At 40.4% G+C, this 144,179-nt stretch overlaps 20 non-coding genes across 20 annotated transcripts; all 20 read left to right on the top strand.

Moving 5' to 3' along the window:
• Positions 1–77,633: 77,633 nt before the first annotated feature.
• trnav-uac (transfer RNA valine (anticodon UAC)) lies at positions 77,634–77,706 on the top strand. Its single transcript has one exon. It is a non-coding gene; the product is annotated as a tRNA-Val (tRNA).
• A 141-nt stretch (positions 77,707–77,847) lies between these two features.
• Positions 77,848–77,920, top strand: trnav-cac (transfer RNA valine (anticodon CAC)). Its single transcript has one exon. It is a non-coding gene; the product is annotated as a tRNA-Val (tRNA).
• Positions 77,921–78,458: 538 nt separating this feature from the next.
• On the top strand, positions 78,459–78,531 carry trnav-uac (transfer RNA valine (anticodon UAC)). The gene has a single exon. It is a non-coding gene; the product is annotated as a tRNA-Val (tRNA).
• A 141-nt stretch (positions 78,532–78,672) lies between these two features.
• Positions 78,673–78,745, top strand: trnav-cac (transfer RNA valine (anticodon CAC)). The gene has a single exon. It is a non-coding gene; the product is annotated as a tRNA-Val (tRNA).
• A 538-nt stretch (positions 78,746–79,283) lies between these two features.
• Positions 79,284–79,356, top strand: trnav-uac (transfer RNA valine (anticodon UAC)). Its single transcript has one exon. It is a non-coding gene; the product is annotated as a tRNA-Val (tRNA).
• Positions 79,357–79,497: 141 nt separating this feature from the next.
• trnav-cac (transfer RNA valine (anticodon CAC)) lies at positions 79,498–79,570 on the top strand. Its single transcript has one exon. It is a non-coding gene; the product is annotated as a tRNA-Val (tRNA).
• Positions 79,571–82,404: 2,834 nt separating this feature from the next.
• On the top strand, positions 82,405–82,477 carry trnav-uac (transfer RNA valine (anticodon UAC)). The gene has a single exon. It is a non-coding gene; the product is annotated as a tRNA-Val (tRNA).
• Positions 82,478–82,825: 348 nt separating this feature from the next.
• On the top strand, positions 82,826–82,898 carry trnav-aac (transfer RNA valine (anticodon AAC)). Its single transcript has one exon. It is a non-coding gene; the product is annotated as a tRNA-Val (tRNA).
• Positions 82,899–83,040: 142 nt separating this feature from the next.
• trnav-cac (transfer RNA valine (anticodon CAC)) lies at positions 83,041–83,113 on the top strand. The gene has a single exon. It is a non-coding gene; the product is annotated as a tRNA-Val (tRNA).
• A 134-nt stretch (positions 83,114–83,247) lies between these two features.
• On the top strand, positions 83,248–83,320 carry trnai-uau (transfer RNA isoleucine (anticodon UAU)). The gene has a single exon. It is a non-coding gene; the product is annotated as a tRNA-Ile (tRNA).
• A 5,453-nt stretch (positions 83,321–88,773) lies between these two features.
• Positions 88,774–88,846, top strand: trnav-uac (transfer RNA valine (anticodon UAC)). Its single transcript has one exon. It is a non-coding gene; the product is annotated as a tRNA-Val (tRNA).
• Positions 88,847–90,673: 1,827 nt separating this feature from the next.
• Positions 90,674–90,746, top strand: trnav-uac (transfer RNA valine (anticodon UAC)). The gene has a single exon. It is a non-coding gene; the product is annotated as a tRNA-Val (tRNA).
• Positions 90,747–91,513: 767 nt separating this feature from the next.
• On the top strand, positions 91,514–91,586 carry trnav-aac (transfer RNA valine (anticodon AAC)). Its single transcript has one exon. It is a non-coding gene; the product is annotated as a tRNA-Val (tRNA).
• A 1,625-nt stretch (positions 91,587–93,211) lies between these two features.
• trnav-uac (transfer RNA valine (anticodon UAC)) lies at positions 93,212–93,284 on the top strand. Its single transcript has one exon. It is a non-coding gene; the product is annotated as a tRNA-Val (tRNA).
• A 1,191-nt stretch (positions 93,285–94,475) lies between these two features.
• On the top strand, positions 94,476–94,548 carry trnai-uau (transfer RNA isoleucine (anticodon UAU)). The gene has a single exon. It is a non-coding gene; the product is annotated as a tRNA-Ile (tRNA).
• Positions 94,549–95,109: 561 nt separating this feature from the next.
• Positions 95,110–95,182, top strand: trnav-uac (transfer RNA valine (anticodon UAC)). The gene has a single exon. It is a non-coding gene; the product is annotated as a tRNA-Val (tRNA).
• A 562-nt stretch (positions 95,183–95,744) lies between these two features.
• trnav-aac (transfer RNA valine (anticodon AAC)) lies at positions 95,745–95,817 on the top strand. Its single transcript has one exon. It is a non-coding gene; the product is annotated as a tRNA-Val (tRNA).
• Positions 95,818–96,373: 556 nt separating this feature from the next.
• On the top strand, positions 96,374–96,446 carry trnai-aau (transfer RNA isoleucine (anticodon AAU)). The gene has a single exon. It is a non-coding gene; the product is annotated as a tRNA-Ile (tRNA).
• Positions 96,447–96,588: 142 nt separating this feature from the next.
• On the top strand, positions 96,589–96,661 carry trnav-aac (transfer RNA valine (anticodon AAC)). The gene has a single exon. It is a non-coding gene; the product is annotated as a tRNA-Val (tRNA).
• Positions 96,662–97,216: 555 nt separating this feature from the next.
• Positions 97,217–97,289, top strand: trnav-uac (transfer RNA valine (anticodon UAC)). The gene has a single exon. It is a non-coding gene; the product is annotated as a tRNA-Val (tRNA).
• Positions 97,290–144,179: the final 46,890 nt, after the last annotated feature.

The following is a 144,179-nucleotide window of genomic DNA, read 5'->3' as shown; positions in this document are numbered from 1 at the left end:
TGCGTCTTTCAGGTCATTCTGCCACTGTGACGTATATTCTAGTGGACGAGACGCTTCTTCAACATCAACAGCTAGTCAGCCACCTTGGTTCACTCTAACTTTATGGAAAAAGGTTTATTCAATAAATCTAGCAACTCCTCTCATACTGGGAACAACCCCCCCAGACCTTAAGGGCAGTTTATTTCAAATGTAGTACCTGGATGGAGAAAATCCAATTAGCGTTTTATAGTTACATCGTTAGGGTAACTTAACCTAAAGTGGACACACTCCCATCAGTTTCTGAGACAACTGCCCAGACTTTGTAGATTGTTTAATAATGCTGAAACCCTCATCTTTATCAAATTATCCATTAAAGATACCAACTCAAAACCTACGTTCGTCTACATATGGGTTGTTTAAATTGCATCTAATTATATTCCCAGTATTACGTTATCAAATATCTACTAATCGATTATACAGACGTACAATTCGTCACATTTTCATATATTCACAGAATCCATATAATTCTAGGAAATTCACAGGTAGTCACAAGAACCATTTCATTAGCTTTTTCAAGGACTCTCCCTCGTGCACCATTTACCCAGGTCACCAGGAGCGGTCACCAAGTCAAGATTCACATCCCCATCGCCAAATGTGGTGGTTAATTTCTTTAATATCAATTGAGGAGACAAACTTATCACACAAGTCAGAGTTATTCTTAAACTAAATCTTTATTCACTTATAAGGGAGCAGGTCAATACAACGTACACATATAAAGTGAATCAATTGAGTGTTCTACGATAATGATGGCTGGTCGACGAATCATCCCCAGATGATTCATTGAGAGATGATTCACCCCCAGATGATTTGTTGAGATGAATCATCCCCAGATGATTCGTTGAGAGATGAATCACCCCCAGATGATTCGTTGAGAGATGAATCACCCCCAGATGATTCGTTGAGAGATGAATCACCCCCAGATGATTCGTTTAGAGCCCCGAGACAAAAGTACAAAGGTATTTTAAAGCCAAGATACACCCCTTTCAACCTACATGACCAACAACAGATGTATATGTAGCGTGGTTCGTTCTGCGTTGTGTACTTTTAATCAGGACACTGCCACAACTGGAATTATGATGGTTGAATCATGTTTATTGGTCCTGCACACGAAGAGACAACACACAATATGTTAGCCCTCGGTGCAGTCACAGCTCTCGGGCACCTGCGTGAGCACATAGCAACTCACTCAAACACGGTCCCAAATACTCCCGAGTTACAATAGGTACCCTAATTAGCGAGCTTGGTGAAAGTTGTTAACATAAATCTTTATAATTGTTCACATTGTAACAAAACCTATAATTGCGTAACAGCACTTTATGTAACTTTACCACAGTTTTATATTGCCAAATTACGGCGCCAAGGACAACATACCTTGCTAGCTGAAGGTCCGGCAAAAGAGAACGATAAAAGGGTCCGTAAGTACGGATAACCCGCGATGGACCAAACCAAAATATACAAACTTTTACATTTAGGTGTATTTACAATATAGATATCAAAAAATGTTTGTACACCGAAAAATAACATTAACTATGCTGCTGTAATTAAATAAAGAAAACACATTGAATTATTATTATTAACTTATTAACATCCCCTCTTGACCTGGCCTACTTGAACTGTCCTTGCGTGCAACTTGGTGCATAATCTAGGGGAACAACATCACTCTACTACACCTGCACTGTAGCTAGTTAGCTAATAATACATCGTTTTTTTTTTACATTTTCAAAATCTATTTACTTACTTGAATAGGTTCTCCCAGCCATGTGGACAACTGGAAACAGGGCAGTAAAGTTTGTCACCAGAGCGTTTTAGTGGACATTACTATTGAACTATGTACCCATTTATTAACCAGACCTTCATACAAACTTGCTCTGCTGAATTCTTGATGGAGTCACAATGGGTGGCCTAAGAGGCATCTAGTCCATCTGCTGACTGGACGCAGTTCAGTAAAATGACATTTTATCTTCAGACAAAAAGTTAAAGGTGTCAAATACTTATTTCACTCATTAAAATGCAAATCAATTTATAACATTTTTGACATGCGTTTTTCAGGATTTTTTGTTGTTATTCTGTCTCTCACTGTTCAAATAAACCTACAGTTAAAATTATAGACTGATCATTTCTTTGTCAGTGAAAGTGTAAGTGGGCAAACATACAAAATCAGCAGGGGATCGAATACTTTTTACCCCCACTGTATCTCAGTCTATGCTGCTCTGACATTGTTTATCCATATATTTATATATTCCTAATTCCATTCCTTTACTTAGATTTGTGTGTATTAGGTATTTGTTGTGAAATTGTTAGATATTAATTGTTAGATATTACTGCACTGTGGGAACTAGAAGGACAAGCATTTCGCTACACCTGCAATAACATCTGAACACCTGTATGTGACCAACAACATTTGATTTGTTATGAAGGTAATTTGTGTAAAATGTACTTTTCCCCACTCATTCACCCCATCTCTTTACATTGCTTATGCATAATCAGTGGCCTGACTGTGTCCAGACTATGTCAAAGGCCCATCCTGGTAGATCTGAACCTAATGCAGCTTGGAGTGATCAGATGACAGAAGTCACATTTAGATGCCAAGTGTATTTGAGGCCATAGATGCTACATATCTATTACATTGAGTGTTTTATTTAATATGACTAAATGTATTTCTTTCTTTCTGTGTTGCAGGGGCAGTCAAGAAATGGAACAGCAATGCCACAGAACATGACATAACCAGAGCTGTGGGAGACCACCTCAAGCCCCTGGTAGAGCCGGGGGTGGTGTTTACCACTCCACCACGCCTTCAGCAGGCTGGAAAAGTGGGATTGATCTGTTTTTCATACTAAGATGGACCAAGAGTTTGTTGATTGGTCAGTCATTGGGTAAATTTGTTTTACAATGTGTTCAAATAAAATCAAGCTTTATTTATACAGACTTGTCAGACATGGATGCAACACAATGGCTTCACACGAAAAAACAATGAAAATAAACAAATATTTAGTACACAAATACAAGGATAAAAAACAGAAGAATGACAACTAATGAGCATTCTAAGGAAATGCCATTGATTAAAATATCAACAATATGATGCTATATTCAACCCAAAATATAACTTGTTTTTAGGAGGGGCTCTGAAAGACACTATGGGGGTGTCCACTGGAAGTTGACTAGTAACAACAACTGGGACCTAAAAGACACCCACCATGAGACCCACTAAATCTGCCCAAGAAGAGGCAAACAAAAGAAAAACCCACACCTAACTTAAAGACAGGAAGCAAACCAAAAAGGTGGAGCAACTAAAGGTGTTGACTCTCCACATGTATCAAGACAACTGGAGCACTGGGCCAGACACTCTTAAATAGAACCTGGACCAGCTCAGGTGAAACACCTTCCCACTAACGAGAAGGACAAGCCAGCACAGGTGTAACACATACTGACTAACGAGGTGACACCAATCAGTGCGTCCTACGTGCTAACGAGCTAGACGGGCTAACGAGCTAGACGTGCTAACGAGCTAGACGTGCTAACGAGCTAGTAACCTGTAACACCTTCCCCCTTAAGACAAGAAATATATCCTATATTTTTGTTGGACAAGTTTGCTCACCACCAACAGAAAACAACTTCCATTTCACATTATAATCAACTACAATGATTCACCTTCACCAATATAAACATGGTGTCTACTGGCGGTCAACAATTAAAAACACGTATTTAAATAATAATATACAATCATATTATTTTTCTTCTTCTTTCTTCCTAAAACTCACTACCTTCTAGAACCCTCGTCCCCTTGGAACGAGCCCAAAAATAAACTCAAATCAAATTGTCACATGCGCCGAATACCTAACAGTGAAATGCTGATATACAAACCCCTATCCAACAGTGCAGTTTCAAAAACATACAGAAAAAAATAAGAGATAAAACTCATCTCCAACACGGAAAAACACATAAACTACTGCAGCATAAATACTGGAGGCTGAGACAGGAGGGATCAGAAGACACTGTGGCCCCATCCGATGATACCCCCGGACAGGGCCAAACAGGTAGGATATAACCCCACCCACTTTGCCAAAGCACAGCCCCCACACCACTAGAGGGATGTCTACAACCACCAACTTACCGTCCGAAGACAAGGCCGAGTATAGCCCACAAAGATCTCCGCCATGGCACAACCCAAGGGGGGGGGAGCATTTGTTGCATTTTGATTCAAGTGGGTTACCAACGTGGTAAGTGTAACACAACTCTTTTTTTGTTAGTCACTTTTTGTTATATCACATAAATAGTAACTCTTCCATTTCAGAGCCTGGATTTTCCCCCTGAGGCTAATATCCATATCATGTTGAAATCAATAGAACAGGGGACAAACGTTTAGGGTTCTACATTGTGACATCATTAAAATACTCCTACTACAATGTTAAAACATTCTACATTGTGACATTATTTCATTGATATCATGAAACAACTCCTTCATGTATGTATTTTCTGATATTTGATCAGAGATTTTTTATCAGATTATCTCTTGTCACAGGTATGAGATTTCTCTCCTGTGTGTGTTCTCTGGTGTTTAGTCAGACCACCAGACTCAGTAAAACTCTTCCCACACTGATCACAGCAATACGGTTTCTCTCCTGTGTGTGTTCTCTGGTGTACTGTCAGCTGGCTAGATTGAACAAAACTCTTCCCACATTGACAACAGCTATAAGGTTTCTCTCCTGTGTGCATTCTCTGGTGTAAAGTCAGATGGTCAGATCTAGTAAAACTCTTCCCACATTGATCACAGCTATAAGGTTTCTCTCCTGTGTGTGTTCTCTGGTGTTTAGTCAGACCACCAGACTCAGTAAAACTCTTCCCACATTGACCACAGCTATAAGATTTCTCTCCTGTGTGCATTCTCTGGTGTAAAGTCAGATGGTCAGATCTAGTGAAACTCTTCCCACATTGATCACAGCTATAAGATTTCTCTCCTGTGTGTATTCTCTGGTGCACTGTCAGATTGCCAGATTTATGAAAACTTTTCCCACACTGACCACAGCTATAAGATTTCTCTCCTGTGTGTATTCTCTGGTGCACTGTCAGATGGCCAGATTGACTAAAACTCTTCCCACATTGACCACAGCTATAAGGTTTCTCTCCTGTGTGTATTCTCTGGTGCACTGTCAGATTGCCAGATTTATGAAAACTTTTCCCACATTGACCACAGCTATAAGATTTCTCTCCTGTGTGTATTCTCTGGTGCACTGTCAGAGATGTAGATTGAACAAAACTCTTCCCACATTGAGTACAGCTATAAGGTCTCTCCCCTGTGTGGATTCTCTGATGAATTTTAATGCCTGAGGAGGTGAATCTCTTCCCACAGTCAGAGCAGCAGTGAGATTTCTTCCCTGTGGATCTCTGCAGGTGTTTATTGAGGTGTTCTGATCTGGAGAGACTCTTCTCTGCCTCTTCAGCATCAAGAGGTTGTTGAGACTCCCCAGAGGATCCACAACTGTCCCGCCTCTCTCCTGTGTGAACAACAAAGACAGAAAGATGGTTAAAGGCCCACAACAGCAGTAATCCACTGTAAAAGTGTTGCCAACTGCGCAGCCACGATGTTGTACAACAATTGACGTCTGTAATGAATGTTAAAATTATTTGACAATTGTCTTAAAATGAGCTAGAATAGTCATATTTTGTCTTGTTTTCACATTAGTAGTAAAATCGATGATGGTAGGCTAGAAATAAGTTAAAGTTATTGAAACTCGAAGCAGTGTGCCAGACAACTCTTTGTATCCAATGTAGGCCCCTTTTTGTGTTTGCTAAAATTGCGGCACGAGGGCGATGCACATGCAATTTGATTGCAGAAACTCCTCCCTGCTAATGAGGAAACCGCTAGTTATGGATGTAGTATATCTGCCTGGAGCAAAAATGGTGAGCAAAGATTTTAGTTTTTCACAATGTATTCTGAATGTGAACGGGGAAAACTCAGGGGAGAAACCTCCATTTCCAGGTTGCTTATGAGTGCATTTCACACTACTTTGGATTATAATTGTAAGGCTCGTTTGAATGTCCTGCTTAATATAATGTTTGTGTCATCATCGCAAATAAACTACTTTGTACTTAAAAACACTTCAACCATTAAAATGCTCTTTGGCTTTTCCATCAGCTTGACAATGAGGGTTTGTACAGTTTGCCAAATTGGCCCATAACTTCACCTAACAATAACATAGACCTACTTTAGGACCCATAACTTCACCAAACAATAACATAGACCAAACAATAACATTCACCAAACAATAACATAGGGCCCATAACTTCACCTAACAATAACATAGACCTACTGTAGGACCCATAACTTCACCTAACAATAACATAGACCTACTGTCGGACCCATAACTTCACCTAACAACAAATATAGGAAAATATCTCTGTGTGTTGTACAATAGCCTATCCATCAAGGAACAGTTCTCTACACATTATGAGCAAAGTATCTCTGTGTCCAAACAGACTAACGAGACCCTACAGTAAATCAAGCAGACAATAACACTTTATAAACATCAATTTGTTAGGGATGTTGGATTCAAAGTGGAGCACGGCATAACTTTCTTTACCAGAGTAATGAATGAAGAAGCACTTTTGTTATTGTTGCATGTCGTGATGTTTGTCATGTGACTGTCATTCAGAAAATGATTTCCTGGATCAGCTGATGATAGTTGAACATGTGACTGTAACTAAACAGCTACAGTATTAAGTATTATGTGTAATTATTTAAGAACCGCATTAATGACAGTATCCATTTGGGTGTCAATAAAGTTAAGGTGACTCTCGGTTAGAACCATTGGATTTAGCAAACTCTGAAATGATTTATGAGTATAACTACTGTTCCCTGAAGGAGGGAAACTAGGTACAACATACTATTAAATCCGTGCCTCTCTGGAAGCCCCGCCTTCCACAGGTGATGACCGTGAGGCTCGGATTTATTCCTTTAATTTAATACCGCTCTTCACCGACCCAGGAAGGGGTGGGGCCAAACAGGTGTTGTAAACAGTGTTTTTGCATGCAGCAATTCAACCTCCTCCTTCACATCTGACTCCAGTGATCAATCCAGAGCGTCTTCTTTTTTGGGGAATCCCGATGGACGACATCATCGAATAGGCCGTCATCACCACCACCGCCCACTAGTTAATTGTCATTCAGGTTATCAATGGGAAGAGCATTAGCAATATGTCCTGTCTGGTAACTTGTCTCGTTCAATGGATTTACATTGGCAGGTGCACAGGGAGAAACCCCATTAAAACACTTTTGGAAGTCTTTAACTGTATCAAAGTTTGTGGCCTGTGATGTTGGAACAAATGATAGTCCCTTATTATACAAGAGACAAAATCCCCTAATTCTACAGCACAATGGCAGAGTCATGTCTTCAGTGTAAAACTAACAATGACTCAATAATCCTTCTGGGAATGTTATGACGTCAGAGTTATGGGCGGAGTTAGAAAGTTGGCTGTCAGAAGTACAGTTATACAATGTAAAATTACTTTTAATCTGTCTGTCTGCATATTTCAAGACATGGCATATGAGGGTGCAATGAGATACTCGATGGTTGGACGAGACTTTTCTCGTCAATTATCTTAAATTGTCATGTCCTGACCAGCAGAGGGAGTAGTGGTGTAGTATTTTGGTCAGGACGTGGCAGAAGAAGTCTGTATGTGTTGTCTAGTATGTCTGTTTCTGTGTTAGTCTTGTGACTCCTGATCAGGAACAGCTGGGGATCGTTGTTCCTGATTGGGAGTCATATATTTAGGAGTATGTTTGTCACTTGGGTTTGTGGGTGGTTGTGCTAACACTGCTAGTCTTTTGTTTGTACTTAGCATGTCGTTAGTAATTATTGTTTTTCCTGTGGATGCTTTGCTCTTATATATTAAAAAAAAAAAAAAAAAAAAGATGAGTATCCACATTCCGTCTGCAGTTTGGTCCATACAACACGGTTTCAACTATTGTGACAGAACCACCCACTACAACAAGACCAAGCAGCGGAAAAAGGAGCAGGACGCTGAATATATGGACTATTCTGAGGAAATAGACTTCGACATGGACACTCGTGAGAAATGGACTTGGGACCAGATTCTGGCCGGAGAGGGCCCGTGGAGAAAGGCTGGTGAGGACCGGGAACGCTACCGGGGTACACGACTGGTGAGGAAGCCGGAGAGGCACCCCCAATACATTTTTTGGGGGGGCACATGGGTAGTTTGGCTAGGCCAAGGAAGAGCCATAAGCCAGCTACCCGTGATTATGTGGAGGAGCGTATGGAGTGGAGGGCGCCGTGTTTTGCTGAGGTGCGCACTATCTCACCCATACGCACGCACAGTCCGGTGCGCGCCATTCCAGCCCCTCGCAGATGCCGTGCTAGAGTGGGCTTTCAGCCTGGTAGGAGGATGCCTGCGCAGCGCATCTGGTCGCCGGTACGCCTCCTAGGATAGGCTACCCTACTCCCGCTCTATGCACAGCAACCATCAGGCCCCTGCACAGCCCAGTTCGCCCTGTACCAGCACCCCGCTCATGCAGGGCTGCTAGTTCCATCCAGCCAGGACGGGTTGTGCAGGCGGTGCGGTCAAGGCCACCTGTGCGCCTCCATGGCCCCGTCTTTCCGGTTCCCGCCTCTCGTGCTATCCCGGAAGTGAGTACATCCAATATGGCACGACCAGTACCAGCAACCCGGACCAAGCTTCCCATGAGTCGGCCTAGTCCTATTCAGCCTGTTCCCGCTCCTCGCACTAGCCCTAGGGTGCGTGTCTTCACCCTGGTACCACCTCTACCAGCCCCACGCACCAGGCTTCCAGTGCGTCGGCCCAGCCTCAAGAGCCCGGCACCAGTGTGCAGTCCAGAGTATCCGGCACCAGTGTGCAGTCCAGAGTATCCGGCAACAGTGTGCAGTCTAGAGTATCCGGCAACAGAGTCTAGGCTGATGGGCACTTCAGTGAGTTGGAGCCTTTGATTGCCCTGCCTCTGGGAGCCTGTCGACTTGTTACATGATTACTGAGTGAAAGAGAGCCTATGAAAGTTTTCATGGAGGGTGGGTGACCCCCTTGGTGGCTGAACCTGAGATCAATGAGAGAACTTGTCAGAAAAAACGACAGAGTCCCACTTTCTCTGTCATTGTACAAAGTAGAGAGTGGGGAAAAAATGTGTAAAAATGTATACAGAGGCTCTGGAATTTGTCATAAAAAAATAAAAATAAAAATAGTGAAAAAGGATTAAAATAAAGTTCCAACAGTACATGAGATGATCAGACTGAACCATCTGCTATCTTAAAATGTTTATTCAGTTAGGAAACAGAGGATGTATTACATAAAGTTATCACAGAATTAAAGTTATCACACAATTAAATAATAAATCCTCACTCACACAGACAAACATGGCTTCATTATTGTTCACAGTTTATTATCATAGTTTCTCACAGATCCTGGCTTCCACTGTTAGAATGGCTGAGCGAGAGGAGGTGGGGCTTTTTTCATAGCCTGAGAGAGAGAGGGAGACATTCAGTTTTACTAGAGGGGTTGGGTGCGCCCCCTGTTGGCTGAACCCGGGTGGGAGGTTCCCCCTTAGCAAGCAATGGACCCCAGCACACCACTGAAGCCATTAATAACTATATTCAAAAACACACCTGGTAACCTGTTCAATCACCAGGCACACGGCTCAACATAGTTCAATGACAGAGACTGTGGACTTCGAATAATTTTGGGTAAAAAAAAAACATTGTGAAAATTAATAAAATAAAGTTGCAGCTGTCTTTGATATGCTCAAAATTAACTAACTGCTATCTTGAAATGTAGAGAAAGTGTTTTAAAATAGGCATCCTATCATTTGAAAATTAGTTGAAAGGCTAAGTGATTCTCCTCCTGAGAAGAAGCTGACAGCCTTCAAACAGAGCAAAAAAAGTGGTCCCAAACAATATGTCAAAATGAATTTAAAAAATGATACAGCTGTCTTTAATAAGATCAAACTGAACTAACTGCTATCTTGAAATGTTGAAAAAGTGTTTTTAAATAGGAATCCTATCATTTGAAAATTAGTTGAAAGGCTAAGTGATTCTCCTCCTGACAAGAAGTTGACAGCCTTCAAACATAGTGCAAAAAAAGTGGGCGTGAACATAGAATATTTTTGGGTCAAAAAAAAGAATATACAGCTGTCTTTAATAAGATCAAACTGAACTAACTGCTATCTTGAAATGTTGAAAAAGTGTTTTTAAATAGCTCAATCTTATCACTCAATATGAGTCAAAATCTGTCACTTCCAGGACTGCTCATTTTGTCAAAAATGAAAAAATGAAAAAAATAACAACACACAGCTGTGTTAATAGACCCAACTCAAACATCTGCTATCTTGAAATGTCCAAAAAAGGTATTTAAAGGGGCCTACCAGACATCTTCTTGAGAGAAGATAAGGTCAGGGACTCCTGACTGACTCTCTGTCATGTTGAAATAGGTTCTCCTGTCTTACTTTCTGTCATGTTGAGATTGGTTTCCCTGTCTTACTTTCTGTCATGTTGAGATTGGTTAGTTCTTCTTGAGAGAACTAACCCAAAATTAGTCCAACTAACCCAAAATTAGTCGAAAGGCTAAGGGATTTTCTAAATAGCTCAGTCTTATCACTCAATATGAGTCAAAATCTGTCACTTCCAGGACTGCTCATTTTGTCAAAAATGAAAAAATGAAAAAAAGAACAACTCACAGCTGTGTTAATAGACCCAACTCAAACATCTGCTATCTTGAAATGTCCAAAAAATGTATTTAAATGGGCCTACCAGACATCTTCTTGAGAGAAGATAAGGTCAGGGACTCCTGACTGACTTTACTCTCCGTCATGTTGAAATATGACAAAAGCTCTAGGCTGTTTTTAACCACTTCCGGTTGTCACAGGAAGTTCTTACTCAACACACGTTGTCTTTGGGGTAGACATAAACAGAATCCTGAATAAGAAGTCTCTACCTTAATAATTGACTGAATGACACATGGTTGAGTTGCGTAATTTTCACTATCTGCAGGTGGCCATATGACAATAGCTCTAGGCTGTTTTTAACAACTTCCGGTTGTCACAGGAAGCTCTTGCTTCACACACGTTGTCTTTGGGGTAGTCTCAGTCCTGTCTGATGCTGTCTGGTCAGTGAAATAGTCTGTCTCAGTCCTGTCTAATAAGTGAAACAGTTTGTCTCAGTCCTGTCTGGTCAGTGAAACAGTCTGTCTCAGTCCTGTCTGATGCTGTCCGGTCAGTGAAACAGTCTGTCTCAGTCAAGTCTGATGCTGTCCGGTCAGTGAAACAGTCTGTCTCAGTCCTGTCTGATGCTGTCTGGACAGTGAAACAGTCTGTCTCAGTCCTGTCTGATGCTGTCTGGTCATAAAGAGTATAACATTGTTGCTGCCCGTAGCGTTGAAGGCAAGGGAAGCCAGTGACAATTTGGCTTCCTTTGATTGTGTTGGCTGTGCTAGCTGTGTTAGCTGTGTTAGCTGTGCTAGCTGTGTTAGCTGTGTTAGCTGTGCTAGCTGCGTTAGCTGTGCTAGCTGTGCTAGCTGTGTTAGCTGTGCTAGCTGTGCTAGCTGTGCTAATCCAAATTTATGGTTTTAAAAAAGGGCAAAATTAAAGACAGATCGTAACTGTAGGTGCTGAACTCTCTGGTTAGAGGACAACCTGCAGAAGACAGTCAGCTACATTTTGGAGAGATGCATTTAAATGTAGGGGTCGCTAAACAAAGGAACACAACACTTATTCATCGATATCATGCTAAAATCATTTGTGTGACAGGAGGGAGATGAAGTTGCACGTTCTGTTAAAACTAACAGCTCCAAAAACACACAGAATCTGGGAATAATGTGTACATCCCTGGTTAGAGGACAACTTGTAGAAAACAGCTAGCTACATTTTGAAGTTTTGCATTTTGATTCCAGTGGGTCACCAACGTGGTAAGTGTAACACAACTCTTTTTTTGTTAGTCACTTTTTGTTAAATCACATAAATAGTAACTCTTCCAATTCAGAGCCTGGATTTTCCCCCTGAGGCTAATATCCATATCATGTTGAAATCAATAGAACAGGGGACAAACGTTTAGGGTTCTACATTGTGACATCATTAAAATACTCCGACTACAATGTTTAAACATTCTACATTTTATTTCACTGATATCATGAAACAACTCCTTCATGAATTTTCTGATGTTTATTCAGAGATCTTTTATCAGAGTATCTCTTCCCACATTGATTAAAGCTATAAGGTTTCTCTCCTGTGTGTGTTCTCTGGTGTTGAGTCAGATGGCAAGATTGACCAAAACTCTTCCCACATTCACCACAGCTATAAGGTTTCTCTCCTGTGTGTGTTCTCTGATGTGATACCAGGTTGGTTGACTGAGTAAAAGTCTTCCCACATTGATTACAGCTATAAGGTTTCTCTCCTGTGTGTATTCTCTGGTGTAAAGTCAGATAGAAAGATGAAGTAAAACTCTTCCCACATTGATCACAGCTATAAGATTTCTCTCCTGTGTGTCTTCTCTGGTGCACTGTCAGCACTCCAGATCGACAAAAACTCTTCCCACATTGATCACAGCTATAAGATTTCTCTCCTGTGTGTGTTCTCTGGTGTAGTGTCAGAGTTCGAGATGCAGCAAAATTCTTCCCACATTGACCACAGCTATAAGGTTTTTCTCCTGTGTGTATTCTCTGGTGAGCTGTCAGCTCTCCAGATCGAGCAAAACTCTTCCCACATTGATCACAGCTATAAGATTTCTCTCCTGTGTGTATTCTCTGGTGAGCTGTCAGCTCTCCAGATCGAGCAAAACTCTTCCCACATTGATCACAGCTATAAGGTTTCTCTCCTGTGTGTGTTCTCTGGTGTTGAGTCAGATGGCAAGATTGGCCAAAACTCTTCCCACATTGACCACAGCGATAAGGTTTCTCTCCTGTGTGTGTTCTCTGGTGTAGAGTCAGACTGCTAGATGCCGCAAACCTCTTCCCACATTGACCACAGCTATAAGGTTTCTCTCCTGTGTGTATTCTCTGGTGTTTCGTCAGACCACTAGAGTCTGTATAACTCTTCCCACATTCACCACAGCAATAAGATTTCTCTCCTGTGTGTGTTCTCTGATGAATTTTAATGCCTGATGAGGTGCATCTCTTCCCACAGTCAGAGCAGCAGGGAGTTCTCTTCCCTGTGGATGTCTGCAGGTGTTTATTGAGGTGTTCTGATCTGGAGAGACTCTTCTCTGCCTCTTCAGCATCATGAGGTTTTTGAGGCTCCCCAGAGGATCCACGATAGTCCCGTCTCTCTCCTGTGTGAACAACAAAGTCAGAGAGATGATATAAAGGCCCACAACAGCAGTAATCCACTGTAAAAGGTGATGCCAACAGCGTAGCCATGATGTTGTACAACAATTGACGTCTGTAATGAATGTTAAAATTATTTGATATTTGCCTTAAAATGAGCAAGAATAGTCTTATTTAGTCTTGTTTTCACATTAGTAGTAACATCGATGATTGTAGGCTAGAAATAAGTTATTAATGTTGTTGAAACTCTAAGCAGTGTGCCAGACGACTTTTGGTCTCCAATATAGGCCCCTTTCTGTGTTTGCTAAAATTGTGGCACGAGGGCAATTTGATTGCAGAAACTCCTCCCTGCTAATGAGGAAACCGATAGTTATGGATGTACTATATCTCCCTGGAGCAAAAATCGTGAGCAAAGATTTGAGTTTTTCACAATGTATTCTGAATGTGAATGGGGGAAATTCAGGGGAGTAACCTCCATTTCCAGGTTGCTTATGAGTGCATTTCACACTACCTTGGATTATAATTGTAAGGATATTTGAATGTCCTGTTTAATATAATGTTTGCTAAAGCATTAAGAATTATGTGTAATTATTGAAGAACTGCGTTAATGACAGTATCCATTTGGGTGTTGTCAATAAAGTTAAGATTTTATTTATTTACTTAACCAGGTGGCCAGTTGAGAACAAGTTCTCATTTACAACTGTGACCTGGTCAAGATAAAGCAAAGCAGTGCGACACAAACAACAAAGAGTTACACGTGGGATAAACAAATGTATAGTCAATAACACAACAGAAAAATCTATATACAGTGTGTGCAAATGGAGTAAGGAGGTAAGGCAATAAATAGGCCATAGTAGCAAAGTAATTACAATGTAGCAAATTAACACTGGAGTGATAGATGTGCAGATGATGATGTGTAAGTAGAAATACTGGGGGGCAAAAGAGCAAAAAAGTAAATAAAAACATGGGGATGAGGTAGGCAGTTGGATGGGCTATTTACAGATGGGCTGTGTGCAGCTGCAGTGATCGGTAAGTTGCTCAGATAGCTGATGCTTGAAGTTAGTGAGGGAGATATAAGTCTCCAAAGTCAGCAATTTTTGCAATTCGTTCCAGTGATTGGCAGCAGAGAACTGGAAGGAAATGCGGCCAAAGTAGGTGTTGGCTTTGGGGATGACCAGTGAGATATACCTCCTGGAGCGCGTGCTATGGATGGGTGTTGCTATGGTGACCAGTGAGCTGAGTTAAGGCGGCCCTGCAAAGACTTGTAGATGACCTGGAGCCAGTGGGTTTGGCGACGAATATCTAGCGAGGGCCAGCCGACGAGAGCATACAGGTCGCAGTGGTGGGTGGTATAAGGGGCTTTGGTGACAAAATGGTTGGCACTGTGATAGACTGCATCCAGTTTGCTGAGTAGAGTGTTGGAGGCTATTTTGAAAATGACATCGCCGAAGTCAAGGATCTATAAGATAGTCAGTTTTCCGAGGGTATGTTTGGCAGCGTGAGTGAAGGCGGCTTTGTTTGCAAAATAGGAAGCCGATTCTCGATTTAATTTTGGATTGGAGATGCTTAATATGAGTCTGGAAGGAGAGTTTACCAGACACTTAGAATATGTGGACAACAACAAATACCTAAGTCAGAATCGTCCAGAGTAGTGATGCTAGTCAGACGGCGGGTGCAGAGAAGATTGGTTGAAGAGCATGCATTTCATTTTACTAGCGTTTAAGAGCAGTTGGTGGCCACAGAAGGGGTTTGGTATTGCATTGAATGGCATTGAAGCTCATTTGTAGGTTTGTTAACACAGTGTCCAAAGAAGGGCCAGATGTATACAGAATGTGTCATCTGAGTAAAGGTGGATCAAGGAATCACCCGCAGCAAGAGCAACATCGTTGGTATATACAGAGAAAAGAGCCGGTACGAGAATTGAACCCTGCGGTACCCCCACAGAGACTGCCAGAGGTCCGGAGAACAGGCCCTCTGATTTGACACACTGAACTCTATCTAAGAAGTAGTTGGTGAACCAGGCGAGTCAGTCATTTGAGAAACCAAGGCTGTTGAGTCTGCCGATAAGAATACAGTGATTGACAGAGTCGAAAGCCTTGGCCAGGTCGAAGAAGAGGGCTGTACAGTACTGTCTTTTATCAATGGCGGTTATGATATCGTTTAGTACCTTGAGTGTGGCTGAGGTGCACCTGTGTCCAGCTCGGAAACCGGATTGCACAGCGGAGAAGGTACGGTGAGATTCAAAAGGGTCAGTGATCTGTTTGTTAACTTGGATGTTGAAGACTTTAGAAAGGCAGGGCAGGATGGATATAGGTCTGTAACAGTTTGGGTCTAGAGTGTCTCCCCTTTGAAGAGGGGGATGACCGTGGAAGCGTTCCAATCTTTAGGAATCTTGGACGATACGAAATAGAGGTTGAACAGACTTGTAATAGGGGTTGCCACAATGGCGGCGGATAATTTGAGAAAGAGAGGGTCCAGATTGTCTAGCCCAGCTGATTTGTACGGGTCCAGGTTTTGCAACACTTTCAGAACATCAGCTATCTGGATTTGGATAAAGGAGAAGCTGGGGAGGCTTGGGCAAGTAGCTGTGGGGGGTGGGGAGCTGTTGGCCGGGGTTGGAGTAGCCAGGAGGAAAGCATGGCCAGCCGTAGAGAAATGCTAATAGAAATTCTCGATTATCCTGGAGTAATCAGTGGTGAGTGTTTCCTAGCCTCAGTGCAGTGGGCAGCTGGGAGGAGGTGCTCTTATTCTCCATGGACCTTACAGTGTCCCAAAAAATGTTGGAGTTAGAGCGACAGGATGCCAATTTCTGTTTGAAAAAGCCTTTGCTTTCCTAACTGACTGTGTGTATTGGTTCCTGACTTCTCTGAAAAGTTGCATATCGCGGGGACTATTCAATGCTAGTGCAGTACGCCACAGGATGTTTTTGAGCTGGTCGAGGGCAGTCAGGTCTGGAGTGAACCAAGGGCTATATCTGTTCTTAGTTCTAAATTTTTTGAAAGGGGCATGCTTATTGAAGGTGGTGAGGAAATTACTTTTTAAAAAACAACCAGGCATCCTCTACTGACAGGATGAGGTCAATATCCTTCCAGGATATGCGGGCCAGGTCGATTAGAAAGGCCTGCTTGCAGAAGTGTTTTAGGGAGCGTTTGACAGTGATGAGGGTTGGTCGTTTGACCGCGGACCCATAACGGATGCAGGCAATGATCGCTGAGATCCTGATTGAAAACAGCAGAGGTGTATTTGGAGGGCAAGTTGGTCAGGATAATATCTATGAGGGTGCCCATGTTTACGGATTTAGGGTTGTACCTGGTGGGTTCCTTGATAATTTGTGTGAGATTGAGGGCATCTAGCTTGGATTGTAGGACGGCCGGGGTGTTAAGCATATCCCAGTTTAGGTCACCTAACAGAACGAACTCTGAAGATAGATAGGGGGCAATCAATTCACATATGGTGTCCAAGGCACAGCTGGGAGCTGAGGGGGGTCTATAACAGGCGGCAACAGTGAGAGACTTATTTCTGGAGAGATACATTTTAAAAATTAGAAGCTTGAACTGTTTGAGCTTACACCTGGAAAGTATGATAGAACTTTGCAGGCCATCTCTGCAGTAGATTGCAACTCCTCTCATTTTGATGGAAAATGTTGTAGTTGGGGATGTAAATTTCAGAATTTTTGGTGGCCTTCCAAAGCCAGGATTCAGACACGGCAAGGACATCAAGGTTGGCGGAGTGTGCTAAAGCAGTGAGTAAAACAAACTTAGGGAGGAGGCTTCTGATGTTAACATGCATGAAACCAAGGCTTTTACGGTTACAGAAGTCAGCAAATGAGAGCGCCTGGGGACACGCAGGGCCTGGGTTAACCTCTACATCACCCGAGGAACAGAGGAGTAGGATGACGGTACAGCTAAAAGCTATCAGAACTGGTCATCTAGTGAGTTGGGAACAGAGAACAAAAGGAGCAGATTTCTGGGCGTGGTAGGATAGATTCAAGGCATAATGTACAGACAGGGGTATGGTAGGGTGCGAGTACAGTGGAGGTAAACCTAGGCATTGAGTGACGATAAGAGAGGTTCCATCTCTGGAGGCACTAGTTATGCTAGGTGAGGTCACCGCATGTGTGGGAGGTCAGACAAAATAGTTCTCTGAGGCATGCTGAGTGGGACTAAGGGCTCCGCAGTAAAATAAAACAATGATAACTACCCTAAACAACAGTATACAAGGCATATTGACATTAGAGAGACATAAAGCGAGGCATAAAGCAATCACAGGTGTTGATTGGGAGAGCTCGCTAAGACAACAACGGGTAAGACAACAGTTAATCAGCTAAGACAACAACAACAGGTAAAATGGTGATGAATGGGCAGAGAGGGTCAGTTAACTACACACAGGGCCTGAGTTCGAGGCTGGGGCCGACAGATAAACAAAATAGAGTACCGTGATTAACCTCTATGGGCTAGGTGGGACGCTTGTGTCCCACCTACTCAACAGCCAGTGGAATCCTGTGGCGCGATATTCAAATACCTTAGAAATGCTATTACTTCAATTTCTCAAACATATTACTATTTTACACAATTTTAAAGACAAGACTCTCGTTAATCTAACCACACTGTCCGATTTCAAAAAGGCTTTACAACGAAAGCAAAACATTAGATTATGTCAGCAGAGTACCCAGCCAGAAATAATCAGACACCCATTTTTCAAGCTAGCATATAATGTCACAAAAACCAAAACCACAGCTAAATGCAGCACTAACCTTTGATGATCTTCATCAGATGACAATCCTAGGACATTATGTTATACAATACATGCATGTTTTGTTCAATCAAGTTCATATTTATATCAAAAACCATCTTTTTACATTAGCATGTGACTAGCATGTGACTAGCATTCCCACCGAACACTTCCGGTGAATTTACTAAATTACTCACGATAAACATTCACAAAAAACATAACAATTAGTTTAAGAATTATAGATACAGAACTCCTTTATGCAATCGCTATGTCCGATTTTAAAATGGCTTTTCGGTGAAAGCACATTTTGCAATATTCTGAGTAGATAGCACATCACAGGCTAGCTATTTTGACACCCACCAAGTGTGGTACTCACCAAACTCAGATTTACTATAAGAAAAATTGGATTACCTTTGCTGTTCTTCGTCAGAATGCACTCCCAGGACTTCTACTTCAATAACAAATGTTGATTTGGTTCCAAATAATCCATAGTTATATCCAAATAGCGGCGTTTTGTTCGTGCGTTCAAGACACTATCTGAAGGGTAAAGAAGGGTGACGCGCCCGGCATGTTTTGTGACAAAAAAATTCAAAATATTCCATTACTGTACTTCGAAGCATGTCAAACGCTGTTTAAAATCAATTTTTATGCCGATTTTTCTCGTAAAAAAGCGATAATATTCCGACCGGGAGTCGTTGTTTTCGTTCAAAGAGAGAGAAAGTAAACATGGTGTCGGCTCGTGCACGAGCACCCCAGTCTCATTGTTCTCAGATCGACCACTATCCAAATGCGCTACTGTTTTTCAGCCATGGCCTGCAAAGTCATCATTCAATGTTCTGGCGCCTTCTGAGAGCCTATGAGAGCGTTAGAAAATGTCACGTTATGCCAGAGATCCCCTGTTTTGGATAGAGATGATCAAGAAGACCAAGAAATAGTCAGAGAGACCGCTTCCTGTTTGGAATCTTCTCAGGTTTTGGCCTGCCAAATGAGTTCTGTTATACTCACAGACACCATTCAAACAGTTTTAGAAACTTTAGGGTGTTTTCTATCCAAAGCAAACTATTATATGCATATGCATATTCTAGTAACTGGGCAGGAGTAGTAACCAGATTAAATCGGGTACGTTTTTTATCCGGCCGTGCAAATACTGCCCCCTATCCCCAACAGGTTAATGAACAGTCCAGCAGGCATCATCTATGTAGCCAAGTGATCAAAGGGTCCAGTGAACAGCAATATATGAACCAGGGAAGCCGGTAGGTAGTCGTTACTACGCTAGCCGGGAGATGCGCCTGGCTCGAGGCTAACTGGTGCTAGCTTCGGGACAAGGGAATCACCGACGTCCTGCAAAGGTCGGTTGAGGGCACATCGGACGGAATTATGTTGGCAGACCAGTCGTGATGGATCGGTGGTACTCCGTGTTGACAAAGGGTCCAGGCCAAGTGGTAAAATAGCTATTGTAGCAGGAGTAATTTTGTTTGCTAGCCGGGAGAAGCACCTGGCTCGAGGCTAACTGGTGCTAGCTTCGGGACATGGGCATTAGCCACTATAGCCAATCTGGTGCAAAGGTCCAGAGTTTACGGCAGGAATCCGGTGATGTAGTGGCTTCTAGTCGTCTTAGTGAAGAGTCTGGGAGGAATCAGCTGTGTAGCTGAGTGATCATAGGGTCCACTGAGCAGGCCGGGAGATGGGCCTGGCTCAAGGCTAGCTTCGAGGCTGGGCCACTCGGTAGCAGCTAGCTAGCTGCGATTATCCAGTGTAATGGTCGACTTGTCACCAAAATCACTCACAAACTTTTACAGATGCACAATCGAGAGCATCCTGTCGGGCTGTATCACCGCCTGGTATGGCAGCTGCTCCGCCCATAACCGAAAAAGGCTCTCCAGAGGGTAGTGAGGTCTGCACCACGCATCACCAGAAACGTTAGGAGAATAACATCAGAATTTACGAAGGCAAGCAGCAGCGGGAGGAGTAGGCTAAGGAAGAGTTTTTTTCTGATGGTTAGGCTATCTTGTTTCAGAGGGGTGTCATCAATAGCCCATAATGACAAAGTGAAAACAGGTAAAAAACAAAAAGACCTTATTTACTTAAGTATTCAGACCCTTTGCTATGAGACTCAAAATTGCTTTCAGGTGCATCTTGTTTCCATTAATCATCCTTGAGATGTATCTACAACTTGTTCGGAGTCCACCTGTGGTAAATTCAATTGATTGGATATGATTTGGAAAGGCACACACCTGTCTGTATAAGGTCCCAAAAAAACCAAGCCATGAGGTCGAAGGAATTGTCCGTAGAGCTCCGAGACAGTATTGTGTCGAGGCACAGATCTGGGGATGGGTACCAAAAATAATTCTGCAGCATTGAAGGTCCCCAAGAACACAGTGGCCTCCATAATTCATAAATGGAATACTCTTCCTAGAGCTGGTCACCCGGCCAAACTGAGCAATTGGGGGAGAAGGGCCTCGGTCAGGGAGGTGACCAAAAACCTGATGGTCACTCTGACAGAGCTCCAGAGTTCCTCTGTGGAGATGGGAGAACCTTCCAGAAGGACAACCATCTCTGCAGCACTCCACCAATCAGACCTTTATGGTACAGTGGCCAGACAGAAGCCACTCCTCAGTATAAAGCATATGACAGCCTGCTTGGAGTTTGACAAAAGGCACCTTAAGACTAAGATAGGGGTGTCAAACTCATTTTAGCTCAGGGGCCACATGGAGGAAAATCTATTCCCAAGTGGGCCGGACCGGTAAAATCATGGTATATATAACTTAAAAACAACAACTTCAGATTGTTTTCTTTATTTTAATACGATCAACATAAAACATAAAGCTGGAGCCTGAGGACAGTGTGTCCACAGTAGTACAAGCACAACATCACTATTAATCATAAAACACCTCAAGTTTATTTGAAAATTCTACAGAAAAAGAACACACAAACACACAATGCCTCAGTGATTCACAGAAGTATATCACAGATCACAGAACTATATCAGGATGTCTCATGCAGCACTTTAAGTTGGGTTGCATAGTTTATTTGACTCCTGATACCTGGCATCTTTTAGCTTTCACCAGCGCATCAATATCAGGCGTCACATCCTGAGTGGCAGCCAACTTCAGGATGTGATTCAAGTGCTTGTGCGTGAGCCTTGAGCGCAGCTTTGTTTTATTTATCCTCATTACAGAGAAAACTTGCTCACAAAGATATGTGGTTCCAAACATGCACAACAGTTTTGCAGCGAGGGCTGTCAAGTGGCGGTAACCTGGCAAGAGATTCTGATAAAATGTGTCCAAGCCAGCTGCGGCAAATTTGCCCTTCATATCCGAGTCACACTGCAAGTCTATTATTTCAAGTTGGATGCTGACGGGCAGATCAGAGGGATTCACGGTGAATGGCGAGCAAAAAACGTTTAAGTCTTTCTCCAGTTCACCAAAAATCTGAAAGCGTTGCTCAAACTCCCGTAACAGTCCCGTTATTTTATCTTTGAACCGCTTCATGTCTGCCACATGTTGGGTCGCGCACACATTTTTCAGACAGGGGAAGTGAGCTGCATCACCACCGGCGAGTTGCGTCTCCCACAATGACAGCTTCAACTTGAAAGAACGTATGCTGTCATAATACTGCGTGACGACTTTGTTGCGCCCTTGCAGCTGTTTGTTCAAGTTATTCAGGTGCTCTGTAACATCCACCATAAATGCAAGGTCCTGCATCCATTCTGCGGAATGAAATTCTAACACTGGTTTGCCCTTTTCTTCCTTGAACTGTTCGATTTCTTCTCGTAAATCAAAGAAACGCCTAAGCACAGCACCTCGGCTTAACCATCTTACCTCAGTGTGGTATGGCAGGCCATAGATGTGGTCTTTCTCTCTGAGAAGGCTGTCAAACTGACGGTGATTCAGGCTTCTGGATCGGATGAAATTAACAGTTTGGATGACCACCTTCATGACGTTATCCATCTTTAATGACTTGCAACACAAAGCCTCCTGGTGCAAAATACAGTGAAAAGTCCAAAAATCACGTCCTGCATTTGCAGATTGCACTTTCTCTCTGAACTTTGTCACAACGCCTGCTTTTTCCCCGATCATTGAGGGCGCACCATCTGTAGCCAGGCTGACAGCGCGGGACCAGTCCACTCCGACCCTGTCCAGCGCGCGGACGAGTGTGGTAAAAATATCAGCTGCTGTTGTTGTATCTGGCATCGGCACCAACTCCACGAACTCCTCGTGACGGTCAATGTGTCATCAACTCCGCGGATGAAAATGGCCAGTTGTGCAACATCTGTACTGTCCGTGCTTTCATCAATTGCAACTGAAAGCCCAATAAATGACTTTACTTTTTGCTTCAACTGGCTGTCCAAATCCACTGAAAGATCGGAAATCCTGTCTGCAACTGTGTTTCTTGTCAGGCTGATATTTGCAAAAGCCTGGTGCTTTTCAGGGCACACAATCTCCGCTGCCTTCATCATGCATGTTTTTACAAATTCACCCTCACTAAACGGTTTTGAAGCCACTGCGATTTCATTAGCAATGAGGTAGCTAGCTTTCACTGCAGCGTCACTGATGTCTCGGCTGTGAGTAAACACAGACTGCTGTTTCTTCAGACCCGCCAACAGTTCATTCACCTTCTCTCTTCTCCGCTGTCCTTGAAAGTTGTCATATTTGTCGGCATGAAGACTCACATAGTGGCGACGAAGGTTATACTCTTTCAGCACTGCAACATGCTGTGAACACACCAAACATACAGCTTTCCCATTCAATTCCGTGAATAAATAGGAGGATGACCATTTTTCTTGGAACACTCTGCACTCTGCGTCCACTTTTCTCTTTTTTGACAGAGACATATTGGGGCAATGAGGGTGCCAAAGCACAAAATGTTAAAAGTAGAAGCCGTAATAAATATCGTGGGCAAAACAAAGTAGCTCATCCGGACTGGCTGCACTTGCTTGACCTACTTGCTCTGCTCCGTTATAAACGGTTTGCTTGCTTAACACAATTGCTATTGCGCCATCCAGTGGACGCAATTGGAACAGCAGTTTATTTTATTGAAAAATGGCAGCTCATTTTTATACTTTACAAAATCATCTCGCGGGCCGGATTAAACCCCTTTGCGGGCCTGATCCGGCCCGCGGGCAGGACATTTGACACCTTTGAGTCTAAGATCATGAGAAACAAGAGTCTCTGGCTTGATGAAACCAAGATTGAACTCACTGACTGCCAAGAGTCAGTTCTAGAGGAAACCTGGCACCATCCCTACGGTGAAGCATGGTGGTGGCAGCATCATGCTGTGGGGATGTTTTTCAGCAGCAGGGACTGAGACTAGTCCAGAAAGTATTATGTGAAATTATTTTGATGTGATATTTAAATATTGTGTGAAATTATTCTGAATTGATATGAAAGTACAGCAATTTATGCTTCTAGAAACGTATCGCAATTGAGAATCGATTCACATTTAGATGGAATAGTTGACTATTTTAGCTGCCAGAGCCAGTCTACCTCTGAAAATAACATACAGTCCTTGGACCTTGAGGAGTAACGGGGGCAGCAATCAGCAGTAGAAACAATAACAAAGCATACTCCCTGCCTGTTTCGGTAAAAAGCTGAGGGATGGGGCTGGAGAAATGTAACCATCCATGATATCAACATTATAGTTTTAACCATGTTTTGAGGATATACAGTGTTTGTTTGTATTTACTGACAAACACTGGAGTAAATAAAAGCTTATATTTGGGTTCTGATGGGGTACGACAATTGAACTAAGCTCATGAGGCATTTATAAGTGATTTATTCAGGAAACAGTGGGTACATATCATTAATGTATAAGTCCCAAAATGGATGTAACAACTGCTGATTGTCCCTTTAAGAGAACATATTGGGCTAATCTAATAGGAGATATTGAGGACTACAGTATTTCAGGCATTGTCATTGGATGCATTTGATCAATTGTTAACGTTTTGTTGATGGTCCACTCTTGATGTTCTACACGTTACAGTGTAGCTTCAGCCATTCCTACAGAACAACATTAAAGTGTAGAACCCCTTTACTGCATATTGGTTCAACGACTGCAGAGACGGTACTTACTGGTGTTAAACAGATCTCCAACCTCCTCTTCTTCCTCCAATGTGACAGTCTTCTCCCCCTCCTCCTCTTTCACTCCAAAAACTGCATCCTCCTCTTTCTCTTTCTCCTCTTCTTTTACTGTAACATCCTCTTCCTCTTTCACTCTGAACTCGTCTTCCTCTTCTTTCACTGAAACGTCTTTCTCTTCTTCTTTCACGGTAACAGCCTCACCATCTACTTGTTTTTGTATTGTAACATCCTTCTCTTCCTCCTCCTCTTTCACTAGAGCTTCATTCTCCGTCCAGCAGACCTCCTCTTCTTTAACAGGAGGAGAATAGCTTAGTGAACTCATGGTCGGTATGTTAGCTAGTTAGCATTAGCGACTAGCCTAGTTCTAAGCTAACTTAGCAAACCAGCTAGCTGACAAACAACGTAAATATAGAATTAAATGGGCCAACAAGTACATACAACAGAAGTGTGTTTAATACACAGCGACTAATATACACCAAAACAGTGTAAAGAGCGTGAATGTTGTAGCTATGTTTGCTAGAAAGCTACCGAGGTGTCTGACTAGCTGTTGTTGTTGAAGGAGCGTCCCGTCCACTAGATTATACGTCACACTGGCAGCATCGCCTGAACCTAAAAGACGCACATCGCCATCTGCTGACTGGAGGGCAACGCAGTTGAGGAACCAAACGTTTATTTTTCATTTATTTCATAACAGTTGAATATTATATTAAGTCGTTCAAATAGAAGCATGTGTTGATTGATTCGTGTTTAATGAGTGAGAATTTAAAACAAACTTTACACCCACTACATATTTGCATTGAACCATACTTCTGACATCGATCATTTTGACCCCAGAGGCATATCTTTTATCACAGCCAAAATGTATTTTATTCAATTCTTCCAAATTTTCATGACTTTGTCAATCAACTTGTTCTTAATAAATCTATATCATGGTGTAGTGTTTCTGTATCAATATGGACTTTTAACAAATTAAAATCCTTTAGAGTCATTTGACCCCAGCCAAAAGCACCTTTGATAAATAGGACATTTATTTCAAATCAAAATCACATTTTATTGGTCGCATACACATGTTTAGCAGATGTTATTGTGGGTGTAGCGAAATGCTTGTCTTTCTAGCTGCGACAGTGCAGTAATATCTAACAAGTAATATTTAACAATTTCACAACATATACCCAATACACACAAATCTAAGTATTTGAATCTAGGTTTCTCTGTAGACATGATCCATTCCACCAGAGGGTGGAGGGGCACCTGTATCAGTGATTTTGACCAGATAGACACCTGCAGACACACAGTATAGTGCCTCCCATGTACTCTCCTAAGATTGGACTTTTCTGTATCACGTGACTGTGTACAAAACTGCCAATGGTAGAAAACTCTGCCAGTGGTATACAGTGCATTCGTTAAGTATTCAGACCCCTTCACCTTTTCCAGATTGTGTTACGTTACAGCCTTATTCTAAAATTGAATCATTTCCCCCTCATCAATCTACACACAATACCCCATAATGACATCACAATAACCCATAATGACATCACAATACCCCATAATGACAAACCAAAAACATTTTTTTAAACATTTTTTTAAATGTATTTACTTAAGTATTCAGACCCTTTGCTATGAGACTCGAAATTGAGCTCAGATGCATCCTGATTCCATTGATGATCCTTGAGATGTTTCTACAACTTGATTGGAGTCTACTTGTGGTACATTCAATTGATTGGACATGATTTGGAAAGGCACACACCTGTCTATATAAAGTCCAACAGTTCACAGTGCATGTCAGAACAAAAAAACAAGCATTGAGGTCAAAGGAATTGTCAGTAGAGCTTTGAGACAGGATTGTGTCGAGGCACAGATCTGGGGAAAGGTACCAAAAAATGTCTGCAGCATTGAAGGTCCCCAAGAACACAGTGGCCTCCATCATTCTTTAATGGAAGAAGTTTGGAACCACCAAGACTCTTCCTAGAGCTGGCCACCCGGCCAAACTGAGAAATCGGGGGAGAAGGGCCTTGGACAGGGAGGTGAACAAGAACCCGATGTTCACTCTGACAGAGCTCCAGAGTTCCTCTGTGGAGATGGGAGAACCTTCCAGAAGGACGATCATCTCTGCAGCACTCCACCAATCAGGCCTTACTGTAGCAATGATTAAATTGTCAAAATGTATTTCAATGGACAATTCAGTGAACTGTTCTGTGAAAGGTGTCAGCTAGAGATGACATGCAGGAGCTTGCAGGGATTTGTAGTCTTGCATGTCGTCTACTTTGATGCTAATTAGCATTTTAGAATCCGAGAGTAAAGAGACACAAATATATTGATAAAGTATTTGTATTTATTATGGATCCCCATTAGTTCCTGCCAAGGCAGCAGCTACTCTTCCTGGGGTTTATTATGAATCCCCATTAGTTCCTGCCAAGTTAGCAGCTGCTCTTCCTGGGGTTTATTATGGATCCCCATTAGTTCCTGCCAAGTTAGGTCAGGGAGCTCCGTCCCTTTCAAGCAAAAGGTATAAATGATGGGTTATGAACAAACAGGTATAAATGATGGGTTATGAATTAACAGGTATAAATGATGGGTTATGAACTAACAGGTATAAATGATGGGTTATGAATTAACAGGTATAAATGATGGGTTATGAATTAACAGGTATAAATGATGGGTTATGAACTAACAGGTATAAATGATGGGTTATGAATTAACAGGTATAAATGATGGGTTATGAACTAACAGGTATAAATGATGGGTTATGAATTAACAGGTATAAATGATGGGTTATGAATTAACAGGTATAAATGATGGGTTATGAACTAACAGGTATAAATGATGGGTTATGAATTAACAGGTATAAATGATGGGTTATGAATTAACAGGTATAAATGATGGGTTATAAATTAACAGGTATAAATGATGGGTTATGAATTAACAGGTATAAATGATGGGTTATGAATTAACAGGTATAAATGATGGGATATGAATTAACAGGTATACATGATGGGTTAGGAATTAACACATCCCCTCCAGGCATTAAAATACATTCAGGACTTCTTATAGTGAGCATAACATGACAATACATAACATCTAAGTAGCTGAATATGATTATGGACTAACAGTTTGAAGGACACAACTCATTTTATTCTAGTTAAACAGTGGGAGACTAGTTGATTAAGGAGTGGGGATATTTTTACAATTAAGAAATAATATGTCATGTCTTACTCGTACCTCAGCCAGCATTGTGAATGGTTAGGAAATAATATGTCATGTTTTACTCGTACCTCAGCCAGCATTGTGAACGGTTAGGAAATAATATGTCATGTTTCACTCGTACCTCAGCCAGCATTGTGAATGGTTAGGAAATAATATGTCATGTTTTACTCGTACCTCAGCCAGCATTGGGAATGGTTAGGAAATAATATGTCATGTTTTACTCGTACCTCAGCCAGCATTGTGAACGGTTAGGAAATAATAGGTCATGTTTTACTCGTACCTCAGCCAGCATTGTGAATGGTTAGGAAATAATAGGTCATGTTTTACTCGTACCTCAGCCAGCATTGTGAATGGTTAGGAAATAATATGTTCCTGTGGCTCAGTTGGTAGAGCATGGTGTGTGCAACGCCAGGGTTGTGGGTTCGATTCCCAAGGGGGGCCAGTACAAAAAAAATGCATGAAATGAAATATATGTATTCACTACTGTAAGTCGCTCTGGATAAGAGTGTCTGCTAAATTACTAAAATGTAAAATGTCTTACTCGTACCTCAGCCAGCATTGTGAATGGTTAGGAAATAATTTCATGTTTTACTCGTACCTCAGCCAGCATTGTGAATGGTTAGGAAATAATATGTCATGTTTTACTCGTACCTCAGCCAGCATTGTGAATGGTTAGGAAATAATATATCATGTTTTACTTGTACCTCAGCCAGCATTGTGAATGGTTAGGAAATAATATGTCATGTTTTACTCGTACCTCAGCCAGCATTGTGAATGGTCTCTGATGCAGTGACATACTAGACCATGGCAGTAAATCTAATACTTAGGTGTTTTTAGTCAGGCATGAAAGGTCTGGGGTGGTTCTGTGGTTATAAGTTACTGACCTTGGAATACATTTCTGGCCATGCTGGCAGGGTCTGAATTAAACCCAATGTCCACCTGGTACACTGGCAGGGTCTGAATCAAACCCAATGTCCACCTGGTACACACTGGGCTAAACTTTGCTATCTCTTTCCATGAAACATGGACACCAAATTAAAGTGCTTGGGAACCAAACAAGTCTTCAGGCAGGTTACTCATGTGGTCAACCAAACCACCTCTATTAGACGTCACCTCTTTGGACCTCGTCTCAGTGAGTTTAGGTTGGGGAAACCATGGAGGAGAGAGCAGCTGTAACACAGTACCTGGTCTAGTTCATGACATTGAGAGAGCAGCTGTAACACAGTACCTGGTCTAGTTCATGGCATTGAGGAGGAGAGAGCAGCTGTAACACAGTACCTGGTCTAGTTCATGGCATTGAGGAGGAGAGAGCAGCTGTAACACAGTACCTGGTCTAGTTCATGGCATTGAGGAGGAGAGAGCAGCTGTAACACAGTACCTGGTCTAGTTCATGACATTGAGAGAGCAGCTGTAACACAGTACCTGGTCTAGTGCATGGCATTGAGGAGGAGAGAGCAGCTGTAACACAGTACCTGGTCTAGTTCATGGCATTGAGGAGGAGAGAGCAGCTGTAACACAGTACCTGGTCTAGTTCATGACATTGAGAGAGCAGCTGTAACACAGTACCTGGTCTAGTGCATGGCATTGAGGAGGAGAGAGCAGCTGTAACACAGTACCTGGTCTAGTTCATGGCATTGAGGAGGAGAGAGCAGCTGTAACACAGTACCTGGTCTAGTTCATGGCATTGAGGAGGAGAGAGCAGCTGTAACACAGTACCTGGTCTAGTTCATGGCATTGAGGAGGAGAGAGCAGCTGTAACACAGTACCTGGTCTAGTTCATGGCATTGAGGAGGAGAGAGCAGCTGTAACACAGTACCTGGTCTAGTTCATGACGTTGAGAGAGCAGCTGTAACACAGTACCTGGTCTAGTTCATGGCATTGAGGAGGAGAGAGCAGCTGTAACACAGTACCTGGTCTAGTTCATGGCATTGAGGAGGAGAGAGCAGCTGTAACACAGTACCTGGTCTAGTTCATGGCATTGAGGAGGAGAGAGCAGCTGTAACACAGTACCTGGTCTAGTTTATGGCATTGAGGAGGAGAGAGCAGCTGTAACACAGTACCTGGTCTAGTTCATGGCATTGAGGAGAGAGCAGCTGTAACACAGTACCTGGTCTAGTTCATGGCATGGAGGAGGAGAGAGCAGCTGTAACACAGTACCTGGTCTAGTTCATGACATACAGGAGGAAAGAGCAGCTGTAACACAGTACCTGGTCTAGTTCATGACATGGAGGAGGAGAGCAGCTGTAACACAGTACCTGGTCTAGTTCATGGCATTGAGGAGGAGAGAGCAGCTGTAACACAGTACCTGGTCTAGTTCATGACATTGAGGAGGAGAGAGCAGCTGTAACACAGTACCTGGTCTAGTTCATGACATGGAGGAGGAGAGAGCAGCTGTAACACAGTACCTGGTCTAGTTCATGACATTGGGAAAGGGACAAGGGGGATACTAAGAGGGACCAAGAGTCTGTTGATTGGTCAGTCATTGGGTTCATTTGTTTCGCAATATGTTCAAATCAAATCAAGCTTTATTTATACAGCACATTTCAGACATGGATGCAACACAATGGATTCACAGGAAACAACTAATAAAAAACAAAGAAAATAAACAAATATTTAGTATACAACAAACATAAGACTAACAACTGAAAGACTAATGAACATTCTAAGGAAATGCCATTGATTAAAATATTCCTTGGATGTATCATCCAACCCAAAATAGAACTTGTTTTTTAGGATGGGCTCTGAAAGACACTATGGGGGTGTCCACTGGAAGTTGACTAGTAACAACAACTGGGACCTAAAAGACACCCACCATGAGACCCCACTAAATCTGCCCAAGAAGAGGAAAACAAAAGAAAAACCCACATCAAACTTAAACACAGGAAGCAAACCAAAAAGGTGGAGCAACTAAAGGTGTTGACTCTCCACATGTATCAAGACAACTGGAGCACTGGGCCAGACACTCTTAAATAGAACCTGGACCAGCTCAGGTGAAACACCTTCCCACTAACGAGATGGACAAGCCAGCACAGGTGTAACACATACTGACTAACGAGGTGACACCAATCAGTGCGTCCTACGTGCTAACGAGCTAGACGTGCTAACGGGCTAGACGTGCTGACGGGCTAGACGTGCTAACGAGCTAGACGCGCTAACGAGCTAGACGCGCTAACGAGCTATACGTGCTAACGAGCTATACGTGCTAACGAGCTATACGTGCTAAATGTGCTAACGAGCTATACGTGCTAACGAGCTATACGTGCTAACAAGCTATACGTGCTAACGAGCTATACGTGCTAAAGTCCAACCTCAAAACATAAATGGAAAAACCAAAGCCTGTAACACCTTAAGACAACAAATATATCCTATATTTTTGTTGGAAAAGTTTGCTCACCACCAACAGAAAACAACTTCCATTTCACATTATAATCAACTACAATGCTTCACCTTTACCAATATAAACATGGGGTCTACTGGCTGTCAACAATTAAAAACAAGGAAAAAACACGTATTTCTAAATAATAATATACAATTTTCTCATTTTTCTTTCTATAGAATCCTAAAACTCACTAGCTTCTAGAACACTCGTCTACCTAAAACTCACTAGCTTCTAGAACTCAAGTCTTCCTAAAACTCACTAGCTTCTAGAACTCTCCTCTTTCTAAATCCCACTAGCTTCTAGAATTCTCGTCCCCTTGGAACGAGCCCAAACAAAATTCATCTCCAATAGGAAAAACGTGCAGTAAAAATAAATAAAGATCCATGGCAAAGCAGGTTGTACGTGCTGTTGAAACTAACACAACCAAAAAAACACATGGAAATGGGAGATATATTTCACCTCACTGGTTAGAGGACAACCTGCAGAAGACAGTCAGCTACATTTTGGAGTGATGCAGTTAAATTTAGGGGTCCCTAAACAAAGGAACACAACACTTATTTGTCATAACTCATCGATATCATATTGAAATCAATTGTGCCGAGAGGAGGGAGATGAGGTTGCACGTCCTGTTAAAACGAACAGCTCAAAAACCACATGGAATCTGGGAATAATGTGTACATCACTGGTTAGAGGACAATTTGTAGAAAACAGCTAGCTACATTTTGAAGTGTTGCGTTGTGATTCAAGTGACCAACGTGGTAAGTGTAACACAACTCTTTTTTTGTTAATCACTTTTTGTTAAATCTCATAAATAGTAACTCTTCCATTTCAGAGCCTGGATTTTCCCCCTGAGGCTAATATCCATATCATGTTGAAATCAATAGAACAGGGGACAAACGTTTAGGGTTCTACATTGTGACATCATTAACATACTCCTACTACAATGTTAAAACATTCTACATTGTGACATTATTTCATTGATATCATGAAACAACTCCTTCATGTATTTCTGATGTTTAATCAGAGGTCTTTTACTAGAGTATCTCTTCCCACATTGATCACAGCTATAAGGTTTCTCTCCTGTGTGTGTTCTCTGGTGTCGAGTCAGACAGCCAGATGTAGTAAAACTCTTCCCACATTGACCACAGCTATAAGGTTTCTCTCCTGTGTGTCTTCTCTGGTGTCGAGTCAGAGAGCCAGATGCAGCAAAATTCTTCCCACATTGATCACAGCTATAAGGTTTCTCTCCTGTGTGTATTCTCTGGTGTAGAGTCAGATGGCTAGATGAAGTAAAACTCTTCCCACATTGAGTACAGCTATAAGGTTTCTCTCCTGTGTGGATTCTCTGATTAATTTTACTGCCTGATGAAGAGGTGAATCTCTTCCCACAGTCAGAGGAGCAGTGAGTTCTCTTCCCTGTGGATCTCTGCAGGTGTTTCTTGAGGTGTTTTGATCTGGAGAGACAGCCAGATGTAGTAAAACTCTTCCCACATTGACCACAGCTATAAGGTTTCTCTCCTGTGTGTCTTCTCTGGTGTCGAGTCAGAGAGCCAGATGTAGTAAAACTCTTCCCACATTGACCACAACTATAAGGTTTCTCTCCTGTGTGTGTTCTTTGGTGTAGAGTAAGATAGCCAGATGTAGTAAAACTCTTCTCACATTGACCACAGCTATAAGGTTTCTCTCCTGTGTGTCTTCTCTGGTGTAGAGTCAGAGAGCCAGATGTAGTAAAACTCTTCCCACATTGATCACAGCTAAAAGGTTTCTCTCCTGTGTGTCTTCTCTGGTGTAGAGTCAGAGAGCCAGATGTAGTAAAACTCTTCTCACATTGACCACAGCTATAAGGTTTCTCTCCTGTGTGTCTTCTCTGGTGTAGAGTCAGAGAGCCAGATGTAGTAAAACTCTTCCCACATTGATCACAGCTAAAAGGTTTCTCTCCTGTGTGTCTTCTCTGGTGTAGAGTCAGAGAGCCAGATGTAGCAAAACTCTTCCCACATTGATCACAGCTATAAAGTTTCTCTCCTGTGTGTGTTCTTTGGTGTAGAGTAAGATAGCCAGATGTAGTAAAACTCTTCCCACATTGATTACAGCTATAAGGTTTCTCTCCTGTGTGTACTCGCTGGTGTCTAGTCAGATGGCAAGATGAAATAAAAGTCTTCCCACATTGATCACAGCTATAAGGTTTCTCTCCTGTGTGTGTTCTCTGTTGTACAGTCAGGTAACTAGATGAAATAAAACTTTTCACACATTGATTACAACTAAAAGATTTCTCTCCTGTGTGTATCCTCTGGTGTGATAACAGGTTGCTTGACTGAGTAAAACTCTTCCCACATTGAGTACAGCTGTACGGTTTCTCTCCTGTGTGTATTCTCTGGTGTAGAGTCAGAGAGAAATATGTAGTAAAACTCCTCCCACATTGATCACAGCTGTAAGGTTTCTCTCCAGTGTGAATTCTCAGGTGTACTTTTAGTGCTTTTAATCTTAAGTAACTCTTCCCACAATCAAAACAGTGGTGAGATTTCTCTCCTGTGTGTGTTCGCTGGTGTATTTTAAGTTCTGATGAAGATTTGCAATGTTTTCCACAGTCAGAGCAGCAGATAGATTTCTTCCCTGTGGGTCTCTGCTGGTGTTTCTTGAGGTGATAGAATCTGGACAAACTCGTCTCTGCCTCGTTAGCATCATGATGTTGAGGCTCCCCAGAGGATCCATGATAGTCACGTCTCTCTCCTGTGTGAACAAGTCAGACAGATAGTTAAAGGCCCACAACAGCAGAAATCCACTGAAAAAGGTGATGCCAACAGCGTAGCCATGATACTGTACAACAATTGACGTCTGTAATGAATGTTAAAATTACTTGACAATTGTCTTAAGACAGTCAAGTGAGCAACAATAGTCATATTTAGTCTTGTTTTCACATTAGTAGTAACTAGAAATAAGTAAAAGGTGTTGAACTCCTAAGCAGTGTGCCAGGCCACTTTTGTTCTCAAATATAGGCACCTTTCTGTGTTTGCTAAAATTGCGACAAGGGCGATGCGCACACAATTTGATTGCAGAAACACCTCCCTGCTAATGCAGAAACCGCTAGTTATGGATGTAGTATATCTGCCTGGAGCAAAAATGGTGAGCAAGTGGCCTAAGCTGTGCCATTAGAGATTCTGGGTTCGAGTCCAAGCTCTGTTGCAGCCAGCCGCGACCGGGAGGCCCATGGGGCGACGCACAATTGGCCCACCGTCGTCCGGGTTAGGGGAGGGTTTGTCTGATTTAATATAATGTTTATGTTATTGTCAAAAATGTACTACTTTATATTTAAAAACGACTTCAACCAGTAAAATGATCATTGGCTAGTTTTCCATCAGCCTGACAATGAGATTTTGTCCACTAAGTGTATGTGGTCTATAATCTCACCTAACAATAACATAGACCTACTGTAGGACCCATAACTTCACCTAACAATAACATAGACCTACTGTAGGACCCATAACTTCACCTAACAATAACATAGACCTACTGTAGGACCCATAACTTCACCTAACAATAACATAGACCTAGGACTATAAATAATTTAATATTTTAGGTGAAACAAGGAGACTAAAATGTCTTTGTCATGACAATTCATAACCTGATCACCAGATAATTTTGTGAATAATCCCACTAGGCTACTCTGTAATGTGTTGTCATTCTAAATGTCCTGAATAAAGGAAAATAGCTCTGTGTGTTGTACAATAGCCTATCCAACAAGGAACAGTTCTCTACACATTATGAGCTAAGTATCTCCGTTTCCAAACGGACTAACAAGACCCTACTGTAAATCAAGTAGACAATAACATTATGAACATCAATTTGTTAGGGATGTTGGATCCAACATGGAGCACGGCATAACTGTCTTTACCAGAGTAATGAATGAAGAAGCACTTTGGTTGTTGTTGCATGTCGTGATGTTTGTCATGTGACTGTCATTCAGAAAATGATTTCCTGGATCAGCTGATGATAGTTGAACATGTGACTGTAACTAAACAGCTACAGTATTAAGTATTATGTGTAATTATTGAAGAACTGCGTTAATGACAGTATCCATTTGGGTGTTGTCAATAAAGTTAAGGTGACTCTCGGTTAGAACCATTGGATTTAGCAAACTCTGAAATGATTTAGGATTTCTGTGCCCATGAAAACTGTTTTCCCAGCGTAACATGAGGAGACACTAAATGTTACGTAGTTAGAGAGCATTTCAGAGATCTGAATACAAAAAAACTGTCCCACAGCAAGATCCAGTATTTAAGTTAAAGTTCATCATATGACAAGCTTAACTTTTTGACTATAACTACTGTTCCCTGAAGGAGGGAAACTAGGTACAACATACTATTAAATCCACACCTCGCTGGAAGCCCCGCATTCCACAGGTGATGAGCGTGAGACTCGGATATATTCCTTAAATGATTTAATCCTTAAATTTAATACCTCACTTCACCGACCCAGGAAGTGGCGGAGCCAAACAGGTGTTGTCCCTCGTTCGTAACTGGCACGCAGATCGGTAGAAATGGAAAGATAAATTGGCACTTCAAACGGAAATGGAAAAAGTTTGCCTATTTTACCGGAAACTTCAGGAGCATAACGTCAGAATTAACGAAGGCCAGCAGCAGGTGGGGAATTGGTTATCTTCTTCTGGTTATATTGACCTCTGGCTTCGTCAAGTAATTTGTGTGTGTTAATTATTTAATCAAACGCTTGAAGCATCAGTTCAGTTCAAGTTCTGCACATACAGTTGATTTTATTAAACACATGGGGTGTGTCTATATGAACAAATACACGTCATAAAATGTCAACCAATCAATTGGTAGAAAGAATACAGTAGGTTATAACTCTCTAGTCATGCCAGTAGGTTACAGTAGATTGTATCTCTCTAGGTCATGCCAGTAGGCTACAGTAGGTTGTAACTCTCTAGGTCATGCCAGTAGGTTACAGTAGGTTGTATCTCTCTAGGTCATGCCAGTAGGTTATAGTAGGTTGTATCTCTCTAGGTCATGCCAGTAGGTGACAGTAGGTTGTAACTCTCTAGGTAATGCCAGTAGGTTACAGTAGGTTGTATCTCTCTAGGTCATGCCAGTAGGTTACAGTAGGTTGTATCTCTCTAGGTCATGCCAGTAGACTACAGTAGGTTGTATCTCTCTAGGTCATGCCAGTAGGTTACAGTAGGTTGTATCTCTCTAGGTCATGCCAGTAGGTTACAGTAGGTTGTATCTCTCTAGGTCATGCCAGTAGGTTACAGTAGGTTGTAACTCTCTAGGTCATGCCAGTAGGTTACAGTAGGTTGTATCTCTCTAGGTCATGCCAGTAGGTAACAGTAGGTTGTAACTCTCTAGCTCATGCCAGTAGGCTACAGTAGGTTGTATCTCTCTAGGTCATGCCAGTAGATTACAGTAGGTTGTATCTCTCTAGGTCATGCCAGTAGGTTACAGTAGGTTGTAACTCTCTAGGTCATGCCAGTAGGTTACAGTAGGTTGTATCTCTCTAGGTCATGCCAGTAGGTTACAGTAGGTTGTATCTCTCTAGGTCATGCCAATAGGTTACAGTAGGTTGTATCTCTCTAGGTCATGCCAGTAGGTTGTAACTCTCTAGGTCATGCCAGTAGGCTACAGTAGGTTGTATCTCTCTAGGTCATGCCAGTAGGTTGTATCTCTCTAGGTCATGCCAGTAGGTTACAGTAGGTTGTATCTCTCTAGGTCATGCCAGTAGGCTACAGTAGGTTGTATCTCTCTAGGTCATGCCAGTAGGTTGTATCTCTCTAGGTCATGCCAGTAGGTTACAGTAGGTTGTATCTCTCTAGGTCATGCCAGTATGTTACAGTAGGTTGTAACTCTCTAGGTCATGCCAGTAGGTTACAGTAGGTTGTAACTCTCTAGGTCATGCCAGTAGGTTACAGTAGGTTGTATCTCTCTAGGTCATGCCAGTAGGTTACAGTAGGTTGTATCTCTCTAGGTCATGCCAGTAGGTTACAGTAGGTTGTATCTCTCTAGGTCATGCCAGTAGGTTACAGTAGGTTGTAACTCTCTAGGTCATGCCAGTAGACTACAGTAGGTTGTAACTCTCTAGGTCATGCCAGTAGACTACAGTAGGTTGTATCTCTCTAGGTCATGCCAGTAGGTTACAGTAGGTTGTATCTCTCTAGGTCATGCCAGTAGGTTACAGTAGGTTGTATCTCTCTAGGTCATGCCAGTAGGTTACAGTAGGTTGTAACTCTCTAGGTCATGCCAGTAGGTTACAGTAGGTTGTATCTCTCTAGGTCATGCCAGTAGGTAACAGTAGGTTGTAACTCTCTAGCTCATGCCAGTAGGCTACAGTAGGTTGTATCTCTCTAGGTCATGCCAGTAGGTTACAGTAGGTTGTATCTCTCTAGGTCATGCCAGTAGGTTACAGTAGGTTGTAACTCTCTAGGTCATGCCAGTAGGTTACAGTAGGTTGTATCTCTCTAGGTCATGCCAGTAGGTTACAGTAGGTTGTATCTCTCTAGGTCATGCCAATAGGTTACAGTAGGTTGTATCTCTCTAGGTCATGCCAGTAGGTTGTAACTCTCTAGGTCATGCCAGTAGGCTACAGTAGGTTGTATCTCTCTAGGTCATGCCAGTAGGTTGTATCTCTCTAGGTCATGCCAGTAGGTTACAGTAGGTTGTATCTCTCTAGGTCATGCCAGTAGGCTACAGTAGGTTGTATCTCTCTAGGTCATGCCAGTAGGTTACAGTAGGTTGTATCTCTCTAGGTCATGCCAGTAGGTTACAGTAGGTTGTATCTCTCTAGGTCATGCCAGTATGTTACAGTAGGTTGTAACTCTCTAGGTCATGCCAGTAGGTTACAGTAGGTTGTAACTCTCTAGGTCATGCCAGTAGGTTACAGTAGGTTGTATCTCTCTAGGTCATGCCAGTAGGTTACAGTAGGTTGTATCTCTCTAGGTCATGCCAGTAGGTTACAGTAGGTTGTATCTCTCTAGGTCATGCCAGTAGGTTACAGTAGGTTGTAACTCTCTAGGTCATGCCAGTAGACTACAGTAGGTTGTAACTCTCTAGGTCATGCCAGTAGGTTACAGTAGTTTGTAACTCTCTAGGTCATGCCAGTAGGTTACAGTAGGTTGTATCTCTCTAGGTCATGCCAGTAGGTTGTAACTCTCTAGGTCATGCCAGTAGACTACAGTAGGTTGTAATTCTCTAGGTCATGCCAATAGGTTACAGTAGGTTGTATCTCTCTAGGTCATGCCAGTAGGTTACAGTAGGTTGTATCCAAGTGGAAACAATTATCAACCCAATGTGGAAAGTGTTGAATTTGGTCAACAACAAAATGAATGGCTTATTTGCTACTTGAGGTTAACTTGATCTAACAGAAGTTTCGTAATGATTAAGTTGTTATGTGGACACGTGACATACCGCCAACTTTGATAAAACACTATAGGAGTTGTCTCCAGATCGCTATGCATATTCATGCTAGTAGCTTAGCATCTCTCTCCATTGAATACAGGCGGTTGACGTCAACAACCCTCATAGAATATAAACAATAGATTACAATAATAAGATGTATCCACCAATCCAAAGACAGGATAGGTGGGAGATAGACAACCCACAGTGCAGCTTTGTAGACAACGACTCCCCTTGTCAGGACGGAGAGACATCTTGTCAGTATATCCATAATCTTTGGTGAAGCCAACCCAACTCTCACATGGCTCTATTGGGGGGCACGGTGTGTAGTAAAACATCACTACATTAAAATCACTACATGCCGTGGCCCCCAGTCTGCGGTCAGCAGATAGACCCTTCTCAAATATATATGTTAAGTCACTTTTTGGAAACGGAACGGAGAAAACAAGGGGTAGCTTGTCTCTACGTCGTCTGAGTCTAGACATATCAGTCATCATCCCAGGGCCCTCCGTTGAAGAGGTATTGACGAGCCAACTCCGAATATCCACAGTTAAAAACTAATTGAAGGCGGTACTTACTGGTGTTACTCAGATCTCCTGTCTTCTCCTCTTCATCTTTCAATGTGACAGTAATCTCTCCTTCCTTCTTCACTCCAAAAACAGCATCATCCTCTTCTTCCTCTTGTTTAACTGAAACGTCTTTCTCTTCATCTTTCACTGTAACAGCCTCACCCTCTACTTCTTGTTTTACTGTAACATCCTCTTCTTCCTTCTCCTCTTTCACGACAATGTTCAGCCCCAGAGCTTCTTTCTCCGTCCAGCAGACCTCCTCTTCTTTAACAGGAGGGGAGTAGTTTAGGGAGCTCATGTTCAGGGATGTTAGCTAGCTAGCTATCATTAGCAACCAGGCTAATGCTAACTTAACCAGCCAGCTACTATAGCTGACTAATAAAAAATAACGTAATATTAAATGAAATAGGTTAACAAGTAGATACGACAGAAGTGTGTCTAAAACACAGTAGCTAATATAGACCGAAAGCGTATAAATAGGTGGAATCTTTCGGCTATGTTGGCTAGCAAGCTACCGAGGTGGTTGACGAGCTGTTTATGAAGAACCGTCCACTAGATTATACGTCACGCTGCAGCATCGCCTGAAAGACGCACATCGCCGTCTGCTGACTGGAGGGAAACGCAGTTGAGGATCACATTTTATATTCGGACTAAGATTATTTTACATGGGTTTAATTAAATAATACTATTGAGACATACAAAGACAGGAATGTGGTGATTGATTAGTGAGAATAACACATGTTTACTACAGCACATTTAAGGTAGTTTCATTAAGTCAAACAACATCTAAATAAGTAGCCAGCTACTGTTGGTCTATACTGCTCCTACATGGTGTAACAATACATCATGTAGATGTATATAATGAACAGACTAGGTCTATACTGCTCCTACATGGTGTAACAATACATCACGTAGATGTATATAATGAACAGACTAGGTCTATACTGCTCCTGCATGGTGTAACAATACATCATGTAGATGTATATAATGAACAGACTAGGTCTATACTGCTCCTACATGGTGTAACAATACATCATGTAGATGTATAGAATGAACAGACTAGGTCTATACTGCTGCTACATGGTGTAACAATACATCATGTAGATGTATATAATGAACAGACTAGGTCTATACTGCTCCAACATGGTGTAACAATACATCATGTAGATGTATAGAATGAACAGACTAGGTCTATACTGCTCTTACATGGTGTAACAATACATCATGTAGATGTATATAATGAACAGACTAGGTCTATACTGCTCCTACATGGTGTAACAATACATCATGTAGATGTATATAATGAACAGACTAGGTCTATACTGCTCCTACATGGTGTAACAATACATCATGTAGATGTGTATAATGAACAGACTAGGTCTATACTGCTGCTACATGGTGTAACAATACATCATGTAGATGTATATAATGAACAGACTAGGTCTATACTGCTGCTACATGGTGTAACAATACATCATGTAGATGTATATAATGAACAGACTAGGTCTATACTGCTCCTACATGGTGTAATAATACATCATGTAGATGTATATAATGAACAGACTAGGTCTATACTGCTGCTACATGGTGTAACAATACATCATGTAGATGTATATAATGAACAGACTAGGTCTATACTGCTCCTACATGGTGTAACAATACATCATGTGGGGCTTTAAGGCGATGCTGTTAGTGTGACGTATAACATAGTGGATGGAACGCTTCTTTCAACAGCAGCAACAGAGAATTTGTACATCAGTCAGTCGGCAATCGCCTGTCGAACAAGCCCAATACCAAACCAATCAGGTGGTTGTTTGATGAAATGAAGCTCCTGGCCCTGCTGTTTGTTTTGATGAGTCCCAGTCTGGAGTCCATTTCCATCTGAGGCAGAGTGCTTCAAGTTGTTTCTGACAAAGGAGCTGGTGGGAAACATAGTACAGGAGACCAATCAAATCATCAAATGTATTTATAAAGCCCTTTTTACATCAGCCGATGTCACAAAGTGCTGTACAGAAACAGTCTATGTTATGGAAAGAGCAGGTGTCCTTAATGTTTTGTACACTCAGTATATGTTGTGAATACAAGCTCATTCCCACAGAAAACTACAGAGGGAAGCAGTACCACCCAGTCAACCATCAGACTCCATTGTGAGACGCCTCACAGAGGATATTCAACCATAATTGCAAATCCAAGATGTCAATATCAACAAGGTGCTGATCAGTAAAGAGAAGAGAGACTAACATTCTAGAATGCTCCCTTTTTTCTGCAGGGTTCTCACAGTGAGAAACAACAGGATTACAAGAGTGTTCTACGCTGTCTTCATTTGATCCAATTCAAAGTTGACAATTATTTTATAGGATGAGAATTAAGTGGAGTGACTAATCTTAGCTGGTCTGAGAAAACTGATGAGACTTCTCTCCTTTATGTATACATTGGGCCATTTAAAAAGACACCAATCTGTAAGGCTTCTCTCAAGTGTGTATCCGTTGGTGTGTTTTTACATTTCCCAATCGGGAGAAACTCTTGCCACATTAAGAGAAGAAGTAAGGCTTCTCTCCTCTGTGTGTTCTCTGATGACCCTTTTAGCTCAGCTGTTGATAAAAAAACAAAATCTACAGTCAGATCAGTGATAATGCTTCTCTCCTTTATGATTACCTTGGTGTCTTTTTAACTGGGCCAGTCGAGAGAAACTCTTTCCACAGTCAGAGCAGGAGTAAGGCTTCTCTCCCGTGTGTGTTCTCTGGTGAACTTTTAGGTCAGTTGATGTTGTGAAGCATTTTACACAGTCAGAGCAGGAGTAAGGCTTCACTCCTGTGTGTATACGTTCATGTGTTTTTAAGTCGCCCAGTCGAGAGAAACTTTTTCCACAGTCAGAGCAGGAGTAAGGTTTCACTCCTGTATGTATACGTTCATGTGTTTTAAGTTTCCCAGTCGAGAGAAACTCTTCCAACAGTCAGAGCAGGAGTAAGGCTTCTCTCCTGTGTGTATTCTCTGATGAACTGTCAGAGACCTTGATGTTGTGAATCTCTTCCCACAGTCATTACAGGGATACAGATTCTCTCCAGTGTGTGTTTTAAGGTGTATTTTTAGCTTTGATAGAATTGGGAAAATCTCCTCACAATGTGGGCAGTGGTGAGACCTCTTAGCTCTGTGATCTTCCTGCTGTTGCTCTCTGGATGTAGAGAATGGAGACCATGTTGAGACAATCTCCTCCTCCTCTTCTTCTTTAATGTTGACATTCAGCTCCAGTGTTTGACTGCAGTCTTCCAGCTTCACTGATTCCATCTCTGGATCCTGCAGTGCAAACTGGGCTCCACTGTCACAATCAGGACCCAGTGACTGTAGGTTTGGACTCAGTGTGGAAGGAGAGTGGCAGGCTGGGATTGTCCTCACTGTTGACGTTACCGACCTCAGACTGTAGTAATAAAGAGAAAAGGACAGCACAGTTCTTGCGTTTTCCTTATTCTAAAGAATGGTGTGCGCCTACCGGAACTTCCTGTTCCCCCCCCCCCCACTACTACAGTGCAACAGCGACATCTATTGGACTTCATCCTGAAGTGATTTGTCTGTGTTTCTAGTCTAGAGGTTAACTGATCATTTCATGGTATGACTGTAAACACTGATAAAGTATCATATACATCATGTTGGTATGACTGTAAACACTGATAAAGTATCATATACATCATGTTGGTATGACTGTAAACACTGATAAAGTATCATATACATCATGTTGGTATGACTGTAAACACTGATAAAGTATCATATACATCATGTTGGTATGACTGTAAACACTGATAAAGTATCATATACATCATGTTGGTATGACTGTAAACACTGATAAAGTATCATATACATCATGTTGGTATGACTGTAAACACTGATAAAGTATCATATCCAAATAATCTCAAAATTAAAATTCAAGTATTATATGGCATTTTAAAGATACTCTACTCGTTAATCCAATCACATTGTCTTATTTCAAAAAGGCTTTACGGTGAAAGAAAAACAGATTATTTTAGCATCTCAGCAAAAATAATAATTAAAAAGCCATTTTCCAAGCACGATAGCCATCACAAAACCAGATATTCAGCTAAAATTAAGCACAAACCTTTGACAATCTGAATCAGATGACACTCCTAGGACATCATGTTAGACAATTCATGCATTTTTTGTCCGATCAAGTTTATATTTACATCCAAAAAACCCAATTTTTACATTGGCGCGTGACGTTCAGAAAATGTTTCCTCCCCATAACATCCGGTGAAAAGACATTTAATTTACGGAAGAACTCATAAAACGTTGAGAAAAAAAAATGACAACAATTATTTAAAGAATTAGAGATAATCTACTCCTTTATGCAACCACTTTGTCAGATTTAAAAAATAACGTTACGGAAAAAGCAACATTGTTCAATATTGTGAGTCCAGAATTTAGCCTTCAATGCTAAGCTATACAGTTAGCCTTCAACCACGGCGTCGACAAATCTCTAACAATATGTTGGAAATATTTACTGACCTTTTGCTGATCTTCTGGCGGAATGCACTCCCACTTCCACAAGAAAAATGTTCATTTGTTCTGCAAAAGTCCATCATTTATGTCCAAAATAGGTCCGTTTTGTTGACCCGTCCAGAACTACATGTTACCATGCCAATGTGGCGTGGACGCAAATCCGTAGACGAAATGGCCAAAAAATTCCATTACCGTTTGTAGAAACACGTCAAACGATGTTTCCAATCAATCCTTTAGGGTATTTTTTAACGTCAAATGGGGATAATTTAACAACCGGGCTGTAGGTATTCAGTCATACAAGAACAAATAAAAACAACAGCTAAGTCACGTGGATTCACGTCATAAGACACCTGTTCTCTGATTGGCCAGGGATTGAACGAGACAGATATTTTCTGCCCGGTAACAGATGACGGAATGAAAGCAGTTCCTAAAGATTGTTGACAGCCAATGGAAGAGTCAGGATTCACGTTGCACCTACTATGTCATTGTAGTTTTTTCAAGGTGATTCAAAAGAAAAACTACATTTCGAATTTCTCACACTTCCTGACTCAATTTTTCTCCGGTTTTTTTGCCTGCCATATGAGTTCTGTTATACTCACAGACACCATTCAAACAGTTTTAGAAACTTCAGAGTGTTTTCTATCCAAATCTACTAATAATATGCATATTCTATTTTCTGGCCCAGAGTAGTAACCTGAGGAAGAGAATCACTTAGCCTTTCAACTAATTTTCAAATGATAGGATGCCTATTTAAAAACACTTTTTCAACATTTCAAGATAGCAGTTAGTTCAGTTTGATCTTATTAAAGACAGCTGTATCATTTTTTTATTCATTTTGACATATTGTTTGGGACCACTTTTTTTGCTCTGTTTGAAGGCTGTCAGCTTCTTCTCAGGAGGAGAATCACTTAGCCTTTCAACTAATTTTCAAATGATAGGATGCCTATTTAAAAACACTTTTTCAACATTTCAAGATAGCAGTTAGTTCAGTTTGATCTTATTAAAGACAGCTGTATATTTTTTTTATTCATTTTGACATATTTTTTTTTGACCCAAAAATATTCTATGTTCACGCCCACTTTTTTTGCACTATGTTTGAAGGCTGTCAACTTCTTGTCAGGAGGAGAATCACTTAGCCTTTCAACTAATTTTCAAATGATAGGATGCCTATTTAAAAACACTTTTTCAACATTTCAAGATACAACATTTCAAGAGAGCAGTTAGTTCAGTTTTATCTTATTAAAGACAGCTGTATATTTTTTTTATTCATTTTGACATTGTCAAGAGGTTAACCTGCAAGGAAGCATTTCAGTACATAATACTTGTATTGTACTTTATATTATTATAGATATTTTTAGGGTTGCCATGGATTTCAAGCAGGCAATGCCATCAGGTCCAAACCCAAAACAAGCAAATTGTAGGAGACAGGCGTGTTGGGGGTTTCCTGCCAGCGTGACCACCCGCTTCACTTCCTGAACATGAAAAAGGGTGAAAGGTGGGATGCAGTAATAAGGAGTTTTTTTCAGTTTCTTTTTCATTATTTTATTTCAATGTTGATTAATTTAGTTAATTTAGTTATTTAGTACAGATAATGATGTACTTCTTCTGTAGTTTGTCAAATGCAGTGAACCTGCTGAGAGATGAAGGAGGGGATGAGAGGCCAGAACATCAACGTCATCTTCATGGAGGACATTGATGCCAGATGCAGTGAACCTGCTGAGAGATGAAGGAGGGGATGAGAGGCCAGAACATCAACCTCATCTTCATGGAGGACATTGATGCCAGATGCAGTGAACCTGCTGAGAGTTGAAGGAGGGGATGAGAGGCCAGATCATCAACCTCATCTTCATGGAGGACATTGATGCCAGATGCAGTGAACCTGCTGAGAGATGAAGGAGGGGATGAGAGGCCAGAACATCAACCTCATCTTCATGGAGGACATTGATGCCAGATGCAGCCACATTTGCAAGTAATTAACCTTTTTTTTTAGGGTTTATGATGGTGGCTCTTCAGTGTCCCTGAAATAATAACTGTACACACACACACACACACACACACACACACACACACACACACACACACACACACACACACACACACACACACACACACACACACACACACACACACACACACACAATGGGCACACACACACACTGAACACAAACACACACATACACACACTGGATATACACACACTGGACACACACACTGTCTGAAAAATGGAAGTTTTGGGATTTTTGAGGAATTTGAAAGTGTCCCACCTAGCCCATAGAGGTTAAGCAGGAGATTCAAATGAGCCTTACAATTATAATCCAAAGTAGTGTGAAATGAACTCATAAGCAACCTGGAAATGGAGGTTACTCCCCTGAGTTTTCCCCATTCACATTCAGAATAAATTGTGAAAAACTAAAATCTTTTCTCACCATTTTTGCTCCAGGCAGATATACTACATCCATAACTATCGGTTTCCTCATTAGTGGGGAGGTGTTTCTACAACCAAATTGCATGTGCATCGCCCTCATGTTGCAATTTTAGCTAACACAGAAAGGGGCCTATATTGGAGACCAAAAGTCGTCTGGCACACTGCTTAGAGTTTCAACAACATGAATAACTTATTTCTAGCCTACAATCATCGATGTTACTACTAATGTGAAAACAAGACAAAATATGACTATTCTTGCTCATTTTAAGACATGTCAAGTAATCATTACATTCATTACAGATGTCAATTGTTGTACAACATCATGGCTACGCTGTTGGCATCACCTTTTACAGTGGATTTTCGCTGTTGTGGGCCTTTAACCATCTGTCTGACTTTGTTGTTCACACAGGAGAGAGACGGGACTACCGTGGGTCCTCTGGGGAGCCTCAACAACCTCATGATGCTGACGAGGCAGAGAAGAGTCTCTTCATATTAGAACACCTCAATAAACACCTGCAGACATCCACAGGGAAGAGAACTCACTGCTGCTCTGACTGTGGGAAGAGACTCTCCTCATCAGGCATTAAAATTAATCAGAGAATCCACACAGGAGAGAAACCTTATAGCTGTGATCAATGTGGGAAGAGTTTTGGTCAATCTGGAAAACTGACAGTACACCAGAGAATACACACAGGAGAGAAACCTTATAGCTGTGATCAATGTGGGAAGAGTTTCACTACATCAAGCATTCTGACTGTACACCACAGAAGACACACAGGAGAGAAACTTTATAGCTGTGATCAATGTTGGAAGAGTTTTGGTCAATCTGGACATCTGACTCAACACCAGACAACACACACAGGAGAGAAACCTTATAGCTGTGATCAATGTGACAAGACATACTCTAATAAAAGATATCTGATTAAACATCAGAAAATACATGAAGGGGTTGTTTCATGATATCAATGATATAATGTCACAATGTTTTAACATTGTAGAAGGAGTATTTTAATGATGTCACAATGTAGAATGTTTTAACATTGTAGTAGGAGTATTTTAATGATGTCACAATGTAGAATGTTTTAACATTGTAGAAGGAGTATTTTAATGATGTCACAATGTAGAACCCTAAACGTTTGTCCCCTGTTCTATTGATTTCAACATGATATGGATATTAGCCTCAGTGGGAAAATACAGGCTCTGAAATGGAAGAGTTACTATTTATGAGTTTTAACAAAAAGTGACTAACAAAAAAAGAGTTGTGTTACACTTACCATGTTGGTGACGCACTTGAATCAAAATGTATCTGGCTGTTTTCTACAAATTGTCCTCTAACCAGGGATGTACACATTATTCCCAGATTCCGTGTGGTTTTTGAGCTGTTAGTTTTAACAGGACGTGCAACCTCATCTCCCTCCTCTCGGCACAATTGATTTCAACATGATATCGATGAGTTATGACAAATAAGTGTTGTGTTCCTTTGTTTAGGGACCCCTAAATTTAAATGCATTACTCCAAAATGTAGCTGACTGTCTTCTGCAGGTTGTCCTCTAACCAGTGAGGTAAAAGATATCTCCCATTTCCATATGTTTTTTGTTTTGTTGTGTTAGTTTGTAGAGCAGATTCAACCTGATTTCCCCCCAAATGGATATAAGATTTGTGTTTTTCGTTTAGCCAGTGCGTTGCCATCTTTATTTATTTTGACTGCATGTTTTTCTGTATTGGAGATGAGTTTTGTTTGGGCTCATTCCAAGGAGACGAGAGTTCTAGAAGCTAGTGGGATTTAGAAAGAGGAGAGTTCTAGAAGCTAGTGAGTTTTAGGAAGACGAGAGTTCTAGAAGCTGGTGAGTTTTAGGAAGACGAGAGTTCTAGAAGCTAGTGAGTTTTAGGAAGACGAGTGTTCTAGAAACTAGTGGGTTTTAGGATTCTATAGAAAAAAAAGGAGAAACAAATAATCCTATTGTATATTATTATTTAGAAATCCGTGTTTTTTTCTTGTTTTTAATTGTTGACAGCCAGTAGACACCATGTTTATATTGGTGAAGGTGAATCATTGTAGTTGATTATAATGTGAAATGGAAGTTGTTTTCTGCTGGTGGTGAGCAAACTTTTCCAACAAAAATATAGGATATATTTGTTGTCTTAAGGGGGAAGGTGTTACGGGCTTTGGTTTTTCCATTTATGTTTTGAGGTTGGACTTTAGCACGTCTAGCCCGTTAGCACGTACAGCCCGTTAGCACGTACAGCTCGTTAGCACGTCTAGCCCGTTAGCACGTCTAGCCCGTTAGCACGTACAGCTCGTTAGCACGTCTAGCTCGTTAGCACGTCTAGCCCGTTAGCACGTAGGACGCACTGATTGGTGTCACCTCGTTAGTCAGTATGTGTTACACCTGTGCTGGCTTGTCCATCTCGTTAGTGGGAAGGTGTTTCACCTGAGCTGGTCCAGGTTCTATTTAAGAGTGTCTGGCCCAGTGCTCCAGTTGTCTTGATACATGTGGAGAGTCAACACATTTAGTTGCTCCACCTTTTTGGTTTGCTTCCTGTCTTTAAGTTTGGTGTGGGTTTTTCCTGTTTCCATTGGGTTGCATCCATGTCTGAAATGTGCTGTATTAATAAAGCTTGATTTGAACATATTGTAAGTCAAATGAAGCCAATGACTGGCCAATCAACAGACTCTTGGTCTATCTTAGTATGAAAAACCGTATCAATCCCACTTTTCCAGCCTGCTGAAGGCGTGGTGGAGTGGTAAACACCACCCCCGGCTCTACCAGGGGCTTGGGGTGGTCTCCCACAGCTCTGCTTATGTCATGTTCTGTGGCCTTGCCGTTCCATTTCTTGACTGCCCCTGCAACACAGAAAGAAACACATTTAGTCATATTATATAAAACACTCAAAGTAATGGATATGGAGCATCTATGGCCTCAGTTACACCTGGCACCTAATTGTGACTTCTGTCATCCGATCACTCCAAGCTACATTAGGTTCAGATCTACCAGGATGGGCTTTTGACAGTCTGGACGAAGTCAGGCCACCAAATATGTATCAGCAATGTAAAGAGATGGGGTGAATGAGTGGGGAAAAGTACATTTTACACAAATTACCTTCATATTATCAAAGAACAAATGTGTGTGTCTGAGGGGAAATTAACTTTCATACAGCCAAAAGGGTGAGAAATTACACCAATATCAGTGGACAATTTGCACTAATGTAAATAAACATGGATGATGAAACATATTCCCTTTTGCTGACGTGATGAACCGCTAAGGGGACATAAATATTTACCATCTAAACCATGTGTGACCTCTCACCTCTCTGGCTGTAGAAGGATGAATGGATCAGTCAGTCAATAAAGTGTAGAGCTGTTGTCTATGCTGTCTGACAAAATCACTATTTTAGTAGTTCATTAAAGTAAATAAGGCTTTATGACTGCTGAATACCAACTATCAATCACTTAGATCATGTAATTTCAGGTAGAGATACATCCTTGGGACGTCCCTAGCCCATTGAAGTTGACATTTAAAATGGTTAAGGAAGGGGTTAAGGTTAGGGTTTAGGGTAGAGATGTCCCAAGGATCCCAGATAGCATTGACGTCCAAATGGCATATATTATGATAAGTAAAGAAAATAAACCTGGAAAATGTCTCGCAGCTCTCAGAAAAGGAATACATGCTAAACCGGATATGATTTTCAAAGATAGAAAAGCAGTAATTAGAAACAACAATGTGATTTTATTACAATTTTAAAAGCTTCTATGAACTTTTATATAAATAAGAATAAAACAACAGTTGAACGGATCCTACAGCCTCTTAGACTCAACAACTCTGAAACCACTATCAGCAAGTATAAATATCTGGACCAACAGTACTGCCGGGTATCGGAGTTGAGACTTGTTTCCCTTTTCCTCAAGTGACTGTCTGATCGGAATGATTTCTTCTTTTCTTCAGCCTAGCAGACAGGTCCTGGACGAATCACATGGACTGGACCTTGATCCCCCCCCCCTGCTCTCAGAATGTTGACTTTGTTCTGATAATTCCACATCTTAAGGGTATTTAGCGTTTTTCTGCTTAACGCCGGTTCAGTGGCATTGGGCATCTTTGACTATTGTTATCTACATTGCTCCAGATCCTCCAGTGATACAGCCACGCCAAGCTCCTCCAATATCAGCTTGATAATAGAACTGGAAAGGTCTCTTTTTTTTACCTCATTTTCCGGTAGGGACAATATTCTCATGTTTTGTCTCAATCTGTTTTCTAGCTGATCCAGCTCATCTTCTAAAGTTTGCACCTTTGTTTCCAGATGGGGTATTGTGATGTGATTATGGGGTATTGTGATGTGTTTATGGGGTATTGTGATGCTAATTTTGTTGTCTTGTTTGTCCACGCACCCGCCCTGCACATCTGACAGATTCCACTTTCCTTTCTAACAAATCCACCCTTTTAACAACAGATTGCTACAGTTTGTTTCTTTTGGTGTTGTAGCATTGAGAGTATTTGAGCTATGCTTTCCTGGATATCCTTTAGCTGTTTGTTGCTCTCATTTGCATCTCCAAGTTGTTCTTTGTCTTTTCCTCTGAGGGAATCCATGTCTTGTTGGGTTCGAGTCTCAGCGTCGCTTTACTCACAGATTGGTTCACTGTTGTATGTAACTGACCTCTCACTCTCCTCTGGTTGCTTGGAGAAAGATTCATCTATCAGTTTTAAAGGCTTCGTTTAAACTATGTTGTCTGGCTTCTACATGTAATCACAGTTTTGATGTTCATGTGCCTCTTTACTGAACCAAGTTTATTTTTAAGGATGAAAGGGTTTAGGATGAAAATTTGTCTCAGGTTGAGGATCTGATTGTGATTTAAAACCTAACAGAAAGACAGTGTTATCAGTTTTGATCTCTCTTTTAAACTAAATACCCTCTTTGTCTTTGGCAGGAGAGAGACCAAACTCAGAGGAACCAGAGGCAGAGGCGTCCAAAACAGCAAGACGACACCACTGCTCCCAGTGTGGAAAAGTTTTTTCCCATTTAGCATCCCTGAAAAGACATAAAAGAATACATACAGGAGAGAAGCCTACTACTGTTCCCAATGTGGAAGGAGTTTTACCCAGTTAGGAACCCTGAACATGCATAAGAGAATACACTCTGGAGCGAAGCCTCACCAATGCACCAAGTGTGGAGAGGGTTTTGCCCATTTAAGGTTCCTGAAAATACACGAAAGAATACATACAGGAGAGAAGCCTTTCCACTGCTCCCACTGTGGAAAGCGTTATATCAAGTTAGGGAACCTAAAAGAGCATGAGAGGAAACACACAGGAGAAAAGCCTTTCCAATGTTCCCAGTGTGGAAAGAGTTTTACCTATTTACGTAACCTATAAGGGCATGAGAGAATACACACAGGAGAGGAGAGGACTTACTACTACTGCTCTCAGTGTGGAAAGCGTTTTAGTTGGTTAAAGGACCTAAAACGGCATGAGAGAACACACACTGGAGAGACCCCTTACCAATGCTCTCAGTGTGGAAAGGCTTTCTCTCGTTTAGTGTCCCTGAAGAAACACAAAAGAATACATACAGGAGAGAAGCCTTACCACTGCTCCCACTGTGGAAGGAGTTTTACCCAGTTAGGAAACCTGAGCATACATAAGAGAATACACTCTGGAGCGAAGCCTTACTATTGCGCCGAGTGTGGAACCGTTTTTTCTCATTTAGGTTCCTTGAAATTACATGAAAGAATGCATACGGGAGAGAAGCCTTACCACTGCTCCCACTGTGGAAAGCGTTTTACCAGGTTAGGGCACCTAAAAGAACATGAGAGGACGCACACAGGAGAAAAACCTTTCCAATGTTCCCAGTGTGGAAAGAGTTTTACCCATTCACAGACTCTCAAAGGGCATGAGAGAATACACACAAGACAGGAGAGGACTTACTATTACTGCTCCCAGTGTGGAAAGAGTTTTAGTTGTTTAAAGTACCTGAAAAGGCACGAGAGAACACACACTGGAGAGACCCCTTACCACTGCTCCCAGTGTGGAAAGAGTTTTACCCAGTTTGGGAGCCTGAACAAACATAAGAGAATTCACTCTGGAGAGAAGCCCTAGCGGTATACAATAAAGACTGTATACCGGGGTATTTGGAAAGAGCCACCACGGGATGGTTTTTCAATACATTATAATATTTGTAGCCACTTCAGTAAATACCTGTAGTCAACTTGTGCAATACATTAGGAGATAAAGCAGATGGCGATCTTCATTTCACCTGTCACATTATTTTACATTATGAAGCTAACCGTAGTTCCCCAGAACAGTTGAACCAGTCATGTGTTTGTTTGTAGATAACAACAGAAAGCGAGAGCAGCTGAGTTCAGATGTGTATTGATGGGGGTCACGTTATATAATGAAAGTCATCAGTGTTTTTTTTGGTTCAATAGCGTGATCACTTAAGTGTCACTAAAGCTTTACCTTCACAGAAAATACATTAGTGCAACACATTTGTCCAGAAAATAGCTTAATTTTCATCAGATGACAAACAGAAATTCAACGCTATTTGGCTGGCAGCCACACAAGTAAATGAGTTTACAATGAAAATCAAGGTCTTTTTTTTTTAAACGATGCATGGCCATCATCATATTTCTAAACTTTTTCTAATAGAAAGAATGTAGCCAGCTACCGTTCCTAATGTTTTGTTTTAAAGTGAATCTGTCATTTTAGCTGATAAAAGTAGTCTACAGGAGAACAGCACCAAGTAGCTCCACAAAGTCTGAAGCAGAAATGTCAATAACAAGCATCTTAGCTCTACAGGTACAAAACGCAGACAGATTTTTCGGACGAGTTTTACATATTTATCCTGCATGAAAAACTCATAATTCTGCATGAACGCCAAGTTTAACTTGCTAGTTATCTCAGTAGGTGGCTGAATTGGTAAGGAGACGGGGCATCATATAGTGTTAACTTTCTGCCCTGTTTGAAAAGGTCAAAGCACTTTGAATTAGTTATCTGTACAGCTGCCACTGCTATCTTGATCTTGTTGTGTTTTTTTTAAAATGTCTGTACTCGGCCTGTCTGCTCATCCCTCCTCATCTCCAAGCGGAGCAGGCAGGCCTGTTGCCCTTGCCCTTGCGACTCCAGAATCCAAACAGACACAGCTTGTACACATGCTGCTCCAGAGCCAGTACTGTTGTATATGTGTGTGTGTATACACAGTGCATTCAGAAAGTATTCAAATTCCCTTTTCCACATGTTGTTACGTTACAGCCTTATTCTAAAATGGATTAAGTCGTTTTTTTAACTCCTCAATCTACACACAATACCCCATAATGACATCACAACACCCCATAATGACATCACAATACCCCATAATGACAAGGCAATAACAGGTTTTTAGATACTTTTGCAAATGTATTAAAAACTAAAAACAGAAACCTTATTTACATAAGTATTCAGACCCTTTACTATGAGACTTGAAATTGAGCTCAGTTGAATCCTGTTTCCATTGATCGTCCTTGAGATGTTTCTACAACTTGATTTGGAGTCCACTTGTTTTAAATTCAATTGATTGGACATGATTTGGAAAGGCACACACCTGTCTATATAAGGTCCCACAGTTGACAGTGCATGTCCGAGCAAAAACCAAGCCATGAAGTCGAAGGAATTATCCGTAGGTTTCCAAGACAGGATCTGGGGAAGGGTACCAAAACATTTCTGCAGCATTGATGGTCCCCAAGAACACGGTGGCCTCCATCATTCTTAAATGGAAGAAGTTTGGATCCACCAAGACTCTTCCTAGAGCTGGTCGTCTGGCCAAACTGAGCAATCGGGGGAGAAGGGCCTTGGTCTGGGAGGTGACCAAGAAGTCACCTCCCTGAGTTCCTCTGTGTAGATAGGAGAACCTTCCAGAAGGGCAAACCAATCAGGCCTTTATGGTAGAGTGGCCAGATGGAAGCCACTCCTTAGTAAAAGGCACATGACAGCCCGCTTGGAGTTTGCCAAAAGGCACCTAAAGGACTCTGACCATGAGAAACAAGATTCCCTGGTCTGATGGAACCAAGGTTAAACTCTTTGGCCTGAATGCCAAGCGTAACGTCTAGAGGAAACCAGGCACCATCCCTACGGTGAAGCATGGTGGTGGCAGCATCATGCTGTGGGGATGTTTTTCAGAGGCAGGGACTGGGAGACTTGTCAAGATCGAGGGAAAGATGAACGGAGCAAAGTATAGAGAGATCATTGATGAAAACCTGCTCCAGAGTGCTCAGGACCTCAGACTGGGGCGAAGGTTCCCATTCAACAGGACAATGATCCTAAACGCAGAGCCAAGACAATGCAGGAGTGGCTTCGGGACAAGTCTCAATGTCCTTGAGTGGCCTAGCCACAGCCTGGACTGAAACCTGATCGAACATCTCTGGAGAGACCTTAAAATAGCTGTGCAGCAAAGCTCCCCATCCAACCTGACAGAGCTTGAGAAGATCTGCAGAGAAGAATGGGAGAAACTCCCCAAATACAGGTGTGCCAAGCTTGTTGTGTCATACCCAAGAAGACTGGAGGGTGTAATTTCTGCCAAATGTGCTTAAACAAAGTAATGAGTAAAGGGTCTGAATACTTATGTAAATGTCGTATTTCCATTTTTTTTATTTTTATACATTTGCAAAAATTTCTAAAAGCCAGTTTTTGCTTTTTCATTATGGGGTATTGTGTGTAGATTGAAGAGGAAAAAAACTATTTTAATCAATTTTAGAATAACGTAACAAAATGTGTAAAAAGTCAAGGGGTCTGAATACTTTCCGAAGGCATTGTATGGTAATGAGCATTTCTGGAGTCTAAACTTGAAACCTCTTGAATTTAGTTGTTTTGTTTCATTTAGATAATTAATATTCATCAAGCTAAATTAATATGAAAATGTGATTACGTTGTTGACATGAAACATTCACTACATCATGACTGTTCCCATATTAAAACATTCACTACATCATGACTGTTCCCATATTAAAACATTCACTACATCCTGACTGTTCACATATTAAAACATTCACTACATCATGACTGTTCCCATATTAAAACATTCACTACATCATGACTGTTCCCATATTAAAACATTCACTACATCATGACTGTTCCCATATTAAAACATTCACTACATCCTGACTGTTCCCATATTAAAACATTCACTACATCATGACTGTTCCCATATTAAAACATTCACTACATCATGACTGTTCCCATATTAAAACATTCACTACATCCTGACTGTTCCCATATTAAAACATTCACTACATCATGACTGTTCCCATATTAAAACATTCACTACATCATGACTGTTCCCGTATTAAAACATTCACTACATCATGACTGTTCCCATATTAAAACATTCACTACATCATGACTGTTCCCATATTAAAACATTCACTACATCCTGACTGTTCCCATATTAAAACATTCACTACATCATGACTGTTCCCATCAGAATTATTAAAACATTCACTACATCATGACTGTTCCCATCAGTATTATTAAAACATTCACTACATCATGACTGTTCCCATCAGTATTATTAAAACATTCACTACATCATGACTGTTCCCATCAGTATTATTAAAACATTCACTACATCATGACTGTTCCCATCAGTATTATTAAAACATTCACTACATCATGACTGTTCCCATATTAAAACATTCACTACATCATGACTGTTCCCATATTAAAACACTCACTACATCATGACTGTTCCCATCAGTATTATTAAAACATTCACTACATCATGACTGTTCCCATCAGTATTATTAAAACATTCACTACATCATGACTGTTCCCATATTAAAACATTCACTACATCATGACTGTTCCCATCAGTATTATTAAAACATTCACTACATCATGACTGTTCCCATATTAAAACATTCACTACATCATGGCTGTTCCCATCAGTATTATTAAAACATTCACTACATCATGACTGTTCCCATATTAAAACATTCACTACATCATGACTGTTCCCATCAGTATTATTAAAAGTATTATTACATCTACATGATGTATTGTTACACCATGTAGGAGCAGTATAGACCTAGTCTGTTCATTATATACATCTATATGATGTATTGTTACACCATGTAGGAGCAGTATAGACCTAGTCTGTTCATTATATACATCTACATGATGTATTGTTACACCATGTAGAAGCAGTATAGACCTAGTCTGTTCATTATATACATCTACATGATGTATTGTTACACCATGTAGGAGCAGTATAGACCTAGTCTGTTCATTATATACATCTACATGATGTATTGTTACACCATGTAGGAGCAGTATAGACCTAGTCTGTTCATTATATACATCTAAATGATGTATTGTTACACCATGTAGGAGCAGTATAGACCTAGTCCTATACCTAGTCCTATATTATTTTATACTAATACAATTGCTCAGAGAAAGAGATTTAGTGTAACATGTAATTCTCAAAAGGTAGGGGTCTGAATTATTGCCACCCATGTTTTCAATACTCCAGCACTCTCCCCTTGGGAGGATAACGACACTGAAATGTTTTATGAGATTAGAGAACACATTGCGTGGGATCTTAAACCCTTCCTCCAAACAGAATCTCTCCAGGTCCTTGTTTTATTTAGTCTGCGCTTATGGACTGCCCTGTTCAATTCAAACCACAGGTTTTCAATGGAGTTCAAGTCTGAAGACTGAGATGGCCATTGAAAATGTGGATTTTGTGCCCAATTAACCATTTCTTTGTGGATATTGATGTGTCTTGCTGGAAGATCCACTTATGGCCAAGTTTCAGCCTCCTAGCAGAGGTAACTGGGCTTTGGGCTAAAATATCCTGGTAGTGGGTAAAGTTTATTTATTTATTTCATACAGTAATTTTAGCTCTTCTTTATCAAGGGTATCAATAACTAGGTGCCTATTTTGATATATAGTCATTTGACTGAATCAGAAATACAGATGTGAAGTAGAGGTTAAGTTTGTTTTAAATGTTCATTAAAAATCTGAACTAAACAAACAACACTTGTTGTTCTTTGTACGTGTTGATATAATATTCATATTTAATGAAGAGAAAAAAACGTTTCCCTAAACTGCTTTATAATATTATAATTCAATGAAGAAGAAAAATAGTTTTCCCTCCTCAACTGCGTTTCCTCCCTCCAGACAGCAGATGGCGATATGTGTCTTTCAGGTGATGTTTCTAGTGTGACGTATAATCTAGTGGACGGAACGCTTCTTCAACAACTGCAGCCACCTCGGTAGCTCGCTAGTCAACAAAGTCGGAACATTCAAGTTCTTTAGACAATTTCGTGGCTTAATTGCCACTGTGATTTAAACATAGTACTCCATTTTATGTAATATTTACGTTGTAAGTCAGCTAGCTGGCTGGTTAAGTTAGCACTAGTCTAGTCGCTAATGCTAACTAGCTATTATCCCCGACCATGAGCTCATTAAGCTACTCTCCTCCTGCTAAAGAAGAAGAGGTCTGCTGGACGGAGAAAGATGGTCTCGTGAAAGAGGGGAAGGAAGAGGAGGCTGTTACAATACTAAAACAAGTAGAGGGTGAAGCTGTTACCGTGAAAGAAGAAGAGAAAGACGTTACAGAGAAAGAAGAGGAAGACACGTTCAGAGTGAAAGAGGAGGAGGATGTTACTGTAAAAGAAGAGGAGGAAGATGCAGTTTTTGGAGTGGAGGATGAAGTGAAAGAAGATGAAGACGTTTTTGGAATGAAGGATGAAGAGGGGGAGATTACTGTCACATTAGAGGAGGACGAAGAAGAGAAGACTGGAGATCTGGTTAACACCAGTAAATACAGTGAGTACTATCTATTAAAACAGGGACACAAACCATTTTCAAGTCTTGCCATAGACTTTCAAGACGATTTAAGTCCAAACTGTAACTAGGCCACTCAGGAACATTCAATGTCATCTTGGTCAGCTCCTCCAGTGTAGATTTGGCCTTGTGGTTTAGGTTATTGTCCTGTTAGGACAGTTTTTTGTATTCAGATCTCTGAAATGCTCTCTACCTACGTAATATTTAGTGTCTCCTTATGTTACGCTGGGAAAACAGTTTTCATGGGCACAGAAATACTAAATCATTTCAGTTTACTAAATCCAATGGTTCTAACCGAGAGTCACCTTAACTTTATTGACAACACCCAAATGGATACTGTCATTAATGTGGTTCTTCAATAATTACACATAATACTGTAGCTGTTTAGTTCCAGTCACATGTTCAACTATCATCAGCTGATCCAGGAAATCATTTTCTGAATGACAGTCACATGACAAACATCACGACATGCAACAACAACCAAAGTGCTTCTTCATTCATTATTCTGGTAAAGACAGTTATGCTGTGCTCCACGTTGTATCCAACCTCCCTAAACAAAATTATGTTTATAATGTGTTATTGTCTACTTGATTTCCAGTAGGGTCTCGTTAGTCTGTTTGAACACAGAGATACTTAGCTCATAATATGTAGAGAATTGTTCCTTGATGTATAAACTATTGTTCAACACACAGAGCTATTTTCCTTTATTCAGGACATTTAGAATGACAACACATTACAGAGTAGCCTAGTGGGATTATTCACAAAATTATCTGGTGATCAGGTTATGAAATGTCATGACAAATACATTTTAGTTTCCTTGTTTCACCTGAAATATTAAATTAGTCCTAGGTCTATGTTGTTGTTAGGTGAAGTTATGGGTCTTACAGTTGGTCTATGTTATTGTTAGGTGAAGTTATGGGCCAATTTGTTAAACACTTAGTGTACAAACCCTCATTGTCAGGCTGATGGCAAAGCTAGCCAAAGAGCATTTTACTGGTTGAAGTGTTTTTTAAGTATAAATCAGTTGATATGCGACAATAACACAAACATGTTAAGCAGGTGATTCAAGCGAGTCTTACAATTATAATCCATATTTAATGTGAAATGCACTCATAAGCAACCTGTAAATGGAGGCTATATTTGCTGTCAGCCTATGAGAACTCCCCTGAGTTTTCCCCCACGGTGGTGAATTAGTGAATAGACACAGAGCTTAATGTGAGTTTCCTTGAGTAGCACTCCTGATCTAGTGCTGTAATATTCAGAATACATTGTGAAAACTAAAATCTTTGCTCACTATTTTTTGCTCCATGCAGATATACTACATCCATAACTAGTGGTTTCCTCATTACCAGATATACTACATCCATAACTAGTGGTTTCCTCATTACCAGATATACTACATCCATAACTAGTGGTTTCCTCATTACCAGATATACTACATCCATAACTAGTGGTTTCCTCATTACCAGATATACTACATCCATAACTAGTGGTTTCCTCATTAGCAGATATACTACATCCATAACTTGTGGTTTCCTCATTAGCAGATATACTACATCCATAACTAGTGGTTTCCTCATTAGCAGATATACTACATCCATAACTAGTGGTTTCCTCATTACCAGATATACTACATCCATAACTAGTGGTTTCCTCATTAGCAGATATACTACATCCATAACTAGTGGTTTCCTCATTACCAGATATACTACATCCATAACTAGTGGTTTCCTCATTACCAGACATACTGCATCCATAACTAGTGGTTTCCTCATTACCAGATATACTACATCCATAACTAGTGGTTTCCTCATTAGCAGATATACTACATCCATAACTAGTGGTTTCCTCATTACCAGATATACTACATCCATAACTAGTGGTTTCCTCATTACCAGATATACTACATCCATAACTAGTGGTTTCCTCATTAGCAGATATACTACATCCATAACTAGTGGTTTCCTCATTACCAGATATACTACATCCATAACTAGTGGTTTCCTCATTACCAGACATACTGCATCCATAACTAGTGGTTTCCTCATTACCAGATATACTACATCCATAACTAGTGGTTTCCTCATTACCAGATATACTACATCCATAACTAGTGGTTTCCTCATTACCAGATATACTACATCCATAACTAGTGGTTTCCTCATTACCAGATATACTACATCCATAACTAGTGGTTTCCTCATTAGCAGATATACTACATCCATAACTAGTGGTTTCCTCATTAGCAGATATACTACATCCATAACTAGTGGTTTCCTCATTACCAGATATACTACATCCATAACTAGTGGTTTCCTCATTACCAGATATACTACATCCATAACTAGTGGTTTCCTCATTAGCAGATATACTACATCCATAACTAGTGGTTTCCTCATTACCAGATATACTACATCCATAACTAGTGGTTTCCTCATTACCAGATATACTACATCCATAACTAGTGGTTTCCTCATTACCAGATATACTACATCCATAACTAGTGGTTTCCTCATTACCAGATATACTACATCCATAACTAGTGGTTTCCTCATTACCAGATATACTACATCCATAACTAGTGGTTTCCTCATTACCAGATATACTACATCCATAACTAGTGGTTTCCTCATTACCAGATATACTACATCCATAACTAGTGGTTTCCTCATTAGCAGATATACTACATCCATAACTAGTGGTTTCCTCATTACCAGATATACCACATCCATAACTAGTGGTTTCCTCATTACCAGATATACTACATCCATAACTAGCTGTTTCCTCATTAGCAGGGAGGTGTTTCTGCAATCAAATTGTGTGCGTATTGCCCTCGTGCTGCAATTTTAGCAAACACATAAAGGGGCCTAAAGGAGACCAAAAGTCGTCTGGCACACTGCTTAGGATTTCAACAACTTTAATAACTTATTTCTAGTTACTACTAATGTGAAAACAAGACAAAATATGATTGTTGCTAAGTTAACTGTCTTAATGGTCAAATAATTTAACAGAAGTCAACTGTTGTACAACTTCATGGGTATGATCTGGGCATCACCTTTTACCTCAAATAAACAGTGGATTTCTGCTGTTGTGGGCCTTTAACCGTCTGTCTGACTTTGTCGTTCACACAGGAGAGATACTTCACTATCGTGGATCCTCTGGGGAGCCTCAGCAACATCATGATGCTGACGAGGCAGAGAAGAGTCTCTCCAGATCAGAACACCTCAAGAAACACCAGCAAGTTCACACAGGAGAGAAATCTCACTGCTGCTCTGACTGTGGGGAAAGATTCAATTCTTCACCAGGCCTTAAAATACATCAAAGAATTCACACTGGAGAGAAATCTTATGGCTGTGATCAATGTGGGAAGAGTTTTATTCGGCTACAAACCCTGAAATCACACCAGAGAACACACACAGGAGAGAAACCTTATGGCTGTGATCAATGTGGGAAGAGTTTTATTCGGCTACAAACCCTGAAATCACATCAGAGGATACACACTGGAGAGAAACCTTATGGCTGTGATCAATGTGGGAAGAGTTTTACTGACTCTAGCAGTCTGACTCAACACCAGAGAATACACACAGGAGAGAAACCTTATAGCTGTGATCAATGTGGGAAGAGTTTTTGTCAATCTACCCATCTGACAGTGCACCAGAAAAGACACACAGGAGAGAAATCTTATAGCTGTACTCAATGTGGGAAGAGTTTTGTTACATCTATCCAGCTCACATTACACCAGAGAACACACACAGGAGAGAAACCTTATAGCTGTGGTCAATGTGGGAAGAGTTTCACTAACTCTAGCAGTCTGACTAAACACCAGAGAACACACACAGGAGAAAAACCTTATAGCTGTGGTCAATGTGGGAAGAGTTTTGTTGAATCTGGCAATCTGACTCAACACCAGAGAATACACACAGGAGAGAAATCTTATAGCTGTGATCAATGTGGGAAGAGTTTTACTAACTCTAGCAGTCTGACTCAACACCAGAGAATACACACAGGAGAAAAACCTTATAGCTGTGGTCAATGTGGGAAGAGTTTTTGTCTATCTACCCATCTGACAGTGCACCAGAAAAGACACACAGGAGAGAAATCTTATAGCTGTACTCAATGTGGGAAGAGTTTTGTTACATCTATCCAGCTCACATTACACCAGAGAACACACACAGGAGAGAAACCTTATAGCTGTGGTCAATGTTGGAAGAGTTTTACTAACTCTAGCGGTCTGACTAAACACCAGAGAATACACACAGGAGAGAAACCTTATAGCTGTGATCAATGTGGGAAGAGTTTTGTTCAATCTGGCCATCTGACTCAACACCAGAGAATACACACACGAGAAATCTTATAGCTGTTGTCAATGTGGAAAGAGTTTTACAAACTCTAGCAGTCTGACTAAACTAGCTGTTTTCTACAAGTTGTCCTCTAACAAGTGATGTACACATTATTCCCAGATTCCGTGTGTTTTTTGAGCTGTTAGTTTTAACAGGACTTGCAACCTCATCTCCCTCCTCTCGCACAATTGATTTCAACATGATATCGATGAGTTATGACAAATAAGTGTTGTGTTCCTTTGTTTAGCGACCCCTAAATTTAAATGCATCTCTCCAAAATGTAGCTGACTGTCTTCTGCAGGTTGTCCTCTAATCAGTGAGGTGAAATATATCTCCCATTTCCAAGTGTTTTAGTTGTGCTAGTTTCAACAGCACATACAACCTGATTTTCACCCTAATCGATATCAGTGATTTATTGCTACTTGTCAAAACAACAGCGTTTTTGGTGCTTGTGTCCATGGTGAGGACAATTTAGTTTCTGATTGTCTCAAGGTTGGGCAGTCAAAAAGATTTGTGTTTAGCCAGTGAGTTGCCATGGATCTTATTTTGACTGCACGTTTTTCCGTATTGGAGATGAGTTTTGTTTGGGCTCGTTCCAAAGGGACCATAGTTCTAGAAGCTAGTGAGTTTTTCAAAAATTAAGGTTGTAGAAAAATATATATTTAGAAATGTTCTAGAAGCTAGTGTTTTTTTTTTCTTCTTGTTTTTAATTGTTGACAGCCAGTAGACACCATGTTTATATTGGTGAAGGTGAATCATGGTAGTTGATTATAATGTGAAATGGAAGTTGTTTTCTGTTGGTGGTGAGCAAACTTGTCCAACAACAATATAGGATATATTTGTTGTCTTAAGGTGTTACAGGCTTTGGTTTTTCCATTTATGTTTTGAGGTTTGGATTTTAGCACGTCTAGCTTGTTAGCACGTCTAGCTCGTTAGCACTCGTTAGCACATCTAGCTCGTTAGCACGTCTAGCTCGTTAGCACGTAGGACGCACTGATTGGTGTCACCTCGTTAGTCAGTATGTGTTCCACCTGTGCTGGCTTGTCCATCTCGTTAGTGGGAAGGTGTTTCACCTGAGCTGGTCCAGGTTCTATTTAAGAGTGTCTGGCCCAGTGCTCCAGTTGTCTTGATACATGTGGAAAGTCAACACCTTTAGTTGCTCCACCTTTTTGGTTTGCTTCCTGTCTTTAGGTTTGGTGTGGGTTTTTCTTTTGTTTCTCTCTTCTTGGGCAGATTTAGTGGGTCTCATGGTGGGTGTCTTTTACGTCCCAGTTGTTGTTACTAGTCAACTTTCAGTGGACACTGTGAGAGCAAAATTGCAAGATTATGTTATAATACTTTTATTGCATCAAATGGTTGTTTTATGCAACAGAATAGAGGGTTCTTATAACTATTGTGTCTGTGTCCTACTGAGGAAGGGCCTCTGGGAGAAAACACTGACAGGAGATTTACAATGTCTTTTGGGTGATAAAACCTAAAGAGACTGCATTCCAGAGCATGAGTTAATGTTTCTGTTCTATATGGTACCAGGGAGAGATGACCCCAGGGCCAGACCCTGGTCTCTACACAAAGAGTACTGTTTCTACAGCAGATACTGTCTGCTGAGAATTATAAGTATCTTTCATACAAATCTTAACCTTGTGACCCGTTCTATACATCTGTTGTTTGTCATGTAGGTTGAAAGGGGTGCAAAAGACCTTGGTACTTTTGTCTCATGGCTCTCAATGAATCATCTGGGGGTGATTCGTCGACCAGCCATCATTATCGTAGAGCACTCAATTGATTCACTTTATAATTGTGTGTTGTATTGACCTGCTCCCTTATTAATAAGTGAATAAAGATTTAGTTTAAGTATAACTCTGACTTGTGTGATAAGTTTGTCTCATTTGATATTAAAGAAATTAACAACCACATTTGGCGATGGGAACGTGAATCTTGACTTGGTGACTGACAACCTGGGTAAATGACCTGGCTCCTGACGACCTGGGTAAATGGTGCACGAGGGATCCCTCTAACTTGGGATCTGAGGGAGACCACACTTCGGGAATGGAGCAGATGAACCCACCTTTAATCTGAGTGGATACCACAACTCAAACCTAGTTTTTTTTTTAAGAATGAGGTGAGCAAAACATGCAAGTGCAGGCTCAGAGTGTGTATTCCTGTGTGTGATATATTTAGGCTGAATATCGATATAAGATATATATCCTGATATTTTTTCCGCAAAGTGAGAGCAAATGTTCAGTCAAAGTCAAAGCCAGATATGACATGTCTCAAGTAGTTTTATTGAAACCGGCTATTTCAGTGAACAGTTGAAAAATCAAATGAATAAATAATAAACAGGGCTCTTCACCTGGTTCAGATTAAATGCTCAGCTGTTCAAATAACAATAACATGTAAACATAAACACTGTATAACAACAGGAGTACCTTTTTTGAAATCAAAGCTCCATAAGGTGCACATTTAAATAAATACAAATATCTTAAACAAAAACAGCCTATAAAATAAAACAGGCCTATCTTTTTCTGAAATAAATATTATATATATTTATGAGAAAAGTCAACTTTTTTTTTAGTTTGACAACTTTTAAATGGCTTATTAAAATCAAATTACAGATTTCTTCTCCTTTCTAACAAATCCACAGATGCAAATAACGAACATTACAAAATAATAAAATATGACAAACCCTAGTAAGGGCAGCAATTATATATAAATAAAGAACAAAATAAAGTGCTCAGTTTGAGAAAATGTTTTTTAAACATCAGCCTGAGATTACCATTTGCTTTTTGTTAACTCAATTTCTTATCTGAACAGCATCAACCAGTTGCACAAGAAACAGACTATCAACTCAATAAACATTTCCCCTCTTTTTTTACTTTGATAAACAGTAATGCTGTCTTGAGGTAGACATTAGAAGACAAGCGTGTCCTCCTTCGTTTAAAGATTTTGTGCGAGAAACACCAGCCTGTCAACGGCATCCGGCTTCAGAGATGCTCTGTGGCAGGTCACGATATTGCCACTGCAGCTGAAAACCCTTTCGGAGGGTGAACTGGTAGCTGGTACCAAGAGGTACTTTTTTGCCAGGTGGCTCAGAGCTGGAAAGACAACTTCATGATCCTTCCACCACTTGAGGGGATCAGTGTCGCTCTCCACACTTGCTGACTGCAAGTAACTTGACAGTTCATTTTCAATAGCCTCCCTCTTGGTTGGTGGCGCAGTGGTGGTGGCTGTGCGCTGCTTGTGGGTAGTGCAGTACTGCAGTAGGAGGGGGTTGTGGGTAGTGTAGTCCAACCTCCTTCTGTATGTTCTGCAGCAGGAGGGGGTTGTGGGTAGAGTAGTCCTACCTCCTCCTCTGTAATGTAGTAGGAGGGGGTTGTGGGTAGTGTAGTCCTACCTCCTCCTCTGTAATGTAGTAGGAGGGGGTTGTGGGTAGTGTAGTCCTACCTCCTCCGGTATGTACTGTAATAGGAGGGGGTTGTGGGTAGTGTAGTCCTACCTCCTCCTGTATGTACTTTAGTAGGAGGGGGTTGTGGGTAGTGTAGTCCTACCTCCTCCTGTATGTACTGTAATAGGAGGGGGTTGTGGGTAGTGTAGTCCTACCTCCTCCTGTATGTACTGTAGTTGGAGGGGGTTATGGGTAGTGTAGTCCTATCTCCTCCTGTATGTACTGTAGTAGGACGGGGTTGTGGGTAGTGTAGTCCTACCTCCTCCTGTATGTACTGCAGTAGGAGGGGCTTGTGGGTAGTGTAGTCCTACCTCCTCCTGGATGTACTGCAGTAGGAGGGGGTTGTGGGTAGTGTAGTCCTACCTCCTCCTGGATGTGCTGCAGTAGGAGGGGGTTGTGGGTAGTGTAGTCCTACTTCCTCCTGGATGTACTGCAGTAGGAGGGGGTTGTGGGTAGTGTAGTCCTACCTCCTTCTGTATGTTCTGCAGTAGGAGGGGGTTGTGGGTAGTGCAGTACTGCAGTAGGAGGGGGTTGTGGGTAGTGTAGTCCTACCTCCTCCTCTGTACTGTAGTAGGAGGGGGTTGTGGGTAGTGTAGTCCTACCTCCTTCTGTATGTTCTGCAGTAGGAGGGGGTTGTGGGTAGTATATCTCCAACCTAACACAGTGTAGATGACCTGTTATCTCCAACCTAACACAGTGTAGATGACCCGTTATCTCCAACCTAACACAGTGTAGACGACCCGTTATCTCCAACCTAACACAGTGTAGATGAACCTGTTATCTCCAACCTAACACAGTGTAGATGAACCTGTTATCTCCAACCTAACACAGTGTAGATGACCTGTTATCTCCAACCTAACACAGTGTAGATGACCTGTTATCTCCAACCTAACACAGTGTAGACGACCCGTTATCTCCAACCTAACACAGTGTAGATGACCCGTTATCTCCAACCTAACACAGTGTAGATGACCCGTTATCTCCAACCTAACACAGTGTAGATGAACCTGTTATCTCCAACCTAACACAGTGTAGATGAACCTGTTATCTCCAACCTAACACAGTGTAGATGAACCTGTTATCTCCAACCTAACACAGTGTAGATGACCCGTTATCTCCAACCTAACACAGTGTAGATGACCCGTTATCTCCAACCTAACACAGTGTAGATGACCCGTTATCTCCAACCTAACACAGTGTAGATGAACCTGTTATCTCCAACCTAACACAGTGTAGATGAACCTGTTATCTCCAACCTAACACAGTGTAGATGAACCTGTTATCTCCAACCTAACACAGTGTAGATGACCTGTTATCTCCAACCTAACACAGTGTAGATGACCTGTTATCTCCAACCTAACACAGTGTAGACGACCCGTTATCTCCAACCTAACACAGTGTAGATGACCCGTTATCTCCAACCTAACACAGTGTAGATGACCCGTTATCTCCAACCTAACACAGTGTAGATGACCTGTTATCTCCAACCTAACACAGTGTAGATGAACCCGTTATCTCCAACCTAACACAGTGTAGATGACCTGTTATCTCCAACCTAACACAGTGTAGATGACCCGTTATCTCCAACCTAACACAGTGTAGATGACCCGTTATCTCCAACCTAACACAGTGTAGATGAACCTGTTATCTCCAACCTAACACAGTGTAGACGACCCGTTATCTCCAACCTAACACAGTGTAGATGACCCGTTATCTCCAACCTAACACAGTGTAGATGACCCGTTATCTCCAACCTAACACAGTGTAGATGACCTGTTATCTCCAACCTAACACAGTGTAGATGACCCGTTATCTCCAACCTAACACAGTGTAGATGACCCGTTATCTCCAACCTAACACAGTGTAGATGACCCGTTATCTCCAACCTAACACAGTGTAGATGACCCGTTATCTCCAACCTAACACAGTGTAGATGACCCGTTATCTCCAACCTAACACAGTGTAGATGACCTGTTATCTCCAACCTAACACAGTGTAGATGACCCGTTATCTCCAACCTAACACAGTGTAGATGACCCGTTATCTCCAACCTAACACAGTGTAGATGAACCTGTTATCTCCAACCTAACACAGTGTAGATGAACCTGTTATCTCCAACCTAACACAGTGTAGATGAACCTGTTATCTCCAACCTAACACAGTGTAGATGACCTGTTATCTCCAACCTAACACAGTGTAGATGACCTGTTATCTCCAACCTAACACAGTGTAGACGACCCGTTATCTCCAACCTAACACAGTGTAGATGACCCGTTATCTCCAACCTAACACAGTGTAGATGACCCGTTATCTCCAACCTAACACAGTGTAGATGACCTGTTATCTCCAACCTAACACAGTGTAGATGAACCCGTTATCTCCAACCTAACACAGTGTAGATGACCTGTTATCTCCAACCTAAAACAGTGTAGATGACCCGTTATCTCCAACCTAACACAGTGTAGATGACCCGTTATCTCCAACCTAACACAGTGTAGATGAACCTGTTATCTCCAACCTAACACAGTGTAGATGACCTGTTATCTCCAACCTAACACAGTGTAGATGACCTGTTATCTCCAACCTAACACAGTGTAGATGACCCGTTATCTCCAACCTAACACAGTGTAGATGACCCGTTATCTCCAACCTAACACAGTGTAGATGACCTGTTATCTCCAACCTAACACAGTGTAGATGACCAGTTATCTCCAACCTAACACAGTGTAGATGACCTGTTATCTCCAACCTAACACAGTGTAGATGACCAGTTATCTCCAACCTAACACAGTGTAGATGACCTGTTATCTCCAACCTAACACAGTGTAGATGACCCGTTATCTCCAACCTAACACAGTGTAGATGACCCGTTATCTCCAACCTAACACAGTGTAGATGACCTGTTATCTCAGACCTAACACAGTGTAGATGACCTGTTATCTCAGACCTAACACAGTGTAGATGACCTGTTATCTCCAACCTAACACAGTGTAGATGACCCGTTATCTCCGTTGTCTCACCTGCCCGACACATCAGAGAGGCGATCAGCTTCCAGACGACGGATCCCCGCTTCCTCATCTTCCACTGTTTACTGTAGGGTAGGAACGGCAGGACGCCGCACACACTCCTCGCACACGCCGTCACACACGCCATCACGCAGAACTCCATCAGGCACCGGTTCACATCCCTGGAGGGAGAGAGAGAGGGAGAGACAGAGAGAGGGAGGAGAATCCAGTATAAACTAAACGGTGTACACCCAGTGTATCCAGTATAAACTAAACGGTGTACACCCGGTGTATCCAAAATAAACGTCTCTCCCTCTGACCGACTCCTGGATCTGGATACGCGTTTCTATGGAGACAAGAGGTCAGGTCAGGGGTCACACAGAACCATCACTACCACTCATCATCCTCCTCCTCTTCCTCACCTCCATTAGAATCCTGGTAGACGTCAGTCTCCCCCAGATCTACTCCCAGTCTCCTACAGACAGACAGGTTAGGGTTAGGAGGTGTTACTGAACAGACAGACAGACAGACAGACAGGTTAGGGTTAGGAGGTGTTACTGAACAGACAGACAGACAGACAGACAGACAGACAGACAGACAGACAGACAGACAGACAGACAGACAGACAGACAGACAGGTTAGGGGGTGTTACTGAACAGACAGACAGACAGACAGACAGGTTAGGGTTAGGAGGTGTTACTGAACAGACAGACAGACAGACAGGTTAGGGTTAGGAGGTGTTACTGTACAGACAGACAGACAGACAGACAGACAGACACACAGACAGGTAGGTTAGGGTTAGGAGGTGTTACTAGACAGACAGACAGACAGACAGACAGACAGACAGACAGACAGACAGACAGACAGACAGACAGACAGACAGGTTAGAGTCAGGAGGTGTTACTGAACAGAAAAACAGACAGACAGGTTAGGGTTAGGAGGTGTTACTGAACAGACAGACAGACAGACAGACAGGTTAGGAGGTGTTACTGAACAGACAGACAGACAGACAGACAGACAGACAGACAGGTTAGGGGGTTTTACTGAACAGACAGACAGACAGACAGACAGACAGACAGACAGACAGACAGGTTAGGGTTAGGAGGTGTTACTGAACAGACAGACAGACAGACAGGTTAGGGTTAGGAGGTGTTACTGTACAGACAGACAGACAGACAGACAGACAGACAGACAGACAGACAGACAGACAGACAGACAGACAGACAGACAGACAGACAGACAGACAGACAGACAGGTTAGGAGGTGTTACTAGACAGACAGACAGACAGGTTAGAGTCAGGAGGTGTTACTGAACAGACAGACAGACAGACAGACAGGTTAGGGTTAGGAGGTGTTACTGAACAGACAGACAGACAGACAGACAGGTTAGGGTTAGGAGGTGTTACTAGACAGACAGACAGACAGGTTAGGAGGTGTTACTGAACAGACAGACAGACAGACAGACAGACAGACAGACAGACAGACAGACAGACAGAGACAGACAGACGTAACATCCTAATTCAACTGCAGGGTTTAGCTCCGTCCCTGCTCTAACTCAACCACGGTCCCGGTGAAGAGTATCTGAACCAGGCGTGTTAAAGCAGGGCTGGAGGAGAAGCCTTCCCAGCGGGTAGTTCAGAGAACCCTGGGAGGGGGATGCGTTCAGCAGGACAAAACGTTTTAGAAACGTTCAGATATAAAATATGTAACGTAGAACAAACATGTCTATCTGAGAGGGGAATCGTGTGTTTCTATCAGGGCAACAGCCCTGGCTGTAACCTGGAACGGCCTATCGACTTCACCCTGCGATCCTATTGGCCAGCTCCATACAAGAGGGGGAGGAGTTTAGTGGAGAACAGGACCAATCGGTCCGTTAGTTTGTCTACATGGGTCTTAGCCCCTCCTTCTGGGTTCGTGGCCAAACCCTGTCTGGGTTGCCACACTTCATTGAGACCGTCCTGGAAAAAAACACACAAAACATTATTACCAAACAAATCAAATTTAAATTTGTCACATGTGCCAAATACAACAGGTGACCTTACTGTCAAATGCTGAATACAAGCTCTTAAACCAACAATACAGTTAAGAGTTAAAACAAGTTGCAGCCTTGACCTCTAAATCTCTTCCAATAGGAATACAATGCCTGCTGCCCTAATTCCGACCTTCCTAAGTCTGGCATAACTACTAATAACATTTTTATTAACAGCAAGACAATTACAGTAATATATATATTGAATGAATCAAGAGATATCTTACCTTGAACCAGTAGCAGATGCCATCTTGCTCCAAGTAATTTCTCAACGAAATGTTTTCAGAATACAGCAAAGGTAACAATCCAAAATCAGCTCCTTGGAAGTGTGTTCTCTCTCAGTATAAAGTTCTATTGAGAATAATGGCCTTCTCTGGAGAAGGCCTTCTCTGGAGAAGGCCATTATATACACACTCAGATAGGCACAACCCTTTTCAACATTTAAATATCGAAACAAGAAAAAAACCTGGGTTTAAAGTTGTGTTAAATTGATCATTCAGGAGATGAGATTAACACCTTGCATTGATTGTCCATCCAAGGTGGTTGCCTACGTCATTGTTATGTTGAGGTCAGAGGATCATCAGGGTGATTCATTTCAGGGCTGGGCTCTCTTTCATTCAGTAATACAGAGGCAGGGCAATCAAAGGCTCCAACTCACTGAACTGCCCATCAGCCCAGCCATTGTTATTTTTCATACTGTTCATACCATACGTATATATATATACTTCTGTGAATATCTGAACCATTTGCATCCAAAAATAAACTGCTCACATTCAGGAGAAACTTTGTAAGGACTGTGTGTGTGTTTTTGTGTAAATAGTTTCTGAAAAGAGCGTTCTAAAACAGGATTCTAAAACAGCGTTCTAAATGAGCGTTCTAAAACAGCGTTCTAAAGGAGCGTTCTAAATGAGTGTTCTAAAACAGCGTTCTAAAACAGCGTTCTAAACGAGCGTTCTAAATGAGTGTGTCCAGCTCAAACGCTGATTGTTGCGTCATTGTAAAGTGTCCGTTGTAATGGGGTTCCAACCTACTAATCAACCCGCTTCAGGGACTGTAGAACGGCTAGTAGGAATAATAACAATGGCTGGGCTGATGGGCACTTCAGTGACTTGGAGCCTTTGATTGCCCTGCCTCTGGGAGCCTGTCCACTTGTTACATGATTACTGAGTGAAAGAGAGCCTATGAAAGTTTTCATGGAGGGTGGGTGACCCCCTTGGTGGCTGAACCTGAGATCAATGAGAGAACTTGTCAGAAAAACGACAGAGTCCCACTTTCTCTGTCATTGTACAAAGTAGAGAGTGGGGAAAAAATGTGTAAAAATGTAGAGAGTGGGGGAAAAATGTGTAAAAATGTATACAGAGGCTCTGGAATTTGTCATAAAAAAAAATAAAAATTGTGAAAAAGGATTAAAATAAAGTTCCAACAGTACATGAGATGATCAGACTGAACCAACTGCTATCTTAAAATGTTTATTCAGTTAGGAAACAGTGGATGTATTACATAAAGTTATCACACAATTAAATAATAAATCCTCACTCACACAGACAAACATGGCTTCATTTTTGTTCACAGTTTATTATCATAGTTTCTCACAGATCCTGGCTTCCACTGTTAGAATGGCTGAGCGAGAGGAGGTGGGGCTTTTTTCATAGCCTGAGAGCGAGAGAGAGAGAGAGAGAGAGAGAGACATTCAGTTTTACTAGAGGGGTTGGGTGCGCCCCCTGTTGGCTGAACCCGGGTGGGAGGTTCCCCCTTAGCAAGCAATGGACCCCAGCACACCACTGAAGCCATTAAGAACTATATTCAAAAACACACCTGGTAACCTGTTCAATCACCAGGCACACGGCTCAACATAGTTCAATGACAAAAACATTGTCAAAATTAATAAAATAAAGTTGCAGCTGTCTTTGATATGCTCAAAATTAACTAACTGCTATCTTGAAATGTAGAGAAAGTGTTTTAAAATAGGCATCCTATCATTTGAAAATTAGTTGAAAGGCTAAGTGATTCTCCTCCTGAGAAGAAGCTGACAGCCTTCAAACAGAGCAAAAAAAGTGGTCCCAAACAATATGTCAAAAAGAATAAAAAAAATGATACAGCTGTCTTTAATAAGATCAAACTGAACTAACTGCTATCTTGAAATGTTGAAAAAGTGTTTTTAAATAGGCATCCTATCATTTGAAAATTAGTTGAAAGGCTAAGTGATTCTCCTCCTGACAAGAAGTTGACAGCATTCAAACAGAGCAAAAAAAGTGGTCCCAAACAATATGTCAAAATGAATAAAAAAATGATACAGCTGTCTTTAATAAGATTAAACTGAACTAACTGCTATCTTGAAATGTTGAAAAAGTGTTTTTAAATAGGCATCCTATCATTTGAAAATTAGTTGAAAGGCTAAGTGATTCTCCTCCTGACAAGAAGCTGACAGCCTTCAAACAGAGCAAAAAAAGTGGGCGTGAACATAGAATATTTTTGGGTCAAAACAAATAATATACAGCTGTCTTTAATAAGATCAAACTGAACTAACTGCTATCTTGAAATGTTGAAAAAGTGTTTTTAAATAGCTCAGTCTTATCACTCAATATGAGTCAAAATCTGTCACTTCCAGGAGTGCTCATTTTGTCAAAAATGAAAAAATGAAAAATTAACAACTCACAGCTGTGTTAATAGACCCAACTCAAACATCTGCTATCTTGAAATGTCCAAAAAAGGTATTTAAATGGGCCTACCAGACATCTTCTTGAGAGAAGATAAGGTCAGGGACTCCTGACTGACTCTCTGTCATGTTGAAATAGGTTCTCCTGTCTTACTTTCTGTCATGTTGAGATTGGTTTCCCTGTCTTACTTTCTGTCATGTTGAGATTGGTTAGTTCTTCTTGAGAGAACTAACCCAAAATTAGTCCAACTAACCCACAATTAGTCGAAAGGCTAAGGGATTTTCTAAATAGCTCAGTCTTATCACTCAATATGAGTCAAAATCTGTCACTTCCAGGACTGCTCATTTTGTCAAAAATGAAAAAAAGAAAAAAATAACAACTCACAGCTGTGTTAATAGACCCAACTCAAACATCTGCTATCTTGAAATGTCCAAAAAAGGTATTTAAATGGGCCTACCAGACATCTTCTTGAGAGAAGAAAAGGTCAGGGACTCCTGACTGACTTTACTCTCCGTCATGTTGAAATATGACAAAAGCTCTAGGCTGTTTTTAACCACTTCCGGTTGTCACAGGAAGTTCTTACTCAACACACGTTGTCTTTGGGGTAGACATAAACAGAATCCTGAATAAGAAGTCTCTACCTTAATAATTTACTGAATGACACATGGTTGAGTTGCGTAATTTTCACTATCTGCAGGTGGCCATATGACAATAGCTCTAGGCTGTTTTTAACAACTTCCGGTTGTCACAGGAAGCTCTTGCTTCACACACATTGTCTTTGGGGTAGTCTCAGTCCTGTCTGATGCTGTCTGGTCAGTGAAACAGTCTGTCTCAGTCCTGTCTGATAAGTGAAACAGTTTGTCTCAGTCCTGTCTGGTCAGTGAAACAGTCTGTCTCAGTCCTGTCTGATGCTGTCAGGTCAGTGAAACAGTCTGTCTCAGTCCTGTCTGATGCTGTCTGGACAGTGAAACAGTCTGTCTCAGTCCTGTCTGATGCTGTCTGGTCATAAAGAGTATAACATTGTTGCTGCCCGTAGCGTTGAAGGCAAGGGAAGCCAGTGAGCATTTGGCTTCCTTTGATTGTGTTGGCTGTGCTAGCTGTGTTAGCTGTGCTAGCTGTGTTAGCTGTGCTAGCTGTGTTAGCTGTGTTAGCTGTGCTAGCTGCGTTAGCTGTGCTAGCTGTGCTAATCCAAATTTATGGTTTTAAAAAGGGCAAAATTAAAGACAGATCGTAACTGTAGGTGATGAACTCTCTGTGTCGTTTTAAAGCAATAGTCGTTTTGTCGTCCCTAAAACGTCTGAAACATATATTTTGCTTTGACCGTGCTGCAGGTCACCTAACTGTTTGGTTACATGCAATACGCTTTGTGTGGACTTCACCGGACAGCGGTTGCTCTCTGGTTTTGAGATGAAAACAAATGTCTAGTTTAATTTATTCTGCCGCTGTGTCTAGTAGTAGTACCATCAACAGACAGCAGGGGGCAGTAGAACCTGTCTTCACAGTGGAAAGGCAGACACAGTGGATTCGTGGATTCATTTGTCTTTAATAAGATCAAACTGAATTAACTGCTATTTTGAAATTTTGAAAAAGTGTTTTTAAATAGGCATCCTATCATTTGAAAATTAGTTGAAAGGCTAAGTGATTCTCCTCCTGAGAAGACGCTGACAGCCTTCAAACAGAGCAAAAAAAGTGGTCCCAAACAATGTCAAAATGAATAAAAAAATGATACAGCTGTCTTTAATAAGATCAAACTGAACTAACTGCTATCTTGAAATGTTGAAAAAGGGTTTTTAAATAGGCATCCTATCATTTGAAAATTAGTTGAAAGGCTAAGTGATTCTCCTCCTGAGAAGAAGCTGACAGCCTTCAAACAGAGCAAAAAAAGTGGTCCCAAACAATATGTCGAAATGAATAAAAAAATGATACAGCTGTCTTTAATAAGATCAAACTGAACTAACTGCTATCTTGAAATGTTGAAAAAGTGTTTTTAAATAGGCATCCTATCATTTGAAAATTAGTTGAAAGGCTAAGTGATTCTCCTCCTGAGAAGAAGCTGACAGCCTTCAAACAGAGCAAAAAAATGGTCTCAAACAATATGTCAAAATGAATAAAAAAATGATACAGCTGTCTTTAATAAGATCAAACTGAACTAACTGCTATCTTGAAATGTTGAAAAAGTGTTTTTAAATAGGCATCCTATCATTTGAAAATTAGTTGAAAGGCTAAGTGATTCTCCTCCTGACAAGAAGTTGACAGCCTTCAAACATAGTGCAAAAAAAGTGGGCGTGAACATAGAATATTTTTGGGTCAAAAAAAAAAATATACAGCTGTCTTTAATAAGATCAAACTGAACTAACTGCTATCTTGAAATGTTGAAAAAGTGTTTTTAAATAGGCATCCTATCATTTGAAAATTAGTTGAAAGGCTAAGTGATTCTCCTCCTGAGAAGAAGCTGACAGCCTTCAAACAGAGCAAAAAAAGTGGTCCCAAACAATATGTCAAAATGAATAAAAAAATGATACAGCTGTCTTTAATAAGATCAAACTGAACTAACTGCTATCTTGAAATGTTGAAAAAGTGTTTTTAAATAGGCATCCTATCATTTGAAAATTAGTTGAAAGGCTAAGTGATTCTCCTCCTGAGAAGAAGCTGACAGCCTTCAAACAGAGCAAAAAAATGGTCCCAAACAATATGTCAAAATGAATAAAAAAATGATACAGCTGTCTTTAATAAGATCAAACTGAACTAACTGCTATCTTGAAATGTTGAAAAAGTGTTTTTAAATAGGCATCCTATCATTTGAAAATTAGTTGAAAGGCTAAGTGATTCTCCTCCTGACAAGAAGTTGACAGCCTTCAAACATAGTGCAAAAAAAGTGGGCGTGAACATAGAATATTTTTGGGTCAAAAAAAAAATATACAGCTGTCTTTAATAAGATCAAACAGAACTAACTGCTATCTTGAAATGTTGAAAAAGTGTTTTTAAATAGCTCAGTCTTATCACTCAATATGAGTCAAAATCTGTCACTTCCAGGAGTTCTCATTTTGTCAAAAATGAAAAAATGAAAAATTAACAACTCACAGCTGTGTTAATAGACCCAACTCAAACATCTGCTATCTTGAAATGTCCAAAAAAGGTATTTAAATGGGCCTACCAGACATCTTCTTGAGAGAAGATAAGGTCAGGGACTCCTGACTGACTCTCTGTCATGTTGAAATAGGTTCTCCTGTCTTACTTTCTGTCATGTTGAGATTGGTTTCCCTGTCTTACTTTCTGTCATGTTGAGATTGGTTAGTTCTTCTTGAGAGAACTAACCCAAAATTAGTTCAACTAACCCAAAATTAGTCGAAAGGCTAAGGGATTTTCTAAATAGCTCAGTCTTATCACTCAATATGAGTCAAAATCTGTCACTTCCAGGACTGCTCATTTTGTCAAAAATGAAAAAATGAAAAAAATAACAACTCACAGCTGTGTTAATAGACCCAACTCAAACATCTGCTATCTTGAAATGTCCAAAAAAGGTATTTAAATGGGCCTACCAGACATCTTCTTGAGAGAAGACAAGGTCAGGGACTCCTGACTGACTTTACTCTCCGTCATGTTGAAATATGACAAAAGCTCTAGGCTGTTTTTAACCACTTCCGGTTGTCACAGGAAGTTCTTACTCAACACACGTTGTCTTTGGGGTAGACATAAACAGAATCCTGAATAAGAAGTCTCTACCTTAATAATTTACTGAATGACACATGGTTGAGTTGAGTAATTTTCACTATCTGCAGGTGGCCATATGACAATAGCTCTAGGCTGTTTTTAACAACTTCCGGTTGTCACAGGAAGCTCTTGCTTCACACACGTTGTCTTTGGGGTAGTCTCAGTCCTGTCTGATGCTGTCTGGTCAGTGAAACAGTCTGTCTCAGTCCTGTCTGATAAGTGAAACAGTTTGTCTCAGTCCTGTCTGGTCAGTGAAACAGTTCATCTCAGTGCTGTCTGATGCTGTCCGGTCAGTGAAACAGTCTGTCTCAGTCCTGTCTGATGCTGTCTGGACAGTGAAACAGTCTGTCTCAGTCCTGTCTGATGCTGTCTGGTCATAAAGAGTATAACATTGTTGCTGCCCGTAGCGTTGAAGGCAAGGGAAGCCAGTGAGAATTTGGCTTCCTTTGATTGTGTTGGCTGTGCTAGCTGTGTTAGCTGTGCTAGCTGTGTTAGCTGTGTTAGCTGTGCTAGCTGCGTTAGCTGTGCTAGCTGAGCTAGCTGTGTTAGCTGTGCTAATCCAAATTTATGGTTTTAAAAAAGGGCAAAATTAAAGACAGATCGTAACTGTAGGTGCTGAACTCTCTGTGTCGTTTTAAAGCAATAGTCGTTTTGTCGTCCCTTAAACGTCTGAAACAGTTCGAAACCAGGCGGAAACAACGTTCATTGACAAATTCAAGAAGTACCGTAATGGTAACAGAGAATTTCATTAGTGCCTTATTTTGGAAATTCGAATACCTGCCATGAATATCTTTAAAATTCGGTTTACTCCTTGCAGCTAATTGTAGCAGTAGTTTCTTTGGTGTAGTGTTTATCACGTTCGCTTCACACACGAAAGGTCCCTGGTTCGAAACCAGCGGAAACAATGCTCATTGACACATTCAAGAAGTATCATAGTGGTAACAGAGAAATTCATTAATGCCTTATTTTGGAAATTCGAATACGTGCCATGAATATCTGTAAAATTCGGTTTTCTCCTTGCAGAAAAATCAAGCAGCAGTTTCTGTAGTGTAGTGGTTATCACGTTCGCTTTACACGCGAAAGGTCCTCGGTTCGAAACTGGGCGGAAACAGTGCTCTTTCACACGTGCAGTAGGTACTGTACTTTTAACAGAGAAAAGTTATTTTCATAAATTCTGTATTTTGGAAGTTCGAATACGTGCCATGAATATCTGTAAAATTCGGTTTACTCCTTGCAGCTAATTGTAGTACTAGTTTCTGTGGTGTAGTGGTTATCACGTTCGCTTCACATGCGAAAGGTCCCTGGTTCGAAACCGGGCGGAAACAAAGCTCATGGACACATTCAAGAAGTACTATAGCGGTAACAGAGAATTTCATTAATGCCTTATTTTGGAAATTCGAATACGTGCCATGAATTTCTGTAAAATTCGGTTTACTCCTTGCTGAAAAATCAAGCAGCAGTTTCTGTATTGTTGTGGTTATCACGTTTGCTTCACACGCGAAAGGTTCCTGGTTCGAAACCAGGCGGAAACAACGCTCATTGACACATTCAATTAGTACCACAGAGAATTTCATTAATCCCTTATTTTGGAAATTCGAATACGTTCCATGAATATCTTTAAAATTCGGTTTACTCCTTGCAGCTAATTGTAGCAGTAGTTTCTTTGGTGTAGTGTTTATCACGTTCGCTTCACACACGAAAGGTCCCTGGTTCGAAACCAGCGGAAACAATGCTCATTGACACATTCAAGAAGTATCATAGTGGTAACAGAGAAATTCATTAATGCCTTATTTTGGAAATTCGAATACGTGCCATGAATATCTGTAAAATTCGGTTTACTCCTTGCAGAAAAATCAAGCAGCAGTTTCTGTAGTGTAGTGGTTATCAGGTTCGCTTTACACGCGAAAGGTCCTCGGTTCGAAACTGGGCGGAAACAGTGCTCTTTGACACGTGCAGTAGGTACTGTACTTTTAACAGAGAAAAGTTATTTTCATAAATTCTGTATTTTGGAAGTTCGAATACGTGCCATGAATATCTGTAAAATTCGGTTTACTCCTTGCAGCTAATTGTAGTACTAGTTTCTGTGGTGTAGTGGTTATCACGTTCGCTTCACACGCGAAAGGTACCTGGTTCGAAACCGGGCGGGAACAACGCTGATTGACACATTCAAGAAGTAATATAGCGGTAACAGAGAATTTCATTAATGCCTTATTTTGGAAATTCGAATACGTGCCATGAATTTCTGTAAAATTCGGTTTACTCCTTGCTGAAAAATCAAGCAGCAGTTTCTGTATTGTTGTGCTTATCACGTTTGCTTCACACGCGAAAGGTTCCTGGTTCGAAACCAGGCGGAAACAACGCTCATTGACACATTCAATTAGTACCACAGAGAATTTCATTAATCCCTTATTTTGGAAATTCGAATACGTTCCATGAATATCTTTAAAATTCGGTTTACTCCTTGCAGCTAATTGTAGCAGTAGTTTCTTTGGTGTAGTGTTTATCACGTTCGCTTCACACACGAAAGGTCCCTGGTTCGAAACCAGCGGAAACAATGCTCATTGACACATTCAAGAAGTATCATAGTGGTAACAGAGAAATTCATTAATGCCTTATTTTGGAAATTCGAATACGTGCCATGAATATCTGTAAAATTCGGTTTACTCCTTGCAGAAAAATCAAGCAGCAGTTTCTGTAGTGTAGTGGTTATCACGTTCGCTTTACACGCGAAAGGTCCTCGGTTCGAAACTGGGCGGAAACAGTGCTCTTTGACACGTGCAGTAGGTACTGTACTTTAAACAGAGAAAAGTTATTTTCATAAATTCTGTATTTTGGAACTTCGAATACGTGCCATGAATATCTGTAAAATTCGGTTTACTCCTTGCAGATAATTGTACCAGCAGTTTCTGTAGTGTAGTGGTTATCACGTTTGCTTCACACGCGAAAGGTCCCTGGTTCGAAACCGGGCAGAAACAACACTCATTGACACATTCAAGAAGTACTATAATGTTAACAGAGAATTTCATTAATGCCTTATTTTGGAAATTCGAATACGTGCCATGAATTTCAGTAAAATTCGGTTTCCTCCTCGTAGCTAAATGTAGCAGCAGTTTCTGTAGTGTAGTGGTTATCACGTTCGCTTAACACGCGAGAAGTCCTCGGTTCGAAACCGGGTGTAGACAGTGCTCTTTAACAAGTGCAGTAGGCACTATACTTTTAACAGAGAATAGTTATTTTCATTAATTCTGTATTTTGGAAATTCGAATATGTGCCATGAATATCTGTAAAATTCGGTTTACTCCTTGTAGATAAATGTAGCAGCAGTTTCTGTAGTGTAGTGGTTATCACGTTTGCTTCACATGCGAAAAGTCTTTGGTTCGAAACCGGTCGGAAGCAACGCTCAATGACACATTCAAGAAGTATCATAGTGGTAACAGAGAAATTCGTTAATGCCTTATTTTGGAAATTCGAATATGTGCCATGAATATCTGTAAAATTCGGTTTACTCCTTGTAGATAAATGTAGCAGCAGTTTCTGTAGTGTAGTGGTTATTATGTTTCCTTCACATGCGAAAAGTCCTTGGTTCGAAACCGGTCAGAAACAACGCTCAATGACACATTCAAGAAGTATCATAGTGGTAACAGAGAAATTCGTTAATGCCTTATTTTGGAAATTCGAATACGTGCCATGAATATCGGTAAAATTCGGTTTACTCCTTGCAGCTAATTGTAGCAGCAGTTTCTGTAGTGTATTGGTTATCACGTTCGCTTAACACGTGAAAGGTCCTCGGTTCGAAACCGGGTGGAAACAGTGCTCTTTGACACGTGCAGTAGGTACTGCACTTTTAACAGAGAAAAGTTATTTTCATAAATTCTGTATTTTGGAAATTCGAATACCTGCCATGAATATCTGTAAAATTCGGTTTACTCATTACAGATAATTGTAGCAGCAGTTTCTGTAGTGTAGGGGTTATCACGTTTGCTTCACACGCGAAAGGTCCCTGGTTCGAAACCGGGCGAAAACAACACTCATTGACACATTCAAGAAGTACTGTAGCGGTAACAGAGAATTTCATTAATGCCTTATTTTGGAAATTTGAATACGTGCCATGAATATCTGTAAAATTCGGTTTACTCCTTGCAGAAGAATCAAGCAGCAGTTCCTGTAGTGTAGTGGTTATCACGTTCGCTTCACACGCGAAAGGTCAATGCTTCGAAACCAGGCGGAAACAACAATCATTAACACATTCAATTAGTACCACAGAGAATTTCATCAATTGCTTATTTTGGAAATTCGAATACGTTCCATGAATATCTTTAAAATTCGGTTTACTCCTTGCAGCTAATTGCAGCAGTAGTTTCTGTGGTGTAGTGTTTATCACGTTCGCTTCACACGTGAAAAGTCCCTGGTTCGAAACCGGGCGGAAACAAAGCTCATTGACACATTCATAAAGTACTATAGCGGTAACAGAGAATTTCATTAATGTATTATTTTGGAAATTCGAATACGTACCATGTATATCTGTAAAATTCGGTTTACTCCTTGTGGCAAAATGTAGCAGCAGTTTCTGTAGTGTAGTGGTAATCACGTTTGCTTAACACGCGAAAGGTCCTCGGTTCGAAGCCGGGCGGGAACAGTGCTCTTTGACACGTGCAGTAGGGACTGTACTTTTAACAGAGAATAGTTATTTTCGTAAATTCTGTATTTTCGAAATTCGAATACGTGCCATGAATATCTGTAAAATTCGGTTTACTCCTTGTAGCTAAATGTAGCAGCAGTTTCTGTAGTGTAGTTGTTATCACGTTTGCTTCACATCCGAAAAGTCCTTGGTTCGAAACCGGGCAGAAACAACGCTCATTGACACATTCAAGAAGTATCATAGTGGTAACAGAGAAATTCGTTAATCCCTTATTTTGGAAATTTGAATACGTGCCATGAATATCTGTAAAATTCGGTTTACTCCTTGCAGCTAATTGTAGAAGCAGTTTCTGTAGTGTAGTGGTAATCACATTTGCTTAACACGCAAAAGGTCCTCGGATCGAAACCGGGCGGAAACTGTGCTCTTTAACACTTGCAGTAGGTTCCTTATTTTTAACAGAGAATAGTTATTTTCATAAATACCTAATTTTGGAAATTTGAACACGTGCCATGAATATCTTTAAAATTCGGTTTACTCCTTGCAGCTAATTGTAGTACTAGTTTCTGTGGTGTAGTGGTTATCACGGTCGCTACACACGCAAAAGGTCTCTGGTTCGAAGCCAGGCGAAAACAACGCTCATTGATACATTCAAGATGTACTTTCGCGGTAAAAGAGAATTTCATTAATGCCATATTTTGGAAATTCGAATACGTGCCATGAATATCTGTAAAATTCCGTTTACTCCTTGCAGATAAATCAAGCAGCAGTTAATGTAGTGTAGTGGTTATCATGTTCGCTTCACACGTGAAAGGTCCCTGGTTCGAAACCAGGCGGAAACAACGCTCATTGACACATTCAATTAGTACCACAGAGAAGTTCATGAATCCCTTACTTTAGAAATTCGAATACGTTCCATGAATATCTTTAAAATTCGGTTTACTCCTTGCAGCTAATTGTAGCAGTAGTTTCTGTGGTGTAGTGTTTATCACGTTCGCTTCACACACGAAAGGTCCCTGGTTCGAAACCAGCGGAAACAATGCTCATTGACACATTGAAGAAGTACTATAGCGGTAACAGAGAATTTCATTAATACCTTTTTTTGGAAATTCGAATACGTGCCATGAATATCTGTAAAATTTGGTTTACTCCTTGCTGAAAAATCGATCAGCAGTTTCTGTAGTGTAGTGGTTATCACGTTCGCTTTACACGCGAAAGGTCCTCGGTTCGAAACCGGGTGGAAACAGTGCTATTTGACATGTGCAGTAGGTACTGTACTTTTAACAGAGAAAAGTTATTTTCATAAATTCTGTATTTTGGAAATTCTAATACGTGCCATGAATATCTGTAAAATTCGGTTTACTCCTTGCAGGTAATTGTAGCAGCAGTTTCTGTAGTGTAGTGGTTATCACGTTTGCTTCACATTCGAAAAGTCTTTGGTTCGAAACCGGTCGGAAACAACGCTCAATGACACATTCAAGAAGTATCATAGTGGTAACAGAAAAATTCGTTCATGCTTTATTTTGGAAATTCGAATACGTGCCATGAATATCGGTAAAATTCGGTTTACTCCTTGCAGCTAATTGTAGAAGCAGTTTCTGTAGTGTAGTGGTTATCACGTTCGCTTAACACGCGAAAGGTCCTCGGATTGAATCCGGGCGGAAACAGTGCTCTTTATCCCTAGCAGTAGGTACTTTACTTTTAACAGAGAATAGTTATTTTCATAAATACCTAATTTTGGAAATTTGAACACGTGCCATGTATATCAGTAAAATTCGGTTTACTCCTCGCAAGATAATTGTAGCAGCAGTTTCTGTAGTGTAGTGGTTATCACGTTTGCTTCACACGCGAAAGGTCCCTGGTTCGAAACCGGGCGGAAACAAAGCTCATGGACACATTCAAGAAGTACTATAGCGGTTACAGAGAATTTCATTAATGCCTTATTTTGGAAATTCGAATACGTGCCATGAATATCTGTAAAATTCGGTTTACTCCTTGCAGAAAAATCAAGCAGCAGTTTCTGTAGTGTAGTGGTTATCACGTTCGCTTTATACGCGAAAGGTCCTTGGTTCGAAACCGGGTGGAAACAGCGCTATTTGACACGTGCGGTAGGTACTGTACTTTTAACAGAGAAATTTTTTTTTCATAAATTGTGTATTTTTGAAATTCGAATACGTACCTTGAATATCTGTAAAATTCGGTTTACTCCTTGCAGATAATTGTAGCAGCAGTTTCTGTAGTGTAGTGGTTATCACGTTTGCTTCACATGCGAAAAGTCTTTGGTTCGAAACCGGTCGGAAACAACGCTCAATGACACATTCAAGAAGTATCATAGTGGTAACAGAGAAATTTGTTAATGCCTTATTTTGGAAATTCGAATACGTGCTGTCGTGACGTTGTATTAGTTAATGTGACGACTGTTGCTCATCGAATGATTAACGGTTTATAATTACGTGATTAAATGAATTAAGCAATGAATCAAGCAATTATTAACTCATTAACCTGGGGCACCATGGGAACATTGTTTTGATTGAGTTTCTATTTCCCAAATTAACTCAAAGGATATCAGAATATCGATTACAACAGTCGCTAAATTAATCAATTTCCTCTACAGTCTCATAATCTGAAAGTCGTATAATCCGGGAATCTGCACGGACCCGGGCTTTACCACTGAATTTACCACACCAATCTTAGTTGATTATTTATTTACTAGCAAGCTAAAATGATGATAAAAATGCACATACACAAAACACAGTCTAGCTATTGATTAGGACTTAGTACAACGGGCCAACAAACTCTGGCGCTTGTTACCCAAAATGGGGATTTTAAAGAGAGAGAAAGAAAGGAAGTACACGAGAGAAATATACATTTGGGTTCATTTGTCAGCCATGCTTATTTAAAATTAGCCTTGCCCCGAACTGCCGCTCTTATGGGTCAGAATATAATGATGTAATTACGTGTTGTAGTTCTCAGGTGGGAAGCTCCGCGTGGGTCGTTTAGGCTTCTAAATGACGCACTTCTACGGCGCAACTCTCCGGTTGTCCTCACGATGTCAGTGTCCTTCTTGGCTAAGTGGTCTGATCCTCACCCTTGATCTGAAAGGGGTCTTCTGAGGACAGACAGCTCTGTAGCTCAGAGCTCACAGCTTCGGCTCGAATGGTGTCGATACCACGATTCAATCGAGAGTGGAGGCTGGGTGGTTCGGCTTGAATTCACCCGCTTAGACACAGCTACTCGTCCGTAGCTCGTGTAGAAAAATATTTCTTTGTCTTCAACCTTGTGTTTCGTTTTGGGGTTCGTCGACTTTGTTAGACCTTCGCTGCAGCTTGGGGTCAATAGTCTCCTATGTTAATTCTCCAATCTCCTGTCTTATACCCTCGGGTCAGAAGTGGGCGTAACAGCCTTTAGGGCGATTCTCTGGGCGGACCAAGTACAGGGGGCAAGGCTTAGATTTGGCTAAAAATCTGATTTTAGACACTAACTTCACATTTCATCTTTATCAAAACATTCTGTTTGATTTGGATATTTTCCAAACAGCGTACAATGTATAAACATCAGGCATATACTGGGAAAACTCTTAAAGGTACAATGTTTTCATAATAACGTCATCTCTTAACCTTTAAAAACCAATACAAAAGTTACATACATTTTAATATTCCATTTTTCGTCATAACCACCATTGTGGCTGACGGAAACCATTGTTCCAAAGTTCCTTTATTGCATGTTTAAGGTTCTGAGGCCAGTTCTCCATTGTTAGGACAAAGGAATTTCTCTGTATTATGGGCATGAGGTGTCATAAAACCCCCACATCTTCAGACCCCTAGATCTCTCCTCCTCTGTTGGGGGTTTGGGAGATAATCTGTAGGGTGGTGGTCTCCTGTATCCTGACCTGATCAGGACAGTCATGACAGTGCCATGAATATCGGTAAAATTCGGTTTACTCCTTGCAGCTAATTGTAGAAGCAATTTCTGTAGTGTAGTGGTTATCACGTTCGCTTAACACGCGAAAGGTCCTCGGATCGAAACCGGGCGGAAACAGTGCTCTTTATCCCTTGCCGTAGGTACTTTACTTTTAACAGAGAATAGTTATTTTCATAAATACCTAATTTTGGAAATTTGAACACGTGCCATGTATATCAGTAACATTCGGTTTACTCCTTGCAAAATAATTGTAGCAGCAGTTTCTGTAGTGTAGTGGTTAGCATGTTTGCTTCACACGTGAAAGGTCCCTGGTTCGAAACCGGGCGGAAACAACGCTCATTGACATATTCAAGAAGTACTATAGCGGTAACAGAGAATTTTATTAATGACTTATTTTGGAAATTCGAATACGTGCCATGAATATCTGTAAAATTCGGTTTACTCCTTGCGGAAAATCAAGCAGCAGTGTCTGTAGTGTAGTGGTTATCACGTTTGCTTCACACGCGAAAGGTCCCTGGTTGGAAACCGGGCGGAAACAACGCTCATTGACACATTCAATTAGTACCACAGAGAATTTGATGAATCCCTTATTTTGGAAATTCGAATACGTTCCATGAATATCTTTAAAATTCGGTTTACTCCTTGCAGATAATTGTAGCAGCAGTTTCTGTGGTGTATTGTTTATCACTTTCGCTTCACACACGAAAGGTCCCTGGTTCGAAACCAGCGGAAACAATGCTAATTGACACATTCAAGAAGTACTATAGCGGTAACAGAGAATTTCATTAATGCCTTAATTTGGAAATTCGAATACGTTCCATGAATATCTTTAAAATTCGGTTTACTCCTTGTAGCAAAATGTAGCAGCAGTTTCTGTAGTGTAGTGGTTATCACGTTTGCTTAACACGCGAAAGGTCCTCCGTTCGAAACCGGGTGGAAACAGTGCTCTTTGACATGTCCAGTAAGGTACTGTACTTTTAACAGAGAGAAGTTATTTTCATAAATTCTGTATTTTGGAAATTCCAATACGTGCCATGAATATCAGTAAAATTCTGTTTCCTCCTCGTAGCTAAATGTAGCAGCAGTTTCTGTAGTGTAGTGGTTATCACGTTCGCTTAACACGCGAAAAGTCCTCGGTTCGAAACCGGGCCGAAACAGTGCTCTTTGACACGTGCAGTAGGCACTATACTTTTAACAGAGAATAGTTATTTTCATAAATTCTGTATTTTGGAAATTCGAATACGTGTCAGTGTCCTTCTTGGCTAAGTGGTCTGATCCTCACCCTTGATCTGAAAGGGGTCTTCTGAGGACAGACAGCTCTGTAGCTCAGAGCTCACAGCTTCGGCTCGAATGGTGTCGATACCACGATTCAATCGAGAGTGGAGGCTGGGTGGTTCGGCTTGAATTCACCCGCTTAGACACAGCTACTCGTCCGTAGCTCGTGTAGAAAAATATTTCTTTGTCTTCAACCTTGTGTTTCGTTTTGGGGTTCGTCGACTTTGTTAGACCTTCGCTGCAGCTTGGGGTCAATAGTCTCCTATGTTAATTCTCCAATCTCCTGTCTTATACCCTCGGGTCAGAAGTGGGCGTAACAGCCTTTAGGGCGATTCTCTGGGCGGACCAAGTACAGGGGGCAAGGCTTAGATTTGGCTAAAAATCTGATTTTAGACACTAACTTCACATTTCATCTTTATCAAAACATTCTGTTTGATTTGGATATTTTCCAAACAGCGTACAATGTATAAACATCAGGCATATACTGGGAAAACTCTTAAAGGTACAATGTTTTCATAATAACGTCATCTCTTAACCTTTAAAAACCAATACAAAAGTTACATACATTTTAATATTCCATTTTTCGTCATAACCACCATTGTGGCTGACAGAAACCATTGTTCCAAAGTTCCTTTATTGCATGTTTAAGGTTCTGAGGCCAGTTCTCCATTGTTAGGACAAAGGAATTTCTCTGTATTATGGGCATGAGGTGTCATAAAACCCCCACATCTTCAGACCCCTAGATCTCTCCTCCTCTGTTGGGGGTTTGGGAGATAATCTGTAGGGTGGTGGTCTCCTGTATCCTGACCTGATCAGGACAGTCATGACAGTGCCATGAATATCGGTAAAATTCGGTTTACTCCTTGCAGCTAATTGTAGAAGCAATTTCTGTAGTGTATTGGTTATCACGTTCGCTTAACACGCGAAAGGTCCTCGGATCGAAACCGGGCGGAAACAGTGCTCTTTATCCCTTGCCGTAGGTACTTTACTTTTAACAGAGAATAGTTATTTTTATAAATACCTAATTTTGGAAATTTGAACACGTGCCATGTATATCAGTAACATTCGGTTTACTCCTTGCAAAATAATTGTAGCAGCAGTTTCTGTAGTGTAGTGGTTAGCATGTTTGCTTCACACGTGAAAGGTCCCTGGTTCGAAACCGGGCGGAAACAACGCTCATTGACATATTCAAGAAGTACTATAGCGGTAACAGAGGATTTTATTAATGACTTATTTTGGAAATTCAAATACGTGCCATGAATATCTGTAAAATTCGGTTTACTCCTTGCGGAAAATCAAGCAGCAGTGTCTGTAGTGTAGTGGTTATCACGTTTGCTTCACACGCGAAAGGTCCCTGGTTGGAAACCGGGCGGAAACAACGCTCATTGACACATTCAATTAGTACCACAGAGAATTTGATGAATCCCTTATTTTGGAAATTCGAATACGTTCCATGAATATCTTTAAAATTCGGTTTACTCCTTGCAGATAATTGTAGCAGCAGTTTCTGTGGTGTATTGTTTATCACGTTTGCTTCACACACGAAAGGTCCCTGGTTCGAAACCAGCGGAAACAATGCTAATTGACACATTCAAGAAGTACTATAGCGGTAACAGAGAATTTCATTAATGCCTTATTTTGGAAATTCGAATACGTTCCATGAATATCTTTAAAATTCGGTTTACTCCTTGTAGCAAAATGTAGCAGCAGTTTCTGTAGTGTAGTGGTTATCACGTTTGCTTAACACGCGAAAGGTCCTCCGTTCGAAACCGGGTGGAAACAGTGCTCTTTGACATGTCCAGTAAGGTACTGTACTTTTAACAGAGAGAAGTTATTTTCATAAATTCTGTATTTTGGAAATTCCAATACGTGCCATGAATATCAGTAAAATTCTGTTTCCTCCTCGTAGCTAAATGTAGCAGCAGTTTCTGTAGTGTAGTGGTTATAACGTTCGCTTAACACGCGATAAGTCCTCGGTTTGAAACCGGGCCGAATCAGTGCTCTTTGACACGTGCAGTAGGCACTATACTTTTAACAGAGAATAGTTATTTTCATAAATTCTGTATTTTGGAAATTCGAATACGTGCCATGAATATCTGTAAAATTCGGTTTACTCCTTGTAGATAAGTGTAGCAGCAGTTTCTGTAGTGTAGTGGTTATCAAGTTTGCTTCACATGCGAAAAGTCTTTGGTTCGAAACCGGTCGGAAGCAACGCTCATTGACACATTCAAGAAGTATCTTAGTGGTAACAGAGAAATTCGTTAATGCCTTATTTTGGAAATTCGAATACGTGCCATGAATATCAGTAAAATTCGGTTTACTCCTTGCAAGATAATTGTAGCAGCAGTTTCTGTAGTGTAGTGGTTATCACGTTCGCTTTACAAGCGAAAGGTCCTCGGTTCGAAACCGGGTGGAAACAGTGCTATTTGACACGTGCAGTAGGTACTGTACCTTTAACAGAGAAAAGTTATTTTCATAAATTCTGTATTTTTGGAAATTCGAATACGTGCCATGAATATCGGTAAAATTCGGTTTACTCCTTGCAGCTAATTGTAGCAGCAGTTTCTGTAGTGTAGTGGTTATCACATTCGCTTAACACGCGAAAGGTCCTCGAAACAAAACCTGGTGGAAATAGTGCTCTTTGACACGTGCAGTAGGTACTGTACTTTTAACAGAGAATAGTTATTTTCATAAATTCTGTATTTTGGAAATTCGAATACGTGCCATGAATATCTGTAAAATTCGGTTTTTCTCCTTGTATATTAATGTAGCAGCAGTTTCTGTAGTGCAGTGGTTATTACGTTTGCTTCACATGCGGAAAGTCCTTGGTTCGAAACCGGTCGGAAACAACGCTCAATGACACATTCAAGAAGTATCATAGTGGTAACAGAGAAATTCGTTAATGCCTTATTTTGGAAATTCGAATACGTGCCATGAATATCGGTAAAATTCAGTTTACTCCTTGCAGCTAATTGTGGCAGCAGTTTCTGTAGTGTAGTGGTTATCACATTCGCTTAACAAGCGAAAGGTCCTAGGTTCGAAACCGGGTGGAAACAGTGCTCTTTGTCACGTGCAGTAGGTACTGTACTTTTAACAGAGAATAGTTATTTTCATAAATTCTGTATTTTGGAAATTCGAATACGTGCCATGAATATCGGTAAAATTCAGTTTACTCCTTGCAGCTAATTGTAGCAGCAGTTTCTGTAGTGTATTGGTTATCACGTTCGCTTAACGCGTGAAAGGTCCTCGGTTCGAAACCGGGTGGAAACAGTGCTCTTTGACACGTGCAGTAGGTACTGCACTTTTAACATAGAAAAGTTATTTTAATAAATTCTGTATTTTGGAAATTCGAATACGTGCCATGAATATCTGTAAAATTCGGTTTACTCATTGCAGATAATTGTAGCAGCAGTTTCTGTAGTGTAGGGGTTATCATGTTTGCTTCACACGCGAAAGGTCCCTGGTTCGAAACCAGGCGGAAACAACGCTCATTGACACATTGAAGAAGTACCATAGTGGTAACAGAGAATTTCATTAATCCCTTATTTTGGAAATTCGAATACGTGCCATTAATATCTTAAAAATTCGGTTTACTCCTTGCAGCTAATTGTAGTACTAGTTTCTGTGGTGTAGTGGTTATCATGTTTGCTTCACACGTGAAAGGTCCCTGGTTCGAAACCGGGCGAAAACAACACTCATTGACACATTCAAGAAGTACTGTAGCGGTAACAGAGAATTTCATTAATGCCTTATTTTGGAAATTCGAATACGTTCCATGAATATCTTTAAAATTCGGTTTACTCCTTGCAGCTAATTGTAGCAGTAGTTTCTGTGGTGTAGTGTTTATCACGTTTGCTTCACACGTGAAAAGTCCCTGGTTCGAAACCGGGCGGAAACAAAGCTCATTGACACATTCATGAAGTACTATAGCGGTAACAGAGAAATTCATTAATGCCTTCTTTTGGAAATTCGAATACGTGCCATGAATATCTGTAATATTCGGTTTACTCCTTGTAGCAAAATGTAGCAGCAGTTTCTGTAGTGTAGAGGTAATCACGTTTGCTTAACACGCGAAAGGTCCTTGGTTTGAAACCGGGCAGAAACAGTGCTCTTTGACACATGCATTAGGTACTGTACTTTAAACAGAGAATAATTATTTTCATAAATGCCTTATTTTGGAAATTCGAATACGTGCCATGAATATCTGTAAAATTCGGTTTACTCCTTGCAGCTAATTGTAGCAGTAGTTTCTGTAGTGTAGTGGTTATCACATTCGCTTTACACGCGAAAGGTCCTTGGTTTGAAACCGGGCAGAAACAGTGGTCTTTGACACCTGCAGTAGGTACTGTACTTTAAACAGAGAATAATCATTTTCATAAATGCCTTCTTTTGGAAATTCGAATACGTGCCATGTATATCTGTAAAATTCGGTTTACTCCTTGTAGCTAAATGTAGCAGCAGTTTCTGTAGTGTAGTTGTTATCACGTTTGCTTCACTCCGAAAAGTCCTTGGTTCGAAACCGGGCGGAAACAACGCTCATTGACACATTCAAGAAGTATCATAGTGGTAATAGAGAAATCCCTTAATGCCTTATTTAGGAAATTTGAATACGTGCCATGAATATCGGTAAAATTCGGTTTACTCCTTGCAGCTAATTGTAGCAGCAGTTTCTGTACTGTAGTGGTTATCACGTTTGCTTAACACGCAAAAGGTCCTCGGATCGAAACCGGGCTTAACAGTGCTCTTTGACACGTGCAGTAGGTACTTTACTTATAACAGAGAATAGTTATTTTCATAAATACCTAATTTTGGAAATTTGAACACGTGCCATGAATATCAGTAAAATTCGGTTTACTCCTTGCAGCTAATTGTAGCAGCAGTTTCTGTAGTGTAGTAGTTATCACGTTTGCTTCACACGCGAAAGGTCCCTGGTTCGAAACCGGGCGGAAACAACGCTCATTGACAAATTCAAGAAGTACTATAGCGGTAACAGAGATTTTAATTGATGCCTTATTTTGAAAATTCGAATACGTGCCATGAATATCTGTAAAATTCGGTTTAGTCCTTGTAGCAAAATGTAGCAGCAGTTTCTGTAGTGTAGTGGTTATCACGTTTGCTTAACACGCGAAAGGTCCTCGGTTCGAAACCGGGCAGAAACAGTGCTCTTTGTCACGTGCAGTAGGTACTGTACTTTTAACAGAGAATAGTTATTTTCATAAATTCTGCATTTTGGAAATTCAAATACGTGCCATGAATATCTGTAAAATTCGCTTTACTCCTTGCAGCTAATTGTAGCAGCAGTTTCTGTAGTGTAGTGGTTATCACGTTCGCTTTACACGCGAAAGGTCCTCGAATCAAAACGGGTGGAAATAGTGCTCTTTGACACGTGCAGTAGGTACTGTACTTTTGACAGAGAATAGTTATTTTCATAAATTCTGTATTTTGGAAATTCGAATACATGCCATGAATATCTGTAAAATTCGGTTTACTCCTTGCAGATAATTGTAGCAGCAGTTTCTGTAGTGTAGTGGTTATCACGTTTGCTTCACATGAGAATGGTCCCTGGTTCGAAACTGGGCGGAAATGATGCTCATTGACACATTCAAGTATTACTATAGCGGTAACAGAGAATTTCATTAATGCCTTATTTTGGAAATTCGAATACGTGCCATGAATATCTGTAAAATTCGGTTTCCTCCTCGTAGCTAAACGTAGCAGCAGTTTCTGTAGTGTAGTAGTTATCACGTTCGCTTAACACGCGAAAAGTCCTTGGTTCGAAACCGGGCGGAAACTGTGCTCTGTGACACGTGCAGTAGGCACTATACTTTTAACAGAGAAAAGTTATTTTCATAAATTCTGTATTTTGGAAATTCCAATACGTGCCATGAATATCAGTAAAATTCGGTTTCCTCCTCGTAGCTAAATGTAGCAGCAGTTTCTGTAGTGTAGTGGTTATCACGTTCGCTTAACACGTGAAAGGTCCTCGGATCGAAACCGGGCGGAAACAGTGCTCTTTAACACATGCAGTAGGTACTTTACTTTTAACAGAGAATAGTTATTTTCATAAATACCTAATTTTGGAAATTTGAACAAGTGCCATATATATCAGTAAAATTCGGTTTACTCCTTGCAAGATAATTGTAGAAGCAGTTTCTGTAGTGTAGTGGTTATCACATTTGCTTAACACGCGAAAGGTCCTCGGTTCGAAACCGGGTGGAAACAGTGCTCTTTGTCACGTGCAGTAGGCACTGTACTTTTAACAGAGAATACTTATTTTCATAAATTGTGTATTTTGGAAATTTGAATACGTGCAATGAATATCTGTAAAATTCGGTTTACTCCTTGTAGCAACCTGTAGCAGCAGTTTCTGTAGTGTAGTGGTTATCATGTTCGCTTAACACACGAAAGGTCCTCGGTTCGAAACCGGTCGGAAACAACGCTCAATGACACATTCAAGAAGTATCATAGTGGTAACAGAGAAATTCGTTAATGCCTAATTTTGGAAATTAGAATACGTGCCATGAGTTTCGGTAAAATTCGGTTTACTCCTTGTAGCAAAATGTAGCAACAGTTTCTGTAGTGTAGTGGTTATCACGTTTGCTTAACACGCGAAAGGTCCTTGGTTTGAAACCGGGCAGAAACAGTGCTCTTTGACACATGCATTAGGTACTGTACTTTAAACAGAGAATAATTATTTTCATAAATGCCTTATTTTGGAAATTCGAATACGTGCCATGAATATCTGTAAAATTCGGTTTACTCCTTGCAGCTAATTGTAGCAGTAGTTTCTGTAGTGTAGTGGTTATCACATTCGCTTTACACGCGAAAGGTCCTTGGTTTGAAACCGGGCAGAAACAGTGGTCTTTGACACCTGCAGTAGGTACTGTACTTTAAACAGAGAATAATTATTTTCATAAATGCCTTCTTTTGGAAATTCGAATACGTGCCATGTATATCTGTAAAATTCGGTTTACTCCTTGTAGCTAAATGTAGCAGCAGTTTCTGTAGTGTAGTTGTTATCACGTTTGCTTCACATCTGAAAAGTCCTTGGTTCGAAACCGGGCGGAAACAACGCTCATTGACACATTCAAGAAGTATCATAGTGGTAACAGAGAAATCCGTTAATGCCTTATTTTGGAAATTTGAATACGTGCCATGAATATCAGTAAAATTCGGTTTACTCCTTGCAGCTAATTGTAGAAGCAGTTTCTGTAATGTAGTGGTTATCACGTTTGCTTAACACGCAAAAGGTCCTCGGATCGAAACCGGGCGGAAACAGTGCTCTTTGACACGTGCAGTAGGTACTTTACTTATAACAGAGAATAGTTATTTTCATAAATACCTAATTTTGGAAATTTGAACACGTGCCATGAATATCAGTAAAATTCGGTTTCCTCCTTGTAGCAAACTGTAGCAGCAGTTTCTGTAGTGTAGTGGTTATCATATTCGCTTAACACGCGAAAGGTCCTGGGTTCGAAACCGGTCGGAATCAACGCTCGATGACACATTCAAGAAGTATCATAGTGGTAACAGAGAAATTCGTTAATGCCTAATTTTGGAAATTAGAATACGTGCCATGAGTATCGGTAAAATTCGGTTTACTCCTTGTAGCAAAATGTAGCAGCAGTTTCTGTAGTGTAGTGGTTATCACATTTGCTTCACAAGCGAAAAGGTCCCTGGTACGAAACCAGGCGGAAACAACGCTCATTGACAACTTCAAGAAGTACCGTAATGGTAACAGAGAATTTCATTAGTGCCTTATTTTGGAAATTCGAATACCTGCCATGAATATCTTTAAAATTCGGTTTACTCCTTGCAGCTAATTGTACCAGCAGTTTCTGTACTGTAGTGGTTATCACATTCGCTTTACACGCAAAAGTTCCTCGGTTTGAAACCGGGCAGAAACAGTGCTCTTTGACACATGCAGTGGGTACTGTACTTTAAACAGAGAATAATTATTTTCATAAATGCCTTATTTTGGAAATTCGAATACGTGACATGAATATCTGTAAAATTCGGTTTACTTCTTGCAGAAAAATCAAGCAGCAGTTTCTGTAGTCTAGTGGTTATCACGTTTGCTTTATACGCGAAATGTCCTCGGTTCGAAACCGGGCGGAAACAGTGCTCTTTAACACGTGCAGTAGGTACTATACTTTTAACAGAGAATAGTTATTTTCATAAATACCTTACTTTGGAAATTTGAACACGTGCCATGAATATCTGTAAAATTCGGTTAACTCCTTGCAATAATTGTAGCAGCAGTTTCTGTAGTGTAGTAGTTATCACGTTTGCTTCACACGCGAAAGGTCCCTGGTTCAAAACCAAGCGGAAACAACGCTCATTGACAAATTCAAGAAGTACCGTAATGGTAACAGAGAATTTCATTAGTGCCTTATTTTGGAAATTCGAATACCTGCCATGAATATCTTTAAAATTCGGTTTACTCCTTGCAGCTAATTGTAGTACTAGTTTCTGTGGTGTAGTGGTTATCAAGTTCGCTTAACATGCGAAAGGTCCTCGGTTCGATACCGGGTGGAAACAGTGCTCTTTGACACGTGCAGTAGGTACTGTACTTTTAACAGAGAAAAGTTATTTTCATAAATTCTGTATTTTGGAAATTCCAATAAGTGCCATGAATATCTGTAAAATTCATTTTACTCCTTGCAGATAATTGTAGCAGCAGTTTCTGTAGTGTAGTGGTTATCACATTCGCTTTACACGCGAAAGGTCCTTGGTTTGAAACCGGGCAGAAACAGTGCTCTTTGACACATGCATTAGGTACTGTACTTTAAACAGAGAATACTAATTTTCATAAATGCCTTCTTTTGGAAATTCGAATACGTGCCATGAATATCTGTAAAATTCAGTTTACTCCTTGTAGCTAAATGTAGCAGCAGTTTCTGTAGTGTAGTTGTTATCACGTTTGCTTCACATCCGAAAAGTCCTTGGTTCGAAACCGGTTGGAAACAACGCTCATTGACACATTCAAGAAGTATCATAGTGGTAACAGAGAAATCCGTTAATGCCTTATTTTGGAAATTTGAATACGTGCCATGAATATCAGTAAAATTCAGTTTACTCCTAATAGCAAACTGTAGCAGCAGTGTCTGTAGTGTAGTGGTTATCACGTTCGCTTAACACGCGAAAGGTCCTCGGTTCGAAACCGGGTGGAAACAGTGCTCTTTGACACGTCCAGTAAGGTACTGTACTTTTAACAGAGAAAAGTTATTTCATAAATTCTGTATTTTGGAAATTCGAATACGTGCCATGAATATCTTTAAAATTCGGTTTACTCCTTGTAGCTAAATGCAGCAGCAGTTTCTGTAGTGTAGTGGTTATCACATTCGCTTAACACACGAATGGTCCCTGGTTCGAAACCAGGCGGAAACAACGCTAATTGACACGTTCAAGACATATCATAGTGATAACAGAGAAATTCCTTAATGACTTATTTTGGAAATTCGAATACATGCCATGAATATCGGTAAAAATCGGTTTACTCCTTGTAGCTAATTGAAGCAGCAGTTTCTGTATTCTAGTGGTTATCACGTCGAACCGAAGACGCGAAAGGTCCTCGGTTCGAAACCGGGTGGAAACAGTTCTCTTTGACATGTGCAGTAGGTACTATACTTTTAACAGAGAATAGTTATTTTCATAACTACCTAATTTTGGAAATTTGAACGCGTGCCATGAATATCTGTAAAATTCCGTTTACTCCTTGTAGCAAACTGTAACAGCAGTTTCTGTAGTGTAGTAATTATCACTTTTGCTTCACACGCGAAAGGTCCCTGGTTCGAAACCGGGCGGAAACAATGCTCATTGACACATTCAAGAAGTACTATAACGGTAACAGAGAATTTCATTAATGCCTTATTTTGGAAATTCGGATACGTGCCATGAATATCTGTAAAATTCGGTTTACTCCTTGTAGCAAAATGTAGCAGCAGTTTCTGTAGTATAGTGGTTATCACGTTCGCTTAATACGCTAAAGGTCCTCGGTTCGAAACCGGGTGTAAACAGTGTTCTTTGACACGTCCAGTAAGGTACTGTAATTTTAACAGAGAAAAGTTATTTTTATAAATTCTGTATTTTGGAAGTTCGAGTACGCGCCATGAATATCAGTAAAATTCGGTTTACTCCTTGTAGCTAAATGTAGCAGCAGTTTCTGTAGTGTAGTGGTTATCACGTTCGCTTAACACGCGAAAGGTCCTCGGTTCGAAACTGGGCGGAAACAGTGCACTTTGACACGTGCAGTAGGCACTATACGTTTACTGGAGAATAGTTATTTTCATAAATTCTGTATTTTGGAAGTTCGAATACGCGCCATGAATATCAGTAAAATTCGGTTTACTCCTTGTAGCTAAATGTAGCAGCAGTTTCTGTATTGTAGTGGTTATCATGTTTGCTTCACACGCGAAAGGTCCCTGGTTCGAAACCAGGCGGAAACAATGCTCATTGACACATTGAAGAAGTACCATAGTGGTAACAGAGAATTTCATTAATCCCTTATTTTGGAAATTCAAATACGTGCCATGAATATCTTTAAAATTCGGTTTACTCCTTGTAGCTAAATGTAGCAGCAGTTTCTGTGGTGTAGTGGTTATCACGTTTGCTTCACATGCGAAAGGTCCCTGGTTCGAAACCCGGCGAAAACAATGCTCACTGACACATTCAAGAAGTACTGTAGCGTTAACAGATAATTTCATTAATGCCTTATTTTGGAAATTTGAATACGTGCCATGAATATCTGTAAAATTCGGTTTACCACTTGCAGAAAGATCGAGCAGCGGTTTCTGTAGTGTAGTGGTTATCAAGTTCGCTTTACACGCGAAAGGTCCTCGGTTCGAAACCGGGCGGAAACAGTGCTCTTTGACACGTGTTGATGATCAGTTACTTGAGAAGGAGACCAAGTCAGGACGCTGGACCGGGTAGATTCAATTATAGTAAGGCATTTTATTATGAGACAAAGATATTTGGCAAAGCGTGCACGGACTCCTTCGTTTAGCTCATAGGGAACTAGCGGAAGAGAGCGCCGAAACATGGTGTGCATCCAATTTATACAATGAAATAACAGTGTGTTGACGTAGGTTGAGTCTAGTAGGTCCGCTCTCCTGACTGGTCGATGAGTGGAGGGACGGTCCATTCTCCAGGTGGTGTCGACTTCCCATTGGCCCTGGGCAGTGTCCTTTGTCCTCGGAGTCCAACACCCCTAAGTGTGTTTTTCTGCTAATTCGTGTCTGGTTGGTTACGATATTCATGGAATGTTGTTTTTTACACCAGTGGTCAGTTCGTGTGGCTAGGGCGCTTTCATGTCTTGACATTTTTGTGTGAGTGCTTAAGTCAGCCATCTGTCTCTGGGTGTGGTCGTGATTGGTATCAGTTGGTTGCTCAATATGTCTCTGGAATTTTGTTGTGTGCTGTTGTGAAGCATGTTGTGCAAATGCCCTCCTTATATATCATTAGGTAAAATGTTAGATTATCTTTATTACAAATCCCCCTCTTCACGTCTGCAAGACGTGACAAAGAAAAAGGGGAACAGGCTTGCTCGGCGGTAGGTACTTGTCGTCTCATTGATCTGAACTTTCACTCGGTCCGTAGCTCACCATCTGCTCCGTTATCATCTCTCTAAAGTTCTGGTTATTAAACCTCTTGCACACGGGACCAAACAACAACCACACAACCCAAACACACTCATACAGGTTAAAGCAGCCCATAATACAGTTCTTGCAACACTTTTCCATTTCCCAAACATGAGCTGTGTTATCAGAAATGTACGTACAGCAATGAACCTAATCATTCTACCTCCACCATCCTCTTTGCCCGTAACCTATCGAGAGTCAGTCTATTTTACCAGGTCATGAGGGAGGTGGCGGATAATTGGTCAGAGAACCTCTTTACTGCATCCCCTGTTTCATTCATAAATCTCTGTTGATTATAAAAGATGTCATTAATTCAATCCACATTATTATTTATTGTCAACTACCAAAATAATGTAGTGTTAAAGCCTTCACATATTTGATTCATAACTTTGTATTCATCTGGAACCTCCCTGAGGATGCCAATAGCATCCATCTAGACAAAGCTACTCCCATCCTGGTCAAAACTCCTCCTGTGCCTACTTTAGCCTCCTATAACTGGTCTCTTATCACTAATTCAAACTGGTTGGACCAATAACCCCAGGGCGCAAGTTCCTAACCACCCTTTGTGGTAATTCTTGTCGTATGCGTCCTTTGCTGGTACTAGCCCACCCTTCATCAGCCATAGGTGCTATGAGGTTACACATTTTCTCCTGTGCTTTCAAACCTAAGTCAGTCACATTAACGATTACCTTTCCAGCCGTTAAAATCATCTCAATTCTCGGTGCCATTCTTGTATCTATAACACTGGTGCTCATCAGGAATCCAGGTGAACCGAGGTGGGTTGGCTGAGTACTTCAATCTGGCCAACCCCAATTCCTGTACAGTTGTCTGCTTCCCCAAGGAATTGTTTAATGCTCACCTAAAATTCTACAGCTTGATCTTCTTTGATTCCTTATTCTGTACGTCACTCATCAGTGTATTATATAGTTTATCTTTTACTTCTTCTCAATGACAACGGTAACCTATGTTTAGTACCCGAAGGTGGTGGATCTGAATGTATCAGAAAGATTAGATTAAAATGCAGCTCAGAGTTTCTACTCTTCCCAAAAACCGCCAACCCCCTCCTGCCCTTAGTCTCTCTGCTTGGTACCACCCCATACTCACACCTCTAGGAGCACACACAGTGATGAACGGTCGGGATAGGAAATCTTCGTTAAGGAGGTAACCCCCGGACCTTATTGGTTATCGGTTCTTCTCCTAACTCTGTGTGTGATCAACAGTGCTCATATGTGTACATACCTTCTTGCAGTGGGTAACGTGGACCCATGTGACTCTCTCAGCTTTTCTAATGTCAAAGGCAGTGGTTTAACAGCACCTGGTATGGGCCTTCCCAACGGGACTGCTTCCCGTCTTTTCTCCTCAGGGACTGGATCTACACCCAATCTCCTAGTTGGATTGAGTGAATCACCTTCTCCTGTAATTCACCTGTTGGACACAAAATCTTGGACATACGGGTTTGGTTAACAAACAGTCTTCTCATGTGCTCTGCTAGTATATCTTTAACTTATATGTCTACATGTTCTGGTATTTCTATTCTCCCTAACTCTGGCATTCTATAGGCTCTACCTGATTAGCTAAACTGTCATCCATCATTTAAAGAGATGGCTCTTAGTAAACCAACTCTAGGGATAATATCTTGACTTCATATTTTAGCTACCATAATCATGTCCACCAAGTAAGTTGGGAACGCTTCTACCCATTTGTTATACTTATCTGTTATTGTTAAACACCCCTTCTTCCCCTCAATTCGGAATAGTTCAATAAGTCCATTTCCAAATGTTGGAATGGACATTCTACAAAAAAGTATCCTTCTATCTTCTATTCTTATGTCTTTTCTGTCTCTCCCAGTGTTATTTCTGTCCTCACCTGTTTATAATTTAACTATGCTGGTCTTCACTCACTAACCGTTATCTAATTCTTCTGTGTCACTTTTATCTTCTCTTCCTTGCTTCTGCTCTCCTCCTACTTCCAACCCATCAAGGTCTCAACAGTGCAGGGGAGTACTAGAGGTCTCATTGTCTTATTCCATAGCTACTTAAATTTATCTCGATATCCTCAATGATCCTGGATCACCTACAGATGTCATATATTCCTGTCCTGTTGGCTTAGAATATATCCTGATACTTGACATAAGTCTACCATTTAAAACTTATTTAACAACAAAATATAATATTACTATTATATTAATTCCAGTCTTGTTGTGTTAAATCTCTTCCACTAAATACAACCACAGCTGACTTCCTAAGGGAAAATCAACTTATCTAGATAATGTAAAAAGTACTCCTACTTATCAAACGATATTCACGTAACATAATCAGATCAAAATGACTAATCGGAACTACTCCACAAAGAAAAATTATTGTACCCTTATCGTCATTCTCATTGGTTCAAATTATCCAATTGTGTGTAAGAACTTTAATTCCATCATAATTACCAGTTCTACAAATTTCCTTAAAGTCAGTATCACAAATGACCTTAAATTCACCATCCAAATGGCTTTTCATTGCGGCTGATCAGACCACAAAAGGAAAAGTCACCAGAGGGGTCGAACGTCCTACCACCCTTTCAGAACCGTGTTTCTTACTACATTTAGACAAATGAAGGCTAAGAACTTTATCTACATTTTGTATCTCAATTTCCCAGAACATTCCCTATGAGAGGAATTTCACGTGCTTAATTAAAACTCAGAAACCAAAACTTCAAAATGCCATGTGTGTATACCCCTTTAAGATATCCTGTCCCTAGGTATTTTTCCCAAAGATAGTTAAGCGCTCCTTTTTCCATAAAATAACCACTTGGTCAGCATTTCCTCATACTACACCGATTCAAAAACCCAAACGTTAACTACAAACAAAACCTAAAAATACTTTATAATTCCATTATACTCCCCCCAATCATTAGTTTTAAACTTAATTGAACATGCGCTACCCTTGGATACAATACTGTACTTCAAACCTATTAAACTCCCCTACTTTAACATACTACTTGACTAATTTAACCCAAGATTGCTTAAAACCTTAAACCCCTTCAGTTTGTCTGCAAACCGGCCCATTCTGTTTGCTAAGAATACACTGCCATTATACACAACTGTGTTTAATGTGCACCGTCCCTGTAAAAATAAAATTAACTCCACCTGCAATTCACTTTACTAACTTAATATTTTTCCATGCAATGTTCAAATCCCCACCAGTGAGAGTTCCTAAGGATACTACGGCAATGATTATGAAAATAACAAACAGGGGAGCTGATATCCCCAGCCTCTCCCAGGGAGGGAGATAACCCGACCCTGGGCGTGGCGCCTTAGGTCGTGGAAACGGGAGCTGTGGTCCCATTTTCCCCAACTAAGGTTTCAGTGGTTGGAATCGAATTTTACGGCGCGCAAATCGGCCCTGGTTTCAGTCAAAGTTCTGGAAGGGGTTGGGGCCGGAGTGCAGTGTGTAAGGTGGTGCCAAGGCGCGCCTGATTTACCTTTGACCTGGACAGAGTGTGAAGTAACTTCCTTCACTTCGTACGGTCCAGTCCACCTGGGTTCCAGCCACTTTCTCTTGTGGACTTTGACCCTCACCCAGTCCCCAACTTTTACCTTCAGTGGTGGCGAATCTCCCGACAGCTCCCCCTCTTGGACCTTGCGGATCTGTGTGGAGAGAGCTGCAGAAAGTTCTGTCAGTTTTCTCACATAGTCAGACATTGCAATTTGTTGTACATCAAGGGCGGGCATATGACCTCCCTCCCTTGGTGGACCAGGCATGACTCTACCAGTCATTATCTCATGAGGAGAGAGATGGGTGCCTGCACCTGGAGAGGCTCTCATAGCCATCAACGCCAGGGGCAGGGCTTCCACCCAAGTCAACTTCGATCCTGCACATACCTTAGCTATTTTAGCCTTAAGGGATTGATTGGCGCGTTCCACGAGGCCCTGAGATTGGGGCCTGCACACCGACCCAAATTTGTGTACAATCCCGAATCTCTCCCACCAATTGCTTTATACTGTTCCTTTCCCCCAGCTCTATCCTGTATTTTTTGTTCCAAATATTCACTAAATTTGAGCTTGGTTGGTGGAGTAGTTGCCATCTTATTATCTGTATAAGTGTCTCTCTATCTTTGTATACTTAGCCCGTCGCTGGTAAAGACCAGCGATGTATTCACGGCGCGGACACCGACTTATCTCTGGTGTCCCACCCTCGTAAACAAAGTGTTATGTGGTTATATTTTATTTGTTCCCCACAACCCCAACAGCACGGCGGCCCTGAAATTGTTTAAATATCACCTTGGTATTGGAGGTCTCATGGAACAAACCCCCAAATCATGCAGTCATCAGGGTTATATAGTTACAATGAGTTATATTTACTTTAATTCCTCCACATGTACATGGGTGGTCTCATCTGGTTGCCATTCCAGTAGCCCTCCCAAGTTAACGGATATATTCTATCAATGACGTGCCACACAGGCTCACAGTCTACACGGGGAGTCACACAGACTTTGACCCACACAGGATCGCCACACAGGCTCACAGATCCACACAGGATCGCCACACAGGCTCTCTATTCAGTCAAATATCTTTGTATTCAGCCTTAACATTTGTTAATACAATTTACATACAATTTAACAACAATTCATACTCACGCCCAGTACTACTGATCAAAATTTGGATAAAGACTATAATATAATATGCAGATTTTGTTTTAACAGGCTCTGCTTACCTTTTTTTAGTCGAGCTCGTTGATCAGTTTCCCGGGGCAAGTAGAATCGCCGATGGCTCCTGCGGACAGGTCACCCGTCCTCACGAGATTGTCCTGGACTTGTCTCCTCTCACATCAACCATTTATGGACCGAATTCAGAAGTATGAAACCATCCTCTGCTACCAAGTTTTGTTGATGATCAGTTACTTGAGAAGGAGACCAAGTCAAGACGCTGGACAGGGTGGATTCAATTATAGTAAGGCAGTTTTATTAAGAGACAAAGATATTTGGCAAAGCGTGCACGGACTCGTTCGTTTAGCTCTTAGGGAACTAGCAGAAGAGAGCCCCAAAACATAGTGTGCATCTGTTTTATACAACATGATTGTAATGCTATGACGTAGGTTGAGTCTTGTAGATTCGTCCTCCTGACTGGTCGTTGAGTGGAGGGTTGATCCGGTCTCGGGTCGGTGTCGACTCCCCATTGGTCCATGAGTGTGTTCTCTGTTCCTCTAACCCAGCCCTCAGGGATGGGTTTGTGTGTGTGTGTACGTGTGTGTTTTGTGCTGAGTCATTGTCTGTGTGTCTCTGTAGTCACAAGATGTTATTGCGAGACTGGACGTTGGCCCCTGTGATCAGGGCATTTCCTGTTTTATCAGTGCTGTGTAAGGTCTAAGTCGGCCATCTGTTTCTGGGTGTGCGTGTATAGCTAGTATCCGTTCAACACAGAATGTGTCTTTTGTATCAGCAGATAAGTGTTGCGCAATAGACCAGCTTATGCGATATATTTATTACAGCGGACAGAAATACTAGGAGAGAGGGGTACCCCTACACAGAACTGAACCGGATCAAAGATGGCGGACAGATATACTAGGATGGAAGCAAATGTAAGGGATTATAACGTCATAACGAATCATGCAGAAACATGTACAGTTTACAGGAATGTTAGTTAATGTAGAGACAAGCGATTATGCTTTTTTTAATCGTAAAGTTCATTTACGAAAATCGCGATTTAGCAAGCTAGCTGACTAGCTAACATTAACCAACTAGCTGACTAGCTAACATTAGCCAGCTAGCTGACTAGCTAACATTAACCAGCTAGCTGACTAGCTAACAATAGCCAGCTAGCTAACATTAACCAGCTAGCTGACTAGCTAACATTAACCAGCTAGCTGACTAGCTAACATTAGCCAGCTAGCTGACTAGCTTTATGGGTGTTGTGACATGAGTATGAAATTGTAATTCTGGTTGTTTTAGGGACTCCTGAAACAACCAGCAAACCAGGCTGTCGTTTTGTGAAACAGTGGATGTATAGAATCTAGCTAGCTGAAGAATTTACTGCAAATTGAATGTACAATTGTGTTAGCTTGCCTTGCTGATATTTGCCATGCAGATAGATGAAATAACGTAGCTAGCTATGTTCTTGCTTATTGTGCAGTGGATGATTATAATACCTGTATGCCTATGGATGTGTAGCTAGCTATCTAGCCGATCTGTGTATGAACCCAAACGTTTGGTATACATATTAGTTCAGAACCTATGAACCTCAGCTATCATAGCCAGTTGTATCAACTTCAAAACAGCCTGAATGACATTAATGAAGCCTATGGATTGAGTAGAATATAATGTAACTTTGTGCCAAGGATGCAAGTCGTATATACATGTAGTTATTACCATGCATGAGATCCCCACATTGTAGCCTGTACATTTAATATATTCACTGATCATGTACTATACCTTGGAAAATAAAGGTGCAGTTTAGGTATGAATGTCTTTGAGATTATTTTTCAGTCATATCCAATACCAGGAGTATCAAATTCCAGTCTTTGAATGACGCTGTGTCTGCATGTATGTATTACAATTATACACTTCAACAGTGTTTACCAATCTTGGTCCTGGGACATCAATGGTTACACATTGTAACTAATAGACTAGAAACAGGATTTAACTAGTTAATTCATATATATACAGAAATATAATGTTAAACAACAGAACACTACACTTCCTATGCATCATGTAAATACTCTAACACTGGTTCATCTCAACATCTAATGCCCTTCATCTGCATTGATCTGGTAAACACAGGATAGGTGGAGTATTTCATCAAATTACACTTCATTTCAACCAGTAGAGAATGTGAAACGCTTTATTGAAAAGCTCATTAACCAAGTGTTATAAATACAAGTTTCATTCTGTACTTCAATGCACATCTGTTGTGCATTATAAAAACAGAGGAAGAAAGAGGTGGTGAGAGAGGTGTAAAAGACAGAAAGGGAAAGAGGTAAGCACATAGGAGCAGGAAAGGCAGCACATGATTAATGAATCACAGTGCTACATAAATATTCTCTCAGTTCATCACAATTACATAATAGTGTCTCTCGTCGGCCCAAAGGTTCTTAAAAGCAGGTGAGGTGGCGATGATGGGACTGGGGGTTGGCATCCTCTCACATCAAAACATACCTGCAGATGAGAGACAGATGGAGAGAGAGAGAGCATGTTTAAACCTTGTGTTTTTATTTTTTATTCTAACATTGTTAGTCATCAATCAGGAGGTGAAATGCAAAACTGACCTGGGATCATTAACTCTGGGACTACTGCATCTCTATCTCTATTTCAATGTAAAGCATCTCTTTAATAATACTTCCTGTATAATATAAACTGACCTGGGATCATTAACTCTGGGACTACTGCATCTCTATCTGTATTTCAATGTAAAGCATCTCTTTAATAATACTTCCTGTATAATATAAACTGACCTTGGATCATTAACTCTGGGACTACTGCATCTATATCTGTATTTCAATGTAAAACATCTCTTTAATAATACTTCCTGTATAATATAAACTGACCTTGGATCATTAACTCTGGGACTACTGCATCTCTATTTGTATTTCAATGTAAAGCATCTCTTTAATAATACTCCCTGTTGACCTGACCAAGTGACCTCTCACCTCTGATCATGCTGTGCCCTCTATGTAGCCAGTTCAGATGCAGGAGGGGTTCACCGACACAGCTGATATAACCTAGAGGATTTAGGGAGAAGAGGAGAGAGGGATGAAGTGAAGGAGAGAGACTGTTATTGAGAAAATAAGGTAGTTAAAGCGACAGTGTTCAACAGGAATCTGTGTGTGGCCTCACCTGGTGTCCACACCACACAAAGTGGCTGCAGAGTACTTTATGTTGAAAAACATGAACGGACACACAACGACAAACAATACAGCGTAGTTATAGAAATAATAAAGTGTCTCACTATTCTCCATGGTTGGCCCTCTTGCCTATTCTTTGAAGGTGGAAGGAGCCACAGTTATACACCTGAGCCTGTTTACTGCACAACACAATCCATCAATCAGATTGATACATGAGTGTGTAGGTGTGGGTTATAGGGTGTCTAATTGTTCTACATTTTTTCAATATGGGCGATTTAAAATAGCCTGTTTTGTTTTTGCACAGACATCACACTCTTACCTAAACTGCACCCTCACCTGAGAAGTAGAAATCAAAGGGAGAGAAACTGTGAATTGAATAACTGCAGTTAACATAGCTCAGTAAATGGAAGAATACTCTTATTGCAATGTGAATGGCTCTTAAAAGAGCCTTTGGTTGTGCATAGTGACGTCTATGGTGTTGCCAGGGAACAGCACCCTCTTTGAAGAAGTAGGAGGTGAAGATCTCCTGCACACGGATTGCCTCTCTTGCTGCGTTGTTGGACCCCATCCTTGAAACATCCTGCAGAGCAGCAGACTCCTCCTCTGGCACACGGCGGCGAGCTGCAGATCCCCTCCTGGTCCTCGTGTCCATCCTCATGAAGTTACGCAGGACACAGGTAGCCTTCACACACCTGAATTCCTCCAGGAGGCAGTCCCAGATGGCCCTGGTGACCCAACCTTGCAGTGCCCTACACGGTAACTGTAGGCAATCGTTTTGAAGGAATCTCCAGTTACAAGGTCTCTGTAGGAATATGGAAGACAATGTAATTATTAGACTGTTACATCACCAGGTCATTGTGGATTACTAAAATATAATATCCCTGATAACAAATCATGATAACATTGGATTGATAGATGCATGGGCACACATATGTACATGTGTAGCATGTGACAATAACAGGATCATATCAAGGACGGCATCACAAATGAATACATAAATACCACTTGAAGCTTGATGATGAGTTGATCATTTGAATCAGCTGTGCAGTGTGAAGGCAAAAACAACAATGTGCCCCTCTTTGAGTCCCCAGGACTGAGAACCACTGCTCTTCATTGGGACCTCTTCATATGTAGACTGGCTTTCATAGAGCTCTTTATCTGAGGACAGAAAACCTCACAAGAAACAGACTTCATTATAGTCAAATTACACCACACTGAATATTATGTTACTATTATCTCCGTCCTCACTTCTAGGGACAGGAACTACACAAAAGTACCTGCCCTATCCAGAATAGCCTACTCTCTCACTGACAGTTGGGGCTGCTATCCTTTCACCCTCCTCCATGGCTGTTAGCTAGCTACCTACAAATGCATTTGGAGTTTGTTTTTTACAGTGATAAATACATCAAGACAGCTAGCTAATATGAAGTTAGGTAGATGGTGATATTTCATTCACTTAGCTATCTATCTATCTATACAGTATTTGAAGTTGGCTAGATAGCTAGCTCATTTAGCAGCTCATTTGAGTTAGCCTGCACTGTAGCTAGTTAGCTGATAATACATCGTTTTTTTTTACATTTTCAAAATCTATTTACTTACTTACTTGAATAGGTTCTCCCAGCCATGTGGACAACTGGAAACAGGGCAGTAAAGTTTGTCACCAGAGCGTTTTAGAGGATATTACTATTGAACTATGTACCCATTTAATAACCAGACCTTCATACAAACTTGCTCTGCTGAATTCTTGATGGAGTCACAATGGGCGGCCTAAGAGGCATCTAGTCCATCTGCTGACTGGACGCAGTTCAGTAAAATGTACATTTTATCTTCAGACGACAAGTTAAAGGGGTCAAATACTTATTTCACTCATTAAAATGCAAATCAATTTATAACATTTTTGACATGCGTTTTTCAGGATTTTTTGTTGTTGTTATTCTGTCTCTCACTGTTCAAATAAACCTACAATTAAAATGATAGACTGATCATTTCTTTGTCAGTGAAAGTGTAAGTGGGCAAACGTACAAAATCAGCAGGGGATCGAATACTTTTTACCCCCACTGTATCTCAGTCTATGCTGCTCTGACATTGTTTATCCATATATTTATATATTCCTAATTCCATTCCTTTAACTTAGATTTGTGTGTATTGGGTATTTGTTGTGAAATTGTTAGATATTAATTGTTAGATATTCCTGCACTGTGGGAACTAGAAGGACAAGCCTTTCGCTACACCTGCAATAACATCTGCTGAACACCTGTATGTGACCAACAACATTTGATTTGTTATGAAGGTAATTTGTGTAAAATGTACTTTTCCCCTCATTCACCCCCTCTCTTTACATTGCTTATGCATAATCAGTGGCCTGACTGTGTCCAGACTATGTCAAAGGCCCATCCTGGTAGATCTGAACCTAATGCAGCTTGGAGTGATCAGAAGTCACATTTAGGTGCCAGGTGTAACTGAGGCCATAGATGCTCCATATTCATTACTTTGAGTGTTTTATATAATATGACTAAATGTGTTTTTGTGTTGCAGGGGCAGTCAATAAATGGAACAGCAAGGCCACAGAACATGACATAAGCAGAGCTGTGGGAGACCACCTCAAGCCCCTGGTAGAGCCGGGGGTGGTGTTTACCACTCCACCACGCCTTCAGCAGGCTGGAAAAGTGGAATTCATACTGTTTTCATACTAAGATGGACCAAGAGTTTGTTGATTGGTCAGTCATTGGGTTAATTTGTTTTGCAATATGTTCAAATCAAATCAAGCTTTATTTATACAGCACATTTCCCTGGTAGAGCCGGGGGTGGTGTTTACCACTCCACCATGCCTTCAGCAGGCTGGAAAAGTGGGATTGATACAGTTTTTCATACTAAGATGGACCAAGAGTTTGTTGATTGGTCAGTCATTGGGTTAATTTGTTTTACAATATGTTCAAATCAAAACAAGTTTTATTTATACAGCACATGTCAGACATGGATGCAACACAATGGCTTCACAGGAAAAAACTATGAAAATAATCAGAAATATTTAGTACACAAATATGAGGATAAAAAACAATAATAACAACTGAAAGACTAATGAACATTGTAAGGAAATGCCATTGATTAAAATATCAACAATATGATGCAATATCCAACCCAAAATATAACTTGTTTTTTAGGAGGGGCTCTGAAAGACACTATGGGGGTGTCCACTGGAAGTTGACTAGTAACAACAACTGGGACCTAAAAGACACCCACCATGTGACCCACTAAATCTGCCCAAGAAGAGGCAAACAAAAGAAAAACCCACACCAAACTTAAAGACAGGAAGCAAACCAAAAAGGTGGAACAACTAAAGGTGTTGACTCTCCACATGTATCAAGACAACTGGAGCACTGGGCCAGACACTCTTAAATAGAACCTGGACCAGCTCAGGTGAAACACCTTCCCACTAACGAGATGGACAAGCCAGCACAGGTGTAACACATACTGACTAACGAGGTGACACCAATCAGTGCGTCCTACGTGCTAACGAGCTAGACGTGCTAACGAGCTAGACGTACTAACGAGCTAGACGGGCTAACGAGCTAGACGTGCTAACGAGCTAGACGTGCTAACGAGCTAGACGTGCTAACGAGCTAGACCTGCTAACGGGCTAGACGTACTAACGAGCTAGACGGGCTAACGAGCTAGACGTGCTAACGAGCTAGACGTGCTAACGAGCTAGACGTGCTAACGAGCTAGACGTGCTAACGAGCTAGACGTGCTAACGAGCTAGACCTGCTAACGGGCTAGACGTACTAACGAGCTAGACGTGCTAACGAGCTAGACGTACTAACGAGCTAGACGGGCTAACGAGCTAGACGTGCTAACGAGCTAGACGTGCTAACGAGCTAGACGAGCTAACGAGCTAGACGGGCTAACGAGCTAGACGGGCTAACGAGCTAGACGAGCTAACGAGCTAGACGTGCTAACGAGCTATACGTGCTAAAGTCCAACCTCATAACATAAATGGAAAAATCAAAGCCTGTAACACCTTAAGACAACAAATATATCCTATATTTTTGTTGGAAAAGTTTGCTCACCACCAACAGAAAACAACTTCCATTTCACATTATAATCAACTACAATGATTCACCTTCACCAATATAAACATGGTGTCTACTGGATGTCAACAATTAAAAACAAGAAAAAAACACGTATTTCTAAATAATAATATACAATAGTATTATTTGCTTCTCCTTTTTCTTTCTATAGAATCCTAAATCCCACTAGCTTCTAGAACACTCGTCTTCCTAAAACTCACTAGATTCTAGAACTCTCGTCTTCCTAAAACTCACTAGCTTCTAGAACTCTCGTCCCTTTGGAACGAGCCCAAACAAAACTCATCTCCAATACGGAAAAACATGCAGTCAAAATAAATTGTGATCCATGGCAACGCACTGACTAAACGCAAAACAATAAATCTTTTTGACTGTCCACTATTGAGACTATCAGAAACCAAGTTGTCCTTAACACAGACATGTCTGATATTCTGCTTAGCAACAGGGACATGTGATCGATAAGCCTGACTTCTCCCCTCTCTGGACCCAAGGTGACTGAGGCCCGTTTGAGGGAGGAAGTGCAGCTGCCAACACCAGAGTCAGAAAGGAGACATTCTAATAGCAAGAGGTCAATAGTTCATATCAGCATATTCTGCAGATAAGACTTCTTAATTATCTATGTTACTTAGCTAATTCTGATTTCTCCACCACAATCTTACCCCAGAAACAGGCTCCAGAACAATAGCTGTGTTACTGGTGTGCAGGATATAACCTTTACTCTGTGGAGGATCAAGAGGAACCAGTCAGTTTCTGTCATATTCTTGGCTGACAGTCTGAACATCATGGGTTCATTCTACACACCCAGAACAGTTAGAACATCATGGGTTCATTCTACACACCCAGAACAGTTAGAACATCGTGGGTTCATTCTACACACCCAGAACAGTTAGAACATCATGGGTTCATTCTACACACCCAGAACAGTTAGAACATCATGGGTTCATTCTACACACCCAGAACAGTTAGAACAGGCCTCTATCAACACACTTTTCTATGTTATAAGAGTTAGGTTCTTTACCAATCTCAAGCCCAATGCCTCGGCTTAAACAATTATATTTTACTACACCAGCATTAGTAAGGTTTAATAGAAATTTCCCTCACAGTGCTAACGAGCTAGACGTGCTAACGAGCTAGACGTGCTAACGAGCTAGACGTGCTAAAGTCCAACCTCAAACATAAATGGAAAAACCAAAGCCTGTAACACCTTCCCCCTTAAGACAACAAATATATCCTATATTTTTGTTGGACAAGTTTGCTCACCACCAAACAGAAAACAACTTCCATTTCACATTATAATCAACTACAATGATTCACCTCCTGTCAACAATTAAAAACCAGAAAAACACACTTATTTCTAAATAATAATATACAATTGAAATATTTTTTTCTCCTTTTTCTCTTCTTTCTATAGAATCCTAAATCCCACTAGCTTCTCGAACTCTCGTCTTCCTAAAACTCACTAGCTTCTAGAACTCTCGTCTTCCTAAAACCCACTAGCTTCTAGAACTCTCGTGTTCCAAAAACCCACTAGCTTCTAGAACTCTTGTCCCCTTGGAACGAGCGCAAACAAAACTAATCTCCAATAGGTGCAGTCAAAATAAATTGTGATCCATGGCAACGCACTGGCTAAACACAAAACACATCTTTTTGACTGCCCAGCCTTGAGACAATCAGAAACCAAGTTGTCCTTACCTCAGACATGTCTGATTTCAAGAGGAAACTCCTGCAATATCCGTAGTAACTTTCCACCTCACTGCGGAGCTTCTCTCTCTTTTCAGGGTTCACTAGATAGGCATGTTGTTGGATCGGGGCCCAGTCCCCAATGTCATGCTCTAGTACATTTGGTTTGGCACATCTGAGAATGTACCCTGATATTCTAAAAGCAGGGCAACAATGTAAATATAATTGTACCCAAAAAATGTCATTTGGTTACATAAATAATTATCATTACTAAATGTTAAATGAAATGTAAATATTAAATATTTGGTTGCATAGTCTTATTTTCAACAGCTTTTCAATGACATTTTGCTAGGTGGGATAGCCCCAACGTCAAAACACAGTTTTAACGTGTCCAAATCAATAACCAATATGCAGAAACAGTTTGGGATAAATTGAAAACCTAAACATAACATGTGCTATATACATCTGCCACAATAATCATATTACTTAGATTTTTTTTAAACAAGCACCGTATAAACTGCACAAGCACCAAAAACGCTGTTGTTTTGACAAGTAGCAATAAATCACTGATATCAATTAGGGGGAAAAAATCTGGTTGTTTGTGCTGTTGAAACCAACAACAACAAAAACGACAAACACATGGAAATGGGAGATATCTTTTATCTCACTGGTTAGAGGACAACCTGCAGGAGACAGTCAGCTACATTTTGGAGTGATGCATTTAAATTTAAGGGTCACTAAACAAAGGAACGCAACACTTATTTGTCATCACTCATCGGTATCATGTTGAAATCAGTTGTGCGACAGGATGGAGATGTGGTTGCACGTCCTGTTAAAACTAACAGCTCAAAAACCACACAGAATCTGGGAATAATGTGTACATCACTGGTTAGAGGACAATTTGTAGAAAACAGCTAGCTACATTTTGAAGTGGTGCATTTTGATTCCAGTGGGTCACCAACATGGTAAGTGTAACAACTGTTTTTTTGTTAGTCACTTTTTGTTAAATCTCATAAATAGTACTCTTCCAATTCAGAGCTTGTATTTTTCCGTGAGGCTAATATCCATATCAGTCTGAAATCAATAGAACAGGGGGCAAACGTTTAGGGTTCTACATTGTGACATTATTAAAATACTCCTACTACAATGTTAAAACATTCTACACTGTGAAATTATTAAAACAATTCCTTCATTTATGTATTTTCTGATGTTTGATCAGAGATCTTTTAACAGAGTATCTCTTGTCACATTGATGACAGCTATGAGATTTCTCTAATGTGTGTGTTCTCTGGTGTGCTATCAGGCCACTTGACTGAGTAAAACTCTTCCCACATTGAGTACAGCTATAAGGCTTCTCTCCTGTGTGTGTTCTCTGGTGTGATATCAAGGAGCATGACTGATTAAAACTCTTTCCACATTGAGTACAGCTATATGGTGGTTTCTCTCCTGTGTGTGTTCTCTGGTGTGATTTTAAATCACTTGATCTAACAAAACTCTTTCCGCAGTCAGAGCAGTGGTAAGGTTTCTCTCCTGTGTGTGTTCTCAGGTGTACTTTCAGGCAACTTGCCTGAGTAAAACTCTTCCCACATTGAGTACAGCTATAAGGTTTCTCTCCTGTGTGTATTCTCTGGTGCACGATTAGGGAGCTTGACTGAATAAAATGCTTCCCACATTGAGTACAGCTATATGGTGGTTTCTCTCCTGTGTGTGTTCTCTGGTGTGATTTTAAATTACTTAAGCTAATAAAACTCTTTCTGCAGTCAGCGCAATGGTAAGTTTTCTCTCCTGTGTGTGTTCTCAGGTGTACTTTCAGGCAGCTTGCCTGAATAAAACTCTTCCCACATTGAGTACAACTACACCGTTTCTCTCCTGTGTGTGTCCGCTTGTGTAATATCAGTCCATTTGGCTGAGTAAAACTCTTCCCACATTGATTACAGCTATATGGTTTCTCTCCTGTGTGTATTCTCTGGTGCATAACCAAGGAGCTTGACCGAGTAAAACTCTTTCCACATTGAGTACAGCTACATGGTTTATCTCCTGTGTGTGTTCTCTTGTGTACCTTCAGAGAGCTAGATGTCGTAAAACTCTTCCCACATTGAGTACAGCTAAATGGTTTCTCTCCTGTGTGTGTTCTCTGGTGTACTGTCAGAGAGCTAGATGTAACATAACTCCTCCCACATTGATCACAGCTATAAGATTTATCTCCTGTGTGTGTTCTCTTGTGTAAAGTCAGATAGCTAGATGTAACATAACTCTTCCCACATTGATCACAGCTATAAGGTTTCTCTGTTGTGTGTGTTTTCTGATGTTTAGTCAGATTGGAAGATGTAGTAAAACTCTTCCCACATTGAGTACAGCTATAAGATTTCTCTCCTGTGTGAATTAGCAGGTGTGTTTTCAATGAATATGATCTAGAGAAACTCATTCCACAATGAGAGCAGTGGTACGGCTTTTCTCCTGTGTGGATTCTCCGGTGTATTTCAAGTTCTGATTTAGATTTGCAGTTCTTCTCACAGTCAGAGCAGCAGTAAGGATTATTCAATGTGGGTCTCTGCTGGTGTTTCTTGAGGTGTTCTGATCTGGAGAGACTCTTCTCTGCCCTGTCAGCATCATGATCTTGTTGAGACTCCCCAGAGGACCCAGGATAGTCACATCTCTCTCCTGTGTGAACGACAAAATTAAACAGATGGTTAAAGTCCCACAACAGCAGAAATCCACTCTTTATTTGAGGTCAAAGGTGATGCCCAGAGTGTACCCATGAAGTTGTACAACAATTGACGTCTGTTAAATTATTTGACAATTGTCTTAATACAGTCAAGTGAGCAACAATAGTCATATTTTGTCTTGTTTTCACATTAGTAGTAACATTACATTTTTTTTTTTACATTTTAGTCATTTAGCAGACGCTCTTATCCAGAGCGACTTACAGTTGTGAATGCATACATTTCATGCCTTTTTCCCCCCCCCCTGTGGGAATCGAACCCACAACCCTGGCGTTGCACACACCATGCTCTACCAACTGAGCCACATGGAAGGCCATCAATAACTACTGGAAGATCCTAACAGTAACACACACGTACTGTAGGACCGATAACTTCACCTAACAACATAGACCTACTGTAGGACCCATAACTTCACCTAACAATAACATAGACCTACTGTAGGACCCATAACTTCACCTAACAACAGCATAGACGTACTGTAGGACCCATAACTTCACCTAACAACAACATAGACGTACTGTAGGACCCATAACTTCACCTAACAACAACATAGACCTACTGTAGGACCCATAACTTCACCTAACAACAACATAGACCTACTGTAGGACCCATAACTTCACCTAACAACAACATAGACCTACTGTAGGACCCATAACTTCACCTAACAACATAGACCTACTGTAGGACCCATAACTTCACCTAACAATAACATAGACCTACTGTAGGACCCATAACTTCACCTAACAACAGCATAGACCTACTGTAGGACCCATAACTTCACCTAACAACATATACCTACTGTAGGACCCATAACTTCACCTAACAACATAGACCTACTGTAGGACCCATAACATCCCTTAACAACAACATAGACCTACTGTAGGACCCATAACTTCACCTAACAAGAACATAGACCTACTGTAGGACCCATAACTTCACCTAACAACAACATAGACCTAATAACAGACTCTAAAGGAGAGAAAAAACGATTTGACAGAGGAGAAGGGGTACAAAAATCAAGAAATTATCTCTTTCAAGGACAGTCTCACAAAAACCAAGCATTCTTGCATTCTTACTAAACTCTGATTTACCTCCCCAAAATATCTCTGCACAACGTCTATTTACACCTCTTCTGGATGGAAACTACAAATGTAATGGCTGCGCTCAATGCAATGGCACTTATAAATGTAGATCCTTCAAACACCCCCAAACAGGGAAACAGATCCCAATCAAAGGTGTTATCACGTGCACCACTAAGGCAGTTATTTATCTTAGAACTTGTCCTTGTTCTAAAATCTATATGACGTATCCAGTTGCGACCCACTTTTTGGAAGCGAACCCCTTGATTTCGTCTCCTACATTATATCGGCATCGAACACGTCACCCTCCCTAGGAGAGGGGGTGACCTCGACAATTTATTGTTAAAAACAAGAGGCTGCCTGGATCTTAAATTTAAAGAGCCTTGCTCCCGTCGGTCTCAACGTAGCCATTATTGTAATATTGCTATTCATTGTAAATGTTTGTAGGTCTATGTATCCATTATTGTAATATTGCTATTCATTGTAAATGTTTGGAGGTCTATGTATCCATTATTGTAATATTGCTATTCATTGTAAATGTTTGGAGGTCTATGTATCCATTATTGTAATATTGCTATTCTTTGTAAATGTTTGGAGGTCTATGTATCCATTATTGTAATATTGCTATTCATTGTAAATGTTTGGAGGTCTATGTATCCATTATTGTAATATTGCTATTCATTGTAAATGTTTGGAGGTCTATGTATCCATTATTGTAATATTGCTATTCTTTGTAAATGTTTGGAGGTCTATGTATCCATTATTGTAATATTGCTATTCATTGTAAATGTTTGTAGGTCTATGTATCCATTATTGTAATATTGCTATTCATTGTAAATGTTTGGAGGTCTATGTATCCATTATTGTAATATTGCTATTAATTGTAAATGTTTGGAGGTCTATGTATCCATTATTGTAATATTGCTATTCTTTGTAAATGTTTGGAGGTCTATGTATCCATTACTGTAATATTGCTATTCATTGTAAATGTTTGTAGGTCTATGTATCCATTATTGTAATATTGCTATTCATTGTAAATGTTTGTAGGTCTATGTAGCCATTATTGTAATATTGCTATTCATTGTAAATGTTTGGAGGACTATGTATCCATTATTGTAATATTGCTATTCATTGTAAATGTTTGTAGGTCTATGTATCCATTATTGTAATATTGCTATTCATTGTAAATGTTTGGAGGTCTATGTATCCATTATTGTAATATTGCTATTCATTGTAGATGTTTGGAGGTCAATGTATCCATTATTGTAATATTGCTATTCATTGTAAATGTTTGGAGGTCTATGTATCCATTATTGTAATATTGCTATTCATTGTAAATGTTTGGAGGTCTATGTATCCATTATTGTAATATTGCTATTCATTGTAAATGTTTGGAGGTCTATGTATCCATTATTGTAATATTGCTATTCATTGTAGATGTTTGGAGGTCTATGTATCCATTATTGTAATATTGCTATTCATTGTAAATGTTTGTAGGTCTATGTATCCATTATTGTAATATTGCTATTCATTGTAAATGTTTGGAGGTCTATGTATCCATTATTGTAATATTGCTATTCATTGTAGATGTTTGGAGGTCTATGTATCCATTATTGTAATATTGCTATTCATTGTAAATGTTTGGAGGTCTATGTATCCATTATTGTAATATTGCTATTCATTGTAAATGTTTGGAGGTCTATGTATCCATTATTGTAATATTGCTATTCATTGTAAATGTTTGGAGGTCTATGTATCCATTATTGTAATATTGCTATTCATTGTAAATGTTTGGAGGTCTATGTATCCATTATTGTAATATTGCTATTCATTGTAAATGTTTGGAGGTCTATGTATCCATTATTGTAATATTGCTATTCATTGTAAATGTTTGGAGGTCTATGTATCCATTATTGTAATATTGCTATTCATTGTAAATGTTTGTAGGTCTATGTATCCATTATTGTAATATTGCTATTCATTGTAAATGTTTGGAGGTCCATGTATCCATTATTGTAATATTGCTATTCATTGTAAATGTTTGGAGGTCTATGTATCCATTATTGTAATATTGCTATTCATTGTAAATGTTTGGAGGTCTATGTATACATTATTGTAATATTGCTATTCATTGTAAATGCTTGTAGGTCTATGTATCCATTATTGTAATATTGCTATTCATTGTAAATGTTTGTAGGTCTATTTATCCATTATTGTAATATTGCTATTCATTGTAAATGTTTGGAGGTCTATGTATCCATTATTGTAATATTGCTATTCATTGTAAATGTTTGTAGGTCTATGTATCCATTATTGTAATATTGCTATTCATTGTAAATGTTTGTAGGTCTATGTATCCATTATTGTAATATTGCTATTCATTGTAAATGTTTGGAGGTCTATGTATCCATTATTGTAATATTGCTATTCATTGTAAATGTTTGGAGGTCTATGTATCCATTATTGTAATATTGCTATTCATTGTAAATGTTCGTAGGTCTAAATAGCCAAATTGTATCTATGATCGTATGCTATCCATTTATGTTTTCATATGTTCTATTTCTATCTGTAAATTAACCAATGATATCAGGCCACACTCAGACATGATTACAGACACCTGTGTGTGTCCTTTGACACAAGATAAACTAGTTACCTGCAGTGTTTGTCATTATACTGTCATGAAGACAGCTTGTCTGTATAAACTAGTGACCCACAGTGTTTGTCATTATACCCTGATGAAGACAGCTTGTCTGTATAAACTAGTGACCCACAGTGTTTGTCATTATACCCTGATGAAGACAGCTTGTCTGTATAAACCAGTTACCTGCAGTGTTTGTCATTGTACCCTGATGAAGACAGCTTGTCTGTATAAACTAGTGACCCACAGTGTTTGTCATTGTACCCTGATGAAGACAGCTTGTCTGTATAAACCAGTTACCTGCAGTGTTTGTCATTATACCCTGATGAAGACAGCTTGTCTGTATAAACTAGTGACCCCATAGTGTTTGTCATTATACCCTGATGAAGACAGCTTGTCTGTATAAACTAGTGACCCTCAGTGTTTGTCATTATACCCTGATGAAGACAGCTTGTCTGTATAAACCAGTTACCTGCAGTGTTTGTCATTATACCCTGATGAAGACAGCTTGTCTGTATAAACCAGTTACCTGCAGTGTTTGTCATTATACCCTGATGAAGACAGCTTGTCTGTATAAACTAGTGACCCACAGTGTTTGTCATTATACCCTGATGAAGACAGCTTGTCTGTATAAACCAGTTACCCACAGTGTTTGTCATTATACCCTGATGAAGACAGCTTGTCTGTATAAACCAGTTACCCGCAGTGTTTGTCATTATACCCTGATGAAGACAGCTTGTCTGTATAAACTAGTGACCCACAGTGTTTGTCATTATACCGTGATGAAGACAGCTTGTCTGTATAAACTAGTGACCCACAGTGTTTGTCATTATACCCTGATGAAGACAGCTTGTCTGTATAAACCAGTTACCTGCAGTGTTTGTCATTATACCCTGATGAAGACAGCTTGTCTGTATAAACCAGTTACCTGCAGTGTTTGTCATTATACCCTGATGAAAACAGCTTGTCTGTGGAAACGTTGGTTATTAGGTTATTAAATTATTGCATCTGAGCTCCTAGAGTGTGAGGTTCTCCTTTTCTTTTTCAGGCCACCGGGGTCTGACAACGTGAATGGAAAATTACTGAGGATAATAGCGGACGACATTACCACTCCTATTAACCATATGTTCAATATAAGCCTACTAGAAAGTGCAAAAACCCTACCTTGTCACAACACAACTGATTGGCTCAAATGCATTAAGGAAAGAAATTTCACAAATGAACTTTTAATTATTATTTGTTCCGTGACAAATGGTGAATTAGTTATTGATTTATACCACTTTTAAATGGCATTTTATAGATTTATATATTTCTATAAAATCAAAACTGGAATTTTTGTTTAAAAAAGGTTGTAAAAGTATGCTAGACATGTATATAATAAATCTAGTTTAATGTTTCTGTGACAATCAATGAATTAGTTATTGATTTATACCATTTTAAATGGCTTTTGGCCAATGTCTGTTGAATATCTGAATGTGTGAATATAAATCCAACTTTACCTCGGTCTGAACTTTCATTGTCTAGGTCTCATTTTTAGCCATCTTATTCATTGCTATAACCAGGACATTGTGATTAGGAAACTATGAGAACCACACAAAGTCCAGGGGGTGATCACACTCTACCACTAAGGGTCAGTTTAGTTGGCCCAACGTAAGACAGTCTCGTGTTACAATTGTATGTTTTAGTAGCACGAATTGTTCCTGTTCACACCGAGGTGAAGGGCGGAATAATGGAAGGAATGAATCCCAGCCTGACGCTCATCACCTGTGGAAGGCGGGACTTCCAGTCAGGCGCGGATTTCATTGGCCTTTTCAGGTGTGATTTTAGATCCTTCAACCGAAGTCGCAACTCCCCATAGTATGTTGTACCAAAGTTGACTGACCCTTAAGGGAACTACACTGCCATAAATACAAGGAAATTCAAGTAGTGTTTTATTTAAAAAATAATAATAATAAATCCGGCAAGGCACCAACTTTAAGGAGGGTTTAAAACAAAGGTTTCAAACAATTCATAAATGTTATTGAATGTAGGTATGTTTCGCCTTTAATGTAATGGCATTGAAAACATTTGAAAAAAGGAGAATAGCTGTGTTTGAATACCCATACTAACATACTGTATACTACATACTTAATGAGTGTATACTACATACTATTAGTTAATTGTAGAATACTGTAACTACATGAGTATATACTACATACTATTAGTTCATTTTCATGTTAACTCAGACGCCTGGACATATTCAACGGGTGTTGAACGCTAGTAAATTCATTATTCTGCTCTCTGGTACTCAGACGAGAGCGCTCTGAAATCAGAGTAGATAGTCAGAGTGAATTTATGAAATCACCCGAATGTCCATTGAGAAAGCACAATGACTATACCGTTTAGCTAAGCTAAGAATGACGGGAATAATCAAGTCAATAAACGTTGGGTAGTTAGTTAGATAGAATAAAGTAAATATACTGGCAAGTTTGATGTATAAGTAGCCAACTAACGTTAGGCAGCTAGATAACATAGCGGTATATACTGCTGTAATAACATGCTAACACATTGCCAGCCAAAAAAACGTGTAAGGTATATTATTTAATATATGTTGGGTAGTTAGTTAACTATATTCTATCTAAGGTAACTTATTTGAAAAGTAATTATTTTATTACATTGCTCAACATTTTCTTAACATTTGCCATAATTAGTTAAAGCAATGAATTTGTATCGGCTCTCGTTGGACTTCGGCAAAATATTTTCCGCCATTTTCTTCCAATCTGAAAACAATGTGAAGTCACGCCCATTTCCTGATGAATTGCATTATGGGCCCTAACGTACTGCGTGTTTACGTCATATTTTGGTGAATTTAGTAAGACATCCGGGAACTTTTGGCATACTAACTATATCATACTATGACCAATAAGCACACTATATACTCAATTAACATCACAAATAGTATGGTTAGTATGAGTATTCTAACACAGCTAATTACTTATCAACAGCTCTAACAATTTGACCCCCACAGGAAATCTACACTGGCAGTTATAGAAAGACCCATTTACTATATAACCATTGATTCTTGACGAATATAACTTATAAATGCCTCAAATGTTTAAACTTTATTACCCCATCAGAAACCAAAACATAAGCTCATATAACACCACTGTTTGTAAACAAGCACCGTTTAGCCTTGAAATCTTGTTTAAAACTATAATTTTGATCTTATGGATTGCCAGTCCTTGTATTTATAGTGTAGTCAATTCAGGGGGTAGCCCTGAGCTGAACTCAAACCTGGGTCCAGCAACTGTCAAGCCAACACCTTATAACTGTTACGCCAAGATGTCTGAACTTCTTGAAGAGGTCGCTAGGTGTTGGGTTACGGTTGCTACAATAGCTTTCTCTATGAAGAGTGGTTACATTTCTCCAGACCCCATTCCTCAGCTGATTACCAAACCAAGACTCAGGGCTGACAATTTTTAGCTATTTAAATCCTAGGTTACCCCTATAAAATAACCACACATCTATCAACCAATCTGCAGTTCATACAATAACAAAGCTGTCATTCCACCACTAGTTTGGTTATAAGATGATGATGGGGCTGGAGAAATGTAACTACTCTCAAATTCATAGACAGACCTACGGATGCAAGCACTGACCATCCATGATATCAACATTATAGTTTTAACTATGTTGAGGCTATACAGTGTTGGTTTACATTGTTTCTAAACATTGGAGTAAAAAAAAAGCTTATTTGGGGTTCTGATGGGGTACAACAGTTGAACTAAGCTCATGAGGCATGTGTTATATTCTTCAAGAATCAATGGCTATAAATAAATAATTTAAAAGTCACAATATGGATGTAGCTATTGCATATTTACCCTTTAACACCAAACATCAGCTCAACAACTGCAGAGTTTGTGCCACTGTATTTAAGACAGAACTTACTAGTGTTAATCAGGGCCCGTTCATCGTTAGAACCATTTGATGCCTTAACATGCCTTTGGGAAACCGGGCCCAGATATCCAGTTTCCTCCTCCTCCTTTCTCGATGTAACAGTCATCTTCCCATCCTCCTCTTCTTTAACAGTAACATCCTCTTCCTCTTTCACTCTGAATGCGTCTTCCTCTTGTTTAACTGAAACGTCTTTCTCTTCTTCTTTCACTGTAACTGCCTCACCCTTTACTTGTTTTTGTATTGTGACATCCTCTTCTTCCTCCTCTTTCACGACAACGTTCAGCCATAGACCCTCTTTCTCCGTCCAGCAGACCTCTTCTTTAGCAGGAGGAGAGTAGCTCAGTGAGCTCATGGTCGGGGAGGTTAGCTAGCTATGCTAATAACTTAACCAGCCCGCTAGCTGAATAATAACAACAACACCGTAAATATGATATTACAACGGATAACTAACTAGACGACAGAAGTGGGTTTAAAACACAGTGGCTAATATACACGAAAGCGTCTAAAGAGCTTTATTGGTTCGGCTATTTTGTCTAGCAAGCTACCGAGGTGGCTGACGAACTGTTGCTTTCGTTCGAAAGAAGTGTTCCGTCCACTACATTATACGTCACACCAACAGCATCGCCTTAAAGCCCCACATGATGTATTGTTACACCATGTAGGAGCAGTATAGACCTAGTCTGTTCATTATATACATCTACATGATGTATTGTTACACCATGTAGGAGCAGTATAGACCTAGTCTGTTCATTATATACATCTACATGATGTATTGTTACACCATGTAGGAGCAGTATAGACCTAGTCTGTTCATTATATACATCTACATGATGTATTGTTACACCATGTAGGAGCAGTATAGATCTAGTCTGTTCATTATATACATCTACATGATGTATTGTTACACCATGTAGCAGCAGTATAGACCTAGTCTGTTCATTATATACATCTACATGATGTATTGTTACACCATGTAGGAGCAGTATAGACCTAGTCTGTTCATTATATACATCTACATGATGTATTGTTACACCATGTAGGAGCAGTATAGACCTAGTCTGTTCATTATATACATCTACATGATGTATTGTTATACCATGTAGCAGCAGTATGGAGGTCAGTGGTAAATTGTTGATAAAGATGAGCAAAAACGACTCTATAAAATCAAGAATTTAAATACTGAGCTATATTGTATGTAAAAAATAAATAAAGGGAAATTATATTATTTTATACTAATACAATTGCTCAGAGAAAGAGATTTAGTGTAACATGTAATTCTCAAAAGGTAGGGGTCTGAATTATTGTCACCCATGTTTTCAATACTCCAGCACCCTCCCCTTGGGAGGATAATGACACTGAAATGTTTTATGAGATTAGAGAACACATTGGGTGGGACCTTAGACCATTCCTCCAAACAGAATCTCTCCAGGTCCTTGTTTTATTTCGTCTGCGCTTATGGACTGCCCTGTTCAATTCAAACCACAGGTTTTCAATGGAGTTCAAGTCCGAAGACTGAGATGGCCATTGAAAATGTTGATTTTTGTGCCCAAATAACCATTTCTTTGTGGATGTTGATGTGTCTTGCTGGAAGATCCACTTATGGCCAAGTTTCAGCCTCCTAGCAGAGAGGTAACCAGGTTTTGGGCTAAAATATCCTGGTAGTGGGTAAAGCTTATTTATTTATTTCATACAGTAATTTTTGCTCATCTTTATCAAGGGTATCAATAACTAGGTGCTTATTTTGATATCTAATTATTTGACTGAATCAGAAATACAGATGTGGAGTAGATGTAGAGTTTGTTTTAAATTATCATAAAAAAATCTGAACTAATCAAACAACACTTGTTGCTCTTTATACGTGTTGATATAATATTAATATTTAATAGAGAGGTAAAAAAAACGTTTCCCTAAACTGCTTTATAATATTATAATTCAATGAAGAACAAAAATAGTTTTCCCTCCTCAACTGCGTTTCCTCCCTCCAGACAGCAGATGGCGATATGTGTCTTTCAGGCGATGTTTCTAGTGTGACGTATAATCTAGTGGACGGAACGCTTCTTCAACAACTGCAGCCACCTCGGTAGCTCGCTAGCCGACAAAGTCGGAACAGTCAAGTTCTTTAGACAATTTCGTGGTTTATTTGCCACTTTGCTTTAAACATACTTATGTGGAAACAACTAGCTACCCCATTTAATTTCATATTTAAGTTGTAAGTCAACTATCTGGCTGGTTAAGTTAGCACTAGCCTAGCTAGCTAACATCCCCGACCATGCGCTCACTAAGCTACTCTCCTCCTGTTAAAGAAGAGGATGTCTGTTGGACGGAGAAAGAAGCTCTGGGGCTGAACATTGTCGTGAAAGAGGAGAAGGAAGAAGAGGATGTTACAGTAAAACAAGAAGTAGAGGGTGAGGCTGTTACAGTGAAAGAAGAAGAGAAAGACGTTTCAGTTAAACAAGAGGAAGACGCGTTCAGAGTGAAAGAGGAGGAGGATGTTACAGTAAAAGAGGAGGATGCAGTTTTTGGAGTGGATGATGAAGTGAAAGAAGATGAAGACGTTTTTGGAATTAAGGCTGAAGAGGGGGAGATTACTGTCACATTAGAGGAGGACGAAGAAGAGAAGACTGGAGAACTGATTAACACCAGTAAATACAGTGAGTACTATCTAATAAAACAGGGACATTGATCTGATTAACACCAGTAAATACAGTGAGTACTATCTTATAAAACAGGAACATTGATCTGATTAACACCAGTAAATACAGTGAGTACTATCTAATAAAACAGGGACATTGATCTGATTAACACCAGTAAATACAGTGAGTACTATCTAATAAAACAGGGACATTGATCTGATTAACACCAGTAAATACAGTGAGTACTATCTTATAAAACAGGGACATTGATCTGATTAACACCAGTAAATACAGTGAGTACTATCTAATAAAACAGGGACATTGATCTGATTAACACCAGTAAATATAGTGAGTACTATCTTATAAAACAGGGACATTGATCTGATTAACACCAGTAAATACAGTGAGTACTATCTAATAAAACAGGGACATTGATCTGATTAACACCAGTAAATACAGTGAGTACTATCTTATAAAACAGGGACATTGATCTGATTAACACCAGTAAATACAGTGAGTACTATCTAATAAAACAGGGACATTGATCTGATTAACACCAGTAAATACAGTGAGTACTATCTAATAAAACAGGGACATTGATCTGATTAACACCAGTAAATACAGTGAGTACTATCTTATAAAACAGGGACATTGATCTGATTAACACCAGTAAATACAGTGAGTACTATCTTATAAAACAGGGACACAAACTCTGCAGTTGTTGAACTAATGTGTGATTTTTAAAAGGTCATTCTACACTTGAATATGTTTTTGTACTGTGTGAATTGTTCATGACGTCCTCCAGGGATTTTTAAACTTTTCCTGTTGAAAAGTGATATATAAATACAGTAAAGTATAAACACACTAAAGGGAAACAAATAAATATTTTGAGCAAAATAGTGTTTTTTTTAGACAACTGCAAACTAGAAGGAGTGAGTGATGTCATAGTAAGGCCTTCAAGGAGTTGGCTTGATGGGAAGTCGTGATGTCATCCAATAGGAGACTGATCTTCATGTGAATATTCATTATTCTATTTAAAATCCTTCCTGTTCTGTCAAGTTGGTTGTTGATCATTGCTAGAAAGCCATTTTCTAGTCTTGCATTGACTTTCAAGACTATTTAAGTCCAAACTGTAACTAGGCCACTCAGGAACATTCAATGTCATCTTGGTAAGCTCCTCCAGTGTAGATTTGGCCTTGTGGTTTAGGTTATTGTCCTGTTAGGACAGTTTTTTGTATTCAGATCTCTGAAATGCTCTCTACCTACGTAACATTTAGTGTCTCCTTATGTTACGCTGGGAAAATAGTTTTCATGGGCACAGAAATCCTAAATCATTTCAGAGTTTGCTAAATCCAATGGTTCTAACCGAGAGTCACCTTAACTTTATTGACAACACCCAAATGGATACTGTCATTAATGCAGATCTTCAATAATTACAGATAATACTTAATACTGTAGCTGTTTAGTTAGTCACATGTTCAACTATCATCAGCTGATCCAGGAAATCATTTTCTGCATGCCAGTCAAATGTATTTCTTCATTCATTACACCGGTAAAGACAGTTATGCCGTGCTCCACGTTGGATCCAACATCCATAACAAATTGATGTTTATAATGTTATTGTCTACTTAATTTACAGTAGGGTCTCGTTAGTCCGTTTGGACACAGAGATACTTACCTCATAATGTGTAGAGAACTGTTCCTTGATGGATAGGCTATTGTACAACACACAGAGCTATTTTCCTTTATTCAGGACATTTAGAATGACAACACATTACAGAGTAGCCTAGTGGGATTATTCACAAAATTATCTGGTGATCAGGTTATGAAATGTCATGACAAAGACATTTTAGTCTCCTTGTTTCACCTAAAATATTAAATGATTTATAGTCCTAGGTCTATGTTATTGTTAGGTGAAGTTATGGGTCCTACAGTAGGTCTGTGTTGTTGTTAGGTGAAGTTATGGGTCCTACAGTAGGTCTATGTTGTTGTTAGGTGAAGTTATGGGTCCTACAGTAGGTCTATGTTATTGTTAGGTGTAGTTATGGGTCCTACAGTAGGTCTATGTTATTGTTAGGTGAAGTTATGGGTCCTACAGTAGGTCTATGTTAGGTGAAGTTATGGGTCCTACAGTAGGTCTGTGTTGTTGTTAGTTGAAGTTATGGGTCCTACAGTAGGTCTATGTTGTTGTTATGGGTCCTACAGTAGGTCTATGTTATTGTTAGGTGAAGTTATGGGTCCTACAGTAGGTCTATGTTGTTTGGTGAAGTTATGGGTCCTACAGTAGGTCTGTGTTGTTGTTAGTTGAAGTTATGGGTCCTACAGTAGGTCTGTGTTATTGTTAGGTGAAGTTATGGGTCCTACAGTAGGTCTGTGTTATTGTTAGGTGAAGTTATGGGTCCTACAGTAGGTCTATGTTGTTGTTAGGTGAAGTTATGGGTCCTACAGTAGGTCTATGTTGTTGTTAGGTGAAGTTATGGGTCCTACAGTAGGTCTATGTTGTTGTTAGGTGAGATTATAGACCATTTTGGCATACACTTAGTGGACAAAACCTCATTGTTAGGCTGATGTCAGGCTGATGGAAACCTAGCCAATGATCATTTTACTGGTTGAAGTCGTTTTTAAATATAAAGTAGTACATTTTCGACAATAACACAAACATTATATTAAATCAGGACATTCAAACGAGCCTTACAATTATAATCCAAAGTAGTGTCAAATGATAATAATAATCAACCTGGAAATGGAGGCTTTATTTGCTGTCAGCCTATGAGAACTCCCCTGAGTTTTCCCCCACGGTGGTGAATTAGTGAATAGACACAGAGCTTAATGGGAGTTTCCTTGAGTAGCACTCCTGATCTAGTGCTGTAATATTCAGAATACATTGTGAAAACTAATCTTTGCTCACCATTTTTTAAATATATATATTTTTTTTCACCCCTTTTTTCTCCCCAATTGGTACTTACAGTCTTGTCTCATCGCTGCAACTCCCATACGGACTCTGGAAAGGCGAAGGTCGAGAGCCATGCGACCTCCGAAACACAACCCAACCTAGCCGCGATGCTTCTTGACACAATGCCCACCCAACCCGGAAGCCAGCAGCACCAATGTGTCGGAGGAAACACCGTACACTTGGCGACCTGGTCAGCGTGCACAGCGCCCGGCCCGCCACAGGAGACGCTAATGCGCGATGAGACAAGAATATTCCTGCCGGCCAAACCCTCCCCTAACCCGGACGACGGTGGGCCAATTGTGCGTCGCCCCATGAGCCTCCCGGTCGCGGCCGGCTGCAACAGAGCTTGGACTCGAACCCAGAATCTCTAATGGCACAGCTTAGGCCACTTGCTCACCATTTTTGCTCCAGGCAGATATACTACATCCATAACTAGCGGTTTCTGCATTAGCAGGGAGGTGTTTCTGCAATCAAATTGTGTGTGCATCGCCCTTGTCGCAATTTTAGCAAACACAGAAAGGTGCCTATATTTGAGAACAAAAGTCGCCTAGCACACTGCTTAGGAGTTCACCTTTTACTTATTTCTAGTTACTACTAATGTGAAAACAAGACTAAATATGACTTGTCAAGTAATTTTAACATACATTACAAACGTCAATTGTTGTACAGTATCATGGCTACGCTGTTTGCATCACCTTTTTCAGTGGATTTCTGCTGTTGTGAGCCTTTAACTATCTATCTGACTTGTTCACACAGGAGAGAGACGTGACTATCATGGATCCTCTGGGGAGCCTCAACATCATGATGCTAACGAGGCAGAGACAAGTCTGTCCAGATTCTATCACCTCAAGAAACACCAGCAGAGACCCACAGGGAAGAAATATATCTGCTGCTCTGACTGTGGAATAAGTTGCAAATCTTCATCAGAATTTAAAATACACCAGCGAGTACACACAGGAGAGAAATCTCACCACTGTTTTGATTGTGGGAAGAGTTACTTAAGATTAAAATCACTAAAAGTACACCTGAGAATTCACACTGGAGAGAAACCTTACAGCTGTGATCAATGTGGGAAGAGTTTTACTACATCTAGCTATCTGATTATACACCAGAGAACACATACAGGAGAGAAACCGTACAGCTGTACTCAATGTGGGAAGAGTTTTACTCAGTCAAGCAACCTGTTATCACACCAGAGGACACACACAGGAGAGAAATCTTTTAGTTGCAATCAATGTGTGAAAAGTTTTATTACATCTAGTGAACTGACTGTACACCAGAGAACACACACAGGAGAGAAACCTTATTGCTGTGATCAATGTGGGAAGACTTATATTTCATCTTGCCATCTGACTAGACACCAGCGAGTACACACAGGAGAGAAGCCATTCCACTGTTCAGATTGTGGAAAAAGATTCTCATCTTCACAGAATATGAAGAAGCACCAGAAAACACACACAGGAGAGAAACCTTATAGCTGTAATCAATGTGGGAAGAGTTTTACTCGGCCAGACAGCCTAAAATTACACCAGAGAACACACACAGGAGAGAAATCTTATAGCTGTAACCAATGTGGGAATAGTTTTTCTACATCTAGAGTTCTCACTAAACACCAGAGAACTCATACAGGAGAGAAACCATACAGCTGTACTCAATGTGGGAAGAGTTTTTCTACGTCTAGCTATCTCACTATACACCAGAGAACACACACAGGAGAGAAATAATATAGCTGTAGTCAATGTGGGATAAGATTTGCTTGGCTAACCAGCCTAGTATCACATCAGAGAACACACACAGGAGAGAAACCTCCTAGCTGTGATCAATGTGGGAAGAGATACTCTGATAAAAGATCTCTGATTAAACATCAGAAAATACATGAAGGAGTTGTTTCATGATATCAATGAATTAATGTCACAATGTAGAATGTTTTAACATTGAAGTAGGAGTATTTTAATGATGTCACAATGTAGAACCCTAAACGTTTGTCCCCTGTTCTATTGATTTCAACATGATATGGATATTAGCCTCAGGGGGAAAATCCAGGCTCTGAAATGGAAGAGTACTATTTATGAGATTTAACAAAAAGTGACTAACAAAAAAAGAGCTGTGTTACACTTACCACGTTGATGACACACTTGAATCAAAATGTAGCGAGCTGCTTTCTACAAATTGTCCTCTAACCAGTGATGTACACATTATTCCCAGATTCCATGTGGTTTTTGAGCTGTTCGTTTTAACAGGACGTGCAACTTCATCTCCCTCCTGTCACACAAATGATTTTAGCATGATATCGATGAATAAGTGTTGTGTTCCTTTGTTTAGCGACCCCTACATTTAAATGCATCACTCCAAAATGTAGCTGACTGTCTTCTGCAAGTTGTCCTCTAACCAGTGAGGTGAAATATATCTCCCATTTCCATGTGTTTTTGTTTAGTTGTTAGTTTCAACATCACGTACAACCTGATTTCCCCCCTAATCGATATCAGTGATTTATTGCTACTTGTCAAAACAACAGCGTTTTTGGTTCTTCTGCAGTTTCTTCTGCAGTTTATAAGGAGCTTGTTTTAAAAAATACAAGTAATATTATTATTGTGGCAGATGTTTGTGTACATAGCACATGTTATGTTTAGGTTATGTTTAGGTTTTCAATTTATCACAAACTGTTTCTGCATATTGGTTATTGATTTGGACACGTTAAAACTTTGTTTTGACATTGGGGCTGTCCCACCTAGCAAAATGTCATTGAAAAGACGTCGAAAATAAGACTGTGCAATCAAATATTTCATATTTACAATTCATGTAACATTTAGTAATGATATATATTTATGCAACCAACTGACAATTTTTTGGGTACAAATATATTCACATTGTTGCCGCGTTTTTATGAATATCAGGGTTAATTCTCCGATGTGCCAACCCAAATGTACTAGAGCATGACATTGTGGACTGGGCCCTGATCCAACAACATGCCTATCTAGTGAACCCTGAGAAGAGAGAGAAGCTCTGCAGTGAGGTGGAAAGTTACTACGGATATTGCAGGAGTTTCCTCTTGAAATCAGACATGTCCGTGGTAAGGACAACTTGGTTGCTAATTGTCTCAAGGATGGGCAGTCAAAAAGATTTGTGTTTTGCGTTTAGCCAGTGCATTGCCATGGATCACAATTTATTTTGACTACATGTTTTTCTGTATTGGAGATGAGTTTTGTTTGGGCTCGTTCCAAGGGGAGGAGAGTTCTAGAAGCTAGTGGGATTTAGGAAGACGAGAGTTCTAGAAGCTAGTGGGATTTAGGAAGACGAGAGTTCTAGAAGCTAGTGAGTTTTAGGAAGACAAGTGTTCTAGAAGCTAGTGAGTTTTAGGATTCTATAGAAAGAAAAAGGAGAGAAAATAAAACGATTGTATATTATTGTTTAGAAATGTGTTTTTCTTGTTTTTAATTGTTGACAGCCAGTAGACACCATGTTTATATTGGTGAAGGTGAAGCATTGTAGATGATCATAATGTGAAATGGAAGTTGTTTTCTGTTGGTGGTGAGCAAACTTGTCCATCAAAAACATAGGATATATTTGTTGTCTTAAAGGGGAAGGTGTTACAGGCTTTGGTATTTCGATTTATGTTTTGAGGTTGGACTTTAGCAGGTCTAGCTCGTTAGCACGTCTAGCTCGTTAGCACGTCTAGCTCGTTAGCACGTCTAGCTCGTTAGCACGTCTAGCTCGTTAGCACGTCTAGCTCGTTAGCACGTCTAGCTCGTTAGCACGTCTAGCTCGTTAGCACGTAGGACGCACTGATTGGTGTCACCTCGTTAGTCAGTATGTGTTACACCTGTGCTGGCTTGTCCATCTCGTTAGTGGGAAGGTGTTTCACCTGAGCTGGTCCAGGTTCTATTTAAGAGTGTCTGGCCCAGTGCTCCAGTTGTCTTGATACATGTGGAGAGTCAACACCTTTAGTTGCTCCACCTTTTTGGTTTGCTTCCTGTCTTTAAGTTTGGTGTGGGTTTTTATTTTGTTTGTCTCTTCTTGGGCATATTTAGTGGGTCTCATGGTGGGTGTCTTTTAGGTCCCAGTTGTTGTTACTAGTCAACTTTCAGTGGACACCCCCATAGTGTCTATCAGAACCCCTCCTAAAACCCCACCTGTTTAGTTGTGGTTGTTGTCAGTGACTCTTTGTTAGTTCCTCTTCTATTTGAGCAACATTTTAGATTTTTTCTTGCTGGGGAACATATTGGTTTTCTTGCTGGGGAATGTAACAACAAACAATGTAGTAAAACAAGCTGGTATTTTGGGTTGGATATTGCATCCAATTAATATTTTAATCAATGGCATTTCCTTAGAATGCTCATTAGTCTTTCAGTTGTTAGTCTTCTGTTTTTTATCCTCTTACGTTTGTTGTGTACTAAAGTCTTCCCTGTGGCTCAGTTGGTAGAGCATGGTGTTTGCAATGCCAGCATGGCGTGTGCATCGCCAGGGTTGTGGGTTCGATTCCCACGGGGGGCCAGTACAAAAAAAAATTGCATTAAATGTATGCATTCAAGTCGCTCTGGATAAGAGCGTCTGCTAAATGATTAAAATGTAAATGTACTAAATATTTCTGTTTATTTTCATTGTTTTTTTTTTTCACTGTGAAGCCATTGCGTTGCATCCATGTCTGAAATGTGCTGTATAAATAAAGCTTCATTTGATTTGAACATATTGTAAAACAAATGAACCCGATGACTGACCATGTCCATCTTAGTATGATAAACAGTATCAATCCCACTTTTCCAGCCTGTTGAAGGCGTGGTGGAGTGGTAAACACCACCCCCGGCTCTACCAGGGGCTTGAGGTGGTCTCCCACAGCTCTGCTTCTGTCATGTTCTGTGGCCTTGCTGTTCCATTTATTGACTGCCCCTGCAACACAGAAACACATTTAGTCATATTATATAAAACACTCAAAGTAATGGATAAAAAAATTGATTTTAAACAGCGGTTGACATGCTTCGAAGTACGGTAATGGAATATTTAGAATTTTGTCCCAGGACCAAGATTGGTAAACACTGTTGAAGTGTATAATTGTAATCCATACATGCAGACACAGCGTCATTCAAAGACTGGAATTTGATACTCCTGGTATTGGATATGACTGAAAAATAATCTCGAAGACATTCATACCTAAACTGCACCTTTATTTGCCAAGGTAGAGTACATGATCAGTGAATATATTAAATGTACAGGCTACAATGTGGGGATCTCATGCATGGTAATAACTACATGGATATACGACTTGCATCCTTGGCACAACATGATATTATATTCTACTCAATCCATAGGCTTCATTAATGTCATTCAGGCTGTTTTGAAGTTGATACAACTGGCTATGATAGCTGAGGTTCATAGGTTCTGAACTAATATGTATACCAAACGTTTGGGTCCATACACAGATCGGCTAGATAGCTAGCTACACATCCATAGACATACAGGTATTATAATCATCCACTGCACAATAAGCAAGAACATAGCTAGCTACGTTATTTCATCTATCTGCATGGCAAATATCAGCAAGGCAAGCTTACAAAATTGTACATTCAATTTGCAGTGAATTCTTCAGCTAGCTAGATTTTATACATCCACTGTTTCACAAAACGACAGCCTGGTTTGCTGGTTGTTTCAGGAGTCCCTAAAACAACCAGAATGACAATTTCATACTCATGTCATAACACCCATAAAGCTAGCCAGCTAGCTGGGTAATGTTAGCTAGTCAGCTAGCTGGTTAATGTTAGCTAGTCAGCTAGCTGGTTAATTTTAGCTAGTCAGGTGGCTGGTTAATGTTAGCTAGTCAGCTAGCTGGTTAATGTTAATGTTAGCTAGTCAGCTAGCTGGCTAAATCGCAATTTTCGTAAATGAACTTTACGATAAAAAAAATGCATAATCGTTTGTCTCTACATTAACTAACATGTACATGTTTCTGCATGATTCGTTATGAAGTTATAATCGCTTACATTTGCTTCCATCCTAGTATTTCTGTCCTCCATCTTTGATCCAGTTCAGTTCTGTGTAGGGGTACCCCTCTCTCCTAGTATTTCTGTCCGCCATCTTTGATCCAGTTCAGTTCTGTGTAGGGGTACCCCTCTCTCCTAGTATTTCTGTCCGCCATCTTTGATCCAGTTCAGTTCTGTGTAGGGGTACCCCTCTCTCCTAGTGTTTCTGTCCTCCATCTTTGATCCAGTTCAGTTCTGTGTAGGGGTACCCCTCTCTCCTAGTATTTCTGTCTGCCATCTTTGATCCAGTTCAGTTCTGTGTAGGGGTACCCCTCTCTCCTAGTATTTCTGTCCTCCATCTTTGATCCAGTTCAGTTCTGTGTAGGGGTACCCCTCTCTCCTAGTATTTCTGTCTGCCATCTTTGATCCAGTTCAGTTCTGTGTAGGGGTACCCCTCTCTCCTAGTATTTCTGTCCGCCATCTTTGATCCAGTTCAGTTCTGTGTAGGGGTACCCCTCTCTCCTAGTGTTTCTGTCCTCCATCTTTGATCCAGTTCAGTTCTGTGTAGGGGTACCCCTCTCTCCTAGTATTTCTGTCTGCCATCTTTGATCCAGTTCAGTTCTGTGTAGGGGTACCCCTCTCTCCTAGTATTTCTGTCTGCCATCTTTGATCCAGTTCAGTTCTGTGTAGGGGTACCCCTCTCTCCTAGTATTTCTGTCCACCATCTTTGATCCAGATCAGTTCTGTGTTGGGGTACCCCTCTCTCCTAGTATTTCTGTCCTCCATCTTTGATCCAGATCAGTTCTGTGTTGGGGTACCCCTCTCTCCTAGTATTTCTGAAGAAAGTCTAACAGTCACTAGTGCAGCAGCAGCCTCCCCCGGTCCTGGTGCCGCCCGGTAAGAAGTTTAAGATGCGATGGAACGGTTGACGAAAAAAATAAATCACAGAAAAAATATATTGACTGATATTGATTTATTTAGGGGGGCTAATGAATATTTTAGGACCAGCGATGTCCCTTATTCCTACCCTTTAACTTTTTGTCTGACAAAATAAACATTTTACTCAACTGCGTTACCCACTCCAGTCAGCAGATGGCGGTGTGGGAATTTAAGGTAATGCTGTTGGTGTGACGTATAATCTAGTGGACGGAACTCTTCATTCAACAGCAGCAACAGTGATTCAGCCTCCTCGGTAGCTTGCTAGACAAAATAGCCGAACCGATAAAGCTCTTTATACGCTTTAGTGTATATTAGCCACTGTGTTTTAAACCCACTTCTGTCGTCTAGTTAGTTATCCGTTTTAATTTAATATTTACGGTGTTGTTGTTATTATTCAGCTAGCGGGCTGGTTAAGTTAGCATTAGCCTAGCTAGCTATCGTTCACAACCATGCGGTCACTGACCTACTCTCCTGCTAAAGAAGAGAACATCACAGTAAAACAAGAAGTAGAGGGTGAGGCCATTACTGTGAAAGAAGAAAAAGACGCGTTCAGAGTGAAAGAGGATGAGGATGTCACAGTAAAACAAGAAGTAGAGGGTGAGGCCGTTACTGTGAAAGAAGAAAAAGACGCGTTCAGAGTGAAAGAGGAGGAGGATGTCACAGTAAAAGAAGAGGAGGATGCAGTTTATGGAGTGAAAGAGGAAGAGGGGGAGATGACTGTTACATTGATAAAGGAGGAAACTGGATATCTAGGCCCGGTTTCCCAAACGCATCTTAAGGCGTCCAATGGTTCTAACGATGAACTTAGCCATAAGATGGTTTTGAGAAACCGTTCCCTGATTAACACTAGTAAGTACTGTCTTAAATACAGAGGCACAAACTCTGCAGTTGTTGAACTGATGTATGGTGTTAAAGCGGAAATATGCAATAGCTACATCCATATTGTGACTTTTAAATTAATAATTTATAGCCATTGATTGTTGAAGAATATAACACATGCCTCATGAGCTTAGGTCAACTGTTGTACCCCATCAGAACCCCAAATAAGCTTTGTTTTACTCCAATGTTTAGAAATGTAAACCAACACTTTATAGCCTCAACATAGTTAAAACTATAATGTTGATATCATGGATGGTCAGTCCTTGCATGCATAGGTCTGTCTATGAATTTGAAAGTAGTTACATTTCTCCAACCCCATAATCATCTTATAACCAAAACAGTGGTGGAATGACAGATTTGTTATTGTATGAACTGCAGATTGCTGGGTTGTGTGGGTTTATTCAACAGTAACAAAATGGCTGCCCAGAGGCTTGGTTTGGTAAACAGCTGAGGGATGGGGGAAGGAGGAGTGTAACCACTCAAATGTATTCATCCAGGATGTCATAATGATAGTTTAACCAGGTTTCTAGGCTATATAGTGTATTCTAGAATTCATCCATGATGTCATAATGATAGTTTAACCAGGTTTCTAGGATATATAGTTTATTCTAGAATTCATCCATGATGTCATAATGATAGTTTAACCAGGTTTCTAGGATATATAGTATATTCTAGAATTCATCCATGATGTCATAATGATAGTTTAACCAGGTTTCTAGGATATATAGTTTATTCTAGAATTCATCCATGATGTCATAATGATCGTTTAACCAGGTTTCTAGGCTATATAGTATATTCTAGAATTCATCCATGATGTCATAATGATAGTTTAACCAGGTTTCTAGGATATATAGTATATTCTAGAATTCATCCATGATGTCATAATGATAGTTTAACCAGGTTTCTAGGCTATATAGTATATTCTAGAATTCATCCAGGATGTCATAATGATAGTTTAACCAGGTTTCTAGGATATATAGTATATTCTAGAATTCATCCATGATGTCATAATGATAGTTTAACCAGGTTTCTAGGATATATAGTTTATTCTAGAATTCATCCATGATGTCATAATGATAGTTTAACCAGGTTTCTAGGCTATATAGTATATTCTAGAATTCATCCAGGATGTCATAATGATAGTTTAACCAGGTTTCTAGGATATATAGTATATTCTAGAATTCATCCATGATGTCATAATGATAGTTTAACCAGGTTTCTAGGCTATATAGTATATTCTAGAATTCATCCATGATGTCATAATGATAGTTTAACCAGGTTTCTAGGATATATAGTTTATTCTAGAATTCATCCATGATGTCATAATGATAGTTTAACCAGGTTTCTAGGATATATAGTATATTCTAGAATTCATCCATGATGTCATAATGATAGTTTAACCAGGTTTCTAGGCTATATAGTATATTCTAGAATTCATCCATGATGTCATAATGATAGTTTGACCAGGTTTCTAGGCTATATAGTATATTCTATAATTCATCCATGATGTCATAATGATAGTTTAACCAGGTTTCTAGGCTATATAGTATATTCTAGAATTCATCCATGATGTCATAATGATAGTTTAACCAGGTTTCTAGGCTATATAGTATATTATAGAATTCATCCATGATGTCATAATGATAGTTTAACCAGGTTTCTAGGCTATGTAGTATATTCTAGAATTCATCCATGATGTCATAATGATAGTTTAACCAGGTTTCTAGGATATATAGTATATTCTAGAATTCATCCATGAGGTCATAATGATAGTTTAACCAGGTTTCTAGGATATATAGTATATTCTAGAATTCATCCATGATGTCATAATGATAGTTTAACCAGGTTTCTAGGCTAAATAGTATATTCTAGAATTCATCCATGATGTCATAATGATAGTTTAACCAGGTTTCTAGGATATATAGTATATTCTAGAATTCATCCATGATGTCATAATGATAGTTTAACCAGGTTTCTAGACTATATAGTATATTCTAGAATTCATCCATGATGTCATAATGATAGTTTAACCAGGTTTCTAGGATATATAGTATATTCTAGAATTCATCCATGATGTCATAATGATAGTTTAACCAGGTTTCTAGGCTATATAGTATATTCTAGAATTCATCCCTGATGTCATAATGATAGTTTAACCAGGTTTCTAGGCTATATAGTATATTCTAGAATTCATCCATGATGTCATAATGATAGTTTAACCAGGTTTCAGGCTATATAGTATATTCTAGAATTCATCCATGATGTCATAATGATAGTTTAACCAGGTTTCTAGGCTATATAGTATATTCTAGAATTCATCCATGATGTCATAATGATAGTTTAACCAGGTTTCTAGGCTATATAGTATATTATAGAATTTCCAGTGTAGATTTCCTGTGGAGGCAAATTATTAGAGCTGTTGATAAGTCATTGTATAATATTCAGCCAATTGTTTTTCATGCCATTACATTAAAGGCAAGACATACCTAGATTCAATTACATTCATGAATTGGTTTGAAACCTTTGTTTTAAACCCTTCTCAAAATTGGTGCCTTGCCGGATTTGTAAAAAATGGATTGTCATGAAACTCAATTTTTTAAATGTATTTAAATGTAACCTTTATTTAACTAGGCAAGTCGGTTAAGAACAAATTCTTATTTACAATGACTGCCTACCCCGGACAACGCTGGGCCAATGGTGCGCCGCCCTATGGGACTCCAAATCACGGCCGGTTGTGATACAGCCTGGATTTGAACCAGGGTGTCTGTAGTGAAGCCTCAAGCACTGAGATGCAGTGACCGCTGCGCCACTCGGGAGCCCCAAAATCATGTTCTAGTGCTGTCCCCAACTAAAATACATCTTGGTCAACCAAGAGTCATCTGTTCTTTCTACCATTCGCCCCATGTGTTTTTATAAAATCTATATGTACTGAACTTGTCTGATGCTTTAAGCATGCTATTTGATTAAATAATTAAAACACACAAATGACTGGAGGGAGCCAGTCGTCAACATGACCTGACTAGAGGGAGCCAGTCGTCAACATAACCTGACTGGAGGGAGCCAGTCGTCAACATAACCTGACCGGAGGGAGCCAGTCGTCAACATGACCTGACCGGAGGGAGCCAGTCGTCAACATGACCTGACCGGAGGGAGCCAGTCGTCAACATGACCTGACCGGAGGGAGCCAGTCGTCAACATGACCTGACCGGAGGGAGCCAGTCGTCAACATGACCTGACCGGAGGGAGCCAGTCGTCAACATGACCTGACCGGAGGGAGCCAGTCGTCAACATGACCTGACCGGAGGGAGCCAGTCGTCAACATGACCTGACCGGAGGGAGCCAGTCGTCAACATGACCTGACCGGAGGGAGCCAGTCGTCAACATGACCTGACTAGAGGGAGGGAGCCAGTCGTCAACATGACCTGACTAGAGGGAGGGAGCCAGTCGTCAACATGACCTGACTAGAGGGAGGGAGCCAGTCGTCAACATGACCTGACTAGAGGGAGGGAGCCAGTCGTCAACATGACCTGACTAGAGGGAGGGAGCCAGTCGTCAACATGACCTGACTAGAGGGAGGGAGCCAGTCGTCAACATGACCTGACTAGAGGGAGGGAGCCAGTCGTCAACATGACCTGACTAGAGGGAGGGAGCCAGTCGTCAACATGACCTGACTAGAGGGAGGGAGCCAGTCGTCAACATGACCTGACTAGAGGGAGGGAGCCGACCAGTTCTGAAAGCCTTTAGCCGTACCCTCATCCTACTCCTCTGGTGATGTAGAGGTTATCCCAGGCCCTGTGTGTCCCCAGGCGCTCTCATTTGTTGACTTCTGTAACCGTAAAAGCCTTGGTTTCATGCATGTTAACATCAGAAGCCTCCTCCCTAAGTTTGTTTTACTCACTGCTTTAGCACACTCCGCCAACCTTGATGTCCTTGATGTGTCTGAATCAGGAGGAGCAATCTACTGCAGAGATTAAAGTTCTATCATACTTTCCAGGTCTAAGCCCAAACAGTTCGAGCTTCTAATTTTAAAAATGAATCTCTCCAGAAATAAGTCTCTCACTGTTGCCGCCTGTTACAGACCCCCCCCCCTCAGTTCCCAGCTGCCCTGGACACCATATGTGAATTGATTTCCCCCATCTATCTTCAGAGTTCGTTCTGTTAGGTGACCTAAACTGGGATGCCTGGTTGTTGTTTAAAAGTGATTTCCTCACCACCTTAAATAAGCATGCCCCTTTTAAAAAATGTAGAACTAAGAACAGATATAGCCCTTGGTTCACTCCAGACCTGACTGCCCTCGACCAGCTCAAAAACATCCTGTGGCGTACTGCACTAACATCGAATAGTCCCCGCGATATGCAACTTTTCAGAGAAGTCAGGAACCAATACACACAGTCAGATAGGAAAGCAAAAGCTAGATTTTTCAAACAGAAATGTACATTTGCATAGCTCTAACTCCCAAACGTTTTGGGACACTGTAAGGTCCATGGAGAATAAGAGCACCTCTTCCCAGCTGCCCACTGCTCTGAGGATAGGAAACACTGTCACCACAGATAACTCCACGATAATCGAGAATTTCAATAAGCATTTCTCCACGGCTGGCCATGCTTTCCTCCTGGCTACCCCAACCCCGGCCAACAGCTCCCCACCCACCGCAGCTACTTGCCCGAGCCTCCCCAGCTTCTCCTTCATCCAGATCCAGATAGCTGATATTCTGAAAGTGTTGCAAAACCTGGACCCGTACAAATCAGCTGGGCTAGACAATCTGGACCCTCTCTTTCTCAAATTATCCGCAGCCATTGTCAAATAATTTTAACATTCATTACAGACGTCAATTGTTGTCCAACATTATGGCGCCGCTGTTGGCATCACCTTTTACAGTGGATTACTGCTGTTGTGGGCCTTTAATCATCTGTCTGACTTTGTTGTTCACACAGGAGAGAGATGGGACTATCGTGGATCCTCTGGGGAGCCTCAACAACCTCATGATGCTGACGAGGCAGAGAAGAGTCTCTGCAGATCAGAACACCTCAAGAAACACCTGCAGAGATCCACAGGGAAGAGAACTCACTGCTGCTCTGACTGTGGGAAAAGATTCACCTCATCAGAAAAAATTAAAATACATCAAAGAATTCACACTGAAGAGAAACCTTTTGGCTGTTCTCAATGTGGGAAGAGTTTTAGTCAATCTAGCTATCTGACTACACACCGACGAGAACACACAGGAGAGAAATCTTATAGCTGTAATCAATGTGGGAAGAGTTTTGTTTCATCTAGCAGTCTGACAGCACACCAGAGAACACACACAGGAGAGAAACCTTATAGCTGTGGTCAGTGTGGGAAGAGTTTTGGTCAATCTTGCTATCTGACTGTACACCAGAGAATACACACAGGAGAGAAACCTTATAGCTGTAATCAATGTGGGAAGAGTTTTGTTTCATCTAGCAGTCTGACAGTACACAAGAGAATACACACAGGAGAGAAATCTTATAGCTGTGGTCAGTGTGGGAAGAGTTTTGGTCAATCTCACCATCTGGTATCACACCAGAGAACACACACAGGAGAGAAACCTTATAGCTGTGGTCAATGTGGGAACAGGTTTGCTGCATCTAGCACTCTGACTCTACACCAGAGAACACACACAGGAGAGAAACCTTATAGCTGTGGTCAATGTGGGAAGAGTTTTGGTCAATCTGGACACCTGACAGTGCACCAGAGAATACACACAGGAGAAAAACCTTATAGCTGTGGTCAATGTGGGAAGAATTTTGTTACATCTAGAACTCTGACACGACACCAGAGAATTCACACAGGAGAGAAAACTTATAGCTGTGATCAATGTGGGAAGAATTTTACTACATCTTGCTACCTGACTTCACACCAGAGAACGCACACAGGAGAGAAATCTTATATCTGTGGTCAATGTGGGAAGAGTTTTAGTCAATCTAGCTATCTGACAACGCAAGAGAGAACACACACAGGAGAGAAACCTTATAGCTGTGACAAGAGATAATCTGATAAAAGACCTCTGATCAAACATCAGAAAATACATACATGAAGGAGTTGTTTCATGATATCAATGAAATAATGTCACAATGTAGAATGTTTTAACATTGTAGTAGGAGTATTTTAATGATGTCACAATGTAGACCCCTAAACGTTTGTCCCCTGTTCTATTGATTTTAGTTTCAGGGGGAAAATCCAGGCTCAAAAATGGAAGAGTTACTATTTATGAGATTTAATAAAAAGTGACTAACAAAAAAAGAGCTGTGTTACACTTACCACGTTGGTGACCCACTGGAATCAAAATGCAACACTTCAAAATGTAGCTAGCTGTTTTCTACAAATTGTCCTCTAACCAGGGATGTACACATTATTCCCAGATTCCGTGTGGTTTTTGAGCTGTTAGTTTTAACAGGATGTGCAACCTCATCTCCCTTCTGTCACACAAATGATTTTAGCATGATATCGATGAGTTATGACAAATAAGTGTTGTGTTACTTTGTTTAGCGACACCTAAATTTAAATGCATCACTCCAAAATGTAGCTGACTGTCTTCTGCAGGTTGTCCTCTAACCAGTGAGGTGAAAGATATCTCAATTTCTATGTGTTTTTTGTTTTGTTATGTTAGTTTCAAGAGCAGATTCAACCTGATTTCCCCCCAAATGGATATAAGATTTGTGTTTTGCGTTTAGCCAGTGCGTTGCTATGGATCTTTATTTATTTTGACTGAACGTTTTTCCGTATTGGAGATGAGTTTTGTTTGGGCTCGTTCCAAGGAGACGAGAGTTCTAGAAGCTAGTGGGTTTTAGAAAGAGGAGAGTTCTAGAATCTAGTGAGTTTTAGGAAGACGAGTGTTCTAGAAGCTAGTGGGATTTAGGAAGACGAGAGTTCTAGAAGCTAGTGAGTTTTAGGAAGACGAGAGTTCTAGAAGCTAGTGAGTTTTAGGAAGACGAGTGTTCTAGAAGCTAGTGGGATTTAGGATTCTATAGAAAGAAAAAGGAGAAACGAATAATACTATTGTATATTATTATTTAGAAATATGTGTTTTTTTCTTATTTTCAATTGTTGTCAGCCAGTAGACACCATGTTTATATTGGTGAAGGTGAATCATTGTAGTTGATTATAATGTGAAATGGAAGTTGTTTTCTGTTGGTGGTGAGCAAACTTGTCCAACAAAAATACAGGATATATTTGTTGTCTTAAGGTGTTACAGGCTTTGGTTTTTCCATTTATGTTTTGAGGTTGGACTTTAGCACGTCTAGCTCGTTAGCACGTAGCTCGTTAGCCCGTCTAGCTCGTTAGCCCGTCTAGCTCGTTAGCCCGTCTAGCTCGTTAGCACGTCTAGCCCGTTAGCACGTAGGACGCACTGATTGGTGTCACCTCGTTAGTCAGTATGTGTTACACCTGTGCTGGCTTGTCCATCTCGTTAGTGGGAAGGTGTTTCACCTGAGCTGGTCCAGGTTCTATTTAAGAGTGTCTGGCCCAGTGCTCCAGTTGTCTTGATACATGTGGAGAGTCAACACCTTTAGTTGCTCCACCTTTTTGGTTTGCTTCCTGTCTTTAAGTTTGGTGTGGGTTTTTATTTTGTTTTCCTCTTCTTGGGCAGATTTAGTGGGTCTCATGGTGGGTGTCTTTTAGGTCCCAGTTGTTGTTACTAGTCAACTTCCAGTGGACACCCCCATAGTGTCTATCAGAACCCCTCCTAAAAAACAAGCTTATATTTTGGGTTGGATGTTGCATCCAATTAATATTTTAATCAATGGATTTTCCTTAGAATGCTAATTCGTCTTTCAGTTGTTAATCTTATGTTTGTTGTGGTAAATATTTCTGTTTATTTTCATTGTTTTATTTTTTTTCCTGTGAAGCATCCATGTCTGAAATGTGCTGTATAAATAAAGCTTGTTTTGATTTGAACATATTGCAAAAGAAATTAACCCAAAGACTGACAATCAACAGACTCTTGCAAAACCAATACGTATCTTGGTACATCTTATTATGAAAACAGTGTCAAAATAGTGCTGGTATGTACGTTTAGTATCACTTTTCAACCAACCCAGTTGAAGATAAATGTTTAATTCAACAATACGTCAAAGGATTCAACTACTGCAAACCGAAACAAACAAATGGATCAACCAGATCAATCCCACTTTTCCAGCCTGCTGAAGGCATGGTGGAGTGGTAAACACCACCCCCGGCTCTACCAGGGGCTTGAGGTGGTCTCCCACAGCTCTGCTTATGTCATGTTCTGTGGCCTTGCTGTTCCATTTCTTGACTGTCCCTGCAACACAGAAACACATTTAGTCATATAATATATAACACTCAAAGTAATGGATATGGAGCATCTATGGCCTCAGTTACACCTGGCCCCTAAATGTGACTTCTGTCATCTGATCACTCTAAATTGCATTAGGTTCAGATCTACCAGGATGGGCCTTTGACATCGTCTGGATGCAGTCAGGCCACCAAATATGCATCAGCAATGTAAAGAGATGGGGTGAATGAGTGGGGAAAGGTACATTTGACACAAATGACCTTCATAATATCAAAGAATAAATGTGTGTGTCTGAGGGGAAATTAACTTTCATACAGCCAAAAGGGGTGAGAAATTACACCAATATCAGTGGACATTTTGCACTAATGTAAATAAACATAGATGGAACATATTCCATTTTGCTGACGTGATGAACCACTAAGGGGACATAAATATTTACCATCTAAACCATGTGTGACCTCTCACCTCTCTGGCTGTAGAAGTGTTCTTCCTAACCAGTCCCTCAACAGCTCTCTGACTGAG

This window comes from Salmo trutta, unplaced genomic scaffold (assembly GCF_901001165.1).
Source record: "Salmo trutta unplaced genomic scaffold, fSalTru1.1, whole genome shotgun sequence".
Taxonomy (NCBI): Eukaryota; Metazoa; Chordata; class Actinopteri; order Salmoniformes; family Salmonidae; genus Salmo; species Salmo trutta.
Note: the sequence above shows the minus strand (reverse complement) of the source record. Positions and strands in the feature narration are given on the sequence as shown.